This window comes from Artemia sp. Qi Xiang Cuo, chromosome 12 (genome assembly GCF_049724085.1).
Source record: "Artemia sp. Qi Xiang Cuo chromosome 12, ASM4972408v1, whole genome shotgun sequence".
NCBI classification, from domain to species: Eukaryota; Metazoa; Arthropoda; class Branchiopoda; order Anostraca; family Artemiidae; genus Artemia; species Artemia sp. Qi Xiang Cuo.
This window is the reverse complement of record NC_142805.1, coordinates 17,462,915-17,573,661: the sequence shown is the minus strand read 5'-3', so window position 1 is coordinate 17,573,661 and position 110,747 is coordinate 17,462,915. Positions and strand designations below refer to the sequence as shown.

Below are 110,747 nucleotides of genomic sequence, written 5' to 3'. Positions count from 1 at the left end.
TGCCATATAACTAAGTTTTAAGAAAACTCTCCAAAATTCGATTTTAGTTGCTTTGGTAATCTTGCTTTGCAACCACTTTGCCTATTTGGTTAAGCACGACGAACGGACTTACGAAGCATATTAATAGAAACAATGCTATAGACTGATACAGTTTCCAATGGACGGAGACCCTCTTGTATATATTGTTGATATTAAGATTATGAAAGTGGTTTCACATTAGATTCGTGTGTTTATTACGGATGGCTTAGTTTACACAAGACTCTTAAGATTATCAACTTACTATTGATTAGCTGAATGTATTCTCTGACCAGTCTCAGACGATTTGACAAACTCTTTAGTGCAAGCTGCTTAACGTTAGTGGCAATCTGAAACTAACTATAATCATTACATATTGCACTTCAAGCGAGCCTCTCAGGTTTATTCTATGTCTATTAAGTTTGGCAACGTCGCCAATATCGATAAACAAGTATGGCACCAAAGCATGTCAATATTTTTGTAGAATTCCAGGGGCAATTCCGAGACTAGAGACTAGAAATTTTTGTAGCAATTCCGAGCCTGCTGATAAATAGAAGAAGAAAGAAAGGTTATTTTCCTTTTCCAAGGTTGAAGTTAATTTAAAAAAATTGTCTTCAAGATTTGAAATTGATAGAATTTATCTTTCTATTAATGTCTAGTTCTGATCCATATCTCAGACATGAACAGTGACTTTAAAAATAGAGAGGTCCAAAAACCCTTCTTTTCACCTTTCTCATTGAATGGGCTATATTTCTTGCCCTGTTTTACCAGTAAAATTATAGATGATGTGCTTATGTCTAACCTAGAAAGTGGGCTAGGCCTATTGAAAAAGGTGAATGAAACCCAGAAGGGAATCCAGAGCCTCAATGACCCTCTTAGAATTCCTTGTTCAAGTACTCTCCTACTCTAAAGGGCACTGAACTTCAGTCTTTGCATATATAAGTGATACCTTTAAAAATAGAACTGCCACCTCAGAAGGAAGATGCCCAATAGATATTCTTGAAAAAATTATAGCCTTACTAAATGTCAAACTAATAGGTTATCCAACTAGGCTACAGTTAGTATCAAGATGAATAATACAGATACAAAAATTGTACTGTTTTTAAGCCTTTAATATATGCCTATTTAGCTGAATATTTGGTAAAGTTCTACCAAATCATATTATTGACTTACGCATAAAGTGAATATACCACTCGATGCCTTTTTTTATGCTGATTATGAATATAATAATCATTTCTATAGGAAATGAATTTCAGTCCCCTCCCCCTATATATGCCAATTCAGGGTATATATTTCTACATTAGGGGGGGGGCAAATTTTGTTTCTGATGTAAATGGGAGGTAAGTTTAAACTTTACTGAGACTAAGGTAAAGTAATGGTTTGTTAAAATTTCAATAGGTATTGTCATGTAGGCAAATTTCAGGACCCTCTAGAGGGAGAAAGAGTTAAGGTAGGCACTTCAAAAATACTTTCCCTGAACATACTTTAGCCTATAGACCCATCCCTGAAAGTTTCATTTTCCTAACCAAACCCCTTTCCAAGATAACAAAAAGTAGCTAAAGTAGAATTTTACCTTTTTTAATTTCTAGTTGAATATCTTTACTGAAAAGACAATATGTTTTATTTGCTTATCTGCAAAACTATCACTTTGGGCATAACTTTAAATTTCATACTAAATTAAAGAGAGGTCAAAGGACCTTCATGGTTTCTATATACCTTGCTACTTAGATAAAGATCAACCTTTTGGTAGAACATTTAATTGTTTTATCCATTAAGTTCATGATTGTATGTATCAGTTTTTGGTATCTTTTCATTAACTTATTTATCACAGCACAACCAGATAATTTGTAAAAGAAGATCAATCATGTAAGCACTTGGATGAGGCCTTGACCCTGCTCACCTATCACCAAGGACAAACAATACAGCCAAACACAGTCAACCAACAGTGACATGCTGCATTGCAGTTGATAAATATGAGCCATGTTAAAATCAAGTGTAAAAACACCTCAAATCTAGTGAGTTACTCTCAGTTGATCACCATCAATACTTTAGAATTCACTATATTGAAAACTAATTTTTTTTGAATTGCAAAGTTATTTTATTCATTGAAAAACCTATGAAGATCAGTTTGTGGCTTTAAACATAACATTGTTTTTAAAGCCCATATAATAATAATAATATTTTGTTACCTGTCAAAATTAAACAAAAGAGACAGTACATAAAGATACAAGAAAAAGATACACAAGACAAATACAAAATGCATAAAAATACAAGTTTAAACACAATGTAAATACTCACTAGCAAGAAAAGACTGGTTAAACCATAGAGAAAACAAAACACACTGAGTTCTACTGGCAGAAGATTTCAAACCACAGATGGCTTTTAGTATTGTTATTGAACTTTGACATCTGATTAAGGATGGCTGAAGTTTGGTCTGCTATATTGTAATTCCTAATAAGAAAATAATTTCAGGACCAAAGTGGGAAACAAAGTAGAAACTTAGCATACTTAAAGAAAACAGATCAAAGTTTATATTTATTGCACTTGGGAAAAATTCTCCAAAAGGACTCAAATACAAATTTGCTTCTGTAGATGCAAAATAAGCAATCAGTAGGTTGTTTTTAGATTTGAACCAATAGGAAGGCCAAGGTAAGTAATGAACTGGACTGGCTTAACATTTGTATTTCCAAGAACAATTTGTATTTCACAGTCTTTATTGAGAGTTCATACTGTGAACACCTCTGTTAGATGCAGTCTGGATATAGTCTCATTATACAGTAAGACTCAATTGTGATTCCCCATGGACTTTTCATAATCAACCTTGAATTTGAACTTGGATTATTTAGTTATTTTATAGTGTGGATTATTCCCAACCAAATTCCCATGAGACTTTTTTATAACCAGTCTATCTGTGATTAATTCAGTGACTTTCATCCAATAAAGGAAATCTCATTAATTCAGTGTCCTTGAAAACAATTTCTCTGACTACAAAGCTGTGACGTCACTGCCTGCTTGATTGGATTGAGTTTATATTGGTGATGGTTTTTGGCATTGTAACTAGTTTAGACTTGAACTTATTTACTACTAAAATGGATGAATGTGATGTAAATTGAATATATTCATGATTATGATGGAGCTTGTACATTCTGCACTGCTAAACTGTGCAGTCAAATTTTCATGAAGGAGTCAATAATGAAATTATTGCCAAACATGCGGGTGACTTTTTTGTTGAAAAGTCTATTATGATAGCTAAAACTGACCTATGGTCTCAAGTGTTCGTGGGCGAATGTGTGCCTTGACGGCAAGGTGATCTAGCTAATTACCATCACATAAAGGATATAATTGAGACCTTTCAGAAATGCGAGTCTGATGATTTTATTTTGCCAACTTACGTGATTATTTTGCCTACTGAGGTTCCTGTCATTCCAGCCGTTGCATATTCAAGCCTCACATCAAGGCTTCTAAACATTGACTCCAAACTCAAGCAAATCCGTGAGAAAATTGTGTCTTACAATCTAAAATTCCCTCCTCTTAGTGACCCCAGGCCCCAGCCAATCGCTGATAATCAGGCCATTATTGTCATTTCAAAAGTTCCATCTCACCTTAATAATCCTGCAAAACGCCGTGAAGTGATTGACCTTATACCTGGTCATGAATGTATTCATAGCATAAAGCCCTCCAGAGATAAATTGGTGGTGCGGATTGATCAGACTGCTGCTAAGGACTTTTGCGATTATGTTCCCTCTATTATGAGCAACTGTGACGTCAAAGTAAATGAAACAAAATATATAGGTATTGTGAAAGGTTTATCAAATGCCTTTGACATGAGCATGCTAATTGGCTGTGGCAATATTAAGGATGCAAAACAAATTGGCAATTCTTTTGCTGCCAAAGTGTTTTTTGAAACTGCAATTGCTCTTACTAATTCACTGAAGCTTGGCGTGAAAGTTGGTTATGAGATTTTGCGTGTTCATGAGTTCCAGTGTCAACCGAGGTGCTGCTATAATTGCAAATTGCCTAATCATCTGAAGTCGTCTTGTAATAACCCTAAACGTTGCTCCCGCTGTGCACAAGAGCATGAATCATCCCGCAATTCCCCATGCCAGGCTACCCCTAAATGTGCTAATTGTCATGGCAATCATGTTTCATTTTCTCTAAAATGCCGAATCCTTTGTAATGCTGTAGCTAAACGTGCTAGTCAGCTAAGAAAATGACTATTAAAATCGAATTTTCTATATGCTCATTCAACATTAACAGAACAAAGGATAAGGATGATTCTTTGAACCAGAAATTATCTAATTCAACATTTTGTTTCTACAAGAACATCTTTTGCCTTTGGTGAGTTTGAACTCCCTTCACAGGAGTAAAGAACACTTGGTTTTTGCTAGAAGTGCCCAAAAAACTTCTGGGAGACCTTCAGGCGGGCTGGCCTGCGTATTAAAACATAAACTACTCCTGCTATCCCCTGTGTGTTATCGTGAATGTGATTATTTCATTGCAATCCGTCTTGCTAACCTAGTTCTTATTAATGTATACCTCCCTTGCGACCAAAGATCATTTCCCTCTCTAACAAAGTATACTAAAGCATGTGCATCGCTAAAAACCCTTCTTATTAGTGTTGAGAGTAATGGATTGGATTGGATCCTTTTAGGCAATATGAAATGTGATATAAACTCTACCTCAACATGAACTGATTTATTTTTGGATTTGCTACCTAATGGCTATTGGGTTTTGGATAAAGATGCATCCCATTCATACATACATAATAGCGGTTCATTGTCTGATATTGATCACTGTGTTGTTTCTTCTGGTATTTCTATTAGTGATATTCACATTGACCAGGATGAACATGATTATGACCATCTGCCCCTTTCAGCCACTGTCACCATCAATGCAACTCAGGCTGAACAGAACTTATGTACTAATTACAAAAAGTGGATAACCAACAGAGACTGGAATAAAGCAGACTGGCCTCTATATCTATCTACCCTTGCTCTTCTTCTGTCTACAGTTAAAGTTCCATTTAATTTACTCTGTACCAGTGTTATATCCCCACAAGCTTGAGTTCAGCTGAATATATATTACAGCCAGATTGTTTCCTGTCTGAAAAAAGCTGAAGAAGTGGCTGTCCCGCTTTGTTGTTTTAAGCTTAAGACTAGAGGCTCAATATGGAAATCTGACCCTGATTTAAAAATTGTGGCTTAGAATTTGGGTAGTGTGTGGCCGCCCTTTAAGGGGTCACCTTTTTGACATTAAACAGAAAACAAAGTTGAAGTTTAAACGTTATCTTTGTAAAGTAAGGTACAATGGTGTAGAATTTCCAAAGACCTCTAGTCAGTGGAAACAGGTGATTAATGTCATGAAATTTGATTCACCTCCTAATGCTGATTGGATCCCTAATGCCTCTTTGATTAATCATTATAATAAGATTTTTAATATTATGAATTATGCGGTTCACTCTCAATTTGTTAACCTCTGTTCTTCTGTATTACCTGCGAAAATCTACCAAGGCCATGTACCTCCCATTTCTGCTGACCGTGTGATTTGTTGTGCTAAGAATTTAAAATCTAAATCATGTGATATTGATGGTATTAGTGTTTTTAACCTTCATATTGATTCCAAAGAATTGATTCATCATTTGCAGTTATTATTTCAAATTTGTCTATGTATGTCTTTGGTGCCTGATTCTTTTTTGTGCGGGAGTGTCACTTTGATTCTTAAACATGGGAAAGATCCGACTAATTGTGCATCATATAGACCTATTACGGTAGCTTGTTCGCTGAGCAAAGTTTTTGAATATGTCCTGCTTCCTGAAATTCTTCCAAATGTTGATTATGTGTCCAATCAATTTGGGTTTAAACCAAATGTTGGATGCCAACATGCGCATCAAATTCTTACTTCTTTTTTAATTCAAGCACAAAAAGATGGATCTGAAGTTCATTTATGTGCGTTAGATATTTCTAAAGCTTTTGATTCGGTTTGTCACTGCCAACTATGGTATTCTCTTTCCCAGCTTGGAGTGAATTCATCTGTTATATTTGTTCTTCATTTTTGGTATGCTAATTCGTATGTTTGACTCCGGTCAGGAAATACCTTTTTTGGTAATATTCCAATTTGGTCTGGACTTAGGCAGGGAGGGGTTCTGTCACCATACCTTTTTAATGCTTGTTTATACCCTGTGCTTTCTCGTATTTTCCCGTCGTGTTTTATGGGTCTAACTAATCTATCTTATATTGCTTATGCAGATGATTTATTACTTATTAGCCATTCAAAATTCACCCTAGCTAAGTCTACCCAGTTTGTTTCTAAGCTTTTGGAAAAAATTGGCCTTGTGCTTAATGCTGAAAAATGTGAGTATTTAGTTTTCAATGCTAAAAACCCAAGTAGTGATTTGAGTTGTAGTTCTTTTTCAGTTAAGCTGGCTCCTGCGTTGCGTTGGCTTGGAATTAGTATCTGCTCTCCTATTTCAGCTATCCGTGCTAGTGCACTTGCGGATATTAAGAATAAGCTTAAAGCAGGTTATGCTAAAATTGTTCCAAATCGCGGCCGACATTCTTGTAAGGCATTGGCTAAACTCTATTCTATGTATTGTGACCATTCCATTCTTTTTCTATCAGGTTTGTGCCCATTTTTTAATAATAATGATATGCAGGATATTAGAGTTTTGTATTTCTGTTATTGTAAATATCTTTTGTATTTGCCTTGTTGGTATAGAAACCGTAAGATTATTCAAATGTTTAATGCAACTGAAATATTGATGTCATATAACAAGTTGGACTCCAAGTTAAAAGATGAGGCCTGCAAGCAGTTGGGTCCTTTTCATCCTCTTGTGCAATTGTTTTGATTTGTATTTGTAGTTTTTTATATTGATATTGTTTTGCATGTGTTTTGTTTTTGTATGTCTTTACTTTTTATTTTCTTTTGTTACTCCACTTTTTTATAATTGTTAGTGGGTCAAAAATAAATTATTATAATTATTATTATTTTAAAACCATCAACGACTGATTTCCAATTAAAAAGCAGGATTTCCAACTTTTCTGCATTAAACTCTAATCCAAGCTGCTTGTAATCATTCTGGAAGATGTTAAAGTTTTCCTCTATACCCAAAACAGTGCAACTCAAATTAAATATATCATCTGTGTATGATATTAACAAAACATTGATACATTACAAGACAGTTGTTTTACATCTCTCTTGCCCTTGGATTATTGTATTATTAAAAGCAGTAGGTGAAGTTATTGCCCCTTTTCTACCCAGGACAACAGGATTATTTTTTTATTTTAAGATGCTGATGCAAGAGCTTAAATTCAGCTTTCAGATTTACATACATATCTTTTAAAGGAAGAAGAATTCTTTTTTTACACTGCACTTTCCCATATCCAGTATCAACTCATCATAAATCAAAGAGTCAAAGACATATTGAACATTGTACACCACACAAGCCAAACTTTATCCAGTTTTCTCAGCATCAATGAGAATAGATGCTACAGCAGACAACATATGGCAACAACCCAGATGCAGCTGGAATCCAAACTGTGAGTCCAGGCTATAACACTTATTTTGGACCTTGTTAATTATCAAAAGCTCAAATATTTTACAAAAAGTTGTCAAAACTATGATTGACCAAAAAGACAAACATTCATGATAAGGTTTGCCTTTCTTTGGGATTGAAGTTAAAGCCCTAATGCAAATAGATGACAGAACTATTCTAGTGATGAAAATCATTTGAAATAACAGTGTAATATGATGAAGGAATAATTGACTACATATTTTGACATAAAACAAAGAAATATTATCTGAACCCCTGGATTTCTTTTTCTTAAGGCTATTAATAGCATTCATTACATACTTTAGAAAAACCATAACATCAGAATCAGATGAACAAGCTAAGAAAGAATGTAGCTCACACTTATAATAATCTGCAAGGCACTTTTCAGTGGAAGAGAACATGTTCTCATAATATTCAACCCAAGTTGATTCAGGGATGTCATAATCCAGTATATTATTAAGGCAATTACTCTGTGCTTTTAGCATAATTTTTCAAAGCTTATTTGGTTTACTAAAGACTTTATCAGAATAAATGGACTGAATTGAGCTCTACTTGGCAAGCTCATTCACAAACTTTTTTTAGTCTGTAATCTTATCTGATTTACAATACCAGACCTAGGAGAGCCATAGTCTCTCCAAATTTTCAACCAAAATTTAGCCCTATCACATGCTTCACAAAGTGCTGGGTTCTTTGACCACCCAATAATTTCTGTGCCACTTTTAATACGCTTAATAGGAACAGCTGCAAGTTTGGCAACATGCAAAGAATGGATAAATTTGGCACAGTAAACATTTAGCTTCTGAGTCTGCACAAGCAGACTTTCAAAGTAGATCATAGGGCACATGGATTTTGTCCAAGATTACATCATACAACTCATTAAATTTTTGAACATAAACCCAATACCAATTTAGTAACTTAATCCACCTTTTATACAACTCTGTGCTGTCTGTATCTTGTGGTAACTGAGCCTGTGGGAAATATAATCTAAACTTGAGTGGGAGATGGTCAGATGTAAAGTTGTTATCCTTAACAAGCACAGAAGGAATATTAACAGATTGGCTTGCTACACATGGTCCAAGTTGGATGTACTTCCAGAGTTATGAATGTATGTATATTTTTCACTTTTGGCTCTGATGCAGAGATCATCACTCATAATACCAAGTAAAACTCTTCTGCAACTTGACACCACATGGTTGTCAAACTCTAGGCTGTAGTTGAAGTCACCTACTATAATACAATGAAGCTTTCCTTGACAAGCTTTTTCCATGCATTTAGAAAATTTAAACACACTAATTGCAAAGCAACATCCCAATTTGTTGTCCCAGTAGTCAGTGGGAAGATAGACATTAATTATAGCCATGTTGTTTACTCTAACAGCAAGGTAGTAATCCTCCAAATTCAAAAGTTCAGAGCTTAGGTTTGATCAAACATACATTACTAAACCACCTGAAGGATGACCACAATCTTTTGTTTGCTTTGCAGGAACAGAATATACATTATGACAAGGTGAAAGATTCAGCAAGTTTATGTGCTGCTCCATTGAAAAAGCTCTTGCAGGCATATTATGTTACACTTACAAAGAAAATCAAGGACAAAAGTGAATTGGTTTATAAAGTTCCCATTGCTATTCCAAGATATCAGACTGTATGATGCTGGGGGTTGCTTGGTCATGACCTAGTAGAGGTTGGCTTCTGTTTAGCAACAGGACAATTTGTGCTGTAGCATGTGTGACCATTTTTTCTTACATACTACACAAAACATAGAACCAGTGCATGGATTGGATTTGCTGGACACATGGTCAGTTGCTCCACAGCAACCACAAATGGCAATATTATTACAATTGGCTGCAAGAGGTTATCCTAATTATATTATTTGTGTGTTTTTGAAAGGATAATGTGGATAATGATGATGTAGATAATAAGATAATGTAGCTGCGGTAGATTGCTGATTTTCTCCCCTGGTTTCATCAAATGATATCACTGTAGTCTATTTCTTGTCTGAAGAAAACACTATAATAACAGAAAAGTTGTACCATTAGAGTCTACCAACAACACTATTTGCAAATAAGCCTATTATAGCCCCTATCATGACTATCACCCCCCTCTAAATAGCCTAGTATGCTCAAGCATGCCAAAATTGCTTATCCAACATGTCTGTAGAATTATTTGGTTTATAATTTATTTAAAACCCAAGTACCTAGAACAAAAGCATGATATAAGCACAAACAAGTGGATTAGTTCACAATGCTGCATCTCCTTTCCTTTCATTTAGGGATGTCTGCCTACATGCCCAGCCTTAAGGGTGGTCTAATCACTCTGTCATTGTGGGTATGTGGCATGACCTTTGGTGTGGTGGTGGAAGGTTGAGTCCTTGTGGCTGGGCAAGTAGCAACTGCATTTTGGGATGTAGGCATAGTACTTGGTGGGGGAAGGAATGGGGAAGATGGTTTGCCATTTTCTCTTGGGATTGACAGACTTCTTGGCAGAGTTCTGATATTTGCAGGGTTTGGTTGAGATGATTTGGCTGAAGGGGTGATGTAGGTTTAGCTATTTTTGTCCCCTATTATTGGTGGGATCCTGACCCACCTGACCCAATTACTTATTCTTAGCCTTTCACAAGATATAAATGACATCAGAGGTAAAAGGAAGGTCAGAGGTAGTCAGGATTAGTTGTTAGATAAGTCACACCGGGTAAAGCCAGAAAATAAAGGGTATATGAGGATAACTGATATGAGTTGGCACAAATATAAGATGATGTGCTGAGAACAAAATGCAACAATAATAACAAAAAGTGGCATATTTTTGGGGATCTGTAAATAAGCTATGTTTACTAGAGTACACATGAACATTATGGTAAGACTCTAGAGTTATGGCTCTTCTGAAGGAAACACTATCATAGGCTGCGCAATAGCACTGCCTAAGTAAAGAATGATGTTGGCACAATGTATTATTTATATGTTTCTTTCTTTCTTTCTTTCTTTTAGACCAGGGCGCTTTGTATTGAATGAGTTGTTGTAGAAACTTTGAAAAGTGTTCATTTGATTGGAAAGGTTTTTATAGAACGCATGGTCGTAGAAACTTCAAAAAGGGTTCATTCGATTGGAAATTCAAAGGGCTAGTGCCCTTTTTAACAGTCGAAAGTGATTGGACAGCAACTAACCTCCCTCTCATGCTCACCATTTGCCCAAACACATCCAATCAGTATTTTGAGATAGCCATTTTGTTCAATGTAGCTGAAAGTTCTGGGAATTGGGTCTTTAAGGATGATAACCCCCTCAGAGCCCTCAGGGCAAGGGTGGTAAGTTATGCCTTGGGGGCATATAAAGTTTTTATAGAAAGCCTTGTCGTAAAAACTTCAAAAAGGGCTCACTCGACTGGAAACTGAAAGGGCTAGTTCCCTTTTTTAATAGTCGAAAGGGATTGAAGTGCAACTAACCCCCCTCTCACACCCACCATTTCCCCAAACACAACCAAACAAAATTTTGAGATAGCCATTTTGTTCAATGTAGTTGAAAATTCTGGAAATTATGTCTTTGAGGATGACAAACCGCCTACACCCCTTCAGGGCAAGGATTGTAAGTTATGCCCTTGGGGCATATAAGGTTATTTATAGATATCGTTGTCTTAGAAACTTCAAAAAGGGCTTATTCAATTGGAAATTGAAAGGGCTAGTGCCCTTTTTAATAGAAAAGTGATCGGAGGGCAACTAACCCCATTCTTACACCCACCATTTCCCCAAACACATCCAATCAAATTTTGAGATAGCCATTTTGTTCAATGTAGTTGGATGTTCTGAAAATCAGGTCTTTGAGAATGGTACCCCCCCCCCAAACACACACCCCTCAGGGCAAGGGTTGTAATTTATGCCCTGGGTTTTTTTTTCAACGTAGTTGAAAGTTCTGGAAATTATTTTTTTTAGGATAACACCCCCCCCCTCCCCACCGCCCTCAGGGCAAGGGGTGTAAGTCATGCGCTGGGGGCATATAAGGTTTTTATAGAGAGCGTTGTCGTAGAAACTTCAAAAGAGCCCATTCAATTTTAAATTGAAAGGGCTAGTGCCCTTTTTAATAGTCAAAAGTGATTGGAGGGCAGCTAACCCCCTCTCACGCCCACCATTTTCCCAAATATATCCAATCAAAATTTTTAAATATTCATTTATTTCAACATAGTTTAAAGTCTGTGAAATTAGATCTTTGAGGATGACAACCCCCCACACCCCCAGGGCAAGGGCTGTAAACTATGCCCTGGGGGCATATAAGGTTTTTATATAAAGTGTTGTTATAGAAACTTCAGAAAGGGCTCATTTGATTGGAAATTCAAAGGGCTAGTGCCATTTTCAATACTCGAAAATGATTGAAGGGCAGCTAACCCCTAACTCATGCCCACCATTTCCCCAGGGGCATATAAGATTTTTATAGATAGTATTGTTGTAGAAACTTCAAAAAGGGCTCATTCAATTGGAAATTGAAAGGGCTAGTACCCTTTTTAAAGGTCAAAAGTGACTGGAGGGCAACTAACCCTCTCTCATCCCCACCATTTCCCCAAACACATCCAATCAAAATTTTGAGATAGTCATTTTGTTCAACATAGTTGAAAGTTCCAGAAATGAGGTCTTTGAGTATGACAACCTTCCACACACACATCCCTAAGGGCTAGGGTTCTAGAGTACTTCTATATTGATTAAGTTCAATATCTCCTTAAACATTCTCTGAAAGTTTCAACTGAATATCCTTCACTATTCTTGAGATATTGCAGATATGCTGTTTTGACAACCTGGATACATATTGTGTATTTTGTTTAAAATCCCTCCCAGAGTCATAGTTATTAGACCTTTTGACTAATTTGAACAGGATGGGGGTCTAAAAAGGACAAGGAGAGTCATTTGCCCTCCAAGCACTGTTCTTTCACGTACTGTGAAAGTTTCAACTAAAATCCCTGAGATGTTGCTGATGTGCCCTTTTGAAAAACAGCAGGTGCAAAGTATGTTTTGGTTTTGTTCAACACCCCCCTCATCATTTTCCTGAAAGTTGCCACAAGTAGATGTAGTAGCAGTTGCAAGTTGTTGATGTCAGAAATACTCACGGTCGCAGTTGCAGCCAGTCATATTAGTAGCCACAGTAGTGATATTAGTAGTAGTGCCCCTGAAAGTTTCAAGTTAATGCCCTTACCCGTTCCTAAGATATTGCAGATATGCCATTTTGATAGCTTGGATGCAGATAATGTCTTTTGATTTAGCTCAACATACCCCTCAGATTTTTTTGAAATTTCATTTCAATACCCTAAGTCTTTTTGGACAGACCCAGCATCAAATATTCCTCCCTTTCCTAATGATAAATCCTGCTTGTAAAAAACGGATAGATTGCACAATTTGCATTCCTTGAATTGGGGGCTGTTGAGGCATGGCATCCCCAGAGGTATATATATTAGATATTTTGACTGTTTTGGATAAAATGTTCTTTAAGATTTTTGTCAGTGTTATGGGGGGCATATGAGGGGGCAAGAGGGGGGGAGGTCTAATTGTATTTTGCTCCTTTTTCAACATCCCTCTCATCTTGCCTTTAAAGTTTCAACTTAATTCCCATTGCTATTCCTTAGATGTTGCTGTTGTGCCCTTTGTTTTGATTTTGTTTGAAATCCCCCTCAACAGTCTCTAAAAGTTTTACCTTAATACCCTTAGCCTTTTTCGAGACTCAGGATCAGACACCCCCTTTTCCCAATAACAAACTTTATATATAGGCCTAAATGATGGACAACTTATATAGCTTACAACACCTGTCCCAATGGCTGTGGGGGTTGTGTCATCTTCAGAGGTATAGTACTTTTTGACTATTTTCAACAAGATGGCTATTTAAAAATTTTGATGATATCTTTAGGAAGAGGATAGCTGAAAAGGGAATGGAAGGTGGACTGCCAGCTCTCTGACCACTTTTCAACATGCTCTGAAAATTTAAACTTGATACCCTCTGCTGTTCTTGAGATATTGCTGATACAAATTTTTGATAAACTGAATGCACAGTATCTTTTGATTTAGTTTAAAATGCTCCTTAACATTCCCCAAGGCTTCACCTTAATACTCTTAGCCTTTTTGAACACACCTAAAACCAAACATTCCTCCTTTTTCTAATGATGAATTCTGCATGCAAAAAAGGACAAACTGCATATTATACAATCTTTTCCCTGGGGGCTGTGGGGGAAATTGCATCCTCAGAGGCATAGTTACTAGATCTTTAGACTATTTTTAACAAAATTGCTTTTTTGGAATTTGAATCAATGTCGAGGGGAGGGGACATCAAAAAGGGCAGTGGGGCTGGTTGCCCTCTAATCACTCTTCCACCATCCCCTGAAAGTTTCAACTTAATACCCTCAGCCATTCCTTAGGTATTGCTGATATGCCATTTTGACAACCAGTATTAACACAGTTTGTTTTGATTGTGTTTGGCAGCCCTCTCGACAGCTGTGGGTGACTATTTCATATCCATAGGCGTAGTTATTTTAAACAAGATGGCTATTTCAAAATTTTGATCAAATTTATTTTTGAGTGTGGATAGCTGGAAAAGTCATGGAGTCCAATATTTTTTTAGGGGGGGGGGGGCAAAAGAGTTTGATCCAATAAACTTGCGTTAGGAGCAAATTTAATTAACGTGATCTTGCGTTAATTAAGTAAATTACACTATTTAGACTACGTTAGGGGGGGGGGGTCTCCCTTGTCCCCCTGGATCCGCCACTGCATGGGAGGGAGCGGGGGCTGGCAGCCCTTCAATCACTTTTCAACATCCCCCTGAACACGTCCTGGAAATTTCAACTTTCAGCCATTCTTAAGATATTGCAGATCCTAGTTTTTGATACACTGGATGCACATTGTGCCATTTATTTTATTACAACATACCACTCGACATTCTTCTAAGTTTCACCTTAATACCCTTAGCCTTTTTGGATACATCTAAAATTAAACATTTCCCCTTTTCCTAATGATAAATTCTGCATCTAAACAATGGGCAAATTGCATAATTTACAATCCTTGCTGTGGGACTAGGGGGAAGGGGGAGGGACGAGGCATCCCAGGAGGCAGAGCTATTACACATTTTGACTAGTTTGAAGAAAATGACAGTTTCAAACTTCTACCTATCATGAGAACAATCCAAGATTCAGGGACTGTTTTACATCATTCATTTTTTACATGATTCTGATTACATCATTTTAATGCTTAGAATTTTGTTTTTTCTCTTCAGGGAGCCTTTTTCTTTTCTTTCTTAATATATTATTCAATCATTGCACTTTATAAACTTGTCTTTTAAAATATTTCTTTTGCTTTGTCCTCTTTTATATTCCCTCTTTGTGATATTTTATTTACAAATTCTACTTTTGTTTTAGGGTTAGTGTTGTTTAGCCATGTTTCTTGTTAGAAGATATGTCAAGTATATCTGAAAAGTTCAAGGCTCAACGGCTAAATCAGCTGAGCAAGAACAATGCATTCCTTGTTGCTAATGGATTGAACAATTCCAGCGTTATGGCTGATGAAGATGAGGAAAACCTGATTGGAAAAGTGAAAAAGAAAAGTGACAAGAAGTTGTATGATGAAGACATCATTGACGGTTTCTCTTTTCTGTCATTTGAATCCCATCAAGATATTGAGGTATTTTTGTTTTATTGGCAACACTGTAGCATTGACCTAAAATTTGTTTGGCTGTAGCGATTCAAAGGGGCTATCAGAAAGTGATTATCAATATTTGACGCAAAAAAAGAAGGGAACAAGAAAAAAAAATCTAATTTGTTTGTTGGCAACACTGTAGCATTAAACTAAAATTTGTTTGGCTGTAGCAATTCAAAGGGGCTATCAAAAAGTGATTATCAAGATTTGACACAAAAAAGAAGGCAACAAGAAAAAACAATCAAATTTGTTTGTCGGCAACACTGTTGCATTGAACTAATATTTGTTTGGTTGTAGTGATTCAAAGGGGTATTAGAAAGTGATTATCAAGATTTGACATTCAAATAGAAGACAAAAAAAAAAAAAAAAAAATCAAATTTGTTTGCTGGTGACACTGTAGCATTGAACTAAAAACTGATTGGCTGTAGTGATTCAAATTCGCTATTAGAAAGTGATTATCAAGATTTGACCCACAAAAAGGAAAGCAACAAGAAAAAAAAAATCAAATTTTGTTTTATTGGCAACACTGTAACATTGAACTAAAATTTGTTTGGATTTAGTGATTCAAAGGGTCTATTAGAAAGTGATATATCAAGATTTATCACAAAAAAAAGAAGGCAGCAAGAACAAAAAAAAAAAAAAATCAAATTTGTTTGTTGGCAACACTGTAGCATTGAACTAAAATATGTTTGACTGTAGCGATTCAAAGGGGCTATTAGAAAGTGATTATCAAGATTCGATACGCAAGAATGAAGGCTACAAGAATTTTTCTTTATTAAATTCTAAGATAGGCTAGAATTTAAAAAAAAAAGAAATATCAAAAAAAAAATTTTGAACCCAACTTGCCCCTACCTATTTTGGTTGTAAGGTACTCTCAACTCTATTATGACTCATCCAAAAACTTGATTTTACCACTAACACTTGCAAAAATAAATTGTGTAACCTGAAAAATTTTTACACACGACTAAAAGAACTAAAATATTTTTTTAGATTTTGAATATTATTGACTTGCAGCTCTTAAGATAAGATGCTTATTTATTAAAATAGCTATCACAAGCCCCAAAGGGTTGAAGTTAAATTTTGGAATAAAAGAAACAACAAGCAGGAAGAAAAAATTATGCAAAATGGGTCAAGAGAAGAAAAAAATAGGTAAAACTAGTTAAAATATATAAAAAACTAAATTTTATATTTAAACTAGTCATTAAAAACATAATGAAAAGAAAACGGGCGAATATATGCAAAACGTGGGCTACACCCTTCAAATAACAAAAAAAAAGAGAAAGTATTGGAGTGTCTTGTTAATTTTTTCAGTAATGTAGGGGGCAAAAGTTTTTTCATGTCTGGAGGTAAAGCAGCGAATGGGGGACAAGGAACAGGCTCAGAAACTACCCAAAACCACAATCTCAAAAACAATCTGTACCAAGTACTTTTTTGTAAGCATTAAAATCTAGTAGAATTATTTTTGATCAAATAAACAATTATTATTTGAAAAAACAAAAGAGTATCATTAATATTTCAACCGCTAAGTGCCATTTTTATCTAAAAAAATTTGAGTCTCAAATTTTATAAAATAACCACATTAGATGAATTAAAAAAAAGGGTATTATTAATTTTGAACCCTATCATAGCCCAATTTATCTAAAAAAATTTAAGATACAAATTTGATAAAATAAAAACATTAACTTAATTAACTAAAGGTATAAGTCATATTTAACCAGATACTTGACATTTGACTCAAAAAAATTTTGAGAAATAAATTTTAACAAAAAAAAACATATTAAATGAATTAACAAATGTATAGAAGGCATATTGCAAATGCTACTTGCCATTTGACTCTAAAAAAATTGGAGAATCAATTTTGATAAAATAACCAACTATTATATGAATTAACAAAAGGGTAGAAGGCATTTTGCACCCGCTACTTGCCATTTGACTCTAAAAAAATTGTAGAATAAATTTTGATCAAATAAACAACTATAATATGAATTAAAAAAAGGTGTAGAAGGCATATTGCACCTGCTACTTGCCATTTTACTCAAAAAAAAATTTAGAAACAATTATTATCAAATAAAAAAAATTTAGATGAAATAAAAAAAAGTGTATAAGGCATATTGCAACTGATAATTTCAAATTTTCTATAAACAATTTTTATAAACATTTTTTATCGATATCAAACATTGGTTTAAATAACAAAATTATATAATTAATATTTAAACCGATAATTTGCATTATAATCTAAAAAATATATTTTACTAAAATTTTATCTCTTACAAACATGTAATATGAAATAAAGACAGAGTATAAATCATATTTAAACAGCTTATTGACAATTGACTCCAAAAAATATATTATAAAAAAATTTTATCAAAAAAACCACTTTTATATGAATTAAAAAAAGGGTAGAATGCATTTTGCAAAAGATACTTGACAATTGACTCTAAAAAAATATTATAATCAATTTTTATAAAATAACTAAATATTATATTAATTAACAAAAGGGTAGAAGTCATTTTGCACCTGATACTTGCCATTTGCCTCAAAAAAAATAGTATAATCAATTTTGATCAAATAACCAACTCTTATATGAATTAACAAAAGGGTAGAAGTCATTTTGCACATGATACTTGACATTTGACTCTAAAAAAATAGTATAATAAATTTTTATAAAATAACAAACTATTATATGAATTAACAAAAGGGTATAAAGCATTTTGCACACGCTACTTGCTATATTACTCTAAAAAAATAGTAGAATCAATTTTTATCAAATCAAAACATCTATTATTAATTAAAAAAAGGGTAGCATTCATATTGCAAACTATACTTGATATTTTACAAAAAAAAATAATTTGTATAACTACTTGACAATATAAACACTTTTTTAAGAATTAAAAAAAGGTAGTATTAATATTGATAACGCTACTTGATACTATAATCTAAAAAAATATAATACAAAATTTTTGTCAAAAAAACAAAAAGAAAATTAATTAAAAAAAGGGTATAAGTCATTTTGAAAACGATAATTGCCATTTGACTCTAAAAAAAATAGTATAATCAATTTTTATAAAATCAAAAACTATTATAGGAATTTACAAAAGGGTAGATGGCATTTTTCACATGATACTTTCCAATTGAAAACAAAAAAAAATTAGAATCAATTTTTATCAAAATAACACATAATAAATTAATTAAAAAAAAGTGTAGAAGTAATTTTGAAACTGCTAATTGCAAATTGACTCTAAAAACAAATTAAAATCAATTTTGATCAAATAACCAACTATTATATGAATAAACAAAAGAGTAGAAGGCATATTGCACCTGCTACTTGCCATTTTACTCAAAAAAAATTGTATAATCAATATTGATAAAAAAAACAACTATTAAATGTATTAACAAAAGGGTATAAGGCATTTTGCACCTGCTACTTGCCATTTGACTCTAAAAAATATATTAGAAAAAAATTTTATAAAATTAACAACATATTATATGACATAAAAAAAGTGTATAAGTAATTTTTAACCTGATAATTGAAATTTTACTCTAAAAAAATATTATAATAATTATTGTTAAAATAACCAACTATTATATGAATTAACAAAAGGGTAGAAGGCATATTGCACCCGCTACTTGCCATTTGACTCTAAAAAAATTGTAGAATCAATTTTTATAAAATAACCAACTATTATATGAATTAACAAAAGGGTAGAAGTCATTTTGCAAATGCTACTTGCCATTTGACTCTAAAAAAATTGTAGAATTAATTTTGATAAAATAACCAACTATTATATGAATTAACAAATAGGGTAGAAGACATTTTGCAACTGCTACTTGCTATTTGACTCTAAAAAAATAGTATAATATATTTTTATCAAATAAAAAAATTTTAATTTAATGAAAAAAAGGGTAGCTGGCATATTTCACACGATCCTGGACATTTTAAAAAAAAAATAAATTAGACACTTATCTTATCGAATACACACATTTATATGTTATTAACCAAAGGTTGAATTAAATTTTATACCTCTCCTTTACACTTTTATCTAAAAAATATTTGGTTCTCTCTTTTTGTCGAAAAAAAAAATTAAATGAATTAAAAAAAAGTATATATGGAAGTTGGAAAACGATACTTGCCAATGTACTCTAAAAAAATAGTATATAAAATTTTTATCTCATCCACACAGTTTAGATTAAATAAAAAAAGAGTAGCATTAATATTGCCAATTATACGAGAAATTTGACTAAAAAAAAATATTAACCTATATTTTTATCGAAATAAAATCACATTTATGAATTAAAAAAAAGTTTATAAGGAATTTGGAAAATTAAACTAGACACTTTACAAAAAACAATTGTTTTAATCAATTTTTATCAAAAAAAAACAAATGTTATTAAATAACAGAAGGGTATAACGCATATTGAACCTGAAAATGGCTATATTAATCTAAAAAATATTTAATACAAATTTTTGATCAAATAAAAAACTAGAAAATTAAATAACAAAAGGTATTAGTCTTATTGAAACCGATACTTTCCATTTGAATCTAAAAAAATAGTATAATCATATTTGATCAAATAAAAAAATATTTTTTTAATTAAAAAAAGGTCTAAGTCAATTTTCACCTTATACTTGCCAATTGTCACCAAAAAATAATGTAGAAAAAATACTTAACAAATAACAAAATATTGTAAGAATTAAAAAAAGGGTATACGTCATTGTGAAACTGATACTGGCTAATTGAATCTAAACAAATTTTAGAAAAAATATTTATCAAATAAACAAATTGTATGAATTAAAAAAATTATAGAAGGCATTTTGCACACTATACTTGACATATGACTCAAAAAAAATTGTAGAATAAATTTTTATAAAATAAACAAATATTATATGAATTAAAAAAAGGCTAGAAGACATATTGAACCCGCTACTTGCCATTTGACTCTAAAAAATATTGTATAATCAATTTTTATAAACTAAACAACAATTATATGAATTAAAGAAAGGGTGGAAGTCATTTTGCACCCGCTACTTGACATTTGACTCCAAAAAATATTTTATAATCAATTTTTAAAAAATAACCAACTTTAATTTTAATTAACAAAAGGGGAGAAATCATTTTGCACCTGCTACTTGCCAATTGACTCTAAACAAAATTTATAAACAATTCAGATCAAATAAAACAATATTATATTAAAAAACAAAAGGGTATAAGGCTTGTTGCTAACTATAAGTTCTTTATTAATCCAAAATAATAGTATACACTTAGTAGATAAAATACACACATGTTATATGAAATAAAAAAAGGGTGTAAGGACTAGATATACCGAACATGTACATATTTAAATAAAAAAATTGTAGAAACATAAATGATAAAATACAAAAAAATAAAATGAATTAAAAAAAGTGTAGAAGGCATATTGAACCTGCTAATTGCCATTTGACTCTAAAAAAAATTGTATAAACAATTTTTATAAAATAACCAACTATTATATGAAATAACAAAAAGGGTAGAAGTCATTTTGCACCTGCTACTTGCCATTTGACTCTAAAAATTTTTTTATAATTAATTTTGATAAAATAACAAAATATTAAATGAATTAACAAAAGGTAGAAGTCATATTTACAACTATACGAGACATTTTAATCCAAACAATATTGTTGAAACTTATCGTATCGAATCCAAACATTTTAATTTTATTAACAGTACGGTATAAATACAATGGATAACGATCAAAGCCCCTATACTCTAAAAAAAAATTTAGAAAAAAAATAGATCAAATCCAAACAAATTATATTAATTAACAAAAAGGGTAGATTGCACTTGGTACTTATGTTGACGAAAGGGGCACTTGATATTATCATGACCCATTTAAACAATTGAGCTTGTGCTACAAGCACATGCAATTGCCGATTGTGCGCAATGTAGACACAAAATCCAAAATAAATGTCGACAGACATACATTCTATACAAGAGGGAAAAAAGCTTGAATTTATTTAAAGTTAAAATAGCCAGAAAGAAACTGTAGAACTTTTAATCCTAGTTACTGGTAACTTCTAAGAAGAAGTGGTACCAGACACAACTTTTGGGGATCAAAAATGTAAAAAAGAGGATTTTTTAACTTCTAAGAAGAAGTGTTACCAGACACAACTTTTGGGGATTAAAATTATTGTGTAACCAGTTGATTGCTTGGTTTCTGAGGCTTTAAAACTTTGTTCCTGGTTATTGGCAATTTTATAAGAATAAGTTATACCAGACACAACTTTTGGGCATCAAAAAGAAAAAAAAGAAGACTTTTTAACCTCTTTGAAGAATTGGCACCAGACAAACTTTTGGGATTAAAGATTTTTGCGTAACCAGTTGATTGCTTGGCTGTAAAGCTTTTGATCCTCGTTATTTGTAATTTTATAAGTGGAAGTGGTACCAGGCACAACTTTTGGGGATCCAAAATATAAGAAAAATGTAAAAAAAGAAAATTTTTTGCCTTCTAAGAAGAAGTGTTGCCAGACACAACTTTGGGGATTAAAAATCATTGCGTGACAAGTTAATTGCTTGGTTTTTGATACCATAAACTTTTGATCCTGGTTACCGGTGTTTTTTTTTTAAGTGGAAGGGGTACCAGACACAACTTTTGGGGATAAAAAATTGTTTTGGTGAAAATAAAAAAAAATTTGGGAATTAAAATTTTTTGCGTAACCATACAATTGCTTAGTTACTGATCCTGTAAAACTTTAGATCTTGGGTACTGGCAAGTTTTTAAGAGGAAGTATTACCCGATACAACTTTTAGGGATTAATATATATGAAAAAATTATGTAAAAAAAAATCAGTACAAAAGATCCATTAGACATAGACATAGACATAGACATAGACATAGTTTTATTAAGATCGAAAAGCGTAGCCATGGCTAATTTATGTCGTCTTTACAACAATATGAGAAGAAAAAAAAAAAATACAAAGAACACTATAAAAACACTAACACGTGAATTCAAATAACACTAAGTCTTGTTGTATGCTTCAACGAAAAAGGGGACAAACGTGTTTTTGTAGCGGTTGGTCCTGCAGACAGGGGGTTGTAGCTTCGACTGGGATCTGGTTCTTTGGTTAACAGGAGCATCAGGTGGGAGGATCAGTCTGTGATGGGGCGAAGATAGCAGTGACTTGCCGAGGGACATGATCAGTGATAATCGTCTGTCGCTGAGAGATTCAAGGTTCAGTTCTTGCAAGAGTTTGTTGTAGTCGTCACTTCTGTTACCAACGATTATGTTAACAGCTCGTTTCTGCAAAGATTCAAGGTCATCGCAAAGGTAGTGGATGCTCTGGACAAAAGGTCCCCAGACAGCGACGGCATATTCGAGTAGAGGTCTCACATACGTAATATAGGCATTTTTTAGGCTTTGAGTGTCGCAGCCAAACCTGCGCATCAGGACTAGGGTCTGAAGTGATGCATTGCCAGCCTTAATAACCTTCTCCACGTGTTCGGTGAATGTGCAGTCCATCGATAATGTGACTCCGAGGATTTTTGCAGATGGAACAATAGGGAAAGGGACTTGCAGGAATTCCAGATCACGTTTTAAGGGGCAAAACCTGAGGATCGTTGATTTATCTGCATTCAGTGTCAACTTGTAACGTTCACAGTCCTCAGAGAAGGATGCCAGAAGGGTCTCGCTGAACTGACGTTCGATTACACCTTCTCTCACGACGTATTTGAGGACAAATGACAAATCGTCGACGAATTTGAGTCGCTCTTCGAAATTCTGAAGGAGGAAGTTGATGAGGGAGATAAATATGAAACCAGCAAGTCTTGGACCCTGAGGGGCTCCACAGGTAAGTTTAGACCAGTATGAGATCAAGTCACCTTCAAACAATGGAAATACACACTGCATTCTGTCCTGAAGGAAGCTCATCACTAATGCAAGAGACCGCTTCTGTGCGCCCAGTGCTCGCATATTTTTTGCTGCCGTAAGATGACAAATCAGGTCAAATGCCTTCCTGAAATCGGCGAGAGCTAGGTCAATGAAGGTACTGCCCTTGTCAAGCCACTTAAAGATAATGTCAACTAGGCGCACGAGGTATATCGAGGTATTGCAACCTTTTAGGCCGCCATACTGGTAACGGTCTATGTTTTCCCGCGTTTGCTTGAGCAATTCACGCAGGATGAATGACTCGGTGACTTTTGCAAAGGTAGATGTGATTGATATCGGTCGTAACTCGTTGCAAGATTTGGGTGTTTTAGTCTTCGGTATAACACGCACAAATGCGCGTTTCCAGCACGACGGGAAAGTTGACTGGGCGAAACATTCGCTGATGATGTGTCCAAGTGGCTTGGCAAGGAAAAGAGAGAACTCTCGTATTAACCTTATAGGTAGCTCTTCAGGAAAAGAGCTACTGGATGGACACAACTTGTTCAGCTCATTGAAAACTTGATACTCAACTATTTCGATTTCACCTTCGTCAGGGCATATTGACAGTAGATTCTCTATTTCAGTGTTAGTTGGGGCAGGAAAGGATGTACAAATGTCAGTAAAGTAATTGTTGACGTCATTTGCACTCACGAGTGACCCATCATCGTTCAGAATACGGATACTGGATGATACTGTTTTTCCAGCAATCTGCCTCACTAGACGGTGCCATTTACGGGGATCCTTTTTTATTTCAGTGTCCAAAAGGGATTTTCCGAAGGACTTTCTTGCCTCGCGACAAAGGCTAACGATTTTGTTTCTTAATAATCGTAACGACGTTGCGTCACCACTTGACTGCCTTACAGTGGTTTTTTTGCGAATCAGCTGTTTTATTTTTGGAGTGATCCAGGGCTTGTCAGATTCGCTCACGACAAATTGCTTTTCCAGGAAAACTTCTAAGTATTTCTCATAGAGTAGGGACTGAAATATTTCTGCTTTCCTGTTGACATCGCTTTCGTTGTATACTTCGCTGAAGCAGTGAGTACCGACCCAAATTCCGTACGTATTAATAGCAGACTTCGTGATAGGTCTCCGGAGTACTTTTATTTTCTTAAGCTTCCTGATTTCACTTTTTGCCTTCATCAGCAGAGTGTGATGGTCCGATTTGCCCAATGGCCCGTTCGAAGACACGTCTTTGTAATATGGAGCAAGGTTTGTAAGAATAAGGTCAAGGGTGCTCCCGGTCACATGGGTGGGTATCTTGACCACTTGTGACATACCCAGCGTATTAGCAAGCCATTGTTTCTTTGTTTGGTTGAAGTCACCAGCTATTATGAAGCCCGGGTGGCTATACCGCTGACGTAATGTGTCTAACGTAGACTGAAGGTAGGATACCAACAGCCGTCTGTTCTTGGCGCTTTCAGGATAGTAGATACTTGCAATAATGATGCAAGAGACATCTCGTGGTAAATGTTTTGGCTTGCATAATGCCCAGATCGCTTCATGGCTAGGGTTATTGAAGTTATCTCAATATTTGCAGGGGATGTCATCACGTACATACAGGGCAACACCTCCGCCAATCCTGTCTGTTCTAGTGTTCAAGAAAGCCTTGTTACCAGCCATCCTTCCACTTGTTTCGTCGAGCTGCCATGTTTCGGTCATTGCGGCGATATGGATATTATTCTGACGTAGAATGACATCTAACTCATCTACTTTATTCGTTAGTGAGCGGACATTGCTCAGAAGGAAGTTGGGAAGTTGGTGTTTACAAGAGAGAACCTGCGGCGATAATACTGGAGGACAATCAGACCCGAAATCATTGGTAGGATCACTGTTGTCAGGGATCAGCCGGGGCGGTAGGCTCACGCGCGGGATTGAGACTAAACACCTCTCACGCTTAGGCTTTTGGCTGGCCAATCGTCCGTAGGTGACTAACACGTCAATCTTAAATTTCTTTCTGCCACCTCTGCGTCCTCTTCTTGTTCGCTTGCGAACGAAGGGACTGTCATCTATATTTTTATAAATTCTTAGTGTGACGAGTGTGGCTATGACAGATGGCGCCAAAACAGCAAAAGAAATGAAAGTACCTTTTTTGCATTGATCAATCCAGTTTTCAGCAGCAGCCCCAGTCACAAAGAATAGCACTATTAATACAGTTTTTATTAATACCACTTTCATCGCAAAGGGAGGAGTATTTCAAGGCACTGAACAAGTTAAACTAGGATAGAATGACTTGCAGCCTCAACGGCGCGAGAGCCATCTATCACTTCCATCTATTACGTAAAGTCCCCATATTTTGGACCCTTTTCGTAATACTTTCCACAGATAAATTAATAGAACAGTGAATCAGTCTAATGCGTCTTGTTTATACCCTATCTTATTTTAGATCTATATATATATATATATATATATATATATATATATATATATATATATATATTTATATATACATAATGTTTATATGCTTTTATATATTATAAAGGCACCCATATGCCTTTCAATTTACCTCTAACCCCTCCCCCAGGTCGAAATCAAACTTCCATTTTGCTCACCTCTCCAACACTACCTGAAAGCTTCAACTCGATCCCTAACGCCACTTCTGAAATATTGGTAAATAGTTCGAAAAATCAGATGCACATAGCATCTTTTGATTTACTCAGGGGCACATGTTGTTTCCAGAGTAGGCTCTTGAGAAATCTGAAGAATCTTGGCCTAGCAAATGATCCACCGAAGTTCACTCAAAATGTAATTAATCTCAAACAAAAGTTTTTCGATCCATTTCGGGATCCCCTAACATAATCCTCTTCCCCAAATCCAACAAAATGCACAGTCCTTGCCCAAGAAACCGATTCCTGAAATCTTCCTTACTGATTTTATAAATCAGGCTGATTTATACTTCAAACTTATGTCAGCAAATGGATTGGTGTATACTTTATTTCTGGGATATGACTGTTTGTGCCTTTTTAGGAGGTCTTTTTAGGGATCACAAATGAAGCAGAAATTATTTGTTAACAATATTTTAAGTTTTGTAACTATTTTTATGAGTGAAAATAGAGGCAACATACCTTATACCTACTTATTATGTTGTTAAAAGGGCTTCTGACTTTATTATGAATCATTAGGCTGCTACCCCTAGGGTTTGCAATGTAGATAAAAAAATTCCTAAATATATATTTGGCTTGAGCTAAATTTACTTAAATTTTAAACTAAATAAATTTTTATTTGTTTTTTTCTCTGCTTGGTCTTCTGATTTTGAATGGTGGGTTTCAAAACGAAAAACAATATCTATTCTAAAAATTCATCACACCCAGGATTTTTTTCTTTTTTGCTATTTTCTCAATACTTGAATATAAAGATTATGAGCGATCAGACTTGAGGGTGCAACAAAAAACTTTTCACATTAAGGGGAGGGAAGCAAGTGGTGCTACTAGTTCTGTTTTTACTAGAATGGGCGCATTCCTCATTTTTTTCTTTTGATGCGTATTTGTAATATACTCTGTTTCCAAGAAGGGATTCCTCCCCTCCTAGGGTCACATGTGGCGACTCCTATGTCAAGACTGCTGATACAAGGAGGTTTCCAGGGCCAAATTAAAAAAAATATATAATAAACCATTGGGGATGCACTCGAGCCATTTTTGCAGGCTCATATGGAAAATCAAAATCTTATATTTGAAGAAAAGAAAAAGCTTCAAGATCGGTAATCGTTTATGATACACTCCCTTCAGCATGTACTTCCCCTTCTTCCTCAGCCCTCAATGTATTCGGTAAGCTGGTAAAACAGTATTGTCTGTTAAGCACAACGTGATGTAATTTTTGAAAAACGGTAATCAGTAAATACATTAGTTCTACTGAGTGGAAACAGGTAGTTGTAGCAGTAATATGTTACTCAGTGTCACTTTTGATGGTGTGCTACTAACAGAGAAATAACTATAGAATATAAGGTATAAGGAGCGGGGGTGGGAGTGGGGGAGTAGAACTGTGTACCCACGAATACTTACTTAAATATTTCGCACACCATAAAACTACATCATATCATGATCCTGAAACAAAATTATTCGTAATTTTAATAAGAAATGCAAAAATTTCAATAAATAAATACAAATAAATAGGTTGTAAACTTCATATAATATATTTAATTATTCATATCAAAAATAGTTAATTACAGAACAAATAGTTCGTAAAAAAGATTCAACTAACATTTTCCAAAACTCATCGAAACTAGTTTTTTTTTCCAGCTTGCTAAACACTTCAATATGGAGATTAGGGAAAACATATCGGTTGAAAAAGAACGTTTTTGAAAAAAAATAACTTGACTAAAGGAAAATGACTTGTTTTTAGGAGGCATTCAAGCCATTTTTGAAGACTCGCATTGAAAATCAGAATCATGCTGTTGAGCCAAAGAAAAAACTTTCGAAATCAAGGCTTCAGAATCGTGTCCCTAAAGCATCTAAGAAACGAGGGGGATCAACCCCTTGCAGCCCACAAGACAGGCAGTCTGCCATCGATGCTCATAGTGATGCAAGCCAACCAGGAAGTTCTTATGGAGAACTTAATGTAAGCTATTCAATATACTAAGCGTATCTAAACCAGCGGTGGTCGCGCGGTACAATTGTACCGTTTTTGGCACCATTTAGAAGTCTTCGTACAATGTGGTATATATAGATTTTTCAGGGTACAATCCAAAATTTCTCGTACATTTTGGCGGATTTTCGAAAGAGAAATCTCTTAGAGATTTCTGTCAAAGAAAAGAAATCTTGGAATTTCAGACGAATCAGTACACAAGAAACAGTTTCCAAAATTATTTTATTGGAAAGAATGAAGATATCAATGAAAAAATAAGTTGCTGGTCTTTCATTTTATTCTAATATTTTTGTCCGTGAAATCAAAACCAACGTATAATTGTACAACTAAGAATCTTTTGGGAACAATTTGCACAGAACACCGGTACGATTTATTTAAAGCTTATGCAATGCTGCTGTAGATACCTTAATGCTAGTTTTGTCTGAATGTTTTAGATGCTTAATAGATCAAACCCACAGAGCCAACATTAGAGAATAAAAGGCTAAGAAGATGCAGTGCAAAAAGTATGAATAACCTATATAAGAATGGAAACGCTTTAGTCTAGAAAAAATCACCAACACGATCTAATGTTTGGCGTTTCTTGGTATTTCTTTCAAACCTTGTTCTTTTTTTCAAAACCGAGATCAGACGTTTATTACAGGACCAATTTTGCCGTATTATTGCCCTAAAAAAAAACAACAAAGAAACTATATGGTGTTAGAGGTTAGTTTTTCTGACACTATCGCCAGCTGCAACTTCAACTTTTATAAGTTGCTTATACTATTAGTAAATTGCAGATTTTAAATTGTTTTTAACCAAGTGGCAGTAGATTTTTTTTTTTTTTTTTTTTTTTTTTTTTTTTTTTTTTTTTTTACTAGTCAATAGCAGGGTTCGGACTCGCCTATAAGTTCCAATAAATTCCTGTGTTTTAACATGCCCTGGAAATCCTATAAAAATAGGACAGAGCCTATAATTTGAAACGAACCGACCTGTCCGAACCCTGCAATAGGTAGATATTAGCTTTGTAAAAGTCTTCTGGTAAAAAAAAAAAAATTGTTTTCCATTAATAAAATGCAGGTCAGTAAAGAGGTCTATTTTACCATTAAGAAAATTTCCAGCAATGGTTGAAAATCAATGAATAATATATTTTTTTTTGGTGGGGGGTAAGGTTTTTGGTGTTTTATTTTTCTTCAGTTATTCGGTTTTAATGTTTCAACGTTAGACGAAGGTTTTTTCTATCTTTCGATAGCCAAGGTTAGATAAGATAAGAGAGATAAGATAATGCTTATTTTCGAAAGGCTATCACAAGCTCTAATAGAGCCGAATTCGCTTCATATGTCCCAAAAGAGAAAGCAAAACATGGAAACAAATAATATCCCAAGACAAAAGTAAAAGAAACACCATGCATAAAAATGGTCAACCAAAATTAACGCAAAGAAAAAAATATTTCAAGTCCAAGAATTAAAATGAGCTTTATACGATTAATGGCAAAAACAGCAACAGAAATGGTGGGGGATAAAACGAAATCACAGGATAAAAGAAAAAATATTGCTGAATTCGTATCCAAAGTCAAATACCGTAAAAAAAAACAAAAAAAAAACAACAATAAAAATAAAGTCGAATTAACTGTCAAAATGAGATATTTACAATTAAAGAAAGGATTGTGTCTAAGACAAGGTTAAAAATGAAATATAGCATAAATAAATATCACAAGTGGGCAAAATAAAAGTGACCAAAGATAAAGAAAACAAAATGACACGTGATTATTGTGAGCATAGACCAACAACTAAAATAAGGGACGGAGGAGTTAATTTTGGTGCAATCAGATGCAGGTGCAGATCAGGTGCAGATCTTTGGTGTAGATCAGGAATTATTAAGGCGCTCCAGAATAAAGGGGGTAAACTTTTCTGTAATCTTTCAGTAACGACATGGATCGGAGAATTCGCTGGGATTGCCAAGGAAGTTAAATGGGGGAGTCGGGGTCTAATGGGGTCGTGGAATCGGGAAAGATCTCCTCAGTACGGGGATTAGAAATAGCGGATTAGCAAAACGCAAACAAATTTGTTCCCTTCTTTCTTTTAAAGTGGTAATGCGTGCGGATTTAAGGAGGAAGGAGTATGGAATTTTGCTCTCTTTGTAGATGATCAAAGAGACCTGACAAATGATAAATAAACACGAAGGGAATGGATCTTAGGGCTATTAAATTTGTTTAAAAGTTTGAACATGGATAGTGAAACATTTGCTTGTCTTACAAAATTTAAAACATGCATGTCCCACTTAAGATTATTTGACATTGTGACACCAAGGAGTTTAACATGTTTCACTAGCATTTTGGGTGGGATAGGGTCTAGGAAAACGGGAATCGATTTCAAGAAATTTGTTGTCATTATATTTGATTTAGTGGAATTTACTTTCATATTTAGATTCTTAGCTTCATCTGAAACATGGGTTAGGGGTTCGAGGGGGCCACTTTTATTATTCCAGTGAATACTTCAAGGATCGACAAGTCATCTACGTATTTCCGCTTTTTGAGGAATTCTTTACCAATATTGTAAATCATAGCTAAAAATAAAGGTGGTCCCAATAAGGTTCCTTGGGAAATTCTGCAGTAAATAGGGAAGGGATCAGAGAAAATATTTACGACTTGAGATGTATTTGAAAGAAACGATATAACAATATTTACTAAGAGAGGATCAAGTTTAAAGTTAACCAATAGTGAACGAATTAGGGTGGTGTGGTTTACCAGGTCAAAAGCTTCTTGGAAATCGACTAAGACAAGGTTTAGCCAAACATTTGTTTTCTCTAGGCCACTTACAATGCTATCTACTGAGTGTAAAAGGTGGAAGTTTTCTTTAAATTACCGTCGGACGGATTTAAATTACCGTCGGAAATAACCGATTTAAATTACCGTCGGAAATAACCGATTTAAATTACCGTCGGAAATTAATTACTGTCGGACGTCAATACGTGGACGAATTTTAACTCTAAGCCAGTCACAGAGGAAACCTTCATAAAGTTTGGAAAAAAACTGAAGCGAGTGTAATGGGACGTTCTTTGGCAAAGATCAGACCGGTAGATTTTTTGGGACGGGTAATATAAAACCAGGTTTTCAACAACTTGGGAATTTACCAAATTGTGTGTTGTGGTTGAAAATGATTGATAAAGGTTCTGCAATTTTGTCTGAAAAGGCTTTAATTAAGTCAATGGGGATGTCCATGGGACAAGTGCTTAATTTTTTAAGCTTTAGGATTTTATTCATAACATCAGAGGGAGAAATTAGGGAGAAGGAGGTATTGGGAGGAATTGTTGGACTTGAGCCAGTTAAAGGGGGAAACTTTGAACGATGGAAGCAAGGTAAATGTTCAAATCGTTGGCAGTCTTATTAGGGGTTTCAGGGAGATGAAAATATTTCAGAAGGACTTTCCGCACTAGGAGCCGTCTTAGCCGAGTGGATTGGTGCGCTGGATTTAGGATTCTTTGCCCGAGAGGGTGAGGGTTCGAATCCTAGAGTACCCAATTATTTGGTTTGGGACGAGGGTCAGTGGTGTGACTGTGCAAGGTCAGCCAGGGTTGACCCAGCTCTAAATGGGTACCCGGAGAAATCTGGGGAAGGTAAACAGGAAGAGTGTGCAAAAGCACAGGACGGCTGGACCCCAATCCCCTATTGGACTTCCTGGCTGAAGGGCCAAGAAACGGAGATCAGCACCGCCGGTAGGAGCTGTAAACTCCAATGCCGTATTATTTACCTCTTTCTTTTTTACCTTTCCGCATACCTCTTTATTTTTTTTACATCTAAAAATATGTCCAAAGTACGTAAAAATATAAATGAAAAAAATTCAGATTTTTAAGAAAGTTAGAGTATTTTCGAAGAGAAAGTCTAAATAATATCATAACTCTGGTTCTGTGAATAAACACATCTGACACTAAAGAATCCAAGGATATAAGTATCATGTCATTTCGGTGCGAGTTACAGCTGGATACTTGTCGCAAAATCGCGACATGTTGGTTCTATTGGGATCATGAACCTTAAGTGTCGAATTTTCTTTTGCTAAAAATCTTTTGTTGTTTGATGATGACATTTTTATATTTTACGCTATAGATTCTCAATGTTAGGAATAGAGCATACCGAGCTTTTTGTATAAAGGGAATAACCGTAAAGGCGTAAGTGCGTTGATGATTAAACCAGAGCAAAATTAACAATGGGAAGAAACTTAAATTAAAAAATTTAAACTTAATATTAACAAAATTAAACAAAATAAAAAAAATGGAAGGGCAAATAAAAGAAACATTCTACAACATATTTTGTTTCTTACAATCTTTTACTTGGAGAGGATCCTGCAGCTGGAAATTTTACCCTTAGATTTTGAGAAATAGTATTTTATTTTATTTTCTTAAATCGAAAAAAAATGCACCTCCCGCTAAATGTTGAAAAGTACTTTATTCTATCTTTAGCCTAAAAAAATATTTAAGCAAAAATCCAAACGTTAGGGTGACAGTCAAAGATGACTTTCTAGAGGTGGTGTATATCAATATACCTGCATAATGTATCAAGCTGGCTTTCTAAATCATTATAATCACCGTTCGCTTCCATTGACTAATATATCTCTGGAGACATTTGAAATCCTTTAGAAGCCTTAGAAAGCGACATGCTTCATAGACCCTAACTAATCAAGTAAACATGTGAAGCAAATATGAACCAAAAGTTCTTTCCCTCCTGTGAAGTAAACACTTCTCTGCAAATGTAACCTTGTGAAGTAATTGAGAAACAAATATCCTCTACTTGTGAATACCCTTTTTTTCAATTTTTAATACTGTTTAAAGGACATCTCCACTTTCCATGTTTAAGTAGATTTAATGACGGCTGTACTAATGAAAATACAAGGAGTTATAGGACATGTTAACCTTGTTCACACACATGTCAACAAGATTAAAGCCAAAAACAGAATCAGCAACAGAAAATAAACAAAACCAAAATGAATGTGATAATTTTCTTTTCAATAGCTTTTAAATACCTGACTTAAAAAGTTACAAGATTTGTCGTTCATTAACTGAAAAATTTTCAGATTGATGCCAGCGAGAGCGAAGATACATGTGACAACACAAGTGAATTTCCTGGGTCTCAAAGTGACAAAAATGAAGTGCTGCCACAGATAAATATATTTGAAGTGGGACCATCAAGTCTTCCTGCTGCTTTAAGCCCTGTTGCCCCCTTGCCAAATCAAGAAAAGCCTCCTAGCCCTTTGCCCGGAACAACAGTCATGCCTGAAGAAGTGAGTTCTGTGGAATTTTTTAATTGGTGCTTAAATGATTATGGATGTCTAGTGGTTGATATGTACTAACTCGTGGACCAGTATATGTCCTTCACAAGTTTAACGTACATTAGTCAAATCTTTGAGAGATTCGATGTAATTCTCTAAGGGAGGGTGGGCTGATATGCGAAAATCAAAGCGTTTCGATGCCCAGAATCTAAATGCCTTATACTTTAATGTGCTATCACCGGAGAGATACCCATCACCCAACGCCATACACACCCAAACATCGTTTGGGTGTAGGTTCAAACACACCCAAGCATTTTTTCTCAGTACCCTCATTCCAAGGATCAATAATCTCAGTTATCTTTGATGAGAGGTCTTGTTAAAGTTTACAGAGAAAAAATAGCATGGATGATAAGATTCAGAGGAGAGTGGGGAAGGAGGTGGAACTTATTCTTTTGGTCTTGTGCATCCTCCCAATCCACGAGACCAAGGCATGTGCAATTTGATTTATTTTCAGGAGGAGACGAATTTACTGAAACAGTAAATCAAACTGGCGGTTTTAGTGAGTTAAGGAAAATCTCGAGATTTTGGGCTGCTGCCTCCTCCTCCTACTCCTGCGCATATCCCTGACTTGGCTCTATGAATACGAAAATTTGCTTTTGGTCCAGCTGTAATTTCAGTCTCGATTAGAGGAGAAGCAGCGTTAAAACATTTTTTCGAGAAATTTGCATTTGGCCCAGCTGTGATTTTAATTTTGAGTAGAGGGGGAGCAGTGTTAAAACCTTTTCTTCTAGAAATTCGCATTTGGCCCAACTTGAATTTTAGTCTCGAGTAGAGGGGGAGCAGTGTTGAAACCTTTTCTTCTACAGAAAGAGACTAGCGTTGGTGTCGTGGATTGGAAGGGAACTTTCTATTTAGAAAATTTCCTAGTATTATTTAAAAAACGATCAGAAATTCAATAAAAAAAAGTTTTTTCAACTGAAAGTAAGGAGCAACATTACTTAAAACGAACTGAAATTACCTCGCTCTTTACGCTAAAGTTTTTTTTTTAGTACTTTCAAAAGAGCTATTTATTCTAATTAAACGGCCTTTATGATTCAGGAGTCATTCTTAAAGAATTGCTTCAGGAGTGATTCTTAAAGAATTGGTACAAAATCCGAACTTTAGCGTAAAGAGCGAGATATTGACGAGGGGTTGACCCCCTCATATACGTAACAATTTCTGTTCTTTTCAAGTTTTAAGGTTGCTCCTTACTGTCAGTTGAAAACACTTTTTTTTATTTGATTCAAACTAGAAACGATCAGAAATTATTGTTAAAGAACAAATGAAAAAATAAATAAATAAAAATAAACACGCATCCGTGATGCGTGAAAAACGCAAAATTCCACAACTTTGTACATGGGAGCTTGAAACCTCTATAACACGATCCTCTGGTATGCTGAATCTGATGGTGTAATCCGCTTTAAGATCACTTGAATTTTAAGGGTATTTCCTCGTTTATTCAAAAATTGGGTAATTTTCTTAGGCTCGTAACTTTTGATGGGTACCATTAAATTTGATTAATTTAACATATTTTGAATAAGGATCAAACTTCGATTCTTTTGATGTATATATTGTTGCCAAGACTCTGTTTCTCAGAGTTTTGGGTACTGTTGAGCCACATCACTCCTTAATTACAGTTCGTTACCACGAACTGTTTGATAAGTAAGGTTTAGGAGAAATTTAGCTTTGAATTGATCTATGGTTCTGATTTATTGATTTACGAAAAATGTCAAAATGGGTAGCTCAATAGTACTGGAGTATATTGGGGTAACTTTGGGGAAAGGGGTATCCAGAAAAGGAGATTTCGAGTTTTTATAGATTTTTTTTGTTTTCTATTTTTTTTTTTTTCATATAAAATTCCATTTCTCAGTAAGTAAAGAACCCCTAAGGGGATTCAGAAGACTATTTAGGATATCCGGGGTGGTTTTGTGATGATTACAAAAAACTGAATAGGCCCCAAAAATTGAGAATTTAAAGCATGTTGACATTTTTTTTACAGCTTCCTCCATTGATAGCATTATGCTTGTGTCCTCGGATCGCTCATAGGGAGAAACCTCTGCGAGGCTCCATTATAAAAATGAACACATATTTATATTACATTAAAAAGGTTGATTCTGGCCAACTAATGATTAATTTTTTAACGTTCTTAATTATGGTCTGCAGATTGAGCAATTGTTTTCCGGCCAAAGTCTTTTTGTTATTTCGAACAAAACTGTAGAGGACGAAGAATCAAACCGGAAAATAAACTGGGCTGAATCTGAGATCCTAAAAACCTCTGTTTGTTTCATTGCAGTGCCTCAACTACTTATCTCCCAAATATTAAAGGAAGTTTGTCCATAAAGATAGTATACCCTACTGTCTATGATATCAAGCATAATAACGCTCTTTTTTTTAGTTTGCAGAAGCTATTAATCATCACCTGGAAACTTCTCAGACGACGTCATCAAGCATTTCCCCCTCACCCACCCAATGTGAGCCGGCTGCACCCAAAGAGGCTCAACTACCACCCAAAAGTGTGACTCCTTCACAAGTGACGCCCACTCCAGTGCAAGTGACACCGCCAAAAGTCCCACTCGAGCCACCTCGGGCACACTCAAGCCATGGTGACCAAAAATATCCATCGTACACACAAAGTTACGTTCCGCCGGCGATGCCGTCATCTGGATTTTCTCAGCTCTATAGATTTCCATCATTTAATAACCACCAGTCGTATCAGGAGCCTTTTATCAATACGGGTGAAAAATCGAATACAAGGCAGCCTTATTCCCTTAATAAAGGTATTGTCTCACCTTTTTTTACATTCATTTGTGATAAAATTGTCATACTTTTTTTTGCATTAATTTGTGATAAAAATTTGTGGCGACGTCTACTTCTCCGAAAATGGTAGAAAAACCGTTTAGCTTCTCATGTTTTATGTCGCAGATAGAAATAACCATTTTAATGCAACTTCAAACGTCATCAGGAAGTTTTTCGGAATAAATGGAGCAGAATTTTCTCTTTGAAGTTCAGGAAAGGGCAGTCCCTAAAAAGGTTCTTGCATATATGCTCGGGAATCGCTAAAAATCAACTCAAAGGAAATGTGTTTGAGAAATTTGGCCGTTTTGGGAGCTCCCGCAGGTGTTACTTGCTGAAATGATATAAAATTTCACTGTCTTTTCACTTGAATATCATGATAGCCAGTCCTTAGAAGGATTCACTAGTGGGCCTTTTGTCTTTGAAACGGTCAGCCGACGTTGAAGCTTTCAAAATGTTTTTGTGGTACCGGAACCTCTTGAAAATTAAATAAAACAAAACGAGGATGATTTTCAGCCTGTGAATAAAGTGAAAAGATAATAATATGAAGTAGATAATAAAAACATTATATAATTTTCTATCTTTATTTCTTATTTTATTTTCATATTAATTTATTTATTCCTTTTATTGTGTTTTAATACAATTTCAATTTATTTTAAGTCTTTTTATTAAAACTTGTTATTCTATGAAAAACAAATTTTTATTTGATATGTAACAATTTATAAATATATATATTTATTTATAATTCATAAACCTTATAAATTTATATTATAATACTAATATAAAAGAAGATATTTTGACAAAACATTAAATCACGAAAGAGAGAGAAAACGAGGACAATAACAGGCCGTGAAAATAAAAAATTATGCAGATATTTAGGTCAAGACCTCCGCTTGACCGTCCTCATTGGAGAATAAAAGTGAGAAATTATAAAAACCAAACCTTAAAGCAAAACACAAAACTAAAATAAGATGGCACCTTTTAAAAAAAAGAGTTACCTTTTCACCATTACTCTGAAAAGGTCATCTTATTTTACTTTTATGTTTTGTCTTAAGTTTTTTTTTTTGATGTTTTATTAGATTGGCATAAAAAAATTGAAACGCTGCAGCACGAAAATTTGGCAAACATTTTAAAATAAAGGATATAATTTTGCTAAAAATTATTATTTGTAAAATAAAATTTCAAAAATAAAGAAAGTGAATATTTTTCCGAAAACGAACAACAGAAATGAGGCCCAATTAACTGTCTAGTGGACAATATCTTGGCCCAAGATTTTTTCCTTAATATTTAGATTTATAGTGAATGCAATATAAAATGCTTTCCTAGGCTAAAGAGCTGATGAGAGAAATAAGAGGTTTGAGAATCCATCATCTTAAGTTGAGTTTCTTAACTGCTGTGCCCAAAGGCTTGATCTTGCTTTCTGATTCGATTCATTTTTCATTTGCATGTCTTTGAACTCCCCAGTAATTTTAGGTGATGTTTTAAATTACTCTATTAATAAAAGTTGGTCCTTGCACCATGTCGCCTTCTGCATCTTACGCCCATGTGCTATACCTAAGTCATTAGAAGGAAGTATGCACTATGGAAAAAAGTAGGTCCATGCACCATGTCGTCTTTTGCATCTTACGTCCATGTGCTATACCTGTCATTAGAAGGAGGTATGCACCATGGAGAAAAGTAGGTTCATGTACCATGTCGCCTTTTGTATCTTACGCCCATGTGCTATGCCTAAGTCATTAGAAGGAGGTATGCACCATGGAGAAAAGCAGGTCCTTGCACCATGTCGCATTGTGCACCTTACATCCATGTACAAGTCAGGAAATGTTGCTATAACTAGAAAATTATTTGTAGGAGTCCTGCATTTATTGGGAGGGGGGGGGGGGAGGAGGTAAGAATGATAAAAAAATTCCAGTGACTTTCCACTTACCTTCTTTAATTTGTGGGAAAAGGTACAAATACTTGGTAGTAACTTAATCTTCATTGCGTTTGGGAGAAAGTAGCCTACCGAATCTCTATTTTGCCGTTTTTATTTTTCTGGGTGTCCAATCACTCCAATATCTCAATATCACCCTAATCACCTCTTTAAATTTTTTTTTTAAATATCTACCCTCTATCTCCCTCAATTTTCATTAAACTAACCCCTTTTTTAGTGTATTAGTCAATTTTACCCCCTTGTCCTCTCTTCCTAAAATATATTGTATTTATGGCTTGGTTACTGGTAGTAAATATCCTTATGTTTCAGGTCTTCCATATTTTCCTGACCCAAATTTATATCGTCATCCAGAGCCTGCACAACAATCATCATCACCGCTATCACTTACAGTGAAACCCACAACAGATCTTCACAACTATACTGTTCAGAACTTAGTGAAACGAGAACGGACCAGTACTGACCCACAGCAGGAGGACAAGCTTAAGTGTGATTCATCTAAATCTGACAGATTAAACAGGCCGAATGAACCATTCCGACCATTTGAAGCACAAGAAAAAAGTGATCACAGTGATATTCATTTGTCTGGTAGTTCAAGTAAATCAGCAGAAAGCCTTCAGCTGAAAAGTGAACAAGCCCCCAGTAAAAAGAATAATATTCAGACGTCTTCAGTGGCAAATCTTCAGCAATCTTCGTCAGCGAACCCTCAGCCATCATCACATATGTTCAGCCACTACAGGCCATACGAAATGCATCGCAAAGAATCTCAAAAGCATAATAATTATCAGATTGAAAATCTGAGTGAAAGCTATCGTGATAAACTTTTATATAGAAGTGATTTACCTACTTATGAAACTGATTCAGCCTACAGTCAGAATTCAGCCTATAGTCAGAAAGTAAGAAATTTGCAAAGCATAACTGAGAAAAAAACAGAGTTAGGAAGTAGATTTGACAGTAGTTTCTATTATCCAGGACATCAATCAGATGTACCAATTCCTGACTATAAATTTAATCCTGCTTTTCGACAAGGAAGTGACTTTAATTATTCCCAAAATCAAAAATCGAGTTCCACATTAAAGTTAGAAACTCAAAATGTGCATACAAGTAGTGCAGAACCACAAAATTTAAGTGTCAATTTAAGTAGAAATACAGCTGTGCCTCATACAATAGCTGAGCCAATAGTACCTTCCGACCCACCTTGGAAGCCTAATTATGGGATGTCCAATGAAATGCCTAAGACTTTCTACAGTCCACACAGCCAGGTATGTATCAAATGCCATCTATTTTGTCTTTAAAAATGGCATCTATTTTTTTAGCTTTCTACCCAGGGAGTAGAAACAGTAAGAACACCATTGCTTTTCCGGTAAAAAAAAAATATGACGTAGATAATTTGACGTTTTACTACCGATGACGGTCACTGCATATGTGACCGAAATATCTGGTATTTTTGTGAATTTGTATCACTGTCTATTAAAAGGATTTTATCCCTATTTGAACTTTTATTTATCGTAAAAAAAAAAAGATTTTTCAAACCTTCATTTAACCTAGGTAAAATTTCACTGTCGTCCCACAATGCAGCTGCGCCTCGAACAATAGTATATGGTAACAGTTGTATATAGTAAGCCTGTATTTTATTGGCGGAGGAGAGGGTTGATGTAGGGTTGATCAGAAATAAGATTTTCTAAGGAATTTGCTATGCATCTCCTTTTTTTGTGCAAAAAGGTAGAAATACTCGTTAGTAACTTAATCCTCGATGGGCTTGGAAGAAAGCCTACCGAACCTTTTTTGTTTTTCTTCATCTCCAGAGCCAAACTGATATCGCACTACTGCGGTAACATAATTAAAGGGAGGGGCTTGGGGAGGCGCTTGGGGTGTGCCCTCTTTCTAATTTCCTTTAAAGATTTGCCTTCCTAAATCTCAAAAACACAATGTACAAAAGGAAGAAAATTATATATTTAGACTAAATAGTCAGACCTTTTAGAAGTAAGGTTTAATTTTCAGGGTATAAATGTGTCCCAAGTTCATTAAATCTAGTGTCCCAAAGGAGATGTTCTTTTGGCTAGAAAATTCGTTGCTTATTCAGTCTACAGGTAGACCTAGCTTGTACAGTAGTCCTAAAAGTAAGCTCAGAAGTAGAGAAATAGTAATTAGTGTATTCAGTAATTAGTGTGTGCATTTAGTGGACCATTCTAAGAAAGTCCCAAATTTGAACTTGTAAGAGTTGAGGCTTTGGTAATTTAATTTTACTAGTGCCACTGACAGCATAGTGTCAGACAAATTCATTTAAAAGTAAGAAACTGGTATAGTAATATAATAAAATAATATTAGTGTGCTTTTAAAGGAATTAACCTGAAATCTCTCAGTGAGTAATAATCAATATCTATTATCTTTTTCCTAGATTTATTTTAATTGAAAATCCATTTCACATAAAGTATGTCTAATCCAGGCGTGAAAAAAGTGGGCTAACCTGATAACCATGTTACTTGGCAGTTTTCACAGCTTAGTGAAATTTGTTGGCTTTTGTTAGACATATTTTTGGTTAAAGCAAAGCTGTCTAAACATAGTTTATGCTGCTAAGTATCAACAGGTTTTGGAGTTTTATCGAGTTCTGCTACTGGCAACTTTTTTATTTTTTGTGTTTCTGGTCCAAGCTAGCTTGAGAAAAACCTGGCAGTTTAAGTAGACTACTTGACTTTAAGCTGTTAGAGTCCGACCAATATGAATTTTTCGGGTCTAATACCAATATATCAGTATCGTACCAATACGATATCGATATAATTTGCTGTTAAATTCCCCTCAGGAGAAAAACTTTGAGTAAAGTTAAAAACCTGCATTCGCTGGCCATATTCATGCTTACATGTTTCTCCATAGTCGATTATACACCTAAGAACTAACATATACGTCACTTGGTATGATTGACCACTATTCTGTTCACTATTAAATTGCAAAACGCATGATTGTATTATAAGTTACGTATTTTGTTGACAATTTGACTTTAAATGTTATTTTCACAATCTTAATAATGCAAAAACATCACATTGACCAAAAAAAAAAATAACCAACAAATTGACCAAAAAAAAAATTCCCAATGAAATACCCGAATCTGATTTTTAAAAAGGATATGAAAGTCGATGAAGTTAGTACGCATCTGTCCTTTCTTTTGAAAAAACGATAGCATTTTAAAAACTGCTTAACTAATTGAAAATATACAGCCTGCTTCATCTTTTTGAGAAAAAAACAAGCTGAAAAGCCTAGATTATAACTGATGACCTGTTGATTCATCTAGTTTTTTAAGTAAATGAATACTGTTGGTAAAAAAAAAAGAAGATAAAACAATATCTGTACTTATTCGCTCTGTAGCCAATGTCACCATTTTACATACACTTTCATTGGTGTGTGCAGTTTTTTTTTTTGCGTTTTTTTTTACATTTTTTAAGGGGGGATTGCAGGCTGATTGATGATACCTACTTTATGGCAGCAAAAAATTCAATGGTATTATTTGTTATTGGGAAATTGTAGATTGTTTGAAATATCCAGTTCGTTCACTTTACCGTATATTGTTGTTCAATTTCAATAGAGTCAGTCAAATGATGTTTGTTTAAGGTTTTAGCTATGTGCTACCCTTTGGTAGCTGCAAAATCACCCTCTTATCTGCGGTACTTTTGGGTTGCATCCCAAAAACTAAGTATTGCTGAATAATTATTTATTTACAGTTTTGCCCTCCTAAGCCTTCAAGTCAACCTCCAGTCTCATCAATGCAGCAACTATCCCATCCATTCAGTATGAATAAATTAGTTGGCAGCTATGCCTCTGTATCTCAACCTGAAGATCTCTCACGGATCGCCAATGGTTACTCTGTCCCTACGGCTCATTCATTCTCTTCCCATCAGTATTCGTCTCCTGCTCAAGCACAATCAACGGTAGTTACGGTGCCATCCATGTCGAAGCCATTTGATTCCAGTCACTTTTTTCGTCCAATCACCAGCCCAAAGCCAAGTCCTTACCCGACTCCGCCTATGTCTGGCCAGCCTAGTGACAGTTCGAGTTGTCGACCGGATGTGGGCTCAGATGCTCCGAGAAAAGAGGAAGTTCGTATGAAACAACCTTCGCCGTCACCAAGATCCAAACAACAGCAACAAAGTTCAGCAAGCGTCAGGTATTTATGTTTTTTGTTCATTAATGTAAAAGTACAAAGTTATTTTTTTTTAAATTAGCAAAAAATGGATCTGTGCACCCCCATTTTGATAAAGCTTTGTAGGTTTATTTCTTCCATGGATATGAGTCATCCATTTATTAATTGCCTGACTAGATACTATAGGAATTATAAGTGGATGGTGCACTGTAGTTACAATCCTATGTCATTCGGGACATAGGATTGTAACAAAGGACATTTGGACAAAGGACAATCCTATGTTCTTTGGTTTCAAGTCCTGGTGTTGCTAGAAAGTCCTGGCTTGGGGTGAGGGTCAATGGAGTGACTCTGGAAGCTTGACCGCATGGTTTGTGGAGGCAATGGGCCTCTGAGCCCTGAACCTTTATAAAGTTGATTCCTCCCACTATGAAATTAAAAAATTAAATTAGAAATAGTAATGATATGTTTTGAACTGTTGAAATAATATAGAAAAAACTATTTCCAATGCGCGAGCAGGTGAAAAGCTGACAAGAATGGTAAGAATGGATGGTAATGGGAAAGGAGACATAAGTTGCAGTTTTACCTGGTATTATGAAAGAAAATTACCGGCTTTGCCATTTTAGGTGACGTCAGAGAAAGATTACAAAGAGCTTGTGATGTTGTCTGTAGTCTATTATAAATAAATTATTATTAAATTATCATCATTATATTAATTTATCGTTTTAATTACGACTATATAAGGTTATATGTGTATTATTATATTATAAATTAAGACGTCTATGGAGGTGTATCTTTTTATTTCAAGTTATTCAGAGTTTCGACAAGTTTGGCTTTTGTATCATGAAAGACAAACGCAAAAATTTTGACTTCGGAAATGAATTGATCCCTTCTTTGTATAGATTAATTTTGGTAAAATAATGGTTATTTTTTTCTTATATGTGAGGAATATATGAAAAAAAAATCAAGTTTCTGGTTTCTCCCAGAAGGTTAGAAAAATTAAGCTATTAATAAACTAAATGCAAATTGAAAAACAAAGCTTTTGGGCTTTTTTAAAAATGGTTTCTAGCTTTTTTTTATGTTAAAATATGCCATGAAATTTTCCTGTCGGTTTAGATTTTGGCCTTGAAGTCTGTTCTAGACGGCGTGACTTGTACGTATTATTGCTTTTTTTTTGCTTTGATTAATCACCAAATTTCACAATGCCTGTTCTAGTTATTTATTCAGTTTTTAGCATTGCTCTATGCTTATAATTTTGAGTCTTGTTATGCAAGCCAAAGGAAAGTGTACAACGTGATATTTAAACTTTGGGGACGGTCAAGTCAAGCCTTAAATTAAAGTATGATCGTAAAAAAATATCATCGGTCAAACTTTTAGAAAGTTTGACTTTTAGAAAGTTTGAAAGAAAGTTTGAAACTTTTGAAAGTTTGAAACTTTTAGAAAGTTTGAAAGCCAAAAAGGGATAAAATAATGATACCTTTTTCAGTAGTTTTTACATTGGGGGCAGGCGGACCTTTTCTTGGAAATCACTATATAGTTCGAGTGCTCAGAGCCTCAGGTGATACCTTCAGCTGTCTCTGAGTACTCAGATCCACCTTTTTTGGAGCTCATTATATAGCCTGAGTGCTTAGAGCCTCGGAGTGCTCTGGGTAAGGCAATAGCAGTACCAGTTTTAGGGGTGGGGGTGCGGGATATACCACAGGAGTGTAAAAAATATTAAATAAAATATATTTGATGTCAGGATAACGGGGGAGAGGGGCAGTTGCCATCATCCCTGCCAAGGCCTAGAACCACCATTGGATATGCTTTCTAAAAGCCAGAATATAATTTGTACTTTACTGAAAAAAATTCAAATGAATTTACTGAAAAAATGTGCATTGTCAGTTTAATATACATATGGTGATATTTATTCCTTAAAATCTTTATTAATTTCTGATTTCTTAAAGTTATAAAAGCGAAACTATTTGGAAGAGTTTTTTCAGTAAAGTACAAGTTATATTCTGGCTTTTAGAAAGCATAGGGGTTTCGAACTCTACTCATATTAATTTGTGCTCGTTTTGAGTTTGCCTCTTTTATTATAATTTCTGTTCGTTTTGGGTTTCATTTATTTATTGATACTGATTTGCTTGGTAGATTATTTGATTCTATTTTTGGTCATATTTGGTTAAATGGAGTTCTTTACTTTTTTTTGAAAAACTTATTTTGTGAAAAAAGCTTTTTTTAATTAATTTCTGTTTGTTTTATATTGACATAGTTTTTTTTCCGGGAAAAAGACTGAGCCTGTTCTAAAGTTCGGTCAAACTGTCAAACTTTTGGAATGGATAGCCAAAAAGGGATAAAATAATGATACCTTTTTCATTAGTTTTTACACAGGGGGCAGGCGGACCTTTTGTTGGAAATCACTATAGAGTCCGAGTGCTCAGAGCCTCAGGTGATACCTTCATCTGTCTCTGAGTACTCAGATCCACCTTTTTTTGGAGCTCATTATAAAGTCTGAGTGCTTAGAGCCTCGGAGTGCTCTGGGTAAGGCAATACCTTGAAGTGGGGAGTGTGGGATATACCACAAGAGTGTAAAAATATTAAATAAAATGTATTTAGTGTCAGGAAAACGGGGGAGAGGGGCATTTGCCATCCCCCCTGCCAAGGCCTAGAACCGCCATTAGGTATGCTTTCTAAAAGCCAGAATATAATTTGTACTTTACTGAAAAAACTTCAAATGAATTTACTGAAAAAAAATGCATTGCCAGTTTAATATACATATGTTGATATTTATTCCTTAAAATTTTGATTAATTTTATTTCTTAAAGTTTTAAAAATGAAAACATTTAGAAGAATTTTTTTCAGTAAAGTACAAGTTATATTCTGGCTTTTAGAAAGCATAGGGGTTTCGAACTCTACTCATATTAATTTCTGCTCGTTTTGAGTTTGACTCTGTTATTTTAATTTCTTTTTATTTTGGGTTTCATTTATTTATTGATTATTTGCTTGGTAGATTATTTGATTCTATTTTTGTTCATATTTGGTTAAATGGAGTTCTTTACTTTTTTTGAAAAACTAATTTTGTGGAAAAAGTTTTTTTAAATTAATTTCTGTTGGTTTAAAATGACATAGTTTATTTCAGGGAAAAAGACTGAGCCTGTTCTAAAGTTCAACAACCATCCCTTCCATAAAAACCTTAAATACCCCCTGGGCATAACTTAAACCCTTACCCCTAATCTCTGGGGTTCGTTTCAACCCTAAAATCCTCGTTACATAACAACTAGACTGCTTCGTATGGAATGTCTGTCTAAAAACTTCCATCAGATTCATTTCGGGACAATACGACGTGTGTGTGTGTGGGGGGGGGGGGGGTAGCTGTAGCTCCCCTCCGATCACTTTGACTCTCAAAAGGAGTACTAGAGCGTCTAATTACCAATCCAATGAGTCCCCTTCGAAGTTTGTATGATCATGTTTTCTATAAAAAAACCTTATATGCCCCAGGGCATATATGTCCCCAACCCTTGCCCTGAGGACGGGGGGGGGGGATTTATTATCTTCAAAGATATAATTTTCAGACCTTTCAAATACGTTGACCAAAATGACTATCTCAAAATTTTGATTGGGAGTGTTTGGGGAAGTGATGGGCGTGGGGGGGGGGGGGCATTTGCCCCTTTATCACTTTCGACTAATAAAAAGGGCACTGGTCCTCTCAATTTCCAATCGAATGAGCCCTTTTTGAAGCTTCTACGATAAAACTTTCTATAAAAACCTTATATGGCCCAAGGGCTAACTTACAACCCTTGTCCTGAGAACTATGGGGGGAGGGTTGTCATCATCAAATACATAATTTCCAGACCTTTCAACTACGTTGAACAAAATAGCCATATAAAAATTTTGATCGGAAATGTTTGGGAGTGTTTTGGGAAATGATGGGTGTAGGTGGTGGGTGTAGGGCATTCGCGCTCCGATCGCTTTTGAATGTTAATAAGGGCACTAGCCCTCTCAATTCCCAATTGAATGAGTCATTTTTGAAGTTTCTACGACGACGCTTTCTATAAAAAACCTTATATGCCCCCAGGGTATAACTTACAACCTTCGCTATGGGGACTTTGGGGGGTTTGTCATCCTCAAAGACATAATATCCGGACCTTTCAACTATGTTGAACAGAATGCTATCTTAAAATTTTGATTGAATGTGTGCGGAGAAATCATGGGCCTGAGAGGGGGGTTAGTTGCCCTCCAATCACTTTCAAACCATTATAAAGGGTACTAGCCCTTTCAATTTCAAATCGAATGAACCCTTTTTAAAATTTCTACTACACCACTTTCTGTAAAAACCTTAAATGCCCCCAGGGCATAATTTACAACCCTTACCCTGAGGGCTGTGGGGGGATTGTTATCCTAAAAGACTCAATTTCCAGAAATTTCTACTGCTTTGAAAAAAGGCTATCTCAAAATTTTGATTGAATGTGTTTGGGGAAATGGTGGGCTTGAGAGGGTGGTTAGTTTCCTTCCAATCACTTTCGACTTCTAAAAAGGGCACTAGCCATTTCAATTTCAATTGAGTGAGTCCTTTTTGAAGTTTCTGCGACAACGCTTTTTATAAAAAAACTTATATGCCCCCAGGGCATAACTTACAACCCTTGCCGTCAGGGCTTTGTGGGACTGTCATACTCAAAGACCTAATTTCCAGAACTTTCAACTACGCTGAACAAAATATATATCTCAAAATTATGATTGGATGTGTTTGGGGAAATGGTGGGCGTGAGAGGGGGATTAGTTGCCCTCCAATCACTTTCGACTATTAAAAAGGGCACTAACCCATTGAATTTCCAAATGAATGAGCCTTTTTGAGGTTTCTACAGCAACGCTTTCTATAAAAACCTCATATGCCCCTAGGGCATAACTGACAACCCTTGCCCTGAGGGCTGAGGGAGGAATGTCTTCCTCGAAGACATAATTTCCAGATCTTCGAACTACGTTGAACAAAATGGTTATCTCATAATTTTGATGGGATGGGTTTGGGGAAATGGTTGGCGCGGAAGGGGTGTTAGTTGCCTTTAAATCACTTCGGATATTAAAAAGGGCACAAACCCTTCCAATTTCCAATGAAATGAGCCCTTTTCGAAGTTTCAACGACAACTCCTTCGATACGAAGTGCCGTGGTCTAAAAGAAAGAAATCAAAAAACAAATGATACATTGTGCAAACATCTTTCTTTACTTAGGCAAGCGTTGCCTATGATTGTATAACCGATTATTAATGAAACTTATTATGATTGTCTTCAGTCAACACATGTTCATAAAGGAATTATCATTAGAATAATGAAACTTCTGGTGAAATATCCTATTTTGAAGATTCGTGTTAAGCTGAGTTCACCTGCACTGAACAATGACTGTCAACAAATCCTGCATTTGACACAAAATTCATCCAAAATACACACAAGAAGGAAATTATTTTTCTGCTCAGGCATGATTCCAGTACATTAAAAAAAAAACTGTGTATAAAAATTTATTCGTTTGTTATACGTGTTGTTGGGTGGGATCCGACATTTCCTTCTTGTAAGTGTACTGATGACAAGAAACTAGAGATCTTTTAACCCTGACGTTTATAGAGGTTAGAACAGGCCCTGGCTCCCCAAAGGCAGAATTAAAGTACTGTCTCGTATTCTCTGCAGTTTGGTTGAGTCCTGGCGACATCTATTAGAAGACGTCTTGAGAAAAAGAATTCAGGGTCCACCTACCTCTCACGTAGAGGTCATATTGGCTGTTGATTGAAATAAAGCTGAAATAGCATATCAATTATAAATTTTGAGTAACTTGGGTAGAGATTTGACAAATCCTTTTCTTAAATGCCTTGGTGACAAGAAATTGTGGATTCCACGTTTTCCTCCCACAGAGAGAAGTTCGCTCCAATCCTGATTCCCAAAATATGGGCTTTTAGTTCCTTATAAGCTTTGTTACCATCTGAAAACCCTGTCTAGTAGATGTCTTAATGACAAGAATTCAAGACATTCTTCCACCTAGATGACACGAACATTTATTAAGTCTTACTTCCCGCAAAGTTGGGGCGGATTCCCCCTTTCCTCCTCCTTTTGTATGTAAGGATACCTACTAAAAAGGGAAGAGGTGGAATCAATGCTGCCTCTTCACCAAGTTTTGCTGAAATCCAATAGCCCACTTTATTAGATGTTGGCGTTTGTAGTAAAAGGTGTTTAATCGTAATAGCCTATCAGTGCATTTTTTCTCTTCTAAGTGTTTGATTAATTAATGGAAATTTGATTTTAGTATTTGCTATTTTTGGTTATATAGTTGTTTTTTAATTGGAGTAATTTAAAACTTTTCCGTCTATTGACTAGAAACGAGAAGAACTTAAGAAATTTTAAATTTTTGAACTTTTGAAACTTTTAGCTTATCTGATTTTTTTTTTCAAAATTTGAATTTGAGAAATCTTTAGCTTAGCTGAAAACAAAGAATTAACATAAGCAAGCATATAGGAAAGAGAAGGGGGGGGGGGTCGAGCTTGACACTGTTTTTTTTTTCATTCTATATTTAGTCCAAAACCATGAAACCATGATGTTTTAAAATTTTCAAAATTTTACAAGGGTAAAAATTATGTGTTAAAGCAATTTGAGGGGACAGTTTCTTGCTCAAGAATTTAAATGAGAGAAGAAAAATGCGGTTAAAATTCGGATATGGTCTTAGTGACCATATGGAATAAACGAAAGATACTAATCCCTAGTAAAACTCTTCAACATGCTCCAACCTATATTGGAGACGTCCTCCTCATAGAGGAGGAGCTATCATGGATACATCCTCCCTTAGGAGGAAGAAAAAATAGGCGACGAAACCTTTCTTTTAGAATTCTTGCAAGGTGCCAAAATACAGTTCATTAACTTATGTTATGGAGTCTTTGAGCAAGAAATGCTTGACTTTTATGCCCATTATGTGCCCGATTATGCCCATTAAATTTTATGCTCAATCATGGCCAACATTATATGAAGAAAAAAGGTCTCTTGAAATGTGGTTGTTGAAGTTATCTTCTCTTTTTTTGTGTTTGTCGAATCTTGACAATTCCTTACTACTATTTCAGACTGATAGAATTTTTTTTATGTTTGTCAAGTCTTGACAACTACTGTCTAATATTTCAGATTATCAAATTCATCTAGTCCACAAGTCTCAACAGTACCACGTCCACCTATTCTGGAGACATCGTCCTTTAGGTCTGTTAGCAAACCCAACGCTGTACAACCTTCCCCTGCTTCCTATTCTGCCAGCTATCCTCCTGCCCATGGAAGTCTGATTGGAGGAGGCTCCTCTCTCAAAAGTAAGATTTTAGTGCTTCTATTTAAATCAATAACTTTCTCAATTATTTCTATAAATGATTATTTAATTATTATTTAATTTTTAATAATTAATCAAAATAAGAGTATTAATTAAAGTTTAATTATTTTGAATTACTGTTGATTTAATTATTAGTTTATATACTAACCCCGTTAACTATATAGTATTCTTTAATTATTTAAGTGGATAAAGCAATTAATGATCAAATTAATCATATAATAATTATGGGCTAAAGTTAATTTTTGTTTCATTTATTGTTAATTATTTGTTAATTGATTAAAGTAGTATTAAAATAATTTTTTCTTTTTTAATTATTCACTTTCTATTTTAAATCTGAGTTCCAGAAAGGTTGTTTAAGTTTTTTTCTCTACTAGATTGTCTAAAGTCATTTACGTAAACCAATGACTCATTTACAATAAAACATTTTTACTATTCATTAAAAAAACAAAAATCAGTCCATCATTTTTGGCTTTGAAATAATATATTCATGGTGTAAGAGGAAAAATTTTATCGATAAGACCTTACAATTAATTATTAAAAATACAGAATCTACAAAGGAGTGTTTTAAAAGCCCCTAAGTGGTTGTGTTGAGTTCCTCTTGAACTAACTCTGAACGTAAGATCATATTATTGGTAAATTGTCAACGTACCCTTCGAAACAGACTTTTTGTGTGGAATTAATTATAAAGTTAATTATTGATAATTAGTTGAATGAAATAGTTAATTATGTACTGACTAAATAAAATATTAATTATCTATAATTAAGAAATCTTTATATTAACTATTTTAAATTAGAATTATTTAACTGCGGATTTATATGGTAACCTTGTATTAATTTTATAATCAATTAAGTTAGTTATACAGTTACTGTCTAATTCTTATTTAATAATTCATAATTTTAGAAATTAAATTAATTGATTGATGAATTATAAAGTAATCAAGATTTTTTAATTGATCGGTTTAATTTTTAACTTTTAATTTTAAGTTTGGGTTGCATTTTATTTATCTGTACCGCATCTGTGCACAGTATATTTCTGCACAGTGCTTCTTTAAAGTAAAATGTTCAAACTATTCATTGGAAAAAAATAATCTTTTGTTGCAAAACTAGTTTGGGGCGTTGGTTTCTTCGAAATAGCACAGTTATGTCATAAAAGAAAAGTCACATTTACGATGTAAAAGTGACATTTACGTCATAAAAGAAAAAAAAAGTGACATTGATGTCATAAAAGCGACATTTACGTCATAAAAGAGAAACCTGACATTTACGTCATAAAAGTGAAGTAGCGAAACCTGAAAATTAAACAATAAAAAAAACAAAGACGCAAACAAGAGTTTGTAATAAGCCCTTTAGTAGAATTGTGCCCCGTATGTAATTGTATTATAAACTTCTTGAACTATATCTGAATATCTGAAGACATTTTATTAGAAAATTGTACCTATACTGAAAGATAGATTCTGTATTAATCTGTCTTTCCTTATGAATCTATCGTTCAATCAGTGCCAACGGAAAAATAGCCTTTTTCTGGATTTGAAATAAGCCTGTCTGGCAAGTTTGTATGAACTTATTTTACAATCTTTCTGAGTCAGTCGATGAACGAAGGTCGCTTGTATTTAATATTGTTGAAACTTGTCTGACTAGTTTTTAGACACTATTACTCAGTCTGTGGACAGAGCCATCGATTTGCAGTTCCAGTCTCGGTTCGATGTGATCGAGAAAAGTTTGAATGATTTAAGATCAAAAGCAATCCAGGATAGTGGTAAATTGTTAAAGCTTGAAACCAAACTGGATGAAATTTATCAAAGTACTCTTTCGGATAAAGTTATCATTTCTGATGTCGACACTTCTACTCGTGATTTAGTCAACCTTGGAGAAAAAGCTATTGATCACTTAAACACTCTTATGGGCCTTCGTTTTTAAAAGATCTGTTGTTAATAATGTTAGGCGTCTTGTAGTTGTTGATCAAACTAAAGCTCCGATTGAGCTTACTCTTGCTTCTGAAGCTTTGTCGGTTGAGATTTTGCGAAACCGTAAGAGCCTGAAAGGTTCTCGGATTTTTGTCAATGAAGCGCTCACAAAACAAAGACAAGAGGTTTTTAGACTAGCACGCAATAAATTCCACACAAAAAATGTGTGGACACTTAGAGGTGTTATATATTTGAGAAATGGTTCACATATTGTATGACAATTGCTGATGTTGACGATTTCCCTGTAAAACGATTGCTGATGTTGCCGGTATTTGCAGTTTGGAGACTCGACCGTCTGTTTGGATAAAGTATAGTTACATTATGATATGGGTCGTTTCCAAGGATTTTAGATTCGAAGTTGAAATTTGATACCCTTTTAAACAACACAATTGTTAGTGACGATGACCTACCAAGTGTAAAGTGTCGGAATGTGTAGTGACGATGACCGGTAGTGACGATGACCAGTAGTGACGATGACCGGTAGTGACTTCACGGTAGACGATGACCTACCAAGTGTCGGAATGTGATTTTTTTTTTGCGAACAGTCACCAGCTACCCAGTGTTCATGACCAGTGTAAATCTTTTCTAAGCGTACTGCTCTTAAATGCTCAAGGTTTACAAAGTGCTCTCAACGAACTCAGGTTCCTACTAGCTTCATGGCCACATGACGTTATTACTGTTTGTGAAGTCTTTTTATCGGGTAATACTCTTGTTTCCATGCTGGATATCTCCAACATGAAGTTTTTTTCCGCAATAGGAAAGTCAATCAATCAATCAATCAATTTATTAATACTAAAAAAAACAATACAATTACAAACTTAAAAATTTAAACACGCCCAAGAAGCTAAGCTTGTACAGGGCCGACAAAACAAATAAGACACTATTATAAAACAATTAAAAAAAAAAAAAAAAAAAAAAAAAAAAAAAAAAAAAAAAAATAAAAAATTAGATAAGAGACATTTATGAAAATAGGAGAAAATAGGAGAATTATTTGAAATATATTGAATGAAAAAAAAAAGACATAATTGTGGATAGAATGCAAAAAATGAAGAAAAAAAGGGGAAAATACTATACTGGAAATACCCAGCGAGAAAGTGCCTTTGCAGAAAGAGATAGAGGGACATCAGGAGGGATGGAGTTCCATAGTAAAATAGATTGATAAACAGGAGACCTCTGACCTGCTGTCGATGAACGCTTAGGTAAAATGAACCTGCGATAAGAGCTACGTAAAAAAGAAGAGTACCTACCTGAGCCTGACAGAAAGAAAAACTGCTGCAGAGATGGTGGGAGTCTACCTAGAAAAGCAGAATGTGCTAAATAAAGGTAACTATTACCCACAATACGATCCAGCGGAGCTATTCCAGTATCATTATAAAGATCAGAGGAAGGGTGAAAACGAGGAAGAAGAAAAGTAGCCTTCACTGCCCTATTTTGGGCTCTTTGAAGTGAGCAGAGAAGAGATTTATTAGTACTACCCCAGACAGAACAGCAATAAGAAAGGTAAGGAAAAATAAAAGCATAATAAAGAGAAAGCATAACATCAGGGGGAAGAAATGAGTTAACCCTGTATAACATTGAAGATTGGCGGAGGACAAGGGAACGGGTATGAGTTATATGGGGTTTAAAAGTAAGAAAACAGTCAAGATACACACCCAGAAATTTCACTATAGTAGCTTGCGGTATAATATCATTCCCATAAGTCAGGATGGTTGGTTCCCCTGCGTCTCTCATACGATAAGGGGTTCTAAAGTGTACAATGGCACTTTTTTGGCTGTTGAGAGTCATACCATTTGACCAGCACCAATCTTTTACTTTATCAAGAAGACCTTGAGCTAGGGAAATGGCAGATGGCAGGTCAACTGCAGCAATGAAGAAGTTACTGTCATCAGCAAAAAGTATAGGGTGCACAAGGGGATGAAGACCATCAACAAGATTATTAATATAAATTAAAAACAAAAGTGGTCCAAGCACAGAGCCCTGTGGGACACCTTTCACAATAGGCAAGGAAGAGGAAGAAGTACCATTAACCGAAACATACTGAGATCTCCCTGAGAGGTAAGACCTAAACCATTCAAGTGGGATTCCATGCACTCCAAATGAAGATAATTTAGACAAAAGAACAGAGTGAACGACCATATCAAATGCCTTTGAAAAGTCAAGAAATAGACCCAAAACACACAAGCCCTTGTCAAGATTAACACGCACAAACTCTGTTGCATCTGACAGTGCATGCAAGGTAGAAAAACTAGGACGAAAGCCATGCTGATGGTTAGTTATGAGAGAATTATCTGCAGTCGTATTAGTACTAAATACAAATGAAGAGAGTCTACAATACACTACTTTTTCAACAACCTTAGAGATTACAGGAAGGAGAGAAACAGGTATATAGTTTGCAATTAAAGATGAATCATCTTTTTTAAACAAAGGTACAACAGTAGCACCCTTGAATAAATGAGGAAAAACACCAGAAGAAAGAAAGAGCTTAGTTATGTGTGAGATGGGGTTAGAAACAAACTGACCAATTTTTTTAAGAACATTACAGCTCAAACCAAAACCATCAACTGTACGGCTACTTGAAAGCTGAAAAATAATGTTAGAAATTTCGGTATCACTGCATGGAAAAAGGAAAAATGACTTTTCTGCTAAGGGAAAACTACTTACTCTGCTGTAGGGTGGATTAGGAACTGAAGGAAGTGAGGTGAAATACGAATTGAAGGCGCTCGCTGAAGAATTTATCTCCACGAAAGATCCATCAGCTTCCATGTAGCGACAAGGGGGGGGGAATGTTTGAGTTTCTTGTGGGAAAGATCTTCATTAACTACAGTCCAAACCTTTCGCAAATTCCCCTTACACTCATCAATTCGAAGCAAAAAATATAGCTTTTTGGCTGCACGTACTGAAGAAGTAAGCACATTTTTATAAAGTTTATACTTCAAAAGATCATCCTGTGTCTTACTTTTACATGCAGCCTTAAACAGAGACGCCTTCATATGTGTAGCATTGATCAGACCTCTGGACATCCATGGACATTTAGGTATGGAATTCCTTGGCCTCTTTCTAAGAGGAAAATGCTTATCCAACAGAGCTCCCATACGACACAAAAATAAACTCGTTGAACAATCAACATCATTAGCTTCAAGAACACTAGACCAATCATTAGTCTGAAGACTATGTATTAAATTAGAAATTTCTTTATCTGTGGAAGTTCTAAAAGAAAACTCACCCTGCTCATCCACAACAATCTCGGTTTGAGGCACAAAAAGTGAAACATAAATAGGGAAGTGATCAGAAAGATCAGTGAAAACAAGACCAGAAGTAAACTTCAAATTCGAAGAATGAGAAATGAAAATAATGTCTATTAAAGTGGCAGAATTTCTAGTAGGGTCAACACGAGAAGGAAAAAAAATTGAAGGAAGTAGACCAGCAGAAAAAAGCACATCAAAGAGATGGTCACACTCATCACTTGATCCAATATTTAACATATTACAATTAAAATCTCCCAAAACACAAATACGTTTTTTAGAGAAAGACCCCACACAAGAAAGTTGATCAAGCAAATCACAGAACAAATGTGTTGGAAAAGGAGGGGGCTTATAAAACAAACAAACAGTGTCACATGCAAACTGGCTTTTCAGATCAATAACAAGAGAATAAACTGACCTACTATTTGACACTACTGATGTAAACAAGGATTCAAGGTCAGACCTTCTTCTAAACTCAATATCAGACTTTATAAATAAAGAAATACCTCCTGAGCACTTTGTTACCATTCTGGGGATATGAACAGCAACATAACCATGCATATCATAGGCTGTAAAATTTTCACCATCAGATAACCATGTTTCTGTTAAACCAATTACATCAACAGGGCAAGAATTATCAGACCACAAATACGATTTCAGACTATCCCATTTCTCTCTTATCCCACGCACATTCAAACAAAATACATTAAAGCTACTATTTAAAGACAGTGAGTGTATAATTTTATCACAATAATCAATGGTAGTGTGATAATTACAGCTAGAATTAACCATAAATTCAAGGAGAGGGTCAAGCGTGTGAGTCTCTTGTTTACCAGCCCTAATTGGTTGATCAAATATAACCGAATTAAGAATAGAAGAATTCAAAAGAAAAGAGAAATCACCCATAATTATCACAAATAATAAATATACACATAGAAATATAAGTGGGATGGCACAAATTATCCAAAGTATTGGACCAAAGTATAATGTGACACCAGTTGCTATTACATGAGCTGCAAGTGTGCTGGACTGACAAAAAAATAATAGTAGTTAGGCTACATGAAGGTGAGAGGATCACAAAAAGCATAATGAAATATCAGTAAAATGAAAGTAGAATCAAAGTATTGGCCCAATTTATAATGTGTGACCATAAAATTATGTAAGCTGTAACTGACATTATAAATAAATACAAAAAAAAAAAATATAATAGTAGTCAGCCTACCTGAAGGTGATAGGATCACAGACAAATATAAATGAATATCAATGGAATGACACATATTATTCCAAATATTAGCCCAGAGTATACTATGGGTAGTAAAAAATTATGAGAGCTGCATATATACTGACATGACAAAAATTTGATTGAATTCAGGGTACACAAGGGTGATAGCATAAAAAAATAAGATAAAGAAATATCAATGAGATGGCATATATTATTCAAAATAATGACCAAAAATATAATATGGGACCAGTCAAAATTATGCAAGTTGCATGTGTGCTGACATGAAAAAAATATGATAGAATTCAGGTTACAGGAAGGTGATAGGATCACTAACCCAGATAAGGGAATAATAGTGGCATGGCACATATTCATCAAAATATTGGCCCCATGTATAATGTGGAACCAGTCAAAATTATATGAGCTGCAATTATGCTGAAATGACAAAAATATGAAAGAAATCAGCCTGCATAAAGGTGATAGGATCACAAACAAACATAAAAAAAAAAAAAAATAAAAAAATAAATAACAGTGGGATAACATATATGATTCATAATATTTGCCCAAAATGCAATATAGTACCAGTGAAAATTATATGAGATGCAAATGTGCTGACATGACAAAAACATTATAGAAGCCAAGCTACATGATGGTGAATGGATCATAAACAAACACAAAGAAAAATCAGTGGGAAGGCACGTATTATTATAAGTATTAGCACAAACTATAATGTGTGACCAGTTGATATTATGGGGGTTACAAGTATAATGACACAACAAGAATATAATGTAAATCAGACAACGTGAAGGTGACAGAATCACAAACAAACATAAAGAAATATTAGTGGGAAGTGTCATATCGTCCAAACTATTGGCACAAAGTGTAATATGATACCAGTCTAAATTATGTGAGGACAGTAAAGAATAAAAGAGGAATATTTTAAGAACAGCAAATAAATCCCTACAGAAACAATGCAATATATTATAAGAAAATAAATCTAAATCCATCACTTTAATTTATCTGCATTTGCAGCACATAAATCAATTTCACTCTGATTATTAAACTTAACCACTCTTCCAGATTGTGTTTTATACAGGATATCACCTTTACTCGACCAAAAATTACGTAAGCCAAGCTTTGACTTGGCATATGAAAGAAGTTGTAAGCGTTGTTTTGTAAGTGTCTCAGAAAATAGAATCCCTTATCCTTTCAAATCCTTCTTTTGTCTGAGAAGCAGTTGACGAACTCGTAAGTTGCAAAATTCAACAACTATGGGTCTGGGTTTTGCAGATGGTTTGCCAATTCTTTTGGCTGATACAAAATCAGACTGAATAATTGGTATGCCAGGAAATTTCCCAGCACATAGTGACAGGAATTGACTTTCAGTGTTTTCAATGGAGGTCTCCTCTTTCACCCCAAAGACAATAATTTGGTTACTCAAAGCCTGCTGTTCAAAACGGTCATTTAATCTTGCCAGGTTAGACTGGATAGGCTGGAAAGAGTTTTTAAGGTCTATCATGGATGACTCTAAAGTAGCGAATGAAGATTCAACAGAAAATATGTGTCTGTTATAGCTTTCAAGAGTTTTATCCACTAGATTACTAAGATCTAGGTTGAGGCCAGCATACACCTCCTGCTTGATTGCATCCAGCTTATCTGAAGAGATAGTGACATTATGTTGCATGAATGCCTGTTCCTCTTTCATTTTAACCTCTGCCTCATATACCTGGGAAGAGATTTTAGCGAATATAAGGTCATCAAGTGACCCTTTAACTAAAGATTTAAGGTTTTCAGTTTGTAATGACTCTGCTAGCAGTTTATGTGTGATTTTACTGAGCTTTATGTGGATAGTGAGCATGAGTAGCTGCTCTGAAACAGATTCTGATCCAGAGACTTGGATTGAGCTGTCAGACCTTAGTTCACGAGGTGGCTTGAGTTGACTTTTCATTTTTTATCTGAAGTAAACAACAAAACAGGACCAGGAATAAGCAGTGGTATAAGATAGTTTGGGTATAAGGCAGGATGTAGTCCACAATGAAGCAACAAATTTCAAATACCAAAGCAGGGGATTGTGAAATTTGAAGAATAGAAAGCAATCAGCAAAAAAAATCAAGCAACAACAGTAGCAGTGGCATGAACCCAAGGATTGGTTACTGTAGTCAAATTACAAGTTAACATTGGTATAGGTCTCACCTGATGAGTCCCCTCTTACACCCCAGGGGTGGGGGCAGCTATGTGTGCCTGCCTTTACCCACTGGTAGGCAGGTAGAACCAGTACTTCAGGAGGCTTAAAGTGTTGCTGGTTATGCCAGAAAACCTCAAATTCTGATCTGATCTATTACCACCGTGGGATTCCCACGTCTTTTCAATTTTCAAATTTTTCGCCAAAAAAAAAGAGAAAAAATTGGCTTAGCAAGTTTATGTTCGAAATATTTGGTCTTCTATATATCTGTTTGGGAGGAAGGTATATGTGGGAGCTTACTCCTCGAGTTACTCCATTGGGATGCTTGCCGTTTATTTTATGTTCTTTTTACAAGACCTTCTTCTAGTACTCCAGCGAGATTTTGTATAGTTTTGAGCCAGTACTTGTTAAGTTGGCAGAGTGTAAAAAACTGTTCTTATATCGGGCTATTTCAATTTTGACCTTTCAACTTTGGATTCTAATATTAACAGAGAATTTCTTCAAAATATGCTTTCATCAGGTTTTCTGCCTAGCATTTCTCTGCCTACTACAGTTACAACAGCTACTGCTACGCTGTTGGACAATATATTTTTCTGTGCCCATTCATTGAGAGCAGTAGAATCGTCCGTGATATTGTCTGATATGTCTGACCACTCTCCAGTTAGTGCTCTTTTTTATGTTGCCCAAAATTCTCCTCATAGGCAAAAGTCTTCATGAAAGAATAAAAGTAGATGTGATAGAAGTGATTAATTTTCAGTCTTTACGTAATCTCATTGATGATAATGATTGGTGTTCTGTTTTTTGGATCAGATAATGTAAATGAAGCATTTTCGTGTTTTGTTAGCCAAATGTCGCTAATAGCAAACCTGGTCACTTCGTCTTAAGTTCAGCATAAGAATTATTTACAGAAATTTGACCCATGGATTTCTGATGAGATTGTTTCGTCGATTGAAATAAAAAGTAAATAAAAGGGTTAAAATAAAAGTAAAAACAAATATTTGTCCGTTAAAACACAGGATTCGTTTTAGAATTATCGTTAACATAGAAATAAGTTGAATTCTATTATAAGGTTTGCTAAACGTAAATATTATAAAGATAAGTTCGACCAATATGAATCTGACATGAGAAAGACATGGAACCTTATTAATCAAAAGATTCTACCCAACCAATATTCAAGTATTAGTATTGATTGTCTTGAAGTTCATGGGGAAAATATCTCAGACCGTAAAATAATTATGAATACTTATGGTGATTATTTTAGTACTGCAGGATCTAAGCTGGCATCTAGTGTAAAGTCAGTTCCGGAGCCCCCCTGATTTTAACGATTTTGTCCCTTCTGGGATATTATTTTCGTTTTATGAAATAACTCTGGATGTGAAGAAACCTATTTTTAAACTTAAAACTATTTCTACTGCAGATGATTTTGGATTTTCTTCTCGATTTGTCAAACAAGTAGCATCCAATATTACTTCTCTCCTTGCTCATATTTTTAATTTATTTTAAGTTTATGTAATTTTCCCCGATTTGCATAAAAAGGCAAATGTTATTGTTTTATATAAAAGTGGGAGTCCCACTAACCCTTCAAATTATAGATGTATGTGTCTCCTTTCTGTTTTTAGCAAAATTTTTGAAAAAATTGCACATAGGCAACTTAATAATTTTCTTTTAAAAGTTGAACTTTTTTTCTTTTGAAAGAAAAAAGAATCTGAAAACAAAACAATTTGAAAATTTAAAACTCTGAGTCTTTTGTGGACCGCCTGAAAAAAAGGATATGTTTTTCGTGTTTTTTCTGTTGTGCGTGTTTAACTGGGAATATGTTCTTGAGGGCAAATAAATGTCCAGTGGCTTGAATTTTCAAAGTCTCCTGTGCTTATATTTTATTATTTCAATAACTGAATAATGTAAGATATTCTGAATAATTTAATTAACTGTAAGGCAGACATCTTTTGTTTAAGTCAAAGCTATTAGTACAAAATACATAACTCGATGATGATATCTACTGACCCCTGATGCCATATAAAAGCTAGATGCCATACATAAGCTATGAAATTTCAAAACGCCTACTATATTAAGATCGGATGTGTTTCTTAAATTCTAGTACTTTGAAAGAAAATACAATCTCTCGCAAAAACCTAAACCATGTCTGTAGGTACTATGGGCAGGATCTGGTAGGTCGATCCTATTTATTTAAGAATATTAAGTTCTATTTAAATTGTATTCAATTCTTTCTTTTCGTAGGAGACTACTCAGATTTGAGATCATGTTTGGAGCCATCAACACCATCTTCTTTGACAGAATCCAGTCTTTACCTTGGGGCCCAGCCAGTAAGTGTAATTAAGCACAGATTTTCTTTTTCATTTAAGAAATAATTCACTTTCGAACTCCAAAAATGCGTGATTCTTTTGAAAGGCTGAAACTTCATGTAATTGGTCACTTCTAAGGTAGCTCGCAAGGGAAACGGCCAATTTATTATTTCTTACTGGTGCTACTATTGCAGGAGTAACCAAATCTCTTGATTTTTCACATTGGATAATTCATTCCAGTTTGATTTCTGGGAGATGTGTCCTCTGTAATAAGTCTTTTTGGACGCGGCTAAGTGTCGTGAAACATAGTTTAAGAAACTGTGAGCTATAGTTGTAAATATATTGAGATAATTTTACTATTCTGATGTTTTTTGAGTATTGAAAAATACTAGTGGCGACAAAGAAGCAAGAGTATAAAATAAAGGAAGTAATAAAGAATGCATTAGATATATTAAAGAGTAAAGAATAAATTTCGTATAGGAGTTCCGGCAAATTCCCCCAGTATAAAATTTCCCCTGAAAAGTTCAATTTTTTTTCACTGTTGACTCTCACACTGACAATTAGAAACTAACTTGTGATCAAAAAAGGAATGTCCTTTTTACTTCCAGAGAGAGTGGGAGTAATCGAGTTACGTCACACTTCGAAATCAATTATACCTTTTTGGACACTAATAAAACAATTAAAAACTTGCTTCATATAAAATTTCATGTTAAAGTCTAAAAATGGCATTTAAAAATGATTTGAAATATCACCTCTGTCACTAGCCAAAGAGCTTTTCGAATGACGTTCATATAAAAAGAAATAGACCCTTAAATTATATATTTATGTGAGGTCCAGATGGTAGATAGTTATTCATATTCCCCAAAATTCTAAAACCCCTTCCAAAAAAAGAAAAGAGGGTATTTTTTGGTCAAACTATGCGTAAAATTCGTCACATATGCAATTTGTCACTGCATTCAATCCACAATAAAATGCAGTCATTTATGATTAGGCAACGAAAAAAAAGATGGATACTGTCCTGTGAGCATCTAAAGGCCAACTGTTTCTGACGTTTTCCCCAAAAAATAGTTACCCGTTCTATAGAATCACTCAATAGTTTTTCTATTAGGTTTTACTGATATGTGTTACAGACACTCACGGATTATATAAGGTAAAAATTATTCAAGCATATATTATTGCGACAAGTCTATTGCTTCCTCCTGTATTGAATAAAATAAAAATATAACATATATGTTGCTGTGAATGTCCGAAATCTGGTTAATGTCAATATTCACCGGTGAACGTCCAACATTTTTCTTTCTCTGCTTGGATTCAATTAACTTTGCAAGTCGGCTTTTTTAGTTTTACGCAAGCTGTGATGGTAAAAGTTACACTTAGGTTAGGTTATGTTAATTTAGGGTAAATTTGGTTGTAGATATCAGAAATGGGTTAGAAACCTAACTTAACCTAGCCCAACTTAACCAAATAAATCTAGCCTAACCTGTCATCATCAAACCTTGCATTAAACTGAAAAAGTTGTGTGGCAACGCTGACTAAATCCAAGAAAAAAAAAGATATTTCGGATATTCACCGGTGAATGTTGACATTCACGAATTTTGGGCATTCACGGTAACATCTCTCATTCATCAACTAGATATAGCTCTTATGTTAATGAGTGTTTTTGTTTCATAAGCAAGTCATATGTTGTGATCTTAATATTGCCTATAAACTACACAAGTGCTAAGATTCATGTATGAACATAAATAGAATGTAATTTAAGCCTTATAATTGATTTTTATTGATATGAGCTTTGGCATTTGTGAATATGGAAAGGAGCTGACGGATTCCCTTTTGAAACTGTATGTAGACAGTTCCCGTTCACCAATAATCTTTATGGACGAATTTCACAAAATTCTGGATTTAATTTAACAAAAATTCTGGATTTAATTAAACAAAATTTAACAAAATTCTGGATTTAATTAATCAAAATTTAACAAAATTCTGGATTTAATTTAACAAAATTTAACAAAATTCTGGATTTAATTTAACAAAATTTAACAAAATCTTGGATTTAATTTAACAAAATTTAACAAAATTCTTGATTTAATTTAACAAAATTCTTGATTTAATTTATCAAAATTTAACAAAATTCTTGCTTTACTTTAACAAAATTTAACAAAATTCTGGATTTAATTAAACAAAATTTAACAAAATTTTTGATTTAATTTAACAAAATTTAACAAAATTTTTGATTTACTTTAACAAAATTTAACAAAATTTTTGATTTACTTTAACAAAATTTAACAAAATTCTTGATTTACTTTAACAAAATTCTGGATTTACTTTAACAAAATTTAACAAAATTTAACAAAATTCTGGATTTACTTTAACAAAATTTAACAAAATTCTGGATTTAATTTAACAAAATTTAACAAAATTCTTGTCCTCCAGACAAGATTCTTCGAATGACCGAGGATTTTTACTGTTCACACTATGTTGGTTATTTAATTAAAACGGTGTGGTTGTTGCATTGGTTTTTCTTTCTACTAAGGCGAAAAGGATGGCATGCATATCAAAATCTACTTTCCAGAACAGAAATTTTATTTTGTTTGGGTGTTTTTTTTTCTTTTTTTTTTTGCTGGGAAAACGAAGATCACGTCAAAAATGTGTGATCCATACCCCAAATATTGTTGTCTTTTGTTTATATGTGTGTTTTCCCTTCGCCGGGATAAGGAGCAGAGCTGGTATGTCAAAATATGTTCCAGAATCCTATTCTGTTTTATTTGAAGTTATTTTTTTTTTGCTCTGCTGAAAAGAAGGCAAGGCACCGTGAAAATTGCGTTCCTGTACTGAAATCCTGTTCTTTTTCATTCCAAAGTTTATTTTTCTATTTTTCCTGCAAATACTTCCTCCTCCTGCATCCATCCCCCTTTTGATGTATACAAGCATGAATTGATTGTACCAGATGAAATTAGCACAGTATGAAAATTATTTTACTTTCCAGCATTTTCCCAAGCCTGAAGGTGCAGAGTCACTGACGAGGATAGCACCCGGGGCCAATTTCAATCATATTGAGCCAATTCCACCATATCAGGCGTTTTTCCCTCAAGGCCGAGAAATGTCCTCTTTCAATTCGGTTTCTCAAAGTGGACCTAACCCGTATCCCACGGCTCCTATTGTCAAGGTTAGTTTACATATTTCTTCTTATGAATTGCCAAGGCCATCGAAATCTAAATTGTTTTTTTTTCAAAACGAGCAAGAGATGTGCAAAAAAAAGAAGGAATTGACTAATTTCGACCAAAATAATTTTGGTCGATATAAATAATTTTTTTAGTCGACTAATTTCGACCAAAATAATAATTTTGGTCGAAAATGTTATGCATGTGTCGTGGTTTTATCTTTAGCTTATCTCGACCAAAATAATTTTTTTGGTCGACTAATTTTGACCAAAATAATAATTTTGGTCGAAAATGTTTTGCATGTGTCGTGGTTTTATCTTTAGCTTATCTCGATCAAAATAATTTTTTTGGTCGACTAATTTCGACCAAAATAATTATTTTGGTCGAAAATGTTTTGCATGTGTCATGGTTAAACGTCGGATGAGGAATCGAATGGCGCAGTCAGAGGTAATCAAGGAAAATCGAAAAGAAGACGATTTTCTTAACTTTCTCTGGCTGCATAAATCAGCACATTCAAAAATCCGGCTACGCAGGCAATCTGTTCTCTCTCTTCGCTTGAAAGGGCTCCAGTCCCTGGGGAAATGCTCGGTGGTATGGGGCCCTTTGGTAATCGTCAAGTTTTGCTAATTAATGATTTAGTGGTTATGATTCGCTAATTAGTCATTGTGATCAACAAAGTACGATAACAGCAAATGGCTATCATAGAAACAGAAAAGAATAGAGGCCAAATTTTCGAAAATTTCGCATCTAATTTTGTCGTTAAAACTTGCATTGACTGAATGTAGAGCAATTGCCTTTTTTGAACGGGAAAACCTTACAAATAGTTGGTCTCTGAAAATATTCTACTGTAGGTAGGCCTTTACCACTGAAGCTAAAATCACGAAGAGATGAACCATGCATATGCAACGTTATTTTTTTAGGAGTGCAGGGGGGGACTAATTCATTAAAACACCCCCTCTTCCACCTCCTTTCCTACCGTAAGATTATATTTTAAGCTTAGGAAACCATGAGAAACAGTCAGAGTAGACACTGGAGGGGGGAGCGGATCTTACTCTGAAGTATTTATTTGTAGTGCAGAATTACCACATATTACGTATAAAATGGAAATATGTTGTATATGTGATTTGAAGCTACTGGTTCATAGCTGCACGCAGGTTTGACCTTTTTTTGGAGGGGTGAGGGCAAGGTTTTGTATTTTGTTGGAGGACGTCAAAACACGAAAAAAGGTGTATTCATAGGCCATAGTTTTGGAGGGAAAATTTCCTTAAACTGTGGGTGATTCTTCTGTTCTACACTGTTTCTATGCACAACTAACTTTTTTTGTTGAATTGCAGAAAAAATATTGTGATTCTTTTTTATGTAGTTTTTTAGTAATATTGTCGAATCAGCAAAAATTGAAAAAAAAAGACAAATTCACATATCCTGAGACGACTTTTTGCGGCTCCACTAATTAGTATATTCAAAAAGTCGGCTTCACTAGTATTCTCTTGGGTCCCTCCACTTGCTGAAAGCTTTGTCGTCTGGGAGGGTTTTGACGGCAACCCTTCGCTATTTAGCGATTTGCGATTGTGAACGACATGGTACGATTACAACAGATATCTTAGGAAAAAGGAGGCCAAAAATTTGCTGGAAAGGAGGCAAAAATTTTTTGCATTAATTGGGAGCCATGTTAGTTTTCAGAGTGAAAGAATGGCTCTCCAAAACGACGGTCAGATGCGTGTCTGGTTAGATTCGCATGTGCTTAGCCCGTTCAGCGTGTATAATATTATAGTGATAAATAATACGATAATATAACAATAATTACATAATAGAAAAATTATCAAATAATGTAATAATGGGTAATATAGATAAACTTTTCTTTCACCCTGACAAAAAGAAAAGGTTTGGATTCAAACTGTTCAAACCTTTGTTAACGTTTACTCAGGGCTTTGTCCCTTGTGAGGAGCTCGGTGGCTGGGGCTTTCGGCTCTTTGCTAATTGGCAGGCTTTGCTAATTAGTGATTTGCGATTGTGGCTAAAAAAAAAGTGCACTAACATAGATGACTATATTGGAAGAAAAAATAGAAGACAAATTTTGCATAAAATTGTGCCATTAATTGAGAGCCAGGTTAGTTTCCGGCGTGATATAATGGCTCTTCTAAAGCGGAGTTAAGATGTGTGTCTGGTTAGATTTGTTGATTCGCAAGTAAAATTCGTGCTTAGCTGCAATAGGTTGCAGCTAAGTTCCAAGTTAAACCTTGATTGGCTCACAAGTTTCACGCTCATTAATATGCATTTTACATTAAAAGTTGACAAATAACTTGTGACAGCGGGTGGATAGAGCAGCGCCTGCAAATTGCAGGAACGATTCTATTCCGGTTGTTCTAAGGACTATATATAATAATATCATAATATAACAATAATTATATAATAAAAATGTCATTAAATAATAAAATAATGAGTAATTTAGATAATTTTGCTAGTATTTTTTTTACACTGACAGAAAGGAAAGGTTTGGCTTCAAACAGTTGGAACTAACGAAATAAGGTTAAGGGAAGACCCTTTCCTGTTGTCCCAGTTTTTTCAAATTAAAGTAAAGAGCGGCGTTTAAACTTAAATGTTTAATTATCATCTAATGTACGTGAAGCTATCCTTGTTCTCGCCCTTTACGTCGAAGTCTGACATGTTGTATTATGTACTAATCATTCTCTCAATAAAAAATAAGCTCGATTTTAGCGTCAATTTCAAGAGCAGCGTTCTCTCAAGCATCAGATTATTCCCGCTAATTTTCAAGCTTAAACCGCGGTATTGCCTCTAAAAAAATTTTTTGTTCACAATTAATTCCAATTAGAATCAAACGTGACTATTTGATCTTGTCAATAATTTTTTATTTTTGACATATCTCTAAGAACAAATGTTGAACCAACTTGAATATATAAAGCGAGCTAATTAGAAAAAGTAGTTATTATAACTCACATGAGAGTGAAATTTCCCTATTCTGTAGGAAACCAAAATTTTGTAAATTTGTCCGTGAGCATATTTTTCTGGCTTTTTCGTATGGTTTATGTTGGGACTCTGTATGACCAGGGACGTGAACCTCACCCCCTTTTGTTATGCATTCTTATTCAAATTATTAAATAAAATTTGTTTTCTTATTTCCTCCCTCCGATTTTTAAAATCAGAGGAGGGATTTTTTTAAATCTTATTCTCCCCCCCCCCCAAAGAAAATACCATCTTGGAACTATCCCTCTGTACAACCGGTGGCCGGCGTTTACCCCCCCCCCCCCCCCGTCAAATACTCCTCCGTGGAAAATACCCACCCCCGCGGGAAAATTACCCCCGCGGAAAATACACCCCCCCCCCCTGTAAGTATCCCACCCCCTCAGCGGAACATCCCCCTCCCCCCAAAAAATACCCCCCCCCCCCAAAAAAATACCCCCTTTGGAAAATAAGGCTTTCCAAATTTGAGAATTTTATTTGAGTTTTTTTTTTAATTTCCTTAGGGGGATGGAATTTTGGTACTCATGTATTATGCGCCTTTCACTCTAGTTTACGCTGTGTAAAATTCGAGAACACACCGGTTTTTTTGTTAGTTTCTTCGTTACTTTAAAAATAAATTTGCACATTAGGGGGGTAAGCATAACGGGTCTACATTCAAAATATGTTTAGTACAATTATTCTGCATATTAGGTATATAAACAAATAAGTGTATTTTAAAGCCAAATATACGGCCTTGAACACAGTGAAATAGCATAAATGAATATAGTGAATGGAGGGGGGGGGTTTAACCCCCGAAAAATGCCCTCCCCCACAAAAATACCCTATCTCCTCCTTTGGAAAGTAACCACCGCGGAAAATACCCCCTCCTTGGAAAATACCCTGGTGGAAAATATCCTCCCCCTCCCTGGGGAAAATAAAGTTTCTAAATTTGAAACTTTTATTTGAGTTTTTTTATAGTTTTGTTGAAAAGTGCTAAGGAACGGGAAAAATAGGAATTTACACACCAGAAGTGTCTTAAAAACTAAGCAAAAAAACCCATAGTGCTTATTAGTCTAAAATACTGTCAAAATTACAGTTGTAATTGTTTCCCAAATCAATTTAATGCTTTCTTCTTTTCTATCCATAAATATATTCTTTCATAACTATAGGTCTGTACTGTTGTAGCTGCAATCAGTGCAGATTTTTCATTTTATCTAAAGGGCAACAAGTGTATTTTTTTTTAAACTGACATTATGAATTGAGATTGAGTAAAAGTATGGGTATCCTTAATTACAGCATGGAGCAATCTAAGGATATTTCCTTGTGAAGCTCCTGAGTTGATGTTTGCAGTTGCTCTTGTTTAGTGACCAGGTGCATTAGGTGCAGTTGGTAGTCCAACTGCACCCTAGTCAAGTTTGCACTCCCTTAAGGACCACTCAGCATCTAACCTTTGTTTGAAAATGTCAACAGATTCACCAATAACTGTGTCTTCAGAGAGTTTATTCCAACTGTTGTCAATTCTTGAGGAAAAAAAAAACAAAAAAAAAACATGTATTGTCAGTTTGATACACATATTGTGATATCTATTCCTTATAGTCTTAATACTTCTTTATTTGTTGAAGTCAAAAAGTGAAAACATTTAAAATGTATTTTGTTTTCAGTAAAGCGCAAATTACTTTCTGGTCTTGAGGTGTGGGGGTTGTCAGCCCTACTCATGCTAATTGTTGTGATTTTGAGTTTGAATAGGCTATTTATTGTTATTTCTGTTCGTTTTGGGTTCAATTCACGTATTTATGGTGATTTGTGGTAGTTTTACGCTTGGAAAATTATTTGAATTTATTTCTATTCATTTTTGACTTAACGAGGCCATGGGTATCAATAAGGGGGGGGGTCATTGCCCCCACCTGGAAATTTTGGACAATTTAATTATTATAAGGAAACCAAAGGGAAAAAGCAGAATAGGGAAAAACTATGGAAAAATTTTTGTTGCCCCATTGTTGGCTGCCTGCCAGTAGATTTTGACATATAAGTTCTAATTTGTGACTGAGTGACCCCTAACAAGTTTTCCACGAAAAATTTTTCTATATGATTTGGTTGGAGCAATAAAAAAAACAAAAAACTTCTTCATAGTAATAAATGGATAATATCCTTGTTAATAACGAAAGTATAAGAGCCTAACTATTGATATCATTCAGTCAAAGAATCAGCTTTTTATGGTGATTTTGAATTTTGAATTTGAATTTTTTGAATTCGAAACAAGCCGTTGAAAGTAGTAGTTAAAAGGAAAATGAATGGCCAAGAATTGTTCGCTTTACCTCATCGACTCTTCTCTTGTAAAAGATTTTCGCTTCTTTTTTTCAGACTTTTTTTTGCTCCAACCAAATCATATAGAAAAAATTTTGTTGAAAACTTGTTAGAGGTCACTCAATCATAAATTAGAACTTATATTTTTCCTTATTATGGGTCAAAATCTACCGGCAGGCAGCCAATAACGGGGCGACAAACATTTTTTCCATAGTTTTTCCCTATTCTGTTTTTTTCCTTCGGTTTCTTTATAATTACTATATAGTCCCAAATTTTCAGGTAGAGGCCATGACCCCCTCCTGCCCCCTTGCCGGTGCCCATGGCCTCGTTAAGTCAAAAATGAGTAGAAATAAATTCAAATAATTTTCTAAGCTTAAAACTACCATAAAACCCCATAAATAAGTGAATTGAACCCAAAATGAACAGAAATAACAATAAATGAGCTATTCAAACTCAAAGTAGCAACAATTACCATGAGTAGGGCTGACAACCGTCACACCTCCTCAAGACCAGAAAGTAATTTGCACTTTACTGAAAACAAAATACATTTTAAATGTTTTCATTTTTTTGACTTCAACAAATAAATAATTATTAAGACTATAAGGAACAGACATCATAATATGTATATCAAGCTTACAATACACGTTTTTTTTTTTTTTTTTTTTTTAATTAAATTTAAAACTATTTTATGGTCTTAATAATAAATGGGTGTTTTAAGCCAAAAACCTTTTACTTTTTGCTCGTTTTAAGTTTGGCTAGGCTATCTATTGTAATTTCTGTTAGTTTTGGGTTTCATTTATTTGTTAATGGTGATTTGTGGTAGTTTTACACTAGGAAGATAAGAAAAACAAACTCGTAGAATTTGACAACGCTTTTGTCCGTAAAAACTTAAACTATTTAGAATGTGTTGGTTCCCAAAGCCAACTATCGTTTCAAAGGATAGCCAAACCTTCTTAAACTTTTCGGTGCCATATGTTTTAGCTTAATTTTGATGATTGTTTGCCTAAATTGTTTTTCTTCTTCAATTTTTTTTTTAATTTGGAACCCGCTACTGCCAAAAATCGCAGAAGTTCATATGGAAGTCTTTTCAACACAAATGGATTTATGTTTTTTTTTTCTAAGTTTTTAAGACGCTCTGGTGTGTAGATTCCTCTTTTTCCCGTTCCTTAGCACTTTTCAACAAAACTATAAAAAAACTCAAATAAAAGTTTCAAATTTAGAAACCTTATTTTCAACTGGGGGGAGGGTATTTTCCGCGGGGGTTACTTTCCGAAGGAAGGGGGGGGGGTATTTTTTGGGGAGTTAAACACCCCACCCCTCCGATTCTGTATATTCATTTATGTTGTTTTACTGTCTTCATGGCCGTATATTTGGCTTTAAGATACACTTATTTGTCTATCTATCTAATATGCAGAATAATTGTACCAAACACATTTTGGATGCAGACCCGTTATGCTTACACCCCCCCCCCCCCTAAAGTGCAAATTTATTGCGCAAATTTATTTCTAAAGTAATGAAGAAACTAACAAAAAAACCGGTGCGTTCTTGAATTTTACACAGCGTAAACTTGAGTTAGTGGCGCATAATACACAAGTACCAAAATTCCATCCCCCTACGGAAATAAAAATAAAACTCTAATAAAATTCTCACCTTTGGAAAGCATTATTTTCAACGGGGGGTATTTTTTTGTGTGTGGGGGGTATTTTCCACGGGGGTGGCATTTTCCACCGGGGGGGGGGGGGTTCGCCTAGAACATGTACAACCATCTTTTGATTAAAAACAGAAAACTCAGTTATATCCTAATCGATATGTCATGGGTTTTTACATGGCAATTTTACAAGAGTAAAATTGCTGCATGAACAAAAATTATTTATTTAATTTTATATAATTTAAAAATTTATATAATGTTCCATTAATTTTGTTTTCACTATCATTATCGTAAATTTTCTTTTCTGTGATCATATAGCGATTCTTCTTCGCTTCGCAGTTTCTTAGTTTTTTTTTCAAAATATGTTTTATAATTTCCAGTTACTATGTAACTGAACTTGTAATTTTCAGTTGCATGATGAATTTTTTAAGCTGTATCGCTCTCGCTCAATCTTGGACAATCTTGTTCTCTGTTCTCGAACTGCAAAAAAAGGGCAGGCTTTTTGCCAAATTCTGATATTAAGCTCAAATAATTGAGGGTAATATTGAAGAGAGAGTAGAAAAATGAGGTATAGGGAGCATTTCTAATGTATAAACCTAAAAAATTCTGCCATAGGAGAATTATATTGAATTAAACTGCAAATAGTACATTAGTGTTAGAAAAATGAGGTTCTGTTTAGCTTCACTGGAATACTTGGTTTCGCTTTATGAAGGAATAGTTGACTAGAAGTCTTATTTTGAATAAAAGAAGGTTGGCAGGTTGCCAAAGATTATCCTTTTCGGCCAACCATCTTGGGCTAAACGAAAAGCAGGTCCTCCCTGGTTAGGACGGGATGATGTCATAAGGAGAGATTTAAGGGCAATGGGAACTCCATGGGAGGGTTTAGAGAGGGAGGCTTTGAATAGATGTGGATGGAGGAGGAGTGTGCGTAGCTGCGTTGATCTTAGGCGGTTTGGTACTGCAGTAAGTTGTTATTAGTAGTAATAGTAGTTTATTCTTAAAAGGGCTTTTTCCCCTAAATATAAAGAAGGACCTTCTAGAAGGTCCTTGAAAAACTTATCTTGTATTATTTAACGAACAAAAAGTATATATATATATATATATATATATATATATATATATATATATATATATATATATATATATATAAAAAACAGTCTAGATCTGTCATGACTTTGAAAATTTTTTGTTAGGGCCCTAATTTTGAAAAAAAATAATTAATCATATGAATGACGTCCCCATACTTGGAATAGTTAAAATAAAATTTGCTGATGATGAGTGTCAGTGCTCAGAAATCCAGTCTAGCTATTTTTATTTATCGTTATCAGTTTTTGGTAAAGTTTCGTCTAAGTTTTTCATAAAATTTTCAACGTCTGAAATTAAGGACATGTGTGTACGCCCTCTAGAAAAATTTGAAAAAGCTCCTTAAGAATGTAACTCTTTTATTACACCAATTCCTCCATTCTCTATGGAAAAATATTTGATCTCTGTACTCTGTATGAACCAGTGTAAACCATTGTGTATAGGAGATTTTACCCTGCCTTCAATTATATATGAGGAGACTACGCCTTCCTCTACTTTATTAGTTTCATCACAAATAGAAGTTTGACTATTAGAAGAGGCCACGCCCTTTTCTTACTGGGTATTGTTTCAATAAAAGAATGAAATGATACGAATCGGACAAGAATAGGAATAAGAATGGAAAAAGAATAAATGAATAATAAAAAGAAAAAATAGTTCGAGGGCCAATAGAATAGAATAAGAAAACAAATATAATAGAATATGATGTTGAAAAATAAAATAAGACCAGAGAATAAAAACAGAATAAGAATTGGAAAAATAAGAGTAAAATGATAAGAACAAGACAGGAATAAGAAAAGAAAAAGAAAAAATGGATAAGAAAAATAGAAGGTGGCTCTACTTTAGACTGAAGGATCCTTATTTCCGCTATTCAATAATTACGATGAGCCACTACACCAATTAAATCTGAGGGGCTGACTTGTATCGCATTTTCATTATGTCTAATCTATTTGTTTATTTATAGAAGACAGGCAGTTGGAACTCTATGCATGTCAAATTGGCATGGGGGATCTATCATCATCAGCAGCGGGCTCGAACAGTTGGTGACCCCAAGCGAATTGCATTTGCTATTCATTCTTCATGTAAGCTTTTTATTTCTTTTTTCTCTTCTTCTCTTCTTCCCCTCTTTCTTTTTCTTTTGAAATTCTCTTTTTTTCTTTTTGAGATGTAATATCTTTTGATTTTCACTGTAAAGATTAATGATGTTTTTTGAAGGTGAAATAAGCGTCATAAATAGACTAGTTTACGAAGTCGATAAATGGCATTGAATAACAAGATACTCTGCCCGACAAGGTCATACAGAATAACACCACTACTATTGCAGCACCAAGCCTCCTGAGGCCAACACAGCTACGCACGCTCTTTCTACATCCCAATCTATTCAAAGCCTCCCTTTTTACACCCTTTTTTGAATTTCCTATTTCCTTTAAATCTTTCTTTATGACATCCTCTTAACCCAGACGAGGACAACCTGCTTTCCGTTTAGCCCTATACGGTTGGCCGAAAAGAACAATCTTCGGTAATATGTCATCCTTCATCCACACAACGTGCCCTAGCCACCTCAACCTTTCTTTCATTATAGCCCTAGAGAGCAGTATTGAACCACATTTTTCGTACAGCCTATTGTTTGAAATACGGTCAGTCACTGGCCGAGTGCCAAGAACAATCCTTAAGTAATTTCTCTGGAAAACATCTAGCAAATCTTCATCTGCTTTTCAAAGCGCCCATGCTTCAGAACCATATTTGACTACTGCCATCACTGTAACTTCTAATATTCTAATCTTGGTTTGCAGACTTATCTTCTTATTCTTCCAAACTTTTTTTTAACTGTGAAAAAAATACCCTGAGCCTTGATTTTGGATTTTTAGCATCTTCACTGCTCTCATCATCTCCACCGCCAATACTACCAAGGTAAGTGAAGCTGCCCACTTGATCAATCTTTTCAACACCCAACGTCACCTTTTAATCTTCACTTATTCCTAGCCTTAGTGACTTTCACTAACCATTAGGTACTTCCCCTTTTTCAAAAATCATATTCATAATCTTCAGTAACTTATTTCTAACCTCAGAGCCACCATATTTAAGAAACTCATTTACCACCACATCAGCACCTGGAGCCTTATTATTTTTTAGTCCTTTTAGTGCTGTCGCTAATCCCTCCTCACAATACAAATCTTCCTTAACATACAAGGTATCACAAACTTTTTCATTTTCCTCTATATCTTTTCTTGCAACTCTATCTCGGTTTAGCAAATTCTCAAAATGTTCTGCTCATCCCTCTTAATTCTTTCCTTATCGCTAGTTAGGGCCCCATTCCTATCTTTAACTAGGTCAGGTCCAGGTCACTCTCAATTTATTGACATGCCAGTACAATATTTTACTATTATGCCGTCTAGCTGCATCTTCCAGATCCTCGGCAATTTTATCCATGGCCTCTGCTTCACACGTCCTTAAATCGTATTTTAATGCTTTCTGCTTTACATTCCTTTTATTTTCATATGATCTATCACTCAGATGATTCTTGTACAAGTCCTTTGTCCTTTCTATTACACATAAAGCTCTATCACTAATATTCTTAGTTGCAGTTCCAGCTTTCTTCCCTATGACACCTGTTGCAGCAACTTCACAATTTTTTTTTCTAAAATTATTCCAAAAATTTTCCACTTTATCTAATTTTAAACCCTCAAGTTTAGTATTCTGTTTCTGAAAAGTTTCTCTCAAATTCTCGTCCTGGAGTCTACCAACATCATAACTTCCCGGGAGGTAGTTGCCCTTCCAAAATTTGAGCTTTAAATTAACCCTTGACACTACTAGATTGTGATCTTTACTTTTAACATCAATAACAGCACTCCTATTTACCTTAGTATCTCGCATTAATCCTGTCAGCCTTCGGTTTACTATAACATAGTCAATAAGGTTTGCTGTCTTACCATCACGTGAATACCATGTTAACTTATGAGCCATTTTATTACAAAATACCGTGTTGGTTATAACTAGATAGTTATACCTACAAAGTTACAAAAGTCTGTATCCATTACAGTTTTCTTTTCATATACCAAAGTTACCTAGGCTAGGATACCATCTATCCCTATTTCTACCGACCTGGGCGTTGAAATCTCGTGTGTACATTTAAGGAGCCTTCTTCCTCCTCCGCCTACACTTATGACCCCATGCGACTGTGCCCTAGTTTCTATTATGGATCCCCAGGGACAAGGTCCCCCTTGGTCCGTGTCTCCTATGGAGGTACCATACATGTTTGTAGGGCGTTCGCCTATCGCCACCTGGGGACACGCTGAGTGACCTGGGGGAGGCCAGGAACACAAGTTAAGACACCTAAAGCCATGACAATAAAATGAAAGCAGATTTCCAAAATGATAATAGAAATTATTGTTACTATAATAGAAACTTAGATTACATGTTATAGCAACCACACTAATGAAGTGAAAGAAGCTAAGTAGGCCAGCTTTTAACATCTAACATCGAATTCTAACTTTGACCTATGATATCGAGTTCTAACATAATATAAAATAGTTCAGTTGTTGAGTTTCCTCTTTTCATTTATTTGCTTTACGCCAAACTTAAATAAAAATTGGATGTATGCATTAAAGACAGACACGTTCCCCTGGTTAAGGATTTAATTTTATGTTTTAAAGGGGACCAGGGACGAAGGGGGGGGGGGGTACTCGAGGCCCAAATACTCCAAAAAAAAGAAAAAGAATAGTGGTATATTCTGAAATCATGTATATTATGTATATATACTGAGATGGTTTGGCTACACAATGCGCAGACCAGATGACCATATAAGTAAAAGATGCCTCAAATGTCTACCACTACGACACGGAAGAAGAGTGCAGAAGGCATAAAGACGTGGCTCGCGACAGTGGAGTTTGATCTGGAGCCAATTGGAGGGTTCAGAGAATACGGCCGTCTTTGGGATCGTCAGTGACTGGAGATCGTAGAGCCTGCCACCCTGGAGTGAAATCTCTGGAAGGAGACAAGTCGTCGTCTGCTTGGCGCCACGATGAGCATGAATGCGGCTGGAACGTGCAACAAGTACAAGCACATACATTTATGGCGCATAAAAAGTCAAATTGACGTTACAGTCGCTGGGTATTTTCTTTTACAGGGACAGGTAACATGCATGTCGGTCAACCTGGCAAAACCCGGTACGCCTTGTCCTTCTTGGATACGTTCCTGGCTACCAGAGTGCTTGCATTCGGAGTATTTCACATAATGATTAAAATCTTTTCTATTATAGCAACAAGCAGCAGTGGACCAAGTGCGTCAGCTAAAGCTCCAGTAAAGCCAGTGGTGCCTACAATGTATCCGTGGCTTAACCCCAAAACCACTGGTGGACACTCCAAACCAGTCCTACATGCCACCTCCTACTCAAGCTGCAGGTAAAAATCTTAAGCTAATTGCCGAGACGCATATTTAATTTTATACCTGAAATGTATAGGAAAATTAATGCTTCAATTTTACTTGTTGTTTATATAGAAGTTTTTTTGTTGTTGTATTCTTAGTCACTTGGTAGCCTCAATGTTAGAATAACTGGAGAAGAAAATGGCTATGACGCATGGGAAACTTTTGTTTTAAGAGCTTTCGCTCTTTTAGATTTTTTCTTGCTAGAAAACTCATTCCACTTTTATAATTACGTCTTTTCTGATTTTCCAATTTTACTTTTATTTCAAACTTTGGCAACAATATTCAGATTGATTCATGTAGCCTAGATTTTGAAAGATACTTTGTTTTTGGTATTATTGTTGACAAATGCCATTTTTTGGTATTTACATTAAAAAAAAAATAATGGTAAAAACCTAAATTTGGGCATTAGTGGCCATTTTCTAATGTGTTGTACTTGAAAAAAAGCTGCATTGCAATGGAGAGTTGATATAGAAAAGCGATTAATGTTAGGTTTGGAGGCTACATCTCACTTGGCAAACATTTGTAGCTCTAAATTTTATCCTTCTTTTCATTGGCTTAAAGCTTCACTTTTGTAATCAATCAGATTGAACTTATCATTCCTTTCTTTTTATTGGCTTAAAGTCTCATATATTGTAACCAATCAGGTTGGGCTTTTCTTTTTTTATTGGCTTAGAAGTTCGATTTTTGGGACACACAACCTTTGCTTGTTTTCTCATATATATATATATTTTTTTTATAAGAAACCTGGTATAATTCAGAATTGGTCTCCCATCCCGCCACCCTGTATATAGGTATCATTCCTATTAAATTTTTTATTTCCAGCTTCTTATGGGATACCTTCTTCCATGTCCAGTCCTTATGCACCCTATAGTTTTTCATCCGTCGGGCCTGCATCTTATAGTTCGTCCCAGCCTGTTAAGTCTACACCAGCTCCATCTCCTAGTATTGATCCATGGACGAGGTAATTGCATGAATTTGTTTTAAACTAATAATAGTTGTTTTATCATAGGCAGCATATCGCTGCCTAAGTAAAGAGCGATGTAGGCACAACGTATTATTATTATTTTTTTTTCAGTGAAAAATATAGTATAATTAAGCATTAAATTTTATATACTGTGTAATTTTCATTTTGGGCCTTCTCGAAGATACAGGTTAACAAGATTTCTAATCGCATGACAACGCTGCACATGTTTTGTGGATTGTCATCAGTTATATGACTCAAATGTATATTTAAAGTCATACTTAGGTAACTAATCACGATGGACTTTTATTTCTATCATTGACAAAGCTAGACAAATCTGCTTCCAATGCTTATGGAGCATATTAGTAAATATGCTCCTTTTATACTAGGCCCTTACCATCGCCTCATCTGTCTATATAGTTAGTGTTTTATTGTTAAACTTGTGTGTTGTTCTTTTTTCTGTTCCTCCACTCCCTTTTTTCTGTGTAGTGGCTTATAAATAAATTATAATTAGTATATATCTGAGAAAACGTAATACATTCAAAAATTGTTGTTTAAAAGTAATGTTTATCTGGTGGAAGTAAAGAAGTAATTTTTAGCTTAATCGTAAAAGAAATGGTTTTTACTCTATATGATTCTGAAATGAATATGTGAAGATTATTTTCAAAATGGAGCCTTCTTGGTAGTTATTATAAATATAATTTCAGAAATTTGCGTCTCAACTTGAAATTCTCCGTCCTGTAGACAAAAATAACTGCAGATCTCAGATTATGCTGGATCTCAGTATTGTTTATTAGTTGTTTGTTGTGAGTAATGATAAAGTGGGTTTCTGCATTTGACAACTTATGTTACTAGTTATTGAGATTATGCCGGTTGAGAACCATATTAAAGAAGGATTGCTTTATAAATCATTCTGTCATTTTTATATGATGTTTATTTATTTTCTAATCAACAGGATCACTTACTAATCCCAAAATCAACGGTTGCCTCATGAATCGTGCTTTCACTTTTATCTGATGTTTATGTACTTTCTAACCACCGTGATCGCTTTCTAATCCCTATGAAATCAAATGAAAAGTTGCCTTATAAATTGTTCCTCCATATTTGTATGGTGTTTGTGTATTTTCTAATTGCTAAAGTAATATTATTCTCTTGCTCGATATTGAAACACTAAAAGTTGCTGATATCATGATTGCTGAAAGGCTATAGAAAGTTTTAGAGGTTTCGTGGGCATTGTGACAACTATAACCAAACATCAACAAGTCCTAAAACCACACTCTTTTTTTATGCATGCGTTTTCAGTAAAGCTCTAATTTAGCTTAATCCAACAAAAACTTCCATAAGTTGTGAAAAAAATAATTTTTATTCATTAAAAGTTTCGACTTAGCTCTTCACTCCAATAGGAAAACACTCCTTTAAAACAATTAATTATTAGATAGGAATCGTGAATCAAAGCTCTTTGCAACAGGACAACTTAAATTTCTTTTAGAATGACTGTCGGACTTTACTGTTGAAAGTTTGTTTAGATTATATGATCAATGGATTGTCTTAAATCATGATGAATGGATTGATCGATGGCATGATCAATGGCATGATGAATGGATTATGACCGATCCCAAAAGGGGATTATCTTAAAATTTATCTCGTAGGTCTTCATTCACTGAAGTAGATCTTCATTTGCATATCTGAAGATAGATAAAACTGGACATTATACAGACTAAAAATGAGAACGCACCGACCCAGTCATCTTTTTTGGAGGAGAGGGGGTACGTAAAAGGTAGACCAGCACCTAGTAACTAATTATACTAGTAATAGTACCTAATTACCTGTATTCTGTAAGTTTTCTTTCTGTTTTGGCTTGAATCAATTATACTGTATAACCCCTATTCAGCGACTTTCAGGTTTGGAATAAGATGTGTTTTATTTCTAGGCAGCACAGGACGCCACCAGCCAGTATTGGCTCACTATTGCCTGGTGCTCAGGTTCCAAACTGGCCAAGCCGCTCAGATTCAGCTAGCTCATCACATCGAGAAAAGGACCGAGAGAGGCATCGACGTGAAGATCATAAAAAATTGAGTCACATTCCAAGTCATGTGAACAGCGAAAGAAGGCGGAGTCATTCTCGGTCTCCCTTACATACTGAAGACCAACATCGGACTACAGCTGGACATCGGACAGTATCAGACTACAGTGACTACAATCGGAGTGATAGTTTTGATCTGAAAAGTGGCAGAACCAGTATTGATCGTGGGAAAACAAGTGATATAAATGCTTCCAAGTCAGTGGGTATGAGCAGTGTGTATGACCCACGGACGTCTGTTTCAAATATGTCTATGGCTATGCCATCCTTGCCAGGTTTATCTCTGCAACCTTCTTTGTATCCCAGGGATATGGGCATGAGTGCACTCGATAGAAATATACTGCATGGTTTAAGTGGAACATTCCCTTCCCCGGTGTCCCATCAGATCCTAGATTGAGTGCTTTGGGACTAGACCCTCTTCAACAGGCTTATCTAGCTGACCGAGAAAGGGACGCTTTTATGAAGTTAAATGCCAATAGATATGGACTGAGTTTAGGCTATGGCATGGAGCGCTTTCAAAGTCCAGGCCTAGATATTAGGGAGCTTGAAAGGGCTAAGTTAGCTGCTGCACTGGGCCTAGGAAGCTCAGGTATTTTTAATCCCCAAACACCTGGCTCATATTCCGGCTTAGGGTTGCCCCCAGTGTCAGCCCCTAGCTTGCCTTCATCATCCTACCCTGGGTTTTCACATTACCCTAAACCGCCTAGTGCTACGTCTTTTGGGTATGGGGTATCTAGCGTCTGGTATACCATCCATGTTAACTCCAGTTAGTCGTTCGTCTGGCTTAGGTTTTGGAATTGGTTCCGGAATGGGACTGGGTCAATCTTCTGTTAATGGACTCTATGCCCCTGGAAATAATACCTTCCTTCCACCATCTCTTAGGGGTCCTATGTTACCACAGACTTTAGGACTCAATGCTTACCCAGGATTACCTGGTATGGGTGTTCGGCCATCTGGTTATGGATTCCCAGGTTTAGATGGGTCTTTAGGTCCAAGACCTCCTTTTTAAATATTCACCTTGCCTACTTAGTAAGTAAATTCATGTATGCATGTTGATTATGCATTTTTTTTCAGTTCTACGGAGTATTAACGAAATTAATTGGAAAGACGGATTTTATGCTTTTACCCAAACTTCAGCTGAGGTTGATCATATTATGAAAAATTTTGCATTTTTTTTTATTAATTGTCGTGTATTTGTGCAATATTGCACATAATATTCGCTAGTTTTATACCTACAATGTATTTTATCTGCATGGTAACGACTCTGTTGATATTATTGACCACTATTAATTTCTATTGTGATTTTGCTGTAAATTTTTTGCATCGTTGTACCTCAAAACGTTTCTTGCGTGCGTTTTCTTTTTTTCCTGCGTTTGTAGATCTTTTGTGATATAAAAGGACTTTTTGCCATACAAAACTGTGTTCAGGACTGTTTAAGACGGTAAGAGCTAATAGACTTTATCGGATAACCAACGATGGATGAAGTGCCAAGGAAAGGGTACTGAATAAGCTTCTTTATTTGATGCTTCACATCCATATGCAACTGGCTGCGTGAGGCAGCTGTTGCACTTGTGTCATTGCTTGATTCCTTCTGACTAAAATAGGGGTTTTTACTAAAAAAAAGAAAGTATTCAACTCTGGAACTTTCCTAGAAAAGTTCAAAATTTCGAAAAAATTTAACTTAAAGCATGTTGTGCGAAAGTGGCCCTATTCTGCATTCTAGTGCTATAATAAAAGTAAGGTTAACCTAACATAACCTGGCTTGGTCACGTTTTACGGATGAAGGCTAAAAATTGTGCTTGCATCTCAGAATATTATGGAAGCACGAAGATTGTACTTCCATCTAGGAAGTACATCGGAATTTAAAGGTAATCAGAGCGTCATAGGAGGGGAAAACAGTGAAACTTTGAATAGATTGGGGTAGAAAATGAGCGGGGCACAGCTGCGTAGGGCTTAGATGCCATGGTGTTGCAGCGATTTGGTATTATTAGTAGTAGTGGTAGCATTCAGGGACGATTTTCTATGTCAGCCCACCTCCCATGCTTAAATTTTAAGTATTTAAAATCTTAATTAAAAGGAGAGCATGGAAGAAGATAAGGCCTACTGGCTTTTTTTGTCTGGTGATGGATGATTTGAGTTGATGAATAAGTTTGCTTTTTTTTTTTCAGTAAAATGCCAATATAAATCATCTTACTTCTAACTCAGATGTAAAATTCAAATTTAATTCAAATATAATTTTACTAATTACACTTTTGAAATTACTCAAATAAATTTTTTGTTCTAAATTTTAATTGTTAAATTGACCATGAAAGGATGCCTCAAGCCTAATTCCCACACGTGGATAGCAATTGATGCAAAGTCCAAAGACTCTGGGTAACTTAGAAGTTACCCATACTCCTTGGTCTACCCTCCTTCATTTTCCACCAATCATATTTTTTTCTCTTTGTAAATATTCTTTATTCGTCAGAGCTGGTGATGTTCTAGCAAAGTAGGCATAAATGCAGGGCAAAGAAAAACTACATAGTCCCTTAAATTTTATTTATAAAAGAATTAAAAGACTTAGTTTTCAAAAAGGAAACAATTTAAGAAAACAATCATGTATGTGGTCCTATTTACAATTCATGGTTTAATTGCGTTCGGTTGATAAATATAATCATAATCTTTTATTTACAGTCTATGATACAAACATATTTTTTACTTGGTACCAGTGGCGGATCCAGGGGTGCCCCCCCCCTAACGTAGCCTAAAGTAGTGTAATTTACTTAATTAACGCAAGATTGCGTTTTGCCCCCCCCCCCCAAAAAAAAAAAATCCTGGATCCACCCCTGCTTGGTACTAAACATATTTATACAATAACAGGGAATCCAATCTCTCCTTGGTATCCATATTACCTGCTTTTCTAATTTTTGATCGCGTGCGATGGTTGTTTTTCTTAATTCAGATGTATTATTCCAAATGAAGGGATGATAGGGGTTTAATCCCCTCTCATATTTAGGGGATGTACTTCTCACGAAAAGCTGGCCTTCACCAGTGAGTGTAGACTGTATGAAAAACAAAATAAACATTCACAATTCAAATGTGGTCGGTGAATAATTTTCAAGGCAGGTAAGAGGGCATTGAATGATTCAATGCACATTACAGAGATTGAGTTCATTTTTCTATAAATGTTAGCTTTACAAAATGCAATTTGGGTCACGGCAGCCAAATTATAAAAGAGGAGTTCAAGTCATTTCCACTGCAGTGGTATTTTTTATTGTATTATTTCTCCTGTTAAACATTTCATGTCTAATAATCAAGGGTGGCAGGTTCGTTTCCAAGATCTCTTTTTCTGGGGGGGGGGGTACCACTTCATATTCAAATGAATTGTAATATAAAATTTAAATTTTTTACTTTAATATTTGAATAAATATAACAAGAAAAATGTATTTACCATTTGCCAGCTTTAAGGGGCCTCCCCCAGGCCACTAAGCGTGTCCCCAGGTGGCGAAGGTGGAATGCCCTACAAATATTTAGGGTGCCTTTAAAGGAGGGAGAGTCCAACGGGGACCATCTCCCTGGAGGTCCAAACAGAAACTGGGCACCCTCGCCTGGGACCATTAATACAGTTGGAGGAGGAAGAAGGCCCCTCAAATGTACAATCAACAGGGCTCACCGGCGTGTCCACACGTCCCGTGAGTTACAAATCTTCTCCCAGTATTGGGTTAAATTGCATGGTGACGCAGAACACCATCGCGGGAGGATCCTCTATAGGCGGCAGCTGCGACAGGACGTAAGATCCAGATCTATGGACAACGGCCTCTGCAAAGGGCTGCCTCGACCCTTTCGGGGTACCTGGGAGACTGGGAACCTTGCGGTCAATTCTATTCCCACTTGAGGAGTGGCGCCCCTCGAGGAAATTATAGCCTAGTAAACGACACAGCATTCGCATGGGTTTCTGATTAATGGATAATTCTTCTGGGCTTAGTCTGTTTTGAGGGGTGTTTTCAGGCTGAAAAATCTCTTCCTAGCTTATTTACCTACTATGGGCTGCCTCCTCGTAGTAGCAAAATATATGTAGGCATGAATATATGAGTTGGAGGCAATAGGCTTGAGACAGTCTGTGTAGGATTTCGACTGTTGTTGATAGAAGAGCATCGCCAAGTGCAGAAAACCATGTTGTGACCAAGATGACAAAGCCTCCATTCCTACTGAAGGTCTGAGGGACTTCTTGCTGTACGGTTCTAAGCCAGCTTAAGCGATTCGATGTAGACTTGAGAAGATATGTGATCCCCGTCCTGCACTGGTATCTAGGATCATTATTTTTTCTGAGGCCATAATCATTTCAATTATTTAAAGAACATGGAAATTGGAATATTACGACGTTAATGACCCTCGTATCGACATTTTGCCTGACGAATTCAGACGATTCGAACTGGGCTTAGCAGGAGTTTCAGAAACTCATATCCCAGGGGTAAGAAGCATGAAATTAGGTGATACAGAATTTTTTTACTCAGGCAGGAAGGATGGGGTGCATAGACAGGGAATAGGGCTCATAATGAATAAGGAAACTGCTAAGTCTTGCTTAGGCTGGGAAGGTATTAATAATAGAATACTTATGGCTCATTTTATGACTAAGTTCAGGGTATCAGTTATAGTAGTATATACCCCTGTTGAGCCGACTGACTAGTGACTCAGATGAATTTTCCTCACAGTTACAGGAGCAAATTGACAGGGTCCCAGGTAGAAATATGATATTTTTGCTAGAAGATTTTAACGCCCAGGTCGGTAGAAATAGGGATAGATGGTATCCTAGCCTCGGTAAATTTGGTATAGGAAAAGAAAACAGTAATAGCTAAAGACTTTTGCAATTTTGTAGGTATAACAATCTAGTTATAACCAACACGGCGTTTGGTAAAAAAAAATGTCCCATAAGTCAGCATGGTATTCACGTGATGGTAAGACAGCAAACCTTATTGATTACGTTATAGTAAATCCAAGATTGGCAGGATCAATGCAAGATACTAGGGTATATAGGAGTGCTACTATTGATGTTAAAAGTAAAGATCACCATCCAGTAGTGTCTAGGGTTAATTTAAAGCTGAAATTTCGGAAGGGTAACCACCTCCTGCGAAGTTATGAAGTTGGTAGACTCCAGGATGAGAATTTGAGAGAAACTTTTCAGGGACAATTGAATACTAAACTTGAAGGTTTATAATTTGACAATTTGGAAGATGGTTGGAATAATTTTAGAACAGCAATTTGTGAAGTTGCTGATGGTGTCTTAGAGAAGAACGTTAGGATTGCAGCTAAGAATATTAGTGAAAAAACTTTATGTTTAATAGAGAGGAGAAGGGGCTTGTACAAGAATTATCTGAGTGACAGATCATATGAAAACAAATGAATGTAAAGAAAGTGGAGAAAGCATTAAAATATGAACTAAGGAGGTGTGAAGTGGAGGTCAAGGATAAAATTGCCGAGGATCTGGAAGATTCAGCTTGACGACATAATAGCAAAACATTGTACTGGGATGTTAATAAATTGAGAAGGAGTAGTCAATCCGGACTTGTCCCAGTTAAAGAAAGGAACGGGGCCACAATCAGTGATAAGTAAAGAGTTAGAGAGATGAGCAGAACATTTTGAGAATGGGCTAAACCGAGAGTTGCACGAAAAGATATGGAGAAAAATGAAAAAGTTTGTGATACCTTGATGAGAAGGAAGCTTTGTTTTGTGAGGAAGAATTAGCGACAGTGCTAAAAGCATTAAAAAATATTAAGGCTCTGGCGCTGATAGTGTAGTGAATGAGTTTCTTAAATATGGTGGCTCTGAGGTTAGAAATAAGTTACTGAAGATTATGAATATGATTTTTGAAAAAGCTGAAGTACCTAAAGATTTCAGTAAAACCTGTAATAAAACCACTGTATAAGAAAGGTGATAACAGTGAGTGTGGTAATTATCGAGACATTAGTCTGATCGCGATAGGTAGCAAATTACTTAGTAATATGATACTTTTTAGACTGAGAGATGCTGTAGACAAGGTTTTAAGAGAAGAACAGTACGGTTCTAGAAAAGGTAGAGGATGTGTCGACGTAATTTTCACTCTTAGGTTAATAATTGAGAAGTCCCTGAGTTGTCAGACACCTTTGGCCCTCAGTTTTATAGATTATGAGCAAGCGTTCGATTCTGTTGATAGAAGAAATTTAGCAAAGGTCTTATCCTTGTATGGTATACAACACAAATACATTAAAGTGATTAGTGCTATGTACGAAAATAACACTGCTGTGGTTAAGGTAGGAAATGAGGTTAGCAGCTGGTTTTATATTAAATTAGGAATTAAGCATGGTTGTGTTCTAGCCCCCTTTATATGGATCATTTTGATGGACTTTGTCTCAAGGAGCACAGGAAAGGCAATGGAAGACCACGGGATCAAATAGGGAGGACAAACTCTCCTGAACTTAGATTATTCTGACGATTTAAGCATCCTAGATGAAAGTGTGAGCAAAATGAATGAACTTTCAGAGGTTTTTGAGTTCAGAGTGCTAAAATAGGTTTAAAAATTAATGTTAAAAAGACTAAGTCACTAAGGCTAAGAATAAGTGAAAATGAAAAAGTGACGTTGGGTAACGAAAAGATTGATCAGGTGGGCAGCTTCATTTACCTTGGTAGTATTATTAGTAAAGACAGCGGGAGCAGTGAAGATGTCAAAAGTAGAATAGCCAAGGCCCAGGGTGCTTTTTCGCAGTTAAAAAAGTTTGGAAGAATAAGAAGATAAGTCTGCAAACCGATACTAGAATATTAGAAGCTACAGTGTTGACAGTGATCAAATATGGCCCTGAAGCATGGACAGTCCGAAAAGTGGATGCAGATTTGCTAGATGTATTCCAGAGGAATTGCTTACGGATTGTTTCTGGGTACCCAGCTGACTGATCGTGTTTCAAACACTAGGCTGATGAAAAAGGTGGTTCAATCCAGCCTTCTAGGCCTATAATGAAAGAAAGGTTGATATGGCTAGGGCACGTTGCGCGGATGACAGATTGCCGAAGGTTGTCCTTTTCGGCCTTCCGTCTAGAGCTAAAGGGAAAGCAGATCGTTCTCGTTTTTTGTGGAGGAAGTCATAAAGAAAGCTTTAAAGGAAATAGGAACTTCCTGGGAGGGTATAAAAAAGGAGATTTTGAATAGATTGGGATGGAGGAGGAGCATGTGTAGCTGTGTTGGCCTCGGGCGGTTAGGTGCCTCGGTGAGATGTTAGTACGTAGTAGCTCGCGAGATAGCAAGTGAACTCAGATTAGCTCTCCACCTAATTACCTAAGTGTTAAAAAATAGATTTTTGTTTCGTCCTATATTATTTTGTGTGTTCCCTAACACCTCACATATCGTCACACAGCTTTACAAATAGCCTAACTTTTAATTGACTGTTATTTATGAAGTTTAAAACTTCTGTTATTATTTAAAAACATAGTTAAGTTCCACACTTATATTTGTATGTATCAGAGAAGCTCTGTGGAGCAATCACTACACTAAGGGAGCATCAGGGGGTTTCCACTTAGTGTTTGAAAGTCAGTTTTGTTTACCGATATTGCCTGTGTCCGTTATTACAAAGAATAAAGCAATTACTCCGCAATATGCTGTTTTCATTTTGAACTTTGTCACTTACTTTAAGAATTGTACTGCCAGGAATGGGCTTGGCTATGTTAGTTGCATCATCTATTTGTAAGGCGGTAGTGCACATTTTCTACTTAGTGTTGAAGAGCGGCAAAGTCCTCCAAGTTTGGTCATTTCATGCACAGTGCCTGTTGGAATACTGACGCAAAATTTGAAACCAATTTTCTAACCCGGTCTAATTATGGACACCTTCCGATGTATCAATAAAGTTAATACGGCTATCCACAAAGTTCATAAACTGTTTTGTTTTGTTTTCAAGAAAGTAAGCAAATTTTAGCAGAAGACTTCTGAGATTTCAAATAAACCACATTTATGTAATATAATAATGCGTGTCTTGATATACGATAGCGTCTACTTGTTTAAATCTTTCGATTGGTAAATGTCAGGGTCAGACTAAAAAGCCTTTTGACCTAAAACCAACTTAGAAGTACTGACCTCTAAGGCTAAAAAGCTTAGAAAATTGCAAATAATCCATATAATTTTGACGAAAAAATGTTCTGCCTTTATTATATGTTTTCAGGCTCTCTTTATTTATTTCAGTCTTATTTTCAATAATTCGATTTTGACATGTAAACTATATGCTTTCTGTGATAAAACGTCTCGCTTTAGAACTTGCTTTAACGTTTTTTTGCTATGCATATTAAAGAATTTTCTTTTGACTAAAAATTTATTAAAAAACAACTTAGGGAGATGGTTTTCTGTGCTGGTCTGATTAGTTAATTTATATGCTGAAAAGATGTTGAAATTCTTGTAGGCGGGATACAATTTGTCGCATGAAACTCGGTGGAAAACTTTTATTATGCCTAAATTAAGCTAGGGGTCTGTAACTTCAATCGATTGCAAGAACCTGGTGTAAAAAAGAATTCTAAAAAGTTTCGCGGAATAAAATCAACACAAAATGTGTAGCTGAATTATTTTTTTCACATTTTGTAACGAAATGTGACGCATAAATAGTAAAAAGAAACAGAAAACTATGATAAACTGAATGTAACTTTCACCTTTCTTAACGAGTTGAATCACAATTTAAGTCCTTTCACAGTTTTATAGATTATGAGCAGATGTTTGATTCAGCCGATAGAAGAGTTTTAGCAAAGGTCCTATCCTTGTATGTTATACCAGACAAAAACATTAAAGTGATTAATGTAGCTGGTCTAGATTTATCTTCACTGGACTATGCTCATAGTATTTTTAACTTAGTCGTTCTTTTTTTCGTAAGTTGTTTTTAACGTGGTGAAAAATTGATATGAGAAAATTGCGCTTTCAATCGTAAAGGAAGTAATATAGACCCAGATGTAAAACTAGATGACAAGACAGCAAAACCTTTATCTAGTATAGTAAATCTATGGTATAGGCAGGGGCGGCCCGAGGGGGGGGGGCGCTGCCCCTTCAACGTTTTTGGCATTTGGTAAAATTTTCGCTGAAGGCGGAAAATTTGGCAGAAATCTTGCAAAAATTAGCAAAATTCTTGATTTCTGCATAAATCAGGTAGCGATTCGGTAGAATTTACGGAGATCTCCCCCCCCCAATGAAATGAGTCTCGGGACGCCCCTGGATATAGGGCCACCGTTTAAGTATGGCTTTGAGTTGATATACTAGCAGAGTAGTAAGTAAGTATGACGGCACTAGACCCTCAAGGTCAAAACCGGCGGTGCTGATCTCCGTTCGTGGCCCATCAGCAAGGAAAGCTTAGGGAATGTAAAAGCTTCGTGCTGTCAATATCTCGAAATTTCCAAAATGGTGTGTCATGAACATATTTTGACAAATAAACCTAAATCATATACTTGTTTCGGCTCTTTAAAGATTACTCATTAGGCAAAAAGGTAAGGTAGAATTTCTTCAGCTTTTAATTATTGAAAAAAAAAACTTCTAGGAAATATATTATTGCGTGAAACGACGAAAAATTTCCTCCATTGCTATCCCAGTCCAAAGAGGAAGCCTTAATTAAAAGCGACCAGGTGGCACTTCAGAGAAAAATTTTGAAGCTAATTTTCGAAACAAGGAATATTAAGACCAACGCTTGTAGTATCTCTTCGGTATGAAAGAAAATGTAGCTATTGGTCGTTAGTTTAATGTAGGAACTTTATATGGTGTCTTATCCATCGCTTTAGGAAGCTTTGCCAATCACAAACTATCCATTCGGAAGAAAAACTGCCTTTCAAGACCAACTAGCAGAAAACTATTGCAAATATTGACTATAAAAGCAAGTTATTTGAAAACTGACCGGCTCTCCATTGGCATTAGCCATGTGGTATCACTTACTTTCTTGCAAGGTTTTCAAAATACCCAATTATTTGATGAAGCGAGTAATTTGCGAAATAAAAGAGAAATTCAAAGGTTAATCCAAAGTCACGAGTGTGATAGTTTGAATTTGGCGCTCAAACTCACAAGCCAGGAAAATTTCCCTCTATCGGATGGAGTTGCCAAGTCTTGCCAATTCTTCTATTTCACGATTGATCATCTGGAAACTGTTTACTGGTCAGGTGGAGAGCTAATCTGAGTTCACTTGCTATCTCGCGAGCTACTACTAACATCTCACCGAGGCACCTAACCGCCCGAGGCCAACACAGCTACACACGCTCCTCCTCCATCCCAATCTATTCGAAATCTCCTTTTTTATACCCTCCCAGGAAGTTCCTATTTCCTTTAAAGCTTTCTTTATGACTTCCTCCACAAAAAACGAGAACGATCTGCTTTCCCTTTAGCTCTAGACGGAAGGCCGAAAAGGACAACCTTCGGCAATCTGTCATCCGCGCAACGTGCCCTAGCCATATCAACCTTTCTTTCATTATAGGCCTAGAAGGCTGGATTGAACCACCTTTTTCATCAGCCTAGTGTTTGAAACACGATCAGTCAGCTGGGTACAATTAGTGCCTATTTAATTCATTTTTCGTATTATTTAGTATAATATTTTTGTATTATTTTGAAACGAATCTTGATTTTATATAAAATACATGGATACAGAATCCGTTTTTCGCCGAAAAAGATGGCAAATTTGGATCAACAAGTAATAGGAAAGAAAACTTTCTTGGATCTTGTTATATTTCTTTAAACATAAATTATGGAATGTATCTTCTAATCATTTTGTAATTTTTGAAATTTTATTTTTATTAAAATAGAGTAGAGGGGACAGTTAAAAAAATTTATTAATTATTAATAACTAAGTAATAAATTATTTATTAAGTATTAAACTGAAAATGATTTTGTTAATAAATGAAAATTTTGTCAAAAATTAGCACACCAAATTTTGTGGGAGGCCGGGGGGGGGGGGGGAGTAATCAGGATTTCACCCCAGACGCAAGAGAAGCCAGAACCGACTTTACACATCAATATGAGACAATAAGCTAAAGTTACAATTCGTTTTATTTATTTGAAAGTTTTTCCAACTAAATTATTTAGTACTATCTTCCTGTTTTCTACAATTTCGTCTGATTCATCTCTAAACCTGTGAAAATTGTGATTTTCTGAATAATTTTTGATTTTTCAAACCCCATCCACCTAATACATATTCAGGAAGGAGGTTCATATACTTTCTTCTACATGAATAGTTTTCATTGACTGTAGAAAATAAAGTAAATATAAATATTTATTGAAACTAATTGGAGAAACACAAAAGCTTTTACGCTAAGTTTTTACTCATGTTTTATTGGCCCGGACACAAAAATCCCGTTTCTACATGTTAAAAATCAGTTTTTAATCACTTTGAAACATAAATTGCTTTAAATACAGGACTAAAAATCCAGGATTTATAACAAAAATCTGTTGGTCCATGTGAGTGTTATCCGATGCCATTATAATATTTAAATCAAAATTGAACTTCCGACTGCATACATAATGATACCGACAGCGATATGCTGTTAATCGATCCCGGTTTGCTCTTCGAGCTTTTTTGGAACGTAGCCCAGGAGGCCATCGATTTGCGTATGAGTTCTGAATCAGAGTGTTAACCATCTCCAAAGGACATCCAGATTTGGATAGACACTCTGGCTACCTGGAAAAAGAAAAATCCGTTGAGATTCTGGGAAATATATATATATATATATATATTTATATATATACATATATATATATATATTTATATATATATATATATATATATATATATATATATATATATATATATATATATATATATATATATATATATATATATATATATATATATATATATATATATATATATATATATATATATATATATATATATATATATATATATATATATATATATATATATATATATATATACTCGTTTAAATCTAATGATTTTACTATTTGTTTCAGAATTTCCTGTGTTTTTCATGTTAACCACTTATTTTTGCTATTTTTTCCATTTGGGCCCTCCCGAAATGTACCCCCCCTCTCTGGGAACTTTTTGTCTGTGTGCCTGCTATCTTAGACGTAATTAGTCAATACCAACTTTGAATTCACCATCCAGTCACAAATTGGCGAGCTTGAAATTCCGGGCTTTTTTGTTCAAAATAACCAAAAAAAAAAAAAAATTAATTATTGCTTTTTCTTCCCCACATTTTTTATTATTACCCACCATTTTATTATATATATATATATATATATATATATATATATATATATATATATATATATATATATATATATATATATATATATATATATATATATATATATATATATATATATATATATTTTCTCTGCTTTTTGGTTTGTTTTTTTTTTATTTATTATAGTTTCTCTTCTTTGTTTCATAGGAGCAATCTTAGAGGTTATAGTCTTTGAAATTGCGTTTATTGGCATGAATTTAATGAACACGCGTGTTTTGCATGTGGGATTTCTGAAGAAATGGTTGAAGATTTAGAAAAATGATTGACATAATTAAGGAATAAAATTACCTCTAACATCCAATGAACAGGTCTTGACACAAGTCTCCAACTTGAAAAAAAGTTTGAATTCTCGTTAACCATTTCAAAGTTTGTTAGCCATGTACTGTCTGTAAATACTGTACCCTGAAAACATAAAAATGTCCATTAGCTGCTTATTCTTTTGATTTAAAAAATAAAAGCAAACTTTTATATATGTATTTGATCAATCTAGTATGTTTACAGGCCACAAAAAACAACTGTAAAGCCATCCTGCCATATAGATAATTAAAACTGTAATTAAGTTTGATGGAGACCTACTATCAATAAAGTAGCTTTGTTAAGGGTTGTTAACCCTCAACAAAAATTTTTTGAATTTTGTTCAATTACTTGGTAGAAAAAAAAGAACGATGCTTTTAAATGAGTGACAGAGAAGTTATAATAGTTATAAAATATACTAAAATATCCAATAAAATCTAATTTACCATCTGTAAAAACTGTGTCCTATAATGATAATTTTTTTTAACTTAGTAACATTCGTTCACAAGTGCACGCATCTTTTTAACTGGAACTTTCTTTCAGCAAACGTAAATGTATTTGCTCTGCATACAATGGTGAGTCTAGCATGTTTATAGGCTCAAATCACCTTATACCTTAGCGTGGCTCTTTTTGAATCATTTTTTAAAAATCACGAACTTACAATATAAATTTAGTTCGGCTAATAAAGAACTTTTTTTGTACAATTTTTTTTTAGAACAAATTTAGCTGAAGAATGCAAATTGAGAAGACAATGCTGTTCAAAGAGAAGATAAAGCATGGAAAATTGGTTAAAGCTATAGAAATGTAGCTCTCTAGAATGAGAAATGTAGCTACAACAAAAAGAGACTCATTTTTAATTCCTTAATTCACACTCATTATCATGGTTTTGTTTGAATTTTTGACAATTCATAGTCCAAACTGCACTCCAAACAGATAATTCCAAACTACAGTTTGGTCCATTAAAATTGGTATACAGAAAGACAAATGAACGCCTAGTATCAACGAAGTGGCCCTAGTATTCCCCCCCCCCACTGCAAACATTTTTGGATTTTGTTTCATTACTAAAAAAAAAAAAAATGCTGTCTTGCGTAAGCTGGAAGAAAACACATAAATCCAATGCGAAAATTCATTAGCTGCGTTCGTTTTCGTCGTTCTATGGAAATCAAAATTTTACAATTAAGCCGTTCGTTTTCGCCGTTCTATGAAATGTTTCGCTTATAAGCCGTTCTTTGAAATGCCGTTCTTCGTTCTTAGTACCGTCGTTCTTTGAACGACGAACTGAGCCTCATAGTCCGTTCAACAACTTTATTTTTAATTTTTGGCGCAAAGTTTTAAAATAAAAAAAACAAGACAGAAAACAAATTTATTGATTTATTTAATTTTGTAGATTTTTTTGCTGGGGTTTTTCATTTAAAAAATGGTAGTGATTTGTTTTTCGTATATATTTTTCGTTAAGTTGACCCTCTTCTGATTTCTAAGTGTTAAAAGTTTGCTTACTTGACAAGCCTCTTTTCTAACCTATTGAAATTTTGACAAAGGAAAATTTTATAGGAATTTTCAGTTTTTCATTTTCTTTTTCTCTGGTTTTAGTTCTTAAGATGCAGCTCCTATTATTTGATTAAAATTTCAAGCCATATTAATATTTTCTTTTTAAAACTCCGGAAATGTATTTGCAGATCCTTAAAACCTCATAAATTAGGACTGAGCAAAGTTGTGAAGCTGAAAACAGGCTTCTTGTACTTCATTTAAGCAAAATACCTGTTTTGCACGGTTCCACTTTTATAACACAAAAATCTTTAAAGGTCAGCAAAAGTCACTGCCCTATAGAGGGAAAAAGAGTGGAGATAGATTACTTGAAAACAACTTACCGGAGCATACTTTAGCATATAGACCCATCCCCTAAAGTTTTATTTTCCTAACCTAACCCCTTTCCAAAATAGGAAAAAAGTAGCTGAACTAGACTTTTACCAAAAATTTCCATTTTCCTTGTGTAATAAAAAAAAAACACTGAATAACTGCCTTCTTAAAAAAAAATCCATGGACAAGGGAATAAAATACGTCCAGACTTACTTTTCCTATCTCTAAGTCACCAGCAAGTGCAAAACTTTCAGTCACTTTCCTCTAGTAACTCTATTGCTTGTTTTGCTACATTCGTAAGTATATTTTCCATTTTTGTTGTGCTGGTTGATTGAAATTTTATCTGTGGCTTTGAAATTTTATCTGGCTAAGGAAAGCTCTTATAAGCCGTTTTTTCAGTTAAAATGACGTTCTTAGAACAGCAAAATAAAACGCAATTTAAGAGTAAAACCAAGAAAATATTCTTAGTACTAAGAACAACAAATGGTGAAAACGACTGCAGCTATTGTTTCTATCTTAATAATGTTACCTTCAAACTCACCTTCATTCCTACACACCTGATCAAGTTTTTTCAAAAGTGCAAACAGCTTTAGCGCAAAGAGTAAGGTAATGAGGAGGGGGCAACCCTCCCTAAGAGGAATAAATCTTAAAACAATTAATTTGAAAATTTGGTTTTAATTTTTCCACCAACTGCCCCCTTTTTTTGTTTTTTACAAAAAATCATATAAAAACCATGTTTTACAAAAAACATTGGATATAAATCCAATGCGAAAAGTCATTGTTTCTATTCTACCTTAAAATACACCTGATTAAAATTGGTCACGGTAAAATTGGGTATTCTACGTATTTTACCGTAATTTTACGGACCCCCGTATAATTGGTATTTTACCTATTTTACGTAATTTAGTTGACCAGTATCTTAATATTTTACTGACATATTTTACGACACCTTGAGATTTCCACAGCTTCAAAACATGCTATACTGTGCATAAATAATTTCTCTTTAAAAGGGAGATAAAAACAGGTTTGGATATGATTTATTGATTTTCTTTGTGAATAGCTGTATTACGTCAACTGTATTGAAAGGTCGTCTTGTGATTTCAGTCTCTTCTTGTTAAAACAATAAGGTATATTATAGATTATAGGACAGGTAATTATAATTTGGAATGGTGAAATATTAGCTAAAATGAAATTATATTAGTTCTGTGAGCTGTTGAAGACAGACAGGGCTAGAAGCAGGATTGACATATGACAGACAAGATAAAGATGTACTGGTGCTTTATGCGGTCACTGCTATATACTAACAAGAGACAAAACCCGCCAGACTGGGACCTCTCAAGGGACCTCTATTGAGAAATGGAATGCAAAGCGTAGTTTTCATTGCGTCTACGATATTTGAACTGTTGTTTTTTGGGGGTTTAGGGAGGGGGGAAGGTACCTAGGTAAGGTTACGTATTTAATATATGGTATGCTTGACCCCCACTCCCACCCCTAATGTGCAAATATATAGCCCAAATTTGTTTATAAACTATGATATATTCACCCTATTTTATTTTATTTCATTAGCATTAACCAAACTTGACTTTTTAGCAGTGTCCACATAATGCACCAGTATCGAAAAATAATAAAATTTAATATCCGTGAAAAACAGAGGGTAACGTCAGCCAGTGGACAGAAAAGAAGCGAAAATGACAGAAACATATATTTTGTCAGGGACTTCCGCCCAACCGTCTCCAGTGCTAAAAAAAAATAAGGAAACCTTTTTTTTAAGTAACTCTAACAGATGAGAAGAAAGCCTGAATCAAGCAAACCAAGCTAGATTAAATGAAAGACTATTCGTCAACAAGATTGGGTAAGAATTCTTGGTACTTTCCAGAACACACTCAAGTTTTTGATCTGAATGTAAGATCTGAGAAAACCGGTTTCATAGCCACAAAGATAAGTGACGGGCGATAGAATACATTAGTAAGTATGACGGCACTAGACCCTCAAGGTCCAAACCGGTGTTGCTTTTTTCCGTTTCGTGGCTCTTCAACCAGGAAGTGCAATGGGGGTTACGGACCAGCCATCTTGTGCTTTCGCACATCCTTCCTGCTTATCTTCCCCAGATTTCTCCAGGTACTCATTTAAAGCTGGGTCGACTGGCTAAGCTTAAGGAATCACGCCACTGACCATCGCCCTATTTTCCCCTTGGATACTTCCACTTCATTAGAAGGAACATTGAAATTTCTACTCTCCTGTTTAAGTCAGAGGCAATCATATAGCATTACCTATAGTAAAGACCCATAAGGGTTCAATTTATTAATATTTGTTCATTTATTTTTTCTCAGGGGCACTTCGTGTGTAAGGGGTGGTCGAATAAACTTTGGAGGGGGTTCAGTCAATTGGAAATCAAAAGTTCTAAGGGAGAGACGAAGGGAGGCAGAAATTGATATATAACCCTCAAGGGCGTATCCAGGACTTTTGTTTGGGAGGGAGGGGGGGAGGCTTTTAGAAACGCATCAAAAATGTGTCCCAATCAAAAGGATAAACTAGACTGTTAATTAAATTGATAAAACTCCAGATGAAAGGGTATCATCTTTTTTTAAGCCCAGAAAATTAGAATCATTACAAAATTTCATTAAAAGCTGAAAGTCATGCTTAAAAAGAAATGCTCAACTGGTCTTGTAGCTACAGGCCAATTCTAAAACACGAATTTTAACCTATATTTTCTAGGGAGTAGCTTTTTTTTACCTTATTTCTACCAATTTTAATTAACAAGTTTTTATTTTACGGTAATTTTAAAACATTCCACAACTGTAATTTTTAAATTTTAACTGAAAATTTTATTCTATTTAGCCCATAACCCTTTCCTGCTTTACTAGAACTCATACCGTTATTTTTCAACCCTGACTAAAAAAGTTCCTGGACACTGATTTTTCTTAAAATCATAGACTAAAATAATTATGACACCCAAAAACTGGTCCATAATTTCCCAAACCAAGTTGACCATGTAGGCAGGGATGTGAGTACCTCATTGAAGACAGAAAGAAATAATAATAATTGCAAAATTAAAATTGTTTGTGAACAAATGTACGAATAGAACTTGCGCCAGAGGCAAGTCAATGGTTCCGACTGGGCAAGTGAGGTAGGGCCTTTGGATCTACCCCACCCAACATCTTGAAGGCACTCTTTCCTATTATGTCATGTTACACTAAAGTTTTGCGATATTTATAATTGTTAGAAGGATGTTATATTTGCTTCTATAGTGAATAACAGGACATTGATAGCAGCAGAGAAAAACTTGATTCAAAAGGAAGTATTTATACAATTAAAAAACTTAAAAAAAAAACTGTTTCAAAAGCTGACTGATGGTCTGCATTGCACAGGTACCGACTTCCTGATGCGATGCCTTTAGCCTGGGGGTTGGGAGGAATCTGTATATTTTTACAAAAGATACATTACTGAAAAAGATATATTTTATCAGAAATATTAAAGTAAAAAGAGCAAATTATAAAACCTTTTTTTTTTGTTCAAGGTTTTAATCTTCAAAATAAAACACAACTAAATATATAAACGTGCCCGGCAGCGAGGACACTTAACAAAATGCCCGGCCATTTTGTAGTGATCAAAATGGAAAATTTCTTGTGTTTTCAAAACAATGCAATTTTTTTCGAAAACCCTTCTGTCCCTCGTAGGCGAGTGCTCACCCCTAGGAACTTTAGAACCAATCCTTGAATGGGTATCTAAAGTATGTTTACAAAGTCCACTTATCCCTTCATGCACTTCTTCACGCACTCAATTTAAATTGTAAGCGTAAATGCAGGTAGTGGTCGCATTGATTGATAATTGCAACATCAACGGAATTTGTTGCTTTTAGCCAGTAATAGTACACAAATTTGTTTCACCTATGCATTTTTTTTTTGCAATTTCTTGTAATAAATATGTGTTTATATTTTAATTTCTTACAATAAGTATGGAAAACAGATTACTTTTCAAAAGGTTTTCAATTTCAGGACAACTATAATAAATAATTAAACATCCAGAGGCAAACAGTAACAGTGGTCTCAATTCAGGAATAGAAGGGGAATTTTCACCCCTCTAGATTCCCTCTATAAGACTTTGATAAAAAGCCTGTTGTATTATTTTCATTGAACAGTTTTTTTTAATATTTCCAGAGAAAAATTAAAAAAAAGACGAAATTGTCCACATTGAAAAATAAAAAAATCCTGCCCTCGTAATTTCCACGAACTTACACCACCAAGCAATATAGAATCACCTGATTTACGTTCTGATTTGCTCTCAGCAAGTCTAATTCTGACAGCAACTTTGAAATTTTTACTTCATTTTCTTCATTTTTTTTTGAACTATTGCCAATTTTGATTCCATTTCGATCTTCAAACTTTGTACACAGCTATGATTAACTAATTCTTCAAAGGGTATAGTAAACCCACATCCTGATTGGCAAGTAACAAGTCTGTTGGGGTCGAAATTACATTGTAAAAGATGTGCATCAAGTCTTTCCAAAGTCAAAATGGCAGGACATCCATGTGTCTGGTTGCTACAGCTCAAGGTTAATCTATGTTAAAAGAAATATATGTTAAGAAGTAGAATGATATTACCCAGGATAGCAAAGTTTAACTACATTAGAGCAATAACAAAAAATCTAACTTTGAAAGCCACTTATGACTTATGATAATCGCAAAGTCTTCCCCCTCAAAGTTCTGGCTTTGCATGCCCTATATATTATCAAAATTACCTTTCATTATTTTGTATAGTTACTGTTGAACTGACTCGGAGCTTACTAAGTCTTATAACACTAAATATTTGATTTTAATTTTTTTGTCAATACAAATATTGGAAAAATAGCCATTCCTGCTTGAAAATGCATATTTGAATAGTTCTTGTGGCTTTAAAACTTTTTCTAGTTTTGATTGACGCATTCATGTAAAATCATTCCCCTCATCTCCCTTCAAAAGCAACAAAAACAAATTCAAGATTACGAGCAACTTAAATTAATACTTCAAAAACCAATGGCGAAACTATTTACATAAAAAGACAACCATTACACAATACTAAATATAGCTTCAAACATACTATGCGTTGGGTCTAAAGATTTCAGGAACTTTTCCCTCCTGGTCACGATCACGACGAAGGGGTCATCGAATCCGTAACGTGACGAAATCTGGCGGTTTCTTTGCCAGGGGGGAAGGCTAAGCAGATATTTTGCAAACTTATAGAACACTGTACGGATTGTTTTTTTTTATCATCAACAGTGAACAAAGACCAGAAAGGTGACAAAGCTAAGGTATGAGGGGTGGCAAAGGAATTGAAGATCCGTGCTAGAATGCGGCGGTTATATAGGAGTTTGCATAATAAAATCATCCCATACGCTTTTTGGACTTTCTGTTTGAGATCATTTATTGGACAGGACCGGGTAGCTTTAAGATTAGACCCAATTGGCAAACCAAGGTAAGTCATTGATGCTGCTGCAGTAACAGTATTACTACCTAGTGCAAATATGAAAGGTGCCAACTCTTTCTTACGACAATAAAAGACAACCACCTCGCTTTTGCTGGAGTTGAATTCTAGGCCTATGTTAGCATATTCATTAGACAAAACTCTGAAATTACTCTCTATGCCACTGACGGATCTACTCAGATTTAAAATATCATCGGCATAATTAACAAGAGACAAATCAATTCCACGAAAAATAAAGCACGTTTTCACCGTCTTCTGAGCCTCGATGATACTGTTATTATAAAGAGGCGGTGATTATGAAGCCCCTTGGCGAATGCCTTTTTGTACTTGTATGAGGAAATCGGACACAGTCGGGGTCTGGTTTTTTAGGACCGTTACTCTAACCTTGAACTTAAAATACATGTTCCTATAAGTAGCAATTATAAATCTGTCAAGACATCTCTTAAACGCAGAGACAAGCAGTTTTACATGGATACCCGAATCAAAAGCCCCGCGGACGTCGTGGCCTGCAAGTACCACGGTTTCACCTTTAGCATCTGCATCCAACAAAACATTAGACAATAGGCTATACACGTGCTCGCGGCTAATATTTCTCTTGAAACCGAACTGCGAGTCTGGCGTACTACAAACATACTTTATCTCCTCAATAACTAAAAACTCTAACAATTTACAAAAAACGGGAGCAACGGTTATCGGGCGGTAAGAACAACATTCAGATGGATCTTTACCCTTCTTGATGACAGGGGTGATTACACCGGTACATTAAATATCTGTTCCTAGACCCCAACTAAAAATCATTTGGAGCATAAGTGCTAGATGTATTTCAAACAGTTCCCTACCGAGAATCAGATGAATACCACAGATATTATCTAATCCTTTTGAGTACTTCTTCATTAGTTTAAGGATAGCCAAACGAACGTCCGACACACTCACTGGGTGACCAGGATCCGGCTCCAAAGATTCTAAAAAAAGATCAAGATCTCTCTCACACTTGCTCTCAAATTCAGGACCAGGTGCAGTAAACTTGCTCATGAAAAAACTAGTCCATTCACTTTGACTAAGGGCGGACTCGTTACCAGGCGCTTTAGAAGATCGATTCTTTTTTATGAGCTCCCAAATTTTATTTGGATAGACTCGTAGCGACTCACTATCTTCATCAATCACACGATAGCGATGCAAGGCGAGACATTTGGAGAACTGCCGCTTTATATGCAATCAAACACTGTTTACAACACATTGTTTAGGACGGCCGGAATCAATCCACACACTATACCACATTTTAGCTTGTCGAAACGCATTGACCAAAGCTGGATTTTTCGACCATCCTGGAACTTGTGACCTAATTCTCACTTTAAGAATAGGAACCACGGTTTTTTCTGCACAGCGCAAGGCGTGAGTTATTTCACTACAGTAGATATTTAGAAGTATTTGTTTCTCATCACATGCAATCGGTGAGCTTTGGAGTAGTAGCTGGAAAGGGACCTTAATCTTTTCCAGGATTCCGTCACACACAGACCTGAACATGGCTAAATTAGAGAGAACGTATACTTCAATTGAATAAATAACAACTTAATTTTCTTAAAAATTAAAAGAGGCTTTACCTAAAGTCTAAAATATAAAACATACAAGAATAATCAGCAGCATTGCGTAAAAAAAAAATTAGAGAAGGGCAAAGCCTGTAAGAGTGTTCCAGAAACTTCTCGCTCTTTTTGCAATTCTGTGCACTCCTCTTCTAAACAATCCTTTCGATGCATTCTCGGACTGGTCTGCTGCTCGGACTGGTCGAACTGGACTGGTCTTGTCTGCTTTCTTTTCTTTCGTTCGCTTAACTTTGACAAGGTTGACTTTGTTGTTTTTCCCGAAAATGAAATTTGTATGAAACATGAATCCTGTGAACTTGTATGTAGAACCATTCTTTCCTGCTGAATTCTGGACTGTTTCCTCGACTCTATCCTCGCTGGTTGTATCCTCAATTGCAATTATTTCATCGTCGATTTTCATCGTAATGTTAGTTTTCAGGAATCGTCAAATTTAAACTTTCCGTAGGACTTGCAGGAATTGTAAAACCTTACTTTACTAATAACATTACTCTTCTTCAACTCAAAAATGTTCTAGTAAAAATACTATGAAGCTCTTCTTAAACAAAATTACGGTTCATCTCCAATTTTTATAATATATTTAAATTCTGTGCAAAGTTTTTTTTACTTCAATCCAACTTTTTAATACTTGAATAGAAAAGCTGAAAAGTTGGAAGAAGAAGTTCAAGAACCCGAGGGGTTTAAAGAATTTTTACTCAATACAATATTTTGATTGAGTTTGAACAAGATCTTTTAAAATTAAGGGAAGAGAAATTTCAAATCTTAAAACTGACATAAAAATATACCTTATATGACGAGGACTTTCTGCTCCTCATCTGCTAGCTCGTTAACCTGAAGTCTAACTTTCTGTCAAAGTCATTTAAGAAAACTTGCCTAAGCACAAGGGACTTTAGATAGGGAAAAAAACCTTAAAAAAAAAGCACCACAAACTAACAAACTTATGCTTTACAAGCTAAAATTTAAAGAATAGTAAGCCCTTTTCAATTATGTATAATTTCAGTTTCTTTTTTAAGTTTTAAGGTTTCTTCTTACCATCAGTTTATAAAAACTTGTTTTTTTTTCATTCTAATTAAACTCTGTGATACAGTGTATTGTTTTGAACGTGATACTTTTTATAACGCAAAGAAACGGACGATATTTCAACGCTAGAAGTCTGCCTTTCGATAAGTAGCAGGACATAGAGAACATTTTTTTTGAAAGATAATGAAAATAAAAAAATAAAGAATACGAAATAAGCATTTTTTTGAAAGATAGTGAAAATGAATAAAAAAAGAGTAGGAATTTAAGGCAATGAAAAAGTTTATTATAAAGTATAATAATAAAATATAATTTTTTATAATGAAAAGGTAAAGTATAAAGTAGTATATACAAAATAAATATATATGAAAACGAAAAAGAAGGAAGACTTGCTTCTGCTTGAATTTTTTGTTGTGAGTGGAACATTAGCTGGAACGTAGTAATAAATATTCGACGATCAATAGTAACCACTAGTTGAAAAATACTTAAAAAAAACTCGAATGAAAAAAAAAAAAAAAAAAACAAACAATTTTTAGGTGATTAAGAAAAGATAAAAATTTTAGAAGTTAGTTTTAATAGTAAAATGTTACTTTTAAGAGAAATTCATCTGGAGTTTCGGACAGGAGCATTAAACCTTCAAAAAATACTGTCGGATCAAATTAAAAAACGGGCATTTGGAATAATCTTGACGGAAAATTTTTCACGGGGACATTAATACCCCACTCAGCCTCTACGATGAACAGAAGAATCACTGAGCAGGAGAAGCACTAGTGCCCCTTGTGTGCTTTTTTTAGTTAGAGAGAAACTTAATACAGAGAACCAGTTAGAGATATCCCCATTTGCTTTCCCTTAATTAGGTGACTAGGTATGTAGAATTTAAAAATGGAATATGAAGACATCTTCCACTGTTCTGATTGATATTTGTAAAGCACGCACAATTAAGAAATTTTAAATGAAAAAATGACTGATGCTAATTTTTCAACAGAGGGAATTAGTTGTTATTCGAAGTAAATCTCATAAATATGGATCTCTCTATTATCGTTATAATAAATATTTAATGTTTTTTAGGTATGGTAACACCAATGGAGACTGGTTATTAAGACAGAAAATTTAAATCCACTTTTAAAGCCGAGTTTCAAGAAAGATTTAAGACAAGTGTGAATGTTTTGTAGCCAACAATAAGGTATTTGGTGTAGATAAGTCTCCCCTTTGTTTTTGAAATTTTTATTGACGAGATCTGAAAGGGGTTTTAGTTTTTGGACGTTGCATGCTTGTTATTAATCGAAGTTCCAGTTGCTAAATTGTGTTCCATGACCAAAGCTTGTCCTGAGACCAAAATAATTTTAATGATTTTAAGAATAGGAGATTTGAAACTTTGAATTTCACAATGTTAAAAATTAATTATCATGTCGATATTTTTACTGTCAAATTCAGTCACATCGAACTGGACTTCAGGAACTCATATCCCATGGATAGGAAAATTGAAAATAGATGATATAGAATTTATTTACTCAGACAGAAATGATGGTGTAGATAAGTAGGTAATAGGGCTGTATGAGGAATAAGGAAGTGGCTAATTCCTATTTAGGCGGGGAAGGTATTAATAATGGAATATTAATCGCTTTCTTTATGACTAAAAAGTAGAGAGTATCAAGCATAGAAGTTTATGCACCTGTAGAACGGACTGACGAATAAACTAGGGACTCTGAGGATTTTTACTGACTTTTACAGGCAAAAATAGACAGGGTATTTGGTAGAACTATGATTTTTTATTAAGGAATTTTAACGCCCAGGTCAGTAGAAATAGGGATTGATGATATCGTAGCCTTAGTAAATTTGGTGTAGGAAAAGAAAACAGCAATGGCTACAGACTGCTGCAATTTTGTAGGTATAACAATCTATTTATAAACAAGACAGTATTTGGTCATAAAATGGCTCATAAGTTAACATTGTATTTGCGTGATGGTAAGAGAGCTGATCTTTTTAATTATGACACTGTAAATTGAGGATTGACAGAATCAATGCAAGATACAGGGTATATAGGATTGCTGTTAATTGTGTTAAGAGTATTGGTGTAAATCACCATCTAGCTGTGTCTCGGGTTTATTTAAAGATGAAATTTCAGACGGGGACCACCTACCAGGAGGTAAACTCCAGGATGAACTGGGACGGGGACAAAATTAATGATAAGAAAAAAGTAAGAGAGATATTGGCTGAACATTTTTATAATATGCTAAACTAGGACAGAGCCACAGGAAAAGATATAGACGAAAATGAAAAAGTTTGCGACATTTTAGATGTGAATTTATTTTCGGAGGAAGAATTAGAAAGGGTACCAAGCGGATTAAAAAATCATAAGCCCCAAGATGCTGGTGCTGTGGTTAATGAGCTTTTAAAATAAGGTGGCTCTGAGGCTAGAAATAGGTTGCTGAAGAATATAAATATGATTTTTGAATACGGGACAGTATCTATTAACGCTTGGGAGACCCCAATTTAACCATGCCTAGGAAAGGCGATAAGAATGAGTGTGTTAATTAAATAAGTAATAGCCTTATGTAACTTAGTTAGACCATGTGCCACAAAATTTTTACTCTTAGGTTATCCATTGAGTATTATCTGATACATCAAACACCTTAAGTCCTTGACTTTTTTATATTATGGGCAAGTGTTTGATTTAGCTGGTAAAACATTCCCATCGAATGTCTTATTCTTGTATGGTATACAAGGCAAACATATTAAAGTGAGTATTGCAATGAATAAAAATAGAATTGCCGCATGTACATATGCGAGGAATTTGTTCTATCCCCATATGGGTCATTTTGATAAACTTTGTTCTACGGAAAGGCAAAAGGAGAACACGGAAACAACTTGGAAAGAAAACTAAAGTATCCCTATCATAATTTTGGTATATTTACGTCTTTTGGGTTTAATCTTTATCAGTCGAAGGGTAAAAGTGTGTGCTTGGACATGTGCATGAAACATCAAAATATGAACTGTTTTTTCCTGTGGTAGGTGTTTTATTAAATAAAGAAGGTATAAAGACTAATGAAAACTAAGGGAGACATGAAGACATTTTTCAAAGTGTTGTATTGCTATGCCTTCTTCTTATTCTTCTTATCTGGATCAATATGGAGATGCTTTCGCATAATCACATCACCGTATTAAGAGTCTAAGCCCGTCGGAGTGTTGATACAGTTAGGTTCGATACCCGAGTCTCGTATTATCAATCTAAGATAAGATCCACTGCGTCACTACAAGGTGTGTTGGTATAACAAAAATTGAGACGCAATAGTTAATCTTGACTTTTCTTAAAGAATGGAAAAGAGTAGGTCTAAGCTTAATTGATAAATAGTATAACCTAATAAAGTTTGTAAAGTAACTTCCATGCTTCATAAAAGATGTCGTATCTCTAATCTATACACAACGACTGGATTAGGTAAAACCACAAATATGCTTTTGGTTCCTAAGCCTTGCACACACTCCCCATCACAGACATTTACCTGATAAGCTCTCATGCTTTTTAACTGCGTTCTCCTCTTTGAGTTTTGCTCCTCTGTTGATTCTGTTTTTATGATTTAATTATTTTGTTTGCTCTCTTTAGTTTTTATATATTAACGTCTTTATTTTAGCGTTTTCTTGTCTATATACTTGCTCTTTCTCTTAGTTGGTGTGTTTAATTTTTAATTATTACTCTTCTTTTTTTTTTTTTTAGTTTCACATAAGCTATGATTTAGAGTAAAATGTAATTAACTGATTATGTTTTTTTAATAAAGTGAAATGAATTGAAAACAAAACTGACCTACAATTATTAATAAATAATGAGTTGAAGAGAAAGGGATAAAACATTTTGCAAACATGCTGAACTCTTGTAAAGTTACTCTAAATGCTAAAATATTAATAAAGAAATCTTTGTGGATTGACGCTTTTTATTTTGTTAACAATTTTCACCGAACTCTCACTTCGGGATTTGCAACATACCACTTAAAATGATTTACTTTGGTGTATCTCATTTGGAATGTAATGCAAGGCCTGACTTACCCACTTAATCTCATGGTCCTTTTGTGGGTCTAGCGTATACATGCGACTTTTTGTCTGCAATCGGAATGGTCTTAAGCAAGGTCACTGCTTCTTGTATATTAGTATTGGTCATTGACAGGAGCCGGACGAGGCCATCCTTCTAGCTGAAACATGGCCCTTTACAAGAGCGCTTCTTGCAATGCGTCGGGGGATCAAAACTGGAGGATTCCCTTGGGTGTTTCCTCTTTCAATTGAGAATTGACTGGGACGATAGAAGATGTTAAGGTAACAGGGGGGACTAGCGACTGCCGTTTAGGGGGGGGGTAAGACCAGGTACCTATGTGCTAATAGCCCCTAACAGAGAGGGTAAATCTCCATCTCGCTAAAACGTATAAGTGGCCGGGCACCTCAGTAAATAGTGATGTTGGTCCAAAATATTTTTTTCTAGACCTGGGCACTTACTGTACATAGATATGTCATAAGAACCTCAAAAGAGTTTCCTGGAGGGCAGACAGCTCCCCTTCCCGCGCGTAACTCACTTCCCCAAACAAATCCAATCCAAATTTTGGAGATAAAAATTGTCTTACGCGTATTTTTATTTTCTGTAAATTATGCCTTTGAGACTGACCCCCCCCCCTCCACCACTCAAAGCGAACGGGGTATAAGGTAGTAGGGGTGGTGATTTAAAGTTTTTAATTGGTAGGGGGTTCATTTGGCTGACAATAAGAAGTTTTACTGGCCTTTTTAACGGTAAATAGTGATTTGAGGTCATCCAGCCCTTTCCCCCTACCCCATTTAGTTTCCCCAACATCTTCAATAATTTTTTGGTAGATAATCTTTTTGTTCAGTGTCGCTTAAAGATCAGTAACGTTGGTATTTTAATATACCCCCCCTCCCTCCCGCCCTCAGGTCGATGTGTTTATTCTCTGCCTGTGAAGACGTTACGTTTTTTTTTATCTTACTAGGGGTCGCAAAAACATAAATTAGGGGTCATTTTATTGTTACTCAGACTTCATAGTTCTCTTATCACGAGTCAAATTGTTTCTACGACCCATAGCCCCCCCCCACACACACACGTCGTATTTACCAATAACTCCTCTGATGGAAATTTTAAGATGGCCATTTTTTGTCGTAGTGACTTCAAAAAAGGATCGGTTGGTTGGTTATTGTAAGGGCTAGTACCTTCTTTAATTGTCAAACGTGGCTGGAGGGCAACCACACCCCCTCGCCGCACCGTTCCCCAAACCCTTACAGTCAAAATCTCAAAAGCGTTATTTTGTTTGACGTTGGTTTTAAGTCCGAAAATTATTTTTGAGGATGAGAACCCCCTAATGATCCTCAGGGCAAGGGTTTTAAGGTATGTCCCGGGGGTTTTTAAGATTCGTTTGAAATTAGTGGTTACAAAAGCATTGGAGGTGGCATTGTTAACTCAACCCCGGACGTTGACTATTCCATTTTAAGAATTAAGTATGTTGCTGGCTAGCTATACCCCCCCCCTCCCCTACACTTCAAATTTTACCCAACGGCAGGTTTCAAAAAGGCAAATAAGCAGTATAGTGATAGTACCACTCTATAGTATCTGGAAATATCAATGAAAAATTTAAAATAGCTAATTCGATCCAAAATTAAGTCGTAGGATCTTTTCTAAGAGTAAAAAAAGATTGTAGGGAAGTCAGCTCGTATCTCACGCCGATTTTTTCTGCAAAAATATTTATCAAAACTTTTTAGAGAACTATTTTTTTCAGCATAATAGAATTTCCCAGCAACTATGTAGTCGCGATTATCGGTCACGTGCCCTCGCAATCATGAAATATTATGGATTCATATAGAAAAAATAACGAAAAGATATAAAATATTATTTTTTTTCATGAAAATGACATTGTCAATAAAAAACGAACAGAAATTTATCTAAAAAAAACTTTCCACAAAACAATTTTTTCAGAGAAAAGTAAAGTGCCCGATTTAGACAAAAATGGTCAGAAAGGAAGTTACGTTATCATCAAGGTGTAAAGCTATCAAAAATGATCAATAAATAATAGAAACTTAAAAAAATCAGAAATTAGAATAAATAACCGATTCATACTCGAAAAGACAAAAATTAACATTATTAAGGCATATAACCGCCTTGCCTTTTCAAGACTAGAAAATAATTTGTGGTTTACTTAAAACAAGATATTTTAAAATATTTTCACTTTTTTTTACTTCTATAATTAAAAAATTTTTTTCCTCACTTTTTTAACCTCATTTTTTTATTTTAATTAAGAAATATAAGTATAGGAAAATTTAACTGAAAAACTTCGGTCATTTTTTTTTTTTAGTAACACCTAAGTTATGTCATGGTCTTGAGAAGGCATGGGGTTGTCAGCCTTGTTAATTTTTATTTTTGCTCGTTTCGACTTTGAATCGGCATTTCATTTTAATTTCTGTTCGTTTTGAGTCGTATTTAATTGTTGATAGTGATGTGTGGTAGTTTTACGTTTGGAAGATTATTTGACTATTTTTGTTCATTTTCAGCTTAATAGAGCTTGTATACTATTCTTTGAAACTTGTTCTGCGGAAAGTTTTTTTTAAATTAACACGAATATATGACAGCGTCATTCAGCTAGGGGGGGGGGCAGACCCCTTTCTTTAGGCAGACCTTCGTTCTTTATTGTAAATGTAGTTGGAACGTACCCTTTTGGAAGGACACATTTACCAAGAAAGTAAGAGGCTTGCTGACTGACGGGGCAGCTGATTTTAACACTTAAGTGTGTATTCAGTTGTAATCAGTATTCAAATTACCTCGACCAGCAGAATTTAAGATAGAGAAACAGGTTTTCAGATGAAGCAGAATGTCAAATGGAATGCCATTAACATAGAGTAAGCAAGACCAAAGTAATCTTTAAAACTTGTAGTTTAATTTCGTGCATAATTTGCTCCAAACCTCTGCAGAAAATGCTCCCTGCGCGTTTACAACGTCCTCTGCTCTTGTTACAGGCTTTCCATATTCAGCTAATCTTGAAGGAAGCTTAGGTGGTAAGTTGCGAAGAGCAGTAAAGAGTTGACAACCTTCCATATTTTTCTCATGTTTTTGCTACTTCCAGCTATTTTTCTGTTAATATAATCTCTCTTAAGTTTACGTAAGACTGTTCAAACTCATTTTTTTTATAGCTATCATATTATTTAAGCTTTGCCTTGCAATAGTCGTTCATAGGAGCATTCCACAGATTATTTTATTGCTAGCCTAATACAACGAAGCCAACTGTGAATAACTCAAAGTTTTTAACCAACTCAAGCCAGCTTATATTTGGAAAAAATAAATACTATGTGAAACCAAAAATGAGATTGTTCAGCAGCGATATGTTCTCCCTCCCCTGTAAACAGCTCTAAATGCTCAAAACTAAACCATCAGCAGAAAAACGGCAGCTTCGAAGACTAACTGTCGTCTCAGGATATTCAATAGTCCTTGGAGAAAATTTTTTACCAACTAAACATTTTGTTCTGTATTACGTCAGACCCTAGAAACAGGTGTCATACACCCCTAAAAACGGTGCTACTTGTTACAAGTCATCGGAATAGTGAAGAATAGACTTTCAAGAGTGGTATTGGAGTGGCTTCCAGAAGTAGCCTCTTAAAATGGCAGGATGCAAATATAGCTTTTCAATACTTCTGACCCGATTGAAATATTAAAAATTTTAAATTGGCTCTCTTTTGAGCAAAACAATTAGAGGGAAGTAGAACTTTGTAAAAACAAGATCGGAAACTTCCATGCTATGTGTACAACATGTCAATATTTTTAAATCAATTGGCTAGGTTGGGATTTTCAATATATAGTATTTGGACCCTGTTTTGTACGAAGCTGCTACAAAAGAATAAATACCGCAGAACTTTAATGACGAACAAGCCCTTTAGATACCCAAACACGTCACTAGAACTTTCAAATTCATTTGAATGAGCCCTAATTTAATATAATAGGACCACCATATCAATGTGGTCAATCTTGGAAAAAACACACATAAACACATATCATTACCTTCCGAACAAATCTAAAATTTGACGTTTGACGAAATATATCGATAAAACTTTCATCAAGGTTGCACCCCTTTTAGTTTATGCACCCTATTCGCACAAGATTTTGCACCATTTTTATTCTTTTTTTCTAAAAATACATGCATTTTAGCAAACTTATAACATAAATGTAACCTTGAATTAAATTACTTTTAAATAATTTATTCTAATAAAAAAAGGAGGTTCTTCTGATGTTATTCTGTATGTTATCAAAACCTTTTTACAAAAGTTAGGTTACTATTGGCACAGGTCATTCCTTACCCAGAAGAAGAGTTTGCTTATTCAGAAGAAACCTTTACCCAAAAGAGTTCTTTACCGAGATGGTTCATGATTACCTGGCCAATATATATTACTTATAATAACAATATTAACATGGAAGTCAAAAGTATCCAGTTACCAAGGGAATTCTCACTCAACGAAATAATCCGTTTATAGAAATTATTATCCTCATGTCAAGATCCAAATAGAGGTCTTCACACCATAAACTCTGAATCAATACTCAATTTATTAGTACTTACTAATAAATATATTGGTAAGTTATTAGTACTTACCTATCTGTTGAATGAAGAACTAAAATAAATATAGGCCAAAATATTCGCAATTATACTTTTTTATTACTTTTATCTTGGCAACATAAATGTCTTGTGACCCCAAACTGATTTCAATCCACTTTCGATACTTTTCAATTCTATATAATCAGTTCATTTTTGTAACGCATCTGCCTGCACGGTCGCTAAATTTAAGTCAAGTTCTTGTTCTCCTATTTCAAAACGGCAAGGATTAACATTTAATTGTTGTGAAAGTTTTTCATTATATGTGTTGACAAATCATAACTGGTACCCAGAAGTGCTTCTAGAAGGACTTGAACATCCCTTGAATGCTTGAGAAAAGTTTTGGACTTCATGTTTGTCCCTTTTAAAAGAGAAATAATGCTTGCTCAGGAGATGAAGCATAGGTGTAGTTTGATAAAACTGTCAATTCCAACATTAGTTAACCAGGAACGTTGGTTGATATAATTTTGAGAAATTATTGTTCTTTTGTGTATTATATTTTTTCCTACAACATCCTTAGTAGTCCTAATAGTACTGACCTACTAGCCCACCTGGGTAATGAAAACAATCATGGTCTCCTTCATGATCGTTTCTCTTGAAGCATGGACTTCTGCAAAGAGGGCATGGGCTTTCACAAAAGTATCCCCAGATGTTGTTTTGGAAAACTTTGCCTTTCATAAAACGGTCAATTCGGTCTTCAATTATGGCCTCTTTGTTTTGCAAATATTTTTCAATGTTGATTATGGTATTTATCATTTCTTGTAGCTGCGATTGGGTAATAGAAAATGTTTTTTCTTGCAATCCTAAAAAGTAATCTTCGAATTCTTTGGCAATACTTTCTTCGAAGAAACGTTCCCTTAGAAGTAAAATAAAAGTATCAGATCTAAACATCTCTTATTCTTCATGGCAGCTTAGGGCTAATATTTATGAAATTTTTAATTTGAAATTATTAAAATTTTAATTTTTTATATCAATTTTTATGCGTTCTTTTAAACAGCTCATTTTTAATTTGTTGAAGCATCCGATGACA

General features: G+C 34.9%; 2 protein-coding genes across 5 annotated transcripts in view; one reads left to right on the top strand and one right to left on the bottom strand.

Annotated features, from left to right (window-relative positions):
* Nucleotides 1-463: 463 nt before the first annotated feature.
* On the top strand, nucleotides 464-78,649 carry LOC148945852 (uncharacterized). 2 transcript variants are annotated; one of them, XM_089097852.1, is made up of 14 exons: nucleotides 464-583; nucleotides 14,935-15,196; nucleotides 27,446-27,661; nucleotides 32,731-32,937; nucleotides 35,360-35,741; nucleotides 38,000-38,949; nucleotides 41,401-41,843; nucleotides 48,945-49,120; nucleotides 59,983-60,068; nucleotides 63,031-63,210; nucleotides 72,160-72,277; nucleotides 75,454-75,595; nucleotides 76,443-76,581; nucleotides 78,512-78,649. In XM_089097852.1, exons 2-13 carry the CDS (start codon nucleotides 14,972-14,974, stop codon nucleotides 76,489-76,491), a joined length of 3,174 nt encoding a protein of 1,057 aa, XP_088953978.1. In that variant the 5' UTR covers nucleotides 464-583; nucleotides 14,935-14,971; the 3' UTR covers nucleotides 76,492-76,581; nucleotides 78,512-78,649. The 2 variants fall into 2 exon arrangements, with proteins under 2 accessions (XP_088953978.1, XP_088953979.1); XM_089097853.1 differs by having other exon boundaries at nucleotides 582-602.
* Nucleotides 78,650-89,921: 11,272 nt separating this feature from the next.
* Nucleotides 89,922-110,747, bottom strand: part of LOC148945850 (E3 ubiquitin-protein ligase NRDP1-like) — a 185,701-nt gene continuing 164,875 nt past the window's right edge. For 2 of the 3 annotated variants that reach the window (XM_089098476.1, XM_089098478.1), the window contains exons 4-6: nucleotides 97,286-97,585; nucleotides 91,165-91,278; nucleotides 89,922-90,287 (exon numbers count right to left, since the gene is read on the bottom strand). In XM_089098476.1, coding sequence (XP_088954602.1) covers nucleotides 97,345-97,585 — 241 coding nt within the window. In that variant the 3' untranslated portion in view covers nucleotides 89,922-90,287; nucleotides 91,165-91,278; nucleotides 97,286-97,344. The remainder of the gene's footprint in view (nucleotides 90,288-91,164; nucleotides 91,279-97,285; nucleotides 97,586-110,747) is intronic. The other variant, XM_089098477.1, reaches the window with a different exon arrangement.

Bases quoted from the DNA above. Each gene is read 5' to 3' on its own strand.
- LOC148945852 (XM_089097852.1), top strand. From the start codon at position 14,972: ATGTCAAGTATATCTGAAAAGTTCAAGGCTCAACGGCTAAATCAGCTG. The intron at 41,844-48,944 runs GTATTTATGTTT...CTAATATTTCAG, and splicing joins CAAAGTTCAGCAAGCGTCAG to ATTATCAAATTCATCTAGTC. The intron at 72,278-75,453 runs GTAAGCTTTTTA...TTTCTATTATAG, and splicing joins ATTTGCTATTCATTCTTCAT to CAACAAGCAGCAGTGGACCA.